The sequence below is a fragment of the Danio rerio genome, chromosome 17 (assembly GCF_049306965.1).
Source record: "Danio rerio strain Tuebingen ecotype United States chromosome 17, GRCz12tu, whole genome shotgun sequence".
NCBI lineage: Eukaryota > Metazoa > Chordata > Actinopteri > Cypriniformes > Danionidae > Danio > Danio rerio.
In genome coordinates this window covers 24,593,920-24,732,679 of record NC_133192.1, presented here as the reverse complement: position 1 = coordinate 24,732,679, position 138,760 = coordinate 24,593,920, and the positions used below count along the sequence as shown (strand labels likewise).

At 40.5% G+C, this 138,760-nt stretch overlaps 2 protein-coding genes, 3 long non-coding RNA genes and 58 other non-coding genes across 64 annotated transcripts; 32 read left to right on the top strand and 31 right to left on the bottom strand.

The window, feature by feature from the left end:
- Positions 1 to 19,907: 19,907 nt before the first annotated feature.
- trnas-gcu (transfer RNA serine (anticodon GCU)) lies at positions 19,908 to 19,989 on the top strand. Its single transcript has one exon. It is a non-coding gene; the product is annotated as a tRNA-Ser (tRNA).
- A 656-nt stretch (positions 19,990 to 20,645) lies between these two features.
- On the bottom strand, positions 20,646 to 20,786 carry LOC141378621 (U4 spliceosomal RNA). The gene has a single exon (XR_012393507.1). It is a non-coding gene; the product is annotated as a U4 spliceosomal RNA (small nuclear RNA).
- A 1,212-nt stretch (positions 20,787 to 21,998) lies between these two features.
- trnas-gcu (transfer RNA serine (anticodon GCU)) lies at positions 21,999 to 22,080 on the top strand. The gene has a single exon. It is a non-coding gene; the product is annotated as a tRNA-Ser (tRNA).
- A 656-nt stretch (positions 22,081 to 22,736) lies between these two features.
- On the bottom strand, positions 22,737 to 22,877 carry LOC141378620 (U4 spliceosomal RNA). Its single transcript, XR_012393505.1, has one exon. It is a non-coding gene; the product is annotated as a U4 spliceosomal RNA (small nuclear RNA).
- A 1,212-nt stretch (positions 22,878 to 24,089) lies between these two features.
- On the top strand, positions 24,090 to 24,171 carry trnas-gcu (transfer RNA serine (anticodon GCU)). The gene has a single exon. It is a non-coding gene; the product is annotated as a tRNA-Ser (tRNA).
- Positions 24,172 to 24,827: 656 nt separating this feature from the next.
- On the bottom strand, positions 24,828 to 24,968 carry LOC137488191 (U4 spliceosomal RNA). Its single transcript, XR_011010146.2, has one exon. It is a non-coding gene; the product is annotated as a U4 spliceosomal RNA (small nuclear RNA).
- Positions 24,969 to 26,180: 1,212 nt separating this feature from the next.
- Positions 26,181 to 26,262, top strand: trnas-gcu (transfer RNA serine (anticodon GCU)). The gene has a single exon. It is a non-coding gene; the product is annotated as a tRNA-Ser (tRNA).
- A 656-nt stretch (positions 26,263 to 26,918) lies between these two features.
- LOC137490534 (U4 spliceosomal RNA) lies at positions 26,919 to 27,059 on the bottom strand. The gene has a single exon (XR_011010149.1). It is a non-coding gene; the product is annotated as a U4 spliceosomal RNA (small nuclear RNA).
- A 1,212-nt stretch (positions 27,060 to 28,271) lies between these two features.
- On the top strand, positions 28,272 to 28,353 carry trnas-gcu (transfer RNA serine (anticodon GCU)). Its single transcript has one exon. It is a non-coding gene; the product is annotated as a tRNA-Ser (tRNA).
- Positions 28,354 to 29,009: 656 nt separating this feature from the next.
- Positions 29,010 to 29,150, bottom strand: LOC137488183 (U4 spliceosomal RNA). The gene has a single exon (XR_011010140.1). It is a non-coding gene; the product is annotated as a U4 spliceosomal RNA (small nuclear RNA).
- A 1,212-nt stretch (positions 29,151 to 30,362) lies between these two features.
- On the top strand, positions 30,363 to 30,444 carry trnas-gcu (transfer RNA serine (anticodon GCU)). The gene has a single exon. It is a non-coding gene; the product is annotated as a tRNA-Ser (tRNA).
- Positions 30,445 to 31,100: 656 nt separating this feature from the next.
- Positions 31,101 to 31,241, bottom strand: LOC137488188 (U4 spliceosomal RNA). The gene has a single exon (XR_011010132.2). It is a non-coding gene; the product is annotated as a U4 spliceosomal RNA (small nuclear RNA).
- A 1,212-nt stretch (positions 31,242 to 32,453) lies between these two features.
- Positions 32,454 to 32,535, top strand: trnas-gcu (transfer RNA serine (anticodon GCU)). Its single transcript has one exon. It is a non-coding gene; the product is annotated as a tRNA-Ser (tRNA).
- Positions 32,536 to 33,191: 656 nt separating this feature from the next.
- On the bottom strand, positions 33,192 to 33,332 carry LOC137488173 (U4 spliceosomal RNA). The gene has a single exon (XR_011010159.1). It is a non-coding gene; the product is annotated as a U4 spliceosomal RNA (small nuclear RNA).
- Positions 33,333 to 34,730: 1,398 nt separating this feature from the next.
- On the top strand, positions 34,731 to 36,012 carry LOC141378449 (uncharacterized). The gene is made up of 2 exons (XR_012393095.1): positions 34,731 to 34,802; positions 34,891 to 36,012. It is a non-coding gene; the product is annotated as an uncharacterized lncRNA (long non-coding RNA).
- Positions 36,013 to 36,273: 261 nt separating this feature from the next.
- On the top strand, positions 36,274 to 36,355 carry trnas-gcu (transfer RNA serine (anticodon GCU)). The gene has a single exon. It is a non-coding gene; the product is annotated as a tRNA-Ser (tRNA).
- Positions 36,356 to 37,011: 656 nt separating this feature from the next.
- Positions 37,012 to 37,152, bottom strand: LOC141374968 (U4 spliceosomal RNA). Its single transcript, XR_011010131.1, has one exon. It is a non-coding gene; the product is annotated as a U4 spliceosomal RNA (small nuclear RNA).
- A 1,212-nt stretch (positions 37,153 to 38,364) lies between these two features.
- Positions 38,365 to 38,446, top strand: trnas-gcu (transfer RNA serine (anticodon GCU)). The gene has a single exon. It is a non-coding gene; the product is annotated as a tRNA-Ser (tRNA).
- Positions 38,447 to 39,102: 656 nt separating this feature from the next.
- LOC137488195 (U4 spliceosomal RNA) lies at positions 39,103 to 39,243 on the bottom strand. The gene has a single exon (XR_012393506.1). It is a non-coding gene; the product is annotated as a U4 spliceosomal RNA (small nuclear RNA).
- Positions 39,244 to 40,455: 1,212 nt separating this feature from the next.
- Positions 40,456 to 40,537, top strand: trnas-gcu (transfer RNA serine (anticodon GCU)). Its single transcript has one exon. It is a non-coding gene; the product is annotated as a tRNA-Ser (tRNA).
- Positions 40,538 to 41,193: 656 nt separating this feature from the next.
- On the bottom strand, positions 41,194 to 41,334 carry LOC137488184 (U4 spliceosomal RNA). Its single transcript, XR_011007125.2, has one exon. It is a non-coding gene; the product is annotated as a U4 spliceosomal RNA (small nuclear RNA).
- A 1,212-nt stretch (positions 41,335 to 42,546) lies between these two features.
- trnas-gcu (transfer RNA serine (anticodon GCU)) lies at positions 42,547 to 42,628 on the top strand. The gene has a single exon. It is a non-coding gene; the product is annotated as a tRNA-Ser (tRNA).
- A 656-nt stretch (positions 42,629 to 43,284) lies between these two features.
- On the bottom strand, positions 43,285 to 43,425 carry LOC141374982 (U4 spliceosomal RNA). The gene has a single exon (XR_011007119.2). It is a non-coding gene; the product is annotated as a U4 spliceosomal RNA (small nuclear RNA).
- Positions 43,426 to 44,637: 1,212 nt separating this feature from the next.
- On the top strand, positions 44,638 to 44,719 carry trnas-gcu (transfer RNA serine (anticodon GCU)). Its single transcript has one exon. It is a non-coding gene; the product is annotated as a tRNA-Ser (tRNA).
- Positions 44,720 to 45,375: 656 nt separating this feature from the next.
- LOC137488179 (U4 spliceosomal RNA) lies at positions 45,376 to 45,516 on the bottom strand. Its single transcript, XR_011010154.1, has one exon. It is a non-coding gene; the product is annotated as a U4 spliceosomal RNA (small nuclear RNA).
- A 1,212-nt stretch (positions 45,517 to 46,728) lies between these two features.
- Positions 46,729 to 46,810, top strand: trnas-gcu (transfer RNA serine (anticodon GCU)). Its single transcript has one exon. It is a non-coding gene; the product is annotated as a tRNA-Ser (tRNA).
- A 656-nt stretch (positions 46,811 to 47,466) lies between these two features.
- Positions 47,467 to 47,607, bottom strand: LOC137488177 (U4 spliceosomal RNA). Its single transcript, XR_011007118.1, has one exon. It is a non-coding gene; the product is annotated as a U4 spliceosomal RNA (small nuclear RNA).
- A 1,212-nt stretch (positions 47,608 to 48,819) lies between these two features.
- trnas-gcu (transfer RNA serine (anticodon GCU)) lies at positions 48,820 to 48,901 on the top strand. Its single transcript has one exon. It is a non-coding gene; the product is annotated as a tRNA-Ser (tRNA).
- A 656-nt stretch (positions 48,902 to 49,557) lies between these two features.
- Positions 49,558 to 49,698, bottom strand: LOC137488176 (U4 spliceosomal RNA). The gene has a single exon (XR_011007117.2). It is a non-coding gene; the product is annotated as a U4 spliceosomal RNA (small nuclear RNA).
- A 1,212-nt stretch (positions 49,699 to 50,910) lies between these two features.
- On the top strand, positions 50,911 to 50,992 carry trnas-gcu (transfer RNA serine (anticodon GCU)). Its single transcript has one exon. It is a non-coding gene; the product is annotated as a tRNA-Ser (tRNA).
- A 656-nt stretch (positions 50,993 to 51,648) lies between these two features.
- LOC137488175 (U4 spliceosomal RNA) lies at positions 51,649 to 51,789 on the bottom strand. Its single transcript, XR_011007116.2, has one exon. It is a non-coding gene; the product is annotated as a U4 spliceosomal RNA (small nuclear RNA).
- A 1,212-nt stretch (positions 51,790 to 53,001) lies between these two features.
- trnas-gcu (transfer RNA serine (anticodon GCU)) lies at positions 53,002 to 53,083 on the top strand. The gene has a single exon. It is a non-coding gene; the product is annotated as a tRNA-Ser (tRNA).
- Positions 53,084 to 53,739: 656 nt separating this feature from the next.
- On the bottom strand, positions 53,740 to 53,880 carry LOC137488174 (U4 spliceosomal RNA). The gene has a single exon (XR_011007115.1). It is a non-coding gene; the product is annotated as a U4 spliceosomal RNA (small nuclear RNA).
- Positions 53,881 to 55,284: 1,404 nt separating this feature from the next.
- On the top strand, positions 55,285 to 56,566 carry LOC141378469 (uncharacterized). Its single transcript, XR_012393113.1, has 2 exons — positions 55,285 to 55,356; positions 55,445 to 56,566. It is a non-coding gene; the product is annotated as an uncharacterized lncRNA (long non-coding RNA).
- A 261-nt stretch (positions 56,567 to 56,827) lies between these two features.
- On the top strand, positions 56,828 to 56,909 carry trnas-gcu (transfer RNA serine (anticodon GCU)). The gene has a single exon. It is a non-coding gene; the product is annotated as a tRNA-Ser (tRNA).
- A 656-nt stretch (positions 56,910 to 57,565) lies between these two features.
- On the bottom strand, positions 57,566 to 57,706 carry LOC141374983 (U4 spliceosomal RNA). Its single transcript, XR_011010133.2, has one exon. It is a non-coding gene; the product is annotated as a U4 spliceosomal RNA (small nuclear RNA).
- Positions 57,707 to 58,918: 1,212 nt separating this feature from the next.
- Positions 58,919 to 59,000, top strand: trnas-gcu (transfer RNA serine (anticodon GCU)). The gene has a single exon. It is a non-coding gene; the product is annotated as a tRNA-Ser (tRNA).
- Positions 59,001 to 59,656: 656 nt separating this feature from the next.
- LOC137490532 (U4 spliceosomal RNA) lies at positions 59,657 to 59,797 on the bottom strand. Its single transcript, XR_011010136.1, has one exon. It is a non-coding gene; the product is annotated as a U4 spliceosomal RNA (small nuclear RNA).
- Positions 59,798 to 60,677: 880 nt separating this feature from the next.
- On the bottom strand, positions 60,678 to 60,818 carry LOC141374977 (U4 spliceosomal RNA). Its single transcript, XR_011010142.2, has one exon. It is a non-coding gene; the product is annotated as a U4 spliceosomal RNA (small nuclear RNA).
- Positions 60,819 to 62,030: 1,212 nt separating this feature from the next.
- trnas-gcu (transfer RNA serine (anticodon GCU)) lies at positions 62,031 to 62,112 on the top strand. Its single transcript has one exon. It is a non-coding gene; the product is annotated as a tRNA-Ser (tRNA).
- A 656-nt stretch (positions 62,113 to 62,768) lies between these two features.
- On the bottom strand, positions 62,769 to 62,909 carry LOC137490536 (U4 spliceosomal RNA). The gene has a single exon (XR_011010150.2). It is a non-coding gene; the product is annotated as a U4 spliceosomal RNA (small nuclear RNA).
- A 1,211-nt stretch (positions 62,910 to 64,120) lies between these two features.
- Positions 64,121 to 64,202, top strand: trnas-gcu (transfer RNA serine (anticodon GCU)). Its single transcript has one exon. It is a non-coding gene; the product is annotated as a tRNA-Ser (tRNA).
- A 656-nt stretch (positions 64,203 to 64,858) lies between these two features.
- LOC137490533 (U4 spliceosomal RNA) lies at positions 64,859 to 64,999 on the bottom strand. Its single transcript, XR_011010141.2, has one exon. It is a non-coding gene; the product is annotated as a U4 spliceosomal RNA (small nuclear RNA).
- A 1,212-nt stretch (positions 65,000 to 66,211) lies between these two features.
- Positions 66,212 to 66,293, top strand: trnas-gcu (transfer RNA serine (anticodon GCU)). Its single transcript has one exon. It is a non-coding gene; the product is annotated as a tRNA-Ser (tRNA).
- Positions 66,294 to 66,949: 656 nt separating this feature from the next.
- Positions 66,950 to 67,090, bottom strand: LOC137488181 (U4 spliceosomal RNA). The gene has a single exon (XR_011007121.2). It is a non-coding gene; the product is annotated as a U4 spliceosomal RNA (small nuclear RNA).
- Positions 67,091 to 68,302: 1,212 nt separating this feature from the next.
- Positions 68,303 to 68,384, top strand: trnas-gcu (transfer RNA serine (anticodon GCU)). Its single transcript has one exon. It is a non-coding gene; the product is annotated as a tRNA-Ser (tRNA).
- Positions 68,385 to 69,040: 656 nt separating this feature from the next.
- Positions 69,041 to 69,181, bottom strand: LOC137488192 (U4 spliceosomal RNA). Its single transcript, XR_011010151.1, has one exon. It is a non-coding gene; the product is annotated as a U4 spliceosomal RNA (small nuclear RNA).
- Positions 69,182 to 72,119: 2,938 nt separating this feature from the next.
- On the top strand, positions 72,120 to 72,201 carry trnas-gcu (transfer RNA serine (anticodon GCU)). Its single transcript has one exon. It is a non-coding gene; the product is annotated as a tRNA-Ser (tRNA).
- A 656-nt stretch (positions 72,202 to 72,857) lies between these two features.
- LOC137488189 (U4 spliceosomal RNA) lies at positions 72,858 to 72,998 on the bottom strand. Its single transcript, XR_011010689.2, has one exon. It is a non-coding gene; the product is annotated as a U4 spliceosomal RNA (small nuclear RNA).
- A 1,212-nt stretch (positions 72,999 to 74,210) lies between these two features.
- trnas-gcu (transfer RNA serine (anticodon GCU)) lies at positions 74,211 to 74,292 on the top strand. Its single transcript has one exon. It is a non-coding gene; the product is annotated as a tRNA-Ser (tRNA).
- Positions 74,293 to 74,948: 656 nt separating this feature from the next.
- Positions 74,949 to 75,089, bottom strand: LOC137488171 (U4 spliceosomal RNA). Its single transcript, XR_012393504.1, has one exon. It is a non-coding gene; the product is annotated as a U4 spliceosomal RNA (small nuclear RNA).
- Positions 75,090 to 76,301: 1,212 nt separating this feature from the next.
- Positions 76,302 to 76,383, top strand: trnas-gcu (transfer RNA serine (anticodon GCU)). The gene has a single exon. It is a non-coding gene; the product is annotated as a tRNA-Ser (tRNA).
- Positions 76,384 to 77,039: 656 nt separating this feature from the next.
- LOC137488187 (U4 spliceosomal RNA) lies at positions 77,040 to 77,180 on the bottom strand. The gene has a single exon (XR_011010138.2). It is a non-coding gene; the product is annotated as a U4 spliceosomal RNA (small nuclear RNA).
- Positions 77,181 to 78,392: 1,212 nt separating this feature from the next.
- Positions 78,393 to 78,474, top strand: trnas-gcu (transfer RNA serine (anticodon GCU)). Its single transcript has one exon. It is a non-coding gene; the product is annotated as a tRNA-Ser (tRNA).
- Positions 78,475 to 79,130: 656 nt separating this feature from the next.
- Positions 79,131 to 79,271, bottom strand: LOC137488182 (U4 spliceosomal RNA). Its single transcript, XR_011007122.2, has one exon. It is a non-coding gene; the product is annotated as a U4 spliceosomal RNA (small nuclear RNA).
- A 1,212-nt stretch (positions 79,272 to 80,483) lies between these two features.
- Positions 80,484 to 80,565, top strand: trnas-gcu (transfer RNA serine (anticodon GCU)). Its single transcript has one exon. It is a non-coding gene; the product is annotated as a tRNA-Ser (tRNA).
- Positions 80,566 to 81,221: 656 nt separating this feature from the next.
- On the bottom strand, positions 81,222 to 81,362 carry LOC137488186 (U4 spliceosomal RNA). Its single transcript, XR_011010158.2, has one exon. It is a non-coding gene; the product is annotated as a U4 spliceosomal RNA (small nuclear RNA).
- A 1,212-nt stretch (positions 81,363 to 82,574) lies between these two features.
- Positions 82,575 to 82,656, top strand: trnas-gcu (transfer RNA serine (anticodon GCU)). The gene has a single exon. It is a non-coding gene; the product is annotated as a tRNA-Ser (tRNA).
- A 656-nt stretch (positions 82,657 to 83,312) lies between these two features.
- On the bottom strand, positions 83,313 to 83,453 carry LOC137488193 (U4 spliceosomal RNA). Its single transcript, XR_011010683.2, has one exon. It is a non-coding gene; the product is annotated as a U4 spliceosomal RNA (small nuclear RNA).
- Positions 83,454 to 84,665: 1,212 nt separating this feature from the next.
- trnas-gcu (transfer RNA serine (anticodon GCU)) lies at positions 84,666 to 84,747 on the top strand. Its single transcript has one exon. It is a non-coding gene; the product is annotated as a tRNA-Ser (tRNA).
- Positions 84,748 to 99,299: 14,552 nt separating this feature from the next.
- Positions 99,300 to 102,105, bottom strand: ppp1r3ca (protein phosphatase 1, regulatory subunit 3Ca). The gene is given in 2 exon segments (NM_001002376.2): positions 99,300 to 101,282; positions 101,915 to 102,105. Coding segments are annotated over 2 exon segments (975 nt in total). The 5' UTR covers positions 101,929 to 102,105; the 3' UTR covers positions 99,300 to 100,321.
- Positions 102,106 to 102,263: 158 nt separating this feature from the next.
- On the top strand, positions 102,264 to 135,527 carry LOC110439024 (uncharacterized). Of its 2 annotated transcripts, none has more exons than XR_011006997.2 (3): positions 102,264 to 102,410; positions 105,583 to 105,767; positions 135,041 to 135,527. It is a non-coding gene; the product is annotated as an uncharacterized lncRNA (long non-coding RNA). The 2 variants fall into 2 exon arrangements; XR_012393376.1 differs by lacking the exon at positions 135,041 to 135,527 and adding an exon at positions 122,712 to 122,906.
- fgfbp3 (fibroblast growth factor binding protein 3) lies at positions 111,234 to 114,640 on the bottom strand. The gene is made up of 2 exons (XM_021467405.3): positions 114,597 to 114,640; positions 111,234 to 112,726 (listed from the first exon to the last, which is right to left on the bottom strand). The coding sequence occupies exon 2, from the start codon at positions 112,653 to 112,655 to the stop codon at positions 111,936 to 111,938; it is 720 nt and encodes a 239-aa protein (XP_021323080.2). The 5' UTR covers positions 112,656 to 112,726; positions 114,597 to 114,640; the 3' UTR covers positions 111,234 to 111,935.
- Positions 135,528 to 138,760: the final 3,233 nt, after the last annotated feature.

Sequence of the window (138,760 nt, the reverse complement as noted above, 5' to 3'; positions counted from 1 at the left end):
TCTCCCCCCTGATTGGGTGTTTGATCACGCTTACCTCTCCACAAATTCTATGACCACTCAGTATATTAAATAGACATTCGACACCAAACAGAAATATTTAACATACATAAAGTCAAAAAACAAATGAGTAACAATTTCAACGTTCATTCTGCAAAACACACAAGATTCAGAAATATCAACTTTATATCTCTTGAGAAACTGGTTGGTTGGGAATATGTTTAATTTTTAAGTAGATTTCACTGACTTTATAGTGACACGTTATTTGTTGTTGTAAGTCCAGATCAAATTCCAATATATTTATTTTCAATTGGTTATTTCATAAGTACTTCTGTCTAAAAGTTGCAGTGTATTTAATCAAACTTCTGAGAAATGTATTATTACAATATTAAAACCTTTATGATTTTTTTTCAGGTTTCTTCAAAATATCTTCTTTTGTGTTCAACAGAAGAAACAATCTCATAGATGTTTATAACTCATCCTGAGTGTGAGTAAATAGTGTGCAAACATTTATTTTTGGGTGAACTATCCCTGTAACACTAAGACAAATCTTGCTGCTTGCTGATAGTAACACAATAAACTTGAAAACACATAATTCGAATTACTTATAAAAGTAAAGTAAGTAAATATTTAAGTAAATTTACAGCAATATGACTGCTATATTTAATCTAAAAACAGTAAACAATAGTAACATTGCAAACATGAAGGATCAACGTATGTAAGCAGCACGTTTATTGGGCAAAAAAATAAGCGTTAATAAAAGACAAAAATTGCAAAAATTAATTAAGAACAACTTATTGCCATTATATATTATGCTATCATGTCAATACAAAGTTATTGTATTCTGATTCTATAAGTATTAAGTAGTTGTTTACTTTAATTACTACACTATAAAAAATTATATGAACAATTAGTCAAGACAGCATATGTTTTTAGTTCATTCAACTTTTTAAACTAAGTTAATAATAAAGTTTTAGAAGTTGTGCAAGCTGTTTTAAGTCAGTTTAACACAATATAAGATTAATTTGATTCAGCTGAAACATTTAAGGCAACCATGAATTGTTTTACAGTGTAGTACTTGATTTTTTAAATCTGATTACGTTAACCAGATTACATATAATCCGTTATTTACTACACAGTTTTGTCAGTATATTGATAGGAAGACATTGAAGAAAAGCCAACGTTGATGTTAAATGAGCCTTCTGCCACCAGGAGGTGCTCGTCCCGCATTCTGTCGGATGGCGACATATTAAAAACCACCATCTGTGGTTTCAACTAACCACAAGGGTCAATCACAGTAATACCCGGGCATGGTGTACTACAGTCTCCACATATGAACTAACCACACCACTGATAATAAACCCTTAACATACCATTACATTCCATGAGGAGGAGCCAAAATCTAACTTTTACCAGAGTAATGTGTGTTTGCATCGGTGTATAAAATGTTTATGTAAATATTGTTTTTGATCATTTCAAGTCTGAAATATGGAATGTTTTATATTGACCCACTGACCTATTTTATTTTCTTATGCTCTTGTTTAAGGATACATATTTAGAAATAAAACATACAATAAAACATTTGACATTAAACATTTAACTGAAAACACATACTTATTATTATAAAATCCATAGAGTTGATAACAATTTGAAGTGCTTTCATGTTCCTATGCTTTCAAAGTAAGAAGCAAGCAGTTTAAGAATTCACTAAATGGTCTTTGCTGGTCATTTTTAACTGCATACTTGAAGCTATGTTTTCCCCACGAATGTGATTGATCCTAAATCAGCCAAAACTAACAAAAGGACGGACATAGTACACACATATTAAAGTTCAAACATTTCTAGACTCTGCAGCTGTTTGACCTAAATGGGCATTTGTTTTCACATATTATATAATCAGTTTGTATCTGTGCATGTGTTTTTGACATTTTGGTCTATTTGTCCTGTTTGGCAGGTATTTCTGAACATCTGTTTTGAACATTATATTATATAACCTCATCAGCAAGTAAAATATTTTATATAGACAAACATCTGCTAATATTTGCAGTGCATACTAATATTACTAATGACTAATATTAGCTTAAAGACTAAGATACACTACTTGAATTCAAAATCAGATTAGATTTTAGACACTACACTACATGACAAAAGTTATTTACAAAAGCTAGATTTTTCAGATGAATCATCTGTTGAGCTGCATCCCAATCACCACAAATACTGCAGAGACCTGGAACCTGCATGGACCGAAGATTATCATAGAAATCAGTCAAGTTTGGTGGAGGAAAAATCATGGTTTGGGGTTACATTCAGTATGGTAGCGTGTTACACGCATACTTGTAATTACATTACAAACCACAGGAGAGGACAAATTCTTCAGCATGATAGTGTTCCTCATACTTCAGTTTTCACATTAAACTGCCTGAAAGCAAAGAAGGTAACGGTGGTCCAGCATTACTGTTATTGAGCATGTTTGCGGTAAGATGGATGAGGCATTGAAGATGAATCCAAAGAATCTGATAATTCAAATAATACTGTACATTGTTTCTGTTAAGTGGCAAGACTTTTGTCTAAGCAAAGTCAGACCTTACTGTCCTTATTAAATACTTAAAAATCAAGGCTTGGTCATATTTTTCTTTGGTAAAGTAAGTGTAATCTAGAAGCATTTGCCTTTAAAATAAGCAGACTCGGACAGAAATTCAGGCATAAATGTGCACCGCTTGTTAGAAGAAGCAAGACTCAATAATCATGAAAACAACATGCTGGTTGAATTATCATACTTGTTTGTTATTGTTCAACTGGAGGGCATCAAAGTCTTGAAAATGGTTTATCTGTGAAATGTCAGCTCCAACAGCGAAAAATCTGCAGACTGACCTTTGTCAAGTAGTCAGAAAGATGTATTCCAGCCTTGATTTTTTTTTTGCCAAAAACCTAATAAAGGGCATTCATTTTAAACTAGGATTACATTCACCAAGAGGCTCAGATGTGCTTTCAGTTTTTTTGTACATCTATTTAAACTTGTAAGAAGACTTCACTGCCTTTATTTGCTGAAACAACAAAACATGTTTTTCAGAAATGAGCACTGAAAGAACAATGAAAGCTTTGTGAACAAAATGCATTACAGCAGAGTCACCCTTAGAGACACAAGCAGTTGTCACTGTCAGCAGCCATGTAGGTTGTGTTAGCAGATAGAGAATCACAGCTGGGCCTGCGGTCTCACAAAGCAAAGATGATCCTAATGATATGTATTGGAAAAACAGTTATTTATACATGCGGAATCGGTTAACAGATGTATTTGAGTTTATGTAACTGTGGTCATATTGGAAGACTTAAAATTCAATTGGTTAGCTGTGCACTGATTTAGATAACTTGATCTGATTTGGAGCTAAAAGGCAGCGTGTTTCTTCCCTGCAGCTAAATTCTAGTGTTAGCCCTGTGGTTATACATTATCTTCAGCTGTGGGAACTTTAAGATCTGCTATTTTAAGTCCCTGTTGTATCAGTTTCTTATGGTAATACACTGTCCATGCTGTACTGTTGACAAAACAATGTTAAAAACATTTTTACTGATCATTCCCAGCATTACTGACTTTGCACACAATTTGGCATGCACAAAACACCTAAATCATTCAGTCATATGATTTCAACAGCTAGTGACATCCATTCTCTATTCCCTATTCACTTCCCTGTTTGTTTTTCCTGGCTATCCATGTCATTTGTTTCCATTGGCAACAGTTTCCACCAGCACCACAATTTCCAATGCATTGATTTTCCTTCTATTGGCCTTTCTTGGTGTCCAGTTCTTGCACTCACATTATTGTGGAAAACAGGAGTTTCATGACTAATCTACCTTGGATTAATATTCTCTAGTGTTTTTTCCCTCTGGTTCAAAACCATTTCCTTTATCTCAATGCTAACTTTGAATGCACTAATGACAATCAAAGGTATGTTGTTGATAGATAACAACTGATAAAACATCTTGACCGTATATTTGTGTACATAAAGTTATCTGTCACCCTGAATTTTGGTTCCATGTTGTGGCTGATTATATGTATAGGGTAGGCTGCATTCAGCAGTTTTTCTTTTTTACCTTTACCAAAAGAGTACGTTATTACAGCTCAGATCAAGGTTTTGTGCCTAATTGTTTACTTTTTGATGCATGCGAATGAATCAGACCAGAAACGCAAGCTTGTGCGATAAGTTCAAGCTTGGTTAACGTCAAAACATGTCCTCTCTGGACAGAAATTTAAAACATGGACCAATCGCTCGCTTTTTTAATGTCTAATCTTGTTTCATCCCACCCCAAACTGTAGTATGACCGCAGCATTTTTCTGTGAGAACAACTGCCTATTTGTATGTTATGACTCAACGCCCGATTCACATGGGGTTTCAGCGACAACACTTAAGAGAGGGCATGTCTAAAGTTGGGACTTCCCAAATGGTCCGGGCAGCGTCAGCCAATTAAACTAGTCCGCACTCAGCTACTGTCTGAACTAGTGTATTTGTATTAAGCGATCTGATTGGCTCACACTTCCGTTGGCACCTGAAAAGTTGAGAAATTCCCAACTTCTGCAGCGTGTGGTCTGGGGCAGCCTTCGCACGGTTGCATAGCCCTCGCCGTGGCTGACGCGGGGGCTATGCGACTTTTAAAACAATCTAACTACCTGTTGTAAGGACATGTAGCACAAGCTCTGTGATTGGTCGGCTTGGTAGCTGTGCTAAGTGTGTGTGCTAAGCCGCAAGCCTGAGTCTCGTGAAGGATGAAGCTCCTTCTGATGTTTTGTTTACCTTATGATTAAAGTTGTTGCATGTCTGCCGGTTCCCGCCTCTGAATGGGCAAGTATTAGCTGTTTGTACACTAAGGTATCTTTCAGAAAAAAAACAAAACACCTGCGAAAAAACTCAACACAGAGTAACAGAACATAACCTAACCTACGGCCAGCAAGTGTTTCGGAAGTGTTATTGGAGAGCAACACAAACAGCACACAGAAGTATAAATCCATGATTAAGGCTTGTACAGTGGGTCATGGCAATAGCTCGAAGCAGAAGTATAAACCAGCCTTTACATAGTCTCGCAAAGCCAGACCTGCGACTGAGGCTAAAAGTCTGGGTACTTAGTGGCCTTGAATAATCAAGAACTGACCACAACGCTAATTGGCTAAACAACTAATTACCTTTCTTTTTGTGTTGCGTCATATTTATGAGTGTGAAAATGTCCATAAACAAACAGCCCAGACTAATTCATTCATGATTCTCTTTAAAAGTTTACAACAATGATGCATCTAAATTCTTAATGATGTGTCAGCAAGTCACAATGGAAATCAGTAGGACATATATGTAGGACATAAGACTCGTTTCCAGGCGGACTGCTTAAGATTGCTGCACAATTGACTTCTGGAAATGTTTCAACCAATCAGAGGATGACTGGGGATCTGCTGAAGTGTTTTCATAAAAGTGTGGCAAATGCATCAGACTTTTAGAAACAGGTATTTTGGCGGTGCTTGGGTCACGCTTTATTTTGATGGTCTGTTTTTAAGTTACATTGTATTAACATGCCAACTAATTCTCATTAGATTATATGTAGACTCTTAGGTTAGGGTTGGCGTTGGCGTTAGGGTGTAAGTTGACATGTACTTGCAAAGTTTCTTATTGTCAGTTAAATGTCTGTTGAAGGAGCAGTGTCAACGGATATTAAGCAGACAGTCTACTAATACTCAAATGGACCATCAAAATAAAGTGTTTCCGGTGCTTGTCATGAGGCTGAGACTATCCCCTACTTGAATACCCATTCATCATTACCAACTAAAATGTTATTAGACAATGCACTAGCAACTAATAATGCTATCTATTATAAGATTAAGTAATATCGTTGTTATTAAATGTCATCTTGTACACTGATAATGCTATAGAAAAAGTACAAACTTCTACATTTAATAAAAAAGTGTAGGCCAAAGTTAAAATAAAAAAGTAAATTCAGTATTTAATTAAAGCTTCTTAAACCTAAATCGTGTCCTTATCTTCAGCTTGGCATTATTTGGCAATGTTAAAATTAAAGAAAATGCTCCGTTACTTGACAAACAATGTTATTTTAACGTAACAAGTGCAATAAAAAAAAAATTACTTAAATCATATAAGTGAAATTTAAATAAAAAATTAACTGCTAAAAATTGTGAGAAACAAATTAAAAGTAAATTTTAATGTATTAGTTTGGATAGTGCTTTTTAATGTATTATTCCCACAAAATTATCAAATATTGCAAGTGAATAGGTTAATTATCAAAAGCTCAACTTGTTGTCTGCCTTAATAATTAGCTAAATATTTACTAAATGTATTTATGTTATTACTTCAATCACCATGACATGGCTTTCATCATTATTATTATGTAATAATATGCCATCAGGGTTAATGGTTTTGCTATCCACAATAAACTTTGAGGTCTGTTTGACAGTTCAGATAGTAGTGTCAGAAAACACAATTGAAGCAAGGGTAAGTAAGTAGTGCTCTCAGACTGAATGTGAGAATCTGAACTACTGACAGGTGCTGCAGTTTGACTAAACCAGACGGGACCCCAACAGCTGTCTACACACCACAGACCATTGCAAATCACCATTCATTTGGCCTTTAGTGTCAGTAATAATTCAAGCTGGTTAAGTTTAGTTCTTAATGGATCATACATTAACATGTCATTATCTGTGCATTATTTAACAGTGAATTCATGCATGTTAGAGCACCAACATTCATTGTGAAGTGTTACCCTAATTTCAAATATCAAATGATAAATGCAGCTAATTAATTTCTAAAGCAGCTCACAGTAGGTGTAACAGTCCCTCTAATGCTAAAGTGTGATGTATTTCTCAAGGATCAATCAAAGGACATGATAGGTGTATTTTACTCTCTCTCTCTCTCTCTCTCTCTCTCTCTCTCTCTCTCTCTCTCTCTCTCTTCTATTTTCTGGGTCACCTAGTGACCACACTCTGTCACAGTCAACAAGAGTGCTCATTTAATTTAGTGCTTTAATTGAGTTTATTGAGCTTATAATATAAAACCATGAATTATTTTATTTAAATCAGGTCATTGCATGAATCATCCAAGTGTGAAGTATCATTGGAATCTCTTTCAGAAAGATGTTTTTTTTCCAGCTGATGTACAATACAAACATTTACAGCTTGGAATAGAGTAAAATAAAATGAAAATTGAACAGAAAGTGTAAGTATTAAAAAGGCCAGATTATTTTACAAAAAAAAAGATGGAATCGAAAACAGACTATTTGTGTCATTAAATAGTTAAGTTGTAGTTTTGAGATTAAATGAGAACATATTTGTCAGAAATATATTCTCTATTAATAAATGTATTAGTAGGACTGCAAATAACATTTTACAATACATATTACAATGACATGACACATAGTAAAGAATTTAAAAAGTTTACGCTATAAAAAACCCCATAAAAACTGTAATTTTCTGGCAGCAGGAATGCCGGAAAATAGCCATAATAAAAATAAATAAATAAATAAAAATAAATAAATAAAATTGTCAGAATAAGAATGTACATAATCTGTAAAAAAATAAATAAAAATAAAAAAAACTGGACAATAATTAAGTAATATAACACTATAATTAAGTATAACTAAGTAATTTCTTGAACTATAATTACAAGTTATTACTGTCATTTTAAAGATTATTACTGTAATGATAAAGGTAATTACTGCCATTTTTACTGATTATTTCTGCAATTATACAGATTATTATTGTAATTATACAGGTTATTAATGTAATTATACAGATTAATTAATCCGGGAAAAGCTCGGGGTAGGGCCGCTACTCTACCACATTGAGAGAAGTCAGCTGAGGTGGTTCAGGCATCTGTTTCGAATGCCTCCTGGACACCTACCTAGAGAGGTGTTCCAGGCATGTCCCACTGGGAGGAGGCCTCGGTGAAGACCCTGGACATGCTGAAGGGGCTATGTCTCTCGGCTGGCGTGGGAACGCCTTAGGATTCCCCCCTGGAGGAGCTGGAGGTAGTGTCAGGGGAGAGGGAGGTCTGTGATGTGATTAATTAATGTGATTATAATGATTATTACTGTAATTATGCAAGTTATTATTGTAATTATACTGATTAATTTATGTACTGATCTAAATAATCCATAAAATGTTCCACTTTGATTATACCTTTAATCTTTATATGATCACTATCTTCAATAGTACAAAAAAAAATTTTTGAAAGAATTTTTGTTTCCTTAATTTTACAGGACTAATCTGTAAATATTAATGTTAAATTACATAATAAACTCTGAAAATACAGAAAATTTCTCTTAAAAAATGAAAAATAACATAATACTAAAATATGAGCAATAACTGCAATTTTAGTGTCAGAATTTTTAATTACAGGAAATATCTAATCAACAGGCATTTCACTGTATAATGAAAAAACTGAAACATTCTGGAAAAAGTACAGACAATTACCTGTAAAATAAAGTTTATTTCTTACTGTGCATAAAAAATACAACATGGACTTAATGTTAAAACAAACAAACGTCAACTCTGCAGTTGATTCAATATAAAATGACTCTTAGGACTAGGTCATTATTTTATGAACACATTAGATCAGCATTTACTTTTTAGTGGCTACTAAATCAGTGCATTATACTGCCATTAGACTGCTCTATTTCTTTCTGTGGTTACAGAAGCTAAAATATGCTCACCGTTGTGTATACACTGCAATGCTTTTTTAACAGTCAAGCCTTAATGCAGTGAACAGACCCAACAGTTTGTGCAAGTATTGACTTTATTCTGCAATGCAAAAGTAAGGTCTCTTCTGCAAAACTTTTAGGACTTCCGATTCATTTGAATATAGGAAAATGATGAGGAGTAACAAACAGCAATAAACAAACTATTCTACAAACAAGTGTGTTAATGACAATACATAAAGAAAGAGACAATTGGGACGTTAAGTTTCAAATGGCTATGTATGTGAAAGAATGAAGTCAATAGAAGACTAATACACCTATGAAATTTCCCCACAATTGTGTGTGTGTGTGTGTGTGTGTGTGTGTGTGTGTGTGTGTGTGTGTGTGTGTCAGGAGCAAGTGAGTAATAGTTTTACAGCCAAAGTCACATGCTCACCTGATAACCACTCCACTTTGTGTGTCAATTTATGGATCAGTTGATAGATTTTTTCCATTGATTTCTGCAATATGTTGTCTCTTATTTAACCATGAGCTTGTCTCTGTTTGTGAACCTGCATGTTTTCTTGAAGAGGTGTCTGCATGTGTGTGTCTGCATGAGTTTGCTGTGTGAGGCTACTGAAACATTGAAGCAGCTGAATGTGTTAATGGTGAATAATGAATTGTTCATGCCTCAACAGGCTTCCCTGACCCCACTCTTAATGACCTGGTCTGTCCATCTAGCTCTTTAAATAATGACCCAGTTCATTCCGTGAAAAAGTAAATTCATTAAAACTGGAACTTGTCTTTCATTTTCATAAATATTTGCATGATATACTGGACTTATTGAGTAGGTCTGTCAAAGTCTCTATTCAGTTTTCGGCAGGAAAAGTTCCTTTACATAAAAAGGTTATTGAACTATGCTGTTATTAACTAATTATATATAAATATACTGTGAGGCTTTTTTATGTATATATATATATATATATATATATATATATATATATATATATATATATATATATATATATATATATATATATATATATATATATATATATATAWWAATTGATCTATACCAAATACTGTATGTATAAAGCACACTATGTCTATGCACAAGCACACACACAAAGTGAGCATATACACCCACAGTAGTAAGCAGCTATTGCTTCTAGTGCCTGGGGAGCAATTAAGAGTTAGGTGCCTTGCTCAGGGGCACCTCAGCTGGGTATCGGAGGTGGAGAGGGAGTGTTTCACTCCCCCCATCTTCAATACCTGCTGGGACCAGGAATTGAACCTACAGCCTTTTGATTGCAAGTCCAACTCCCTAAACATTATAGGCCATTACTTGGATTAGTATGTGTTTACAAATATATCATGCTGAACCTGCTTTTTTTGTTTTTTGTTTTGTTTTGGTTGTCTAACTAGAAATTTGATTTAGATTTACTTTAAAGGGCATCTATGATAAAAATCATCTTTTGTAAGCTGTTTTGACAGATCTGTGTGTAAGTTTAGTGTGTCCACAGTCATATTGGGGTGATATAAACACAATAAGTCTCTTTTTTAAATTTCCTGACCTTAAAATAGGATCCAAATTCCTCCTATTTTGAGGCTCACTGCAACGTAATGTAGGAGTGCAGTTTCCCTGCCCACTGTATTGATTGACAGCAGCGTATTAACATGTCTTCATATTAATGAGTATAATCATATCAATAAGACAGGACATGTGCAAAGCAACTGGAAATAAAAGATCCGTTCAGCTCACTGTAATCATCAACTATCATTAAATGTGATAAAGAATGTACAAGTTTAAATCAGTGATGGTTGTAATGAATTACAAGGATTTTACCATCCTTACTTCATCATCACAGCCGCATGTCTGTACAATTATAAAAGAAGACACTTCAATCCCAGTTTGTGGACATTAGGTTTATTTTGGTCATTAACATAATGAATATCTATACAGCAGTGTGTATTAACATGTATCATATTTGCAGGCAAAAACAGTGCAAAGTTAAATGCGCACGCAGTGTGTGTGAACTTTGTTACTACATTGTGTGACTCATTGTTCCCTTCCTGCTAACGAGCAGGGGGGAGAACAAAACCGAAAACCACCCAGCTATATAGAGTCCAGACAGGCTATAACAAGCTGTCTGTATAAACACACACACACACACACACACACACACACACACACACACACACACACACACACAGCACAAAGCTCGCTCTCTCATTCACACGCACACACACACACAGCAACAAACAAGCTAAATGCAGCATCACGCTGTCTCATTCACACACACACATACATACGCATGCTCGTTTGCTCGGGAGTCGGGAGCGATATTGTTAGACCGCCCGCTCCCATCCAAAATTAAACCAGTTACCGACCGCTCCCGTGCTTTATTCGGAAATGTATTCCCGCGCCACAGAAATCTGGTCGGATCTTGTGGCTCCTGCGGCTGTTCCTCTACCGTGAGGCTTTTTTGCTTGGCTGAACGTATTAGACTTATAAAAAGTGTATGATCATGTGTGTGAATGAGAGTGTATGGGTGTTTCCCACATGTATCATTAAGCTCTCTCAACTTTAACAAAAGTTAAGACAACTTCAATATTTTAGTTCACCAAACTTAAACCACGTCCATTTCACTTGATTACAAAGTCCTATCAACATAATCCTTGCCGTTTTTGAGCTGGTTTGTTTTGAGAGCAAGGTTCATGTTAACATAAGACTCTTGTTGATAAATTTGCACAGGAGAGCAGGTTGACTATTGGCTGATGGGGTGTATGTGGGTCATTTAACTGAGGGGAGAAGCCAAATGTTGTGGAAGCAGATGCTTGTAGTCAGACAACACACCACTGACCTTTCATCATAAATATAAAACCACCTCTGTCCATATAATACATTTAAAATATATTTTTGGTTTAAAATACAAAGACATAACACAGTCTTGACACATTGGGGCAGTACTTTCTGAACTTGAGTATTTTCCTGAACTTGTTCAGGGTTTGGAAATTGAGAGTGTGAAAGCCCAGAGTTTCAATTACAGGCACCATGTGTGTAATAAATTTATAAGGTGTTGTCAGGGGTCTTGTGCTTGAGCTTTGAGTTTGTCCTGGGTCATGTCCTCACACCGCTACTTCAGAGGAAAAAAATTATATGTGTATTTGTTGAATTAATTTCAGCATATTCATTCATTCATTTTCATGTCGGCTTAGTCCCTTTATTAATCCGGGCTACTGGGTTGATATTTAAAAAAGAGAAATATCAACCCAGTATGACTGTGGACACACATCATATGTTCATCATAGGTGCCTTTTAACATATTTTGTTTACTTGAAATAAACCTATGTAATTTCACCTACCAGCCGAAACAAGATTTTAATTTAGATTACATTTATTTACTGGAGTAATTGCATAGATATTATAAACACAAATAAAACCAATACAGATGTCTACTGCAAAATATTAGCAAAAAAACTATTTCACTCACAATAGAATCAAACTGACATGAACTTGGGTGTCAATTGCGCAACATGTCAGAGCACTATCCAAAAACAACACCATTGGCTCTAACATGTGTGTCTGCCTTTCTAATCTGACTGAAATGTTTACATTTTTTATATATAATAAAATGTTTTTATATAGATTATTTTATTTAAACTTTAACTATACAATTTGAGTTAGGGTTGTCTTGAGTTACGTTTCAAAGTGCTAATTATTGTTATTATATATATATATATATATATATATATATATATATATATACATATATATATATATATATATATATATATATATATATATATATATATATATATATATATATATATATATATATATATAAAATTTAATTTATGCATTTGTAACCCCTTTTAAAATGTTATTCTTTAATAAAAAATAAAACCTCTGCCTATAAAGCTTAACCAATATAACCGTACTCCAGAATACTGAGCCTCAGATTAATCATAAATTTAGTAATCTGAAAATCGATTGGCAGATTAGTGGACTGCAACCATTAGGTGAAAACTTGTAAACAAACAATGTGTACGTGACTGCTGGGTCATGACTGAATACAGAAAAAAACATAGGAACCTGTGTGTCCCTATCAAATATGCTTAAACTCTAAAGGTAAGAAGGCATGTTCCCCTTTGGTCTGTATTTTGTGAGGGGGATGTTGGTGACAGCAGGAGCAGGGTGTTCTTGTAAAATATGTTCAAAGTTAAACGTTCGTAATGGGAGTTGTGGCCTAATGATAAGGGAGTTGGATTTGGTTCACATAACTTTAATGAGTAGCTTTTGGCTGTGTACAGTATGTATGTTTTGAAGAATTGAAAGTTTTTCTTTTGTATCTGGACTGTGGTGTGTCCAGCTCTCCTGTTGAACATGTGTAACATGCTTTACATGGGAAGCATTAGAGAATTGTTGTTGTAGAAAGGTTGTGGCCAATCAAACCCTACCTGGAGCATGCATATTAATGATCCTGTGTGGATCTTCAGAGTCTGTGTTCCCATTATAATTTACACTTACAAGGTTTGCATTAGCACAAGAAAACTATGATATAACCATTTCCATGTAGTTTTATTTATGTATTTTAACCCCTTTTAAATATTATTCTTTTTAATAAAAGCTTAAACATCTGTCTATAAAACTGGTTATTAAGCTTATTAATTGATTAGTTATGACAAGGTATATGATCATGATGATGATGATGATGATGATGAAGCCTTTATTTGTCACATACACTTTTACATGTAGCGAAATTGGATCCCCCCGACCATACACAAACATCACACATTTCAGGGAATACAGGTCAGACGAGAGGTAACTTTTAGAAAGAGGAAATAAGATACATTTGGGAAGAGGGAGGCGAAAAGAAATCCCCTCTCAGACTGTTCTTGAAATAGGGCAATGTGAGATCAGGGGCGGAAAAGCCCAAGCAACAAGCACATAAGCACATTACTTAACATGGCAACAGGGGATGTGGATATAGTCAGATGAAGGCGGCAGCCATCTGGTTCTGCAGCCAGGGGGCGCTGGTTACAGACTATCACCTACCCACACTGGTGTGGTGAAAGCACATAAAGGTTTGGGATGCGGGGGTAGGCAGTGATTGTCTATCTGTTGCTGTGTATGTGTGTGTGTAAGCCTGTAGAGTGTCTACAGGTGACGTTGGAGAAGGGAGCGCCTCGTATATTTAGATTTTTATTTTATGGCACCTTCAAAATAATGGTACCAAAAGAAGGCATGTGGTGTTGAGGAAAAACGAAACATTTTAATGATATAAAGAACCATACTGCACCTTTGTGGAATTCAAAGTTTCAGATTTCAAAGTTTCTGCATGTAACCATTTGTGTTAATAATGAACTTTTATTCTTTAGACTAGAGTGTAATAAACACTTTGGTATGTATATTATCAAAATGGCAACAGGAATTAAATAATACTTTTTATATGCATTTTATGCAGATCAGCTATCTAATAGACATCTAAACCTATAGCTTGGCTAAAACAAGACTAAACTTGGGCTGTCAGTGAAAATCAAGACATCTAAGAACAACCCAAAGCAAAATAATAGATTAGACAGACTTAATATGTGTAGCCATTCATTTCTGTTTATTTGATGACTAGTCTAGTTTTGGCCTGTTCTTAGGCATCTATTAGATTTTTACTGACAGACCAAATTTACCCTTGTTTTAGTCAAGACGACTAGGTTTAGACGTCTATTAGACATCTTTCAATAGCAAAAAATTGCTTGTTGGATCTCCTCAAATTTACCTGAAAGAGGCAAATTGACAGCTACACTTGATTTTATAGTATTTACTTGATGTGTCCTGCATATACTTATCTAAGAAAGTACTAGCATATAACGTCCCAGCAAACAATTTAGTGTTTCTTAGACATCTAATAGACATCTAAACGTAGACAGCTTGGCTAAAACAAGTCTAAACTTGGGCTTTCAGTAAAAATCTAATAGACATCTAAAAATAGCCTAAAACTAGTGGTCAAGTAGTCAGATTAGACAGATTTTATATGAGTAGTCATTTTTTTCTGTTAATTTGATGACTAGTTTTAGTCTATTCTTAGACGTGACGTCTATTTGATTTTCACTGACAGCCTAAATTTAGCCTTGTTTTAGCCAAGATGACTATGTTTAGATGTCTATTAGACATCTTTTATAAACAAAGAATGCTTGCTGAGTCTTCTCAAATTCACCTGAAAGAGGCAAACTAATGGCTGCACTATATTTATAGTATTTGTATTTGATGTGTACTGCATATACTTATCTAAGAAAGTACTAGGTTATAAGGTACTGCATGGGTTAGGTTTGGGTTTAGCAGTAGATTTAAGGACTTAAAATAAACCCTTCAAAGGATTTAACCTCTGAACTGTGAGCAGGTCTTGTTTCTGGTCAGCTGGGTCAGATTCATAGTTGCTGTGAACTCAAGCAGAAAAAATGCAGTTGCCTAACAACAGAAAAAAACAAGTCACTATTTCAGTGTGTACTTACGTAAAAGTACTGGAACTATAAAAGGGCTTTGTAAAAGGGATTTGTAAAATCATATTTACAAATGTGAAGCTGTATTTTGTGTTTTAGAAAGAAGAATTTGTCATAAGGTCTCAGTTATCAGAATCAATGTCAATTGATGAAGCAGCAAGTTCAGATTACTTTAAAGTCCACGTGATCAGGAAGTTGCTGATTAGGAATATTGTGGCTAAATCCATTAAGTTGACGTCAACAGAGAAGGATCCCCCCCCCCCCCCCCCCCCCCCCAAACACAAATGCATTAGTCAGATTACCAAAACAAACATTTTTTGTCATTGGATTTACTGGCCTGAAAATGAAAAATATGTGCTAGCAAAAAAAGAGGTATATTTGGTAACACTACTTTGATGGTCCATTTGATTATTAGTAGACTGTTTAATATCTGTTGGTACTGCTGCTAAACAGACATTTTAAAGTGCCCCTATTGTGAGATTTTGAAAATGACCTTCCATGTAGTGGGACCTTCCAGGGGTGTACGATGTCCTGCAGATTTTAGCTCTAACTTGCCTCAACACACCTGCAAGGATGTTTAGAAAGTTTAGTAGAAGCTTGATTAGCCCAGGTGGGTGTTATTGGCATTGAAACTAAACTTTGCAGGACACCTGCCCTCCAGGACCGAGTTTGGACATGCCTGATGAAGTGTGTAACACAGCTCTAAGTGAAGTGAAATATCTTAATAAGGCTTAAATCTGAAAGTGGACAGTTGTTAAAAATGTGAGGGAAAGGAATGCTTAAGCAATCTACACGATTACAATGGGCGATTCATTCGTTTGTTAAAGGAAAGATCAGAAAAGACTACTGATGTATGAGACTTGTAAGACTTATGGACAGACAATACACAAGGGGTGCGTGCAAAATAAGGCCAGTTTATTAGGCACAAAGTCAAACAAAGGCAGGCTGCTTTACGCTGAGGAGGAACGCTGGTGAGTGCTACAACCTCCCGGCTAGGAAAGTGATTGTTGGGCAAAGCAGAGTCCAGGTAAGCCCTCAGAACATATAACACTTCACACAAGAGGTGCCACAGCAATGATTGCAAATAGAAATGATCTACAGCTGAGAAGGGAGAAGAGCTCCAAAATGAAAGATAATTAATGAAATCAGACCTGGCCCATGACACATTTCATAAGTCTAAGTAAAATACTGTCTCGTTGTTTTCTCTGGCTTGCAAATTTTGTGTTTAATTGTGTTTTGTTACTTGTAACCGCTTGTACTGTGTCAGGTTACCTCTTTATACTCCCATATCGCATCTAATGCAATGTTGAAAACACGACGCATGCTGCTTTGTTTACAGATTTAAATGATTTCTCAAATCAAATGGTTCTCAAATCAAACCAGAAGCTAAACCTTTAGTCCGTAGCAGACCGCACAGCTGAGATGCCGTGATCATGTGTGATCTTTCTGTGTCCGTTTATATCCGTAATGGTAATTAATTCAAAATAAATAACTTCCGCTTTAAACTGAACGCTTCGTAACACAAATACTATAAATATCAAATATACATATAATAAAGAAGAGAAAGAGAAAAAAAGTATATAAACAATATAAACATATTGCAGAAAAAGACACAATATCATAGACACCATATCAAAGTTATTAACATAAATCATGTGTTGAACACAGAAATCAAAAATAAATGAATGAAGGCAAAACTAAACGAGTTGAATATGACTTACATGAGCGTGACTGAAAAGTACTTTGATCAATGTCTTACATCTGTTCTTTTGGTACTTGCCGACTGTTTGTAAATTCAAGACTTCGTTTCCTAACTTAAAACTATGTACACTAGATTTTTGATTAATAATTTGCTTAGCTGAGGACTTCCTTCATTAAAAGTGTTAAAATCGTTATTGAAAACAGAAGTCTAATATCATCAACAGTGGACATTTCGATAGTGTCTCTTTCGAACAAGATGGACATGACTGAAGTTTAATCTTTTTATTACCTGTGTCAATTTGAGCGTCAACTAACGAATGGGGGGAACTAATGCATGCAGCACCTTCACAGAGAGAGCAAGTGCAGCGAAAGCAGAGGGAGTGCACAAGGGAGCAATTGCACGGGACACCTAAAGCATATGAGAGAGGCATTCCTCTGCCTTTGAGCCCTTAACTGTGTCATTAAGTTTGACATGTTTCCCCCTTACATGCAACTTTTGTAAAGACAGTTGCTGTGTAGGAATCCTTGCTTGTAAAATATGCTTTAGAATGCTTAGTTTAAGCAAACTGGATGAACATGATCACGTGTGTAGATCTTCGAGTGTAGTTCTCACTCACCGAAAACCAGGCTGAATGCACTTTACTACGTTGCATGCGTCTGTTCCCTAGAGACAATAACAAACGCCTGATTTTGCCTGTCCGTATTCCTCAAAGTTGTTAAGAATTGAACGTTTAGTGATGGTGTGACACAACGCCTATGTGTGCATTTTTTCATGCACCCCTTTGATGCTTCTTATGTCCTTGCCGCGGCACCAAAATTAGGCACCGAAATTCGGTACCCAACCCTACTGCTAATCCATTGTGCTCTGCATGCGTGGGTTCAAATCCCATCCTTGTCGTTTAATTGCTTTGGCGTTTTAGAGAGCTCTGTGCTTCCGTGGAATGTATTTTACTCGCACCCTCTAAGCGTTTTAAAGGAGTTGGCTGCAAAATTTAATGTCAACTTTAGCAAAAATATCTGCAAATAAATGCACATATGCCACAGCCGAGCCCACATCAGTAATGAGGATAAATACATGTCGAGCTGGCTGAGTGGTTAAGGTGATGGACTGCTAATCCGTTGTGCTCTGTGCGCGTGGGTTTGAATCCCATCCTTGTCGTTCATTTAGGAGAGCCTTGTGCTTCTGTTGAAGGTATCTAACTCGCACCATCTTTGTGCTTCGAAGCATGTTTCAGCAAAATTGAAAGTCATCCTAAAGAAAATAGTTGCAGAAAAATGCAAGTATGTGCCACAGTCTAGCTTCCATCAGAAAAATAGAAACATATTTGATGAGGTGACCGAGTGGTTAAGGTGTTGGACTACTGATCAATTGTGTTCTGCATGCGTGGGTTCAAATCCCATCCTTGTTGTTCAATTCCTTTGGTGTTTGTGAGAGCCCGGTGCTGCTATAAGATGTTAACTACTTCCACCCTCTTAGCCCTATAGAGAATGTAAAGGTAAAAGTTAATCCAGCCTCCGGCAGGGATGGACAGCTAATCCACTGTGCTATGCAGGCATGGGTTCGAATCCCATCCTCATCGTTCAATTAATAAGAGACCCTGGTGCTTCCACTGAAGGTTTCTGACACACTCTGCTAACATTCTGAAGATTGTTACGGTACAGGTTCATCCTACTCACTGCATGATAGGAACTCACCTCTGACGCAAATTGTAGCACTTAAAAGAAACAGAAACTGTGTTTCAATGCATCTAAGTGATAAATTAGGGATAATTTTAAGACCACAATGTTCTCACCTCATTTACATCTCATAAACTACGATATTGCCGCTGCAAAAGAATACCAATCTCAACAATGAACTCTTCTATCTACCAATCTGGACATGAAACGACAAGGTGGTATCAAACTTTAAACTGCTAGCCATCAGCCTTCTGGCACCAATGAGTGCATGCTGTGTCAGTAGAACAGGTTGTTGAAAAGCCTAAAAAGAATTACTTATACACTGTTTCATTTTAACTTAAAGAAAAGTTTACACTACTTTTGTGAATCTGGGAGAAGAGAACTGTGGGTAATGTGGTAAAGGGGGCGGAGTCACAACGCTGAACGGCCGAGAAAATGGCTGAGATTGGGATGCATTTACTGGGCTGTGCAGGGATTGGGGTAAAATAATGAAGCATGCAAGGGCACTGAAATCATATTTGCACACAAATCCAGGGTCAGCTATGCTGCCGTTTTTAGACTCAGGCATTTTGTCTAGTTTCTCTCCAACAAAACCGGAAGAAACACATTGAAGTCAATGTTGAACAATAACTATGGGGCACTGATTCGAGCTATTGAAAAGCTCCTTATGACAAGCTTTAGCTGCATCTTTTTCGTAAGAACCCCCAAGAAACAACAAAGTCCAACTTCCTGCACAACAAGCAGGTAACCTGAGACGAGGTGGCTGAGTGGCTAGGGTAAAAGACTGCTAATCCCTGGTGCTCTGCTCGCGCGGGTTTGAGTCCCATCCTTGTTGCTCGTCCAACTAAAAGTTAAACCTTCCTCTGGCACAAAGTTGTGCTTACGCATGATGAGGTGGCCGAGTGCTAAGGTTAGTACGCTGTACTCTGCAAGCTTAAATCCCATCCTCGTTGTTTTGGGAGAGGCCACTGCTTCTGTCTAAGGTTTCTTACTTGCACCTCTTAGCGTCTTAAAGGACGTTATGGCAAAAACTTTATGTAATATGTAGCGAAATTAGCGGCAAAAACATACGTACACGCCACAGTCCAGCCTCCATCAGGAAAGCGTATGTATGCGAGAGGAGGGAGCCGAGTGGATAAGGCGATGGCCTGCTAATCCATTGTGCTCTGCATGTGTGCGGTTTAATCCCGTCGTCGTTGTTCATTCAAGAGAGCCCAGTGCTTCCGTGGAAGGTTTCTTACTCTCACCCTCTTAGTGCTTCGAAGCATGTTATGGCAAAATTGAAAGTCATTTGGCCGAAATTAGTTGCAGAAACATACATAAACAAATATGTGCCACAGTCTAGCCTCCCTCAGAAAGGTGGGAACATATGTGACGAGGTGGCCGAGTGGTTAAGGCGATGGACTGCTAATCCATTGTGTTCTGCACGCGTGGGTTCGAATCCCATCCTCGTCGTTTGTTTAGGAGAGGCCGGGGCTTTCATGGAAGGTATCTTACTCGCACCATCTTCGTGCTTGTTATGGCAAATTGGAAAGTCATCTACCGAAGATGGTTGCAGGAACATACATAAATAATTATGTGCCACAGTCCAGGCTCCATCAGGAAAGTGGGAGCCTACGTGACGAGGTGGTCGAGTGGTTAAGGCGATGGACTGCTAACTTATTGTGCTCTGCACGCGTGGGTTCAAATCCCATCCTTGACGTTCAATTGAGAGAGCCAAGTGCTTTCGTGGAAGATGTTTTACTCTCACCCTCTTAGCGTTTTGAAGGAGGTTGTTGCAAGATTTAATTTCATATTTACCAAAAATAGTTGCAAATGCTTACATACATGCCACAGCACAGCCCCCACCAGGAAACTGGGTAAATTCATGACGAGGTTGCCAAGCGGTTAAGGGGATGGACTGCTAATCCATGCGTGGGTTCAATCCCATCCTCGTCGTTCAATTTTTCAGAGAGCCTGGTGCTTCCGCTGAAGTTTTCTGACAACATTCTGAAGATTGTCATGGTTCAGGTGAATCCAACCTGCTGCATGTTTAGTGAAACAACTCTGGCGCAAATTGCAGCATGTTCAAGATCCAGACACTCAGCTATTCTTTTGAACAGAACATAAAGCCTTCTAGGAGGCTGTCAAAAACTGCCAGAGCTGACTGTATTTCAAGCCATCTCGGCGGGGTATTGGGTAAAGTTTGCAACCAGCAATGATCACGCCTCGGCTAGGCCTCATAGGCTATGATATTGCCTCTGCGAAAGAATACCAATCTAAACAATGAACTCTTATATCTACCAATCTGGACATGAAACGACAAGGTGGTATCAAACTTTAAACTGCTAGCCATCAGCCTTCTGGCACCAATGAGTGCATGCTGTGTCAGTAGAACAGGTTGTTGAAAAGCCTAAAAAGAATTACTTATACACTGTTTCATTTTAACTTAAAGAAAAGTTTACACTACTTTTGTGAATCTGGGAGAAGAGAACTGTGGGTAATGTGGTAAAGGGGGCGGAGTCACAACGCTGAACGGCCGAGAAAATGGCTGAGATTGGGATGCATTTACTGGGCTGTGCAGGGATTGGGGTAAAATAATGAAGCATGCAAGGGCACTGAAATCATATTTGCACACAAATCCAGGGTCAGCTATGCTGCCGTTTTTAGACTCAGGCATTTTGTCTAGTTTCTCTCCAACAAAACCGGAAGAAACACATTGAAGTCAATGTTGAACAATAACTATGGGGCAATGATTCGAGCTATTGAAAAGCTCCTTATGACAAGCTTTAGCTGCATCTTTTTCGTAAGAACCCCCAAGAAACAACAAAGTCCAACTTCCTGCACAACAAGCAGGTAACCTGAGACGAGGTGGCTGAGTGGCTAGGGTAAAAGACTGCTAATCCCTGGTGCTCTGCTCGCGCGGGTTTGAGTCCCATCCTTGTTGCTCGTCCAACTAAAAGTTAAACCTTCCTCTGGCACAAAGTTGTGCTTACGCATGATGAGGTGGCCGAGTGCTTAGGTTAGTACGCTGTACTCTGCAAGCTTAAATCCCATCCTCGTTGTTTTGGGAGAGGCCACTGCTTCTGTCTAAGGTTTCTTACTTGCACCTCTTAGCGTCTTAAAGGACGTTATGGCAAAAACTTTATGTAATATGTAGCGAAATTAGCGGCAAAAACATACGTACACGCCACAGTCCAGCCTCCATCAGGAAAGCGTATGTATGCGAGAGGAGGGAGCCGAGTGGATAAGGCGATGGCCTGCTAATCCATTGTGCTCTGCATGTGTGCGGTTTAATCCCGTCGTCGTTGTTCATTCAAGAGAGCCCAGTGCTTCCGTGGAAGGTTTCTTACTCTCACCCTCTTAGTGCTTCGAAGCATGTTATGGCAAAATTGAAAGTCATTTGGCCGAAATTAGTTGCAGAAACATACATAAACAAATATGTGCCACAGTCTAGCCTCCCTCAGAAAGGTGGGAACATATGTGACGAGGTGGCCGAGTGGTTAAGGCGATGGACTGCTAATCCATTGTGTTCTGCACGCGTGTGTTCGAATCCCATCCTCGTCGTTTGTTTAGGAGAGGCCGGGGCTTTCATGGAAGGTATCTTACTCGCACCATCTTCGTGCTTGTTATGGCAAATTGGAAAGTCATCTACCGAAGATGGTTGCAGGAACATACATAAATAATTATGTGCCACAGTCCAGGCTCCATCAGGAAAGTGGGAGCCTACGTGACGAGGTGGTCGAGTGGTTAAGGCGATGGACTGCTAACTTATTGTGCTCTGCACGCGTGGGTTCAAATCCCATCCTTGACGTTCAATTGAGAGAGCCAAGTGCTTTCGTGGAAGATGTTTTACTCTCACCCTCTTAGCGTTTTGAAGGAGGTTGTTGCAAGATTTAATTTCATATTTACCAAAAATAGTTGCAAATGCTTACATACATGCCACAGCACAGCCCCCACCAGGAAACTGGGTAAATTCATGACGAGGTTGCCAAGCGGTTAAGGGGATGGACTGCTAATCCACGCGTGGGTTCAATCCCATCCTCGTCGTTCAATTTTTCAGAGAGCCTGGTGCTTCCGCTGAAGTTTTCTGACAACATTCTGAAGATTGTCATGGTTCAGGTGAATCCAACCTGCTGCATGTTTAGTGAAACAACTCTGGCGCAAATTGCAGCATGTTCAAGATCCAGACACTCAGCTATTCTTTTGAACAGAACATAGAGCCTTCTAGGAGGCTGTCAAAAATTGCCAGAGCTGACTGTATTTCAAGCCATCTCGGCGGGGTATAGGGTAAAGTTTTCAACCAGCAATGATCACGCCTCTGCTAGGCCTCATAGGCTATGATATTGCCTCTGCGAAAGAATACCAATCTAAACAATGAACTCTTATATCTACCAATCTGGACATGAAACGACAAGGTGGTATCAAACTTTAAACTGCTAGCCATCAGCCTTCTGGCACCAATGAGTGCATGCTGTGTCAGTGGAACAGGTTGTTGAAAAGCCTAAAAGGAATTACTTATACACTGTTTCATTTTAACTTAAAGAAAAGTTTACACTACTTTTGTGAATCTGGGAGAAGAGAACTGTGGGTAATGTGGTAAAGGGGGCGGAGTCACAACGCTGAACGTCCGAGAAAAGGGCTGAGATTGGGATGCATTTACTGGGCTGTGCAGGGATTGGGGTAAAATAATGAAGCATGCAAGGGCACTGAAATCATATTTGCACACAAATCCAGGGTCAGCTATGCTGCCGTTTTTAGACTCAGGCATTTTGTCTAGTTTCTCTCCAACAAATCCGGAAGAAACACATTGAAGTCAATGTTGAACAATAACTATGGGGCACTGATTCGAGCTATTGAAAAGCTCCTTATGACAAGCTTTAGCTGCATCTTTTTCGTAAGAACCCCCAAGAAACAACAAAGTCCAACTTCCTGCACAACAAGCAGGTAACCTGAGACGAGGTGGCTGAGTGGCTAGGGTAAAAGACTGCTAATCCCTGGTGCTCTGCTCGCGCGGGTTTGAGTCCCATCCTTGTTGCTCGTCCAACTAAAAGTTAAACCTTCCTCTGGCACAAAGTTGTGCTTACGCATGATGAGGTGGCCGAGTGCTAAGGTTAGTACGCTGTACTCTGCAAGCTTAAATCCCATCCTCGTTGTTTTGGGAGAGGCCACTGCTTCTGTCTAAGGTTTCTTACTTGCACCTCTTAGCGTCTTAAAGGACGTTATGGCAAAAACTTTATGTAATATGTAGCGAAATTAGCGGCAAAAACATACGTACACGCCACAGTCCAGCCTCCATCAGGAAAGCGTATGTATGCGAGAGGAGGGAGCCGAGTGGATAAGGCGATGGCCTGCTAATCCATTGTGCTCTGCATGTGTGCGGTTTAATCCCGTCGTCGTTGTTCATTCAAGAGAGCCCAGTGCTTCCGTGGAAGGTTTCTTACTCTCACCCTCTTAGTGCTTCGAAGCATGTTATGGCAAAATTGAAAGTCATTTGGCCGAAATTAGTTGCAGAAACATACATAAACAAATATGTGCCACAGTCTAGCCTCCCTCAGAAAGGTGGGAACATATGTGACGAGGTGGCCGAGTGGTTAAGGCGATGGACTGCTAATCCATTGTGTTCTGCACGCGTGGGTTCGAATCCCATCCTCGTCGTTTGTTTAGGAGAGGCCGGGGCTTTCATGGAAGGTATCTTACTCGCACCATCTTCGTGCTTGTTATGGCAAATTGGAAAGTCATCTACCGAAGATGGTTGCAGGAACATACATAAATAATTATGTGCCACAGTCCAGGCTCCATCAGGAAAGTGGGAGCCTACGTGACGAGGTGGTCGAGTGGTTAAGGCGATGGACTGCTAACTTATTGTGCTCTGCACGCGTGGGTTCAAATCCCATCCTTGACGTTCAATTGAGAGAGCCAAGTGCTTTCGTGGAAGATGTTTTACTCTCACCCTCTTAGCGTTTTGAAGGAGGTTGTTGCAAGATTTAATTTCATATTTACCAAAAATAGTTGCAAATGCTTACATACATGCCACAGCACAGCCCCCACCAGGAAACTGGGTAAATTCATGACGAGGTTGCCAAGCGGTTAAGGGGATGGACTGCTAATCCACGCGTGGGTTCAATCCCATCCTCGTCGTTCAATTTTTCAGAGAGCCTGGTGCTTCCGCTGAAGTTTTCTGACAACATTCTGAAGATTGTCATGGTTCAGGTGAATCCAACCTGCTGCATGTTTAGTGAAACAACTCTGGCGCAAATTGCAGCATGTTCAAGATCCAGACACTCAGCTATTCTTTTGAACAGAACATAAAGCCTTCTAGGAGGCTGTCAAAAACTGCCAGAGCTGACTGTATTTCAAGCCATCTCGGCGGGGTATTGGGTAAAGTTTGCAACCAGCAATGATCACGCCTCGGCTAGGCCTCATAGGCTATGATATTGCCTCTGCGAAAGAATACCAATCTAAACAATGAACTCTTATATCTACCAATCTGGACATGAAACGACAAGGTGGTATCAAACTTTAAACTGCTAGCCATCAGCCTTCTGGCACCAATGAGTGCATGCTGTGTCAGTAGAACAGGTTGTTGAAAAGCCTAAAAAGAATTACTTATACACTGTTTCATTTTAACTTAAAGAAAAGTTTACACTACTTTTGTGAATCTGGGAGAAGAGAACTGTGGGTAATGTGGTAAAGGGGGCGGAGTCACAACGCTGAACGGCCGAGAAAATGGCTGAGATTGGGATGCATTTACTGGGCTGTGCAGGGATTGGGGTAAAATAATGAAGCATGCAAGGGCACTGAAATCATATTTGCACACAAATCCAGGGTCAGCTATGCTGCCGTTTTTAGACTCAGGCATTTTGTCTAGTTTCTCTCCAACAAAACCGGAAGAAACACATTGAAGTCAATGTTGAACAATAACTATGGGGCAATGATTCGAGCTATTGAAAAGCTCCTTATGACAAGCTTTAGCTGCATCTTTTTCGTAAGAACCCCCAAGAAACAACAAAGTCCAACTTCCTGCACAACAAGCAGGTAACCTGAGACGAGGTGGCTGAGTGGCTAGGGTAAAAGACTGCTAATCCCTGGTGCTCTGCTCGCGCGGGTTTGAGTCCCATCCTTGTTGCTCGTCCAACTAAAAGTTAAACCTTCCTCTGGCACAAAGTTGTGCTTACGCATGATGAGGTGGCCGAGTGCTTAGGTTAGTACGCTGTACTCTGCAAGCTTAAATCCCATCCTCGTTGTTTTGGGAGAGGCCACTGCTTCTGTCTAAGGTTTCTTACTTGCACCTCTTAGCGTCTTAAAGGACGTTATGGCAAAAACTTTATGTAATATGTAGCGAAATTAGCGGCAAAAACATACGTACACGCCACAGTCCAGCCTCCATCAGGAAAGCGTATGTATGCGAGAGGAGGGAGCCGAGTGGATAAGGCGATGGCCTGCTAATCCATTGTGCTCTGCATGTGTGCGGTTTAATCCCGTCGTCGTTGTTCATTCAAGAGAGCCCAGTGCTTCCGTGGAAGGTTTCTTACTCTCACCCTCTTAGTGCTTCGAAGCATGTTATGGCAAAATTGAAAGTCATTTGGCCGAAATTAGTTGCAGAAACATACATAAACAAATATGTGCCACAGTCTAGCCTCCCTCAGAAAGGTGGGAACATATGTGACGAGGTGGCCGAGTGGTTAAGGCGATGGACTGCTAATCCATTGTGCTCTGCACGCGTGGGTTCGAATCCCATCCTCGTCGTTTGTTTAGGAGAGGCCGGGGCTTTCATGGAAGGTATCTTACTCGCACCATCTTCGTGCTTGTTATGGCAAATTGGAAAGTCATCTACCGAAGATGGTTGCAGGAACATACATAAATAATTATGTGCCACAGTCCAGGCTCCATCAGGAAAGTGGGAGCCTACGTGACGAGGTGGTCGAGTGGTTAAGGCGATGGACTGCTAACTTATTGTGCTCTGCACGCGTTGGTTCAAATCCCATCCTTGACGTTCAATTGAGAGAGCCAAGTGCTTTCGTGGAAGATGTTTTACTCTCACCCTCTTAGCGTTTTGAAGGAGGTTGTTGCAAGATTTAATTTCATATTTACCAAAAATAGTTGCAAATGCTTACATACATGCCACAGCACAGCCCCCACCAGGAAACTGGGTAAATTCATGACGAGGTTGCCAAGCGGTTAAGGGGATGGACTGCTAATCCATGCGTGGGTTCAATCCCATCCTCGTCGTTCAATTTTTCAGAGAGCCTGGTGCTTCCGCTGAAGTTTTCTGACAACATTCTGAAGATTGTCATGGTTCAGGTGAATCCAACCTGCTGCATGTTTAGTGAAACAACTCTGGCGCAAATTGCAGCATGTTCAAGATCCAGACACTCAGCTATTCTTTTGAACAGAACATAGAGCCTTCTAGGAGGCTGTCAAAAACTGCCAGAGCTGACTGTATTTCAAGCCATCTCGGCGGGGTATTGGGTAAAGTTTGCAACCAGCAATGATCACGCCTCGGCTAGGCCTCATAGGCTATGATATTGCCTCTGCGAAAGAATACCAATCTAAACAATGAACTCTTATATCTACCAATCTGGACATGAAACGACAAGGTGGTATCAAACTTTAAACTGCTAGCCATCAGCCTTCTGGCACCAATGAGTGCATGCTGTGTCAGTAGAACAGGTTGTTGAAAAGCCTAAAAAGAATTACTTATACACTGTTTCATTTTAACTTAAAGAAAAGTTTACACTACTTTTGTGAATCTGGGAGAAGAGAACTGTGGGTAATGTGGTAAAGGGGGCGGAGTCACAACGCTGAACGGCCGAGAAAATGGCTGAGATTGGGATGCATTTACTGGGCTGTGCAGGGATTGGGGTAAAATAATGAAGCATGCAAGGGCACTGAAATCATATTTGCACACAAATCCAGGGTCAGCTATGCTGCCGTTTTTAGACTCAGGCATTTTGTCTAGTTTCTCTCCAACAAAACCGGAAGAAACACATTGAAGTCAATGTTGAACAATAACTATGGGGCACTGATTCGAGCTATTGAAAAGCTCCTTATGACAAGCTTTAGCTGCATCTTTTTCGTAAGAACCCCCAAGAAACAACAAAGTCCAACTTCCTGCACAACAAGCAGGTAACCTGAGACGAGGTGGCTGAGTGGCTAGGGTAAAAGACTGCTAATCCCTGGTGCTCTGCTCGCGCGGGTTTGAGTCCCATCCTTGTTGCTCGTCCAACTAAAAGTTAAACCTTCCTCTGGCACAAAGTTGTGCTTACGCATGATGAGGTGGCCGAGTGCTTAGGTTAGTACGCTGTACTCTGCAAGCTTAAATCCCATCCTCGTTGTTTTGGGAGAGGCCACTGCTTCTGTCTAAGGTTTCTTACTTGCACCTCTTAGCGTCTTAAAGGACGTTATGGCAAAAACTTTATGTAATATGTAGCGAAATTAGCGGCAAAAACATACGTACACGCCACAGTCCAGCCTCCATCAGGAAAGCGTATGTATGCGAGAGGAGGGAGCCGAGTGGATAAGGCGATGGCCTGCTAATCCATTGTGCTCTGCATGTGTGCGGTTTAATCCCGTCGTCGTTGTTCATTCAAGAGAGCCCAGTGCTTCCGTGGAAGGTTTCTTACTCTCACCCTCTTAGTGCTTCGAAGCATGTTATGGCAAAATTGAAAGTCATTTGGCCGAAATTAGTTGCAGAAACATACATAAACAAATATGTGCCACAGTCTAGCCTCCCTCAGAAAGGTGGGAACATATGTGACGAGGTGGCCGAGTGGTTAAGGCGATGGACTGCTAATCCATTGTGTTCTGCACGCGTGGGTTTGAATCCCATCCTCGTCGTTTGTTTAGGAGAGGCCGGGGCTTTCATGGAAGGTATCTTACTCGCACCATCTTCGTGCTTGTTATGGCAAATTGGAAAGTCATCTACCGAAGATGGTTGCAGGAACATACATAAATAATTATGTGCCACAGTCCAGGCTCCATCAGGAAAGTGGGAGCCTACGTGACGAGGTGGTCGAGTGGTTAAGGCGATGGACTGCTAACTTATTGTGCTCTGCACGCGTGGGTTCAAATCCCATCCTTGACGTTCAATTGAGAGAGCCAAGTGCTTTCGTGGAAGATGTTTTACTCTCACCCTCTTAGCGTTTTGAAGGAGGTTGTTGCAAGATTTAATTTCATATTTACCAAAAATAGTTGCAAATGCTTACATACATGCCACAGCACAGCCCCCACCAGGAAACTGGGTAAATTCATGACGAGGTTGCCAAGCGGTTAAGGGGATGGACTGCTAATCCACGCGTGGGTTCAATCCCATCCTCGTCGTTCAATTTTTCAGAGAGCCTGGTGCTTCCGCTGAAGTTTTCTGACAACATTCTGAAGATTGTCATGGTTCAGGTGAATCCAACCTGCTGCATGTTTAGTGAAACAACTCTGGCGCAAATTGCAGCATGTTCAAGATCCAGACACTCAGCTATTCTTTTGAACAGAACATAGAGCCTTCTAGGAGGCTGTCAAAAATTGCCAGAGCTGACTGTATTTCAAGCCATCTCGGCGGGGTATAGGGTAAAGTTTTCAACCAGCAATGATCACGCCTCTGCTAGGCCTCATAGGCTATGATATTGCCTCTGCGAAAGAATACCAATCTAAACAATGAACTCTTATATCTACCAATCTGGACATGAAACGACAAGGTGGTATCAAACTTTAAACTGCTAGCCATCAGCCTTCTGGCACCAATGAGTGCATGCTGTGTCAGTAGAACAGGTTGTTGAAAAGCCTAAAAAGAATTACTTATACACTGTTTCATTTTAACTTAAAGAAAAGTTTACACTACTTTTGTGAATCTGGGAGAAGAGAACTGTGGGTAATGTGGTAAATGGGGCGGAGTCACAACGCTGAACGTCCGAGAAAATGGCTGAGATTGGGATGCATTTACTGGGCTGTGCAGGGATTGGGGTAAAATAATGAAGCATGCAAGGGCACTGAAATCATATTTGCACACAAATCCAGGGTCAGCTATGCTGCCGTTTTTAGACTCAGGCATTTTGTCTAGTTTCTCTCCAACAAAACCGGAAGAAACACATTGAAGTCAATGTTGAACAATAACTATGGGGCACTGATTCGAGCTATTGAAAAGCTCCTTATGACAAGCTTTAGCTGCATCTTTTTCGTAAGAACCCCCAAGAAACAACAAAGTCCAACTTCCTGCACAACAAGCAGGTAACCTGAGACGAGGTGGCTGAGTGGCTAGGGTAAAAGACTGCTAATCCCTGGTGCTCTGCTCGCGCGGGTTTGAGTCCCATCCTTGTTGCTCGTCCAACTAAAAGTTAAACCTTCCTCTGGCACAAAGTTGTGCTTACGCATGGTGAGGTGGCCGAGTGCTTAGGTTAGTACGCTGTACTCTGCAAGCTTAAATCCCATCCTCGTTGTTTTGGGAGAGGCCACTGCTTCTGTCTAAGGTTTCTTACTTGCACCTCTTAGCGTCTTAAAGGACGTTATGGCAAAAACTTTATGTAATATGTAGCGAAATTAGCGGCAAAAACATACGTACACGCCACAGTCCAGCCTCCATCAGCAAAGCGTATGTATGCGAGAGGAGGGGGCCGAGTGGATAAGGCGATGGCCTGCTAATCCATTGTGCTCTGCATGTGTGCGGTTTAATCCCGTCGTCGTTGTTCATTCAAGAGAGCCCAGTGCTTCCGTGGAAGGTTTCTTACTCTCACCCTCTTAGTGCTTCGAAGCATGTTATGGCAAAATTGAAAGTCATTTGGCCGAAATTAGTTGCAGAAACATACATAAACAAATATGTGCCACAGTCTAGCCTCCCTCAGAATGGTGGGAACATATGTGACGAGGTGGCCGAGTGGTTAAGGCGATGGACTGCTAATCCATTGTGCTCTGCACGCGTGGGTTGGAATCCCATCCTCGTCGTTTGTTTAGGAGAGGCCGGGGCTTTCATGGAAGGTATCTTACTCGCACCATCTTCGTGCTTGTTATGGCAAATTGGAAAGTCATCTACCGAAGATGGTTGCAGGAACATACATAAATAATTATGTGCCACAGTCCAGGCTCCATCAGGAAAGTGGGAGCCTACGTGACGAGGTGGTCGAGTGGTTAAGGCGATGGACTGCTAACTTATTGTGCTCTGCACGCGTGGGTTCAAATCCCATCCTTGACGTTCAATTGAGAGAGCCAAGTGCTTTCGTGGAAGATGTTTTACTCTCACCCTCTTAGCGTTTTGAAGGAGGTTGTTGCAAGATTTAATTTCATATTTACCAAAAATAGTTGCAAATGCTTACATACATGCCACAGCACAGCCCCCACCAGGAAACTGGGTAAATTCATGACGAGGTTGCCAAGCGGTTAAGGGGATGGACTGCTAATCCACGCGTGGGTTCAATCCCATCCTCGTCGTTCAATTTTTCAGAGAGCCTGGTGCTTCCGCTGAAGTTTTCTGACAACATTCTGAAGATTGTCATGGTTCAGGTGAATCCAACCTGCTGCATGTTTAGTGAAACAACTCTGGCGCAAATTGCAGCATGTTCAAGATCCAGACACTCAGCTATTCTTTTGAACAGAACATTGAGCCTTCTAGGAGGCTGTCAAAAATTGCCAGAGCTTACTGTATTTCAAGCCATCTCGGCGGGGTATTGGGTAAAGTTTGCAACCAGCAATGATCACGCCTCGGCTAGGCCTCATAGGCTATGATATTGCCTCTGCGAAAGAATACCAATCTCAACAATGAACTCTTATATCTACCAATCTGGACATGAAACGACAAGGTGGTATCAAACTTTAAACTGCTAGCCATCAGCCTTCTGGCACCAATGAGTGCATGCTGTGTCAGTAGAACAGGTTATTGAAATGCCTAAAAAGAATTACTTATACACTGTTTCATTTTAACTTAAAGAAAAGTTTACACTACTTTTGTGAATCTGGGAGAAGAGAACTGTGGGTAATGTGGTAAAGGGGGCGGAGTCACAACGCTGAACGGCCGAGAAAATGGCTGAGATTGGGATGCATTTACTGGGCTGTGCAGGGATTGGGGTAAAATAATGAAGCATGCAAGGGCACTGAAATCATATTTGCACACAAATCCAGGGTCAGCTATGCTGCCGTTTTTAGACTCAGGCATTTTGTCTAGTTTCTCGCCAACAAAACCGGAAGAAACACATTGAAGTCAATGTTGAACAATAACTATGGGGCACTGATTCGAGCTATTGAAAAGCTCCTTATGACAAGCTTTAGCTGCATCTTTTTCGTAAGAACCCCCAAGAAACAACAAAGTCCAACTTCCTGCACAACAAGCAGGTAACCTGAGACGAGGTGGCTGAGTGGCTAGGGTAAAAGACTGCTAATCCCTGGTGCTCTGCTCGCGCGGGTTTGAGTCCCATCCTTGTTGCTCGTCCAACTAAAAGTTAAACCTTCCTCTGGCACAAAGTTGTGCTTACGCATGATGAGGTGGCCGAGTGCTTAGGTTAGTACGCTGTACTCTGCAAGCTTAAATCCCATCTTTGTTGTTTTGGGAGAGGCCACTGCTTCTGTCTAAGGTTTCTTACTTGCACCTCTTAGCGTCTTAAAGGACGTTATGGCAAAAACTTTATGTAATATGTAGCGAAATTAGCGGCAAAAACATACGTACACGCCACAGTCCAGCCTCCATCAGGAAAGCGTATGTATGCGAGAGGAGGGAGCCGAGTGGATAAGGCGATGGCCTGCTAATCCATTGTGCTCTGCATGTGTGCGGTTTAATCCCGTCGTCGTTGTTCATTCAAGAGAGCCCAGTGCTTCCGTGGAAGGTTTCTTACTCTCACCCTCTTAGTGCTTCGAAGCATGTTATGGCAAAATTGAAAGTCATTTGGCTGAAATTAGTTGCAGAAACATACATAAACAAATATGTGCCACAGTCTAGCCTCCCTCAGAATGGTGGGAACACATGTGACGAGGTGGCCGAGTGGTTAAGGCGATGGACTGCTAATCCATTGTGCTCTGCACGCGTGGGTTCGAATCCCATCCTCGTCGTTTGTTTAGGAGAGGCCGGGGCTTTCATGGAAGGTATCTTACTCGCACCATCTTCGTGCTTGTTATGGCAAATTGGAAAGTCATCCACCGAAGATGGTTGCAGGAACATACATAAATAATTATGTGCCACAGTCCAGGCTCCATCAGGAAAGTGGGAGCCTACGTGACGAGGTGGTCGAGTGGTTAAGGCGATGGACTGCTAACTTATTGTGCTCTGCACGCGTGGGTTCAAATCCCATCCTTGACGTTCAATTGAGAGAGCCAAGTGCTTTCGTGGAAGATGTTTTACTCTCACCCTCTTAGCGTTTTGAAGGAGGTTGTTGCAAGATTTAATTTCATATTTACCAAAAATAGTTGCAAATGCTTACATACATGCCACAGCACAGCCCCCACCAGGAAACTGGGTAAATTCATGACGAGGTTGCCAAGCGGTTAAGGGGATGGACTGCTAATCCACGCGTGGGTTCAATCCCATCCTCGTCGTTCAATTTTTCAGAGAGCCTGGTGCTTCCGCTGAAGTTTTCTGACAACATTCTGAAGATTGTCATGGTTCAGGTGAATCCAACCTGCTGCATGTTTAGTGAAACAACTCTGGCGCAAATTGCAGCATGTTCAAGATCCAGACACTCAGCTATTCTTTTGAACAGAACATTGAGCCTTCTAGGAGGCTGTCAAAAATTGCCAGAGCTGACTGTATTTCAAGCCATCTCGGCGGGGTATTGGGTAAAGTTTTCAACCAGCAATGATCACGCCTCGGCTAGGCCTCATAGGCTATGATATTGCCTCTGCGAAAGAATACCAATCTCAACAATGAACTCTTATATCTACCAATCTGGACATGAAACGACAAGGTGGTATCAAACTTTAAACTGCTAGCCATCAGCCTTCTGGCACCAATGAGTGCATGCTGTGTCAGTAGAACAGGTTATTGAAATGCCTAAAAAGAATTACTTATACACTGTTTCATTTTAACTTAAAGAAAAGTTTACACTACTTTTGTGAATCTGGGAGAAGAGAACTGTGGGTAATGTGGTAAAGGGGGCGGAGTCACAACGCTGAACGGCCGAGAAAATGGCTGAGATTGGGATGCATTTACTGGGCTGTGCAGGGATTGGGGTAAAATAATGAAGCATGCAAGGGCACTGAAATCATATTTGCACACAAATCCAGGGTCAGCTATGCTGCCGTTTTTAGACTCAGGCATTTTGTCTAGTTTCTCTCCAACAAAACCGGAAGAAACACATTGAAGTCAATGTTGAACAATAACTATGGGGCACTGATTCGAGCTATTGAAAAGCTCCTTATGACAAGCTTTAGCTGCATCTTTTTCGTAAGAACCCCCAAGAAACAACAAAGTCCAACTTCCTGCACAACAAGCAGGTAACCTGAGACGAGGTGGCTGAGTGGCTAGGGTAAAAGACTGCTAATCCCTGGTGCTCTGCTCGCGTGGGTTGGAGTCCCATCCTTGTTGCTCGTCCAACTAAAAGTTAAACCTTCCTCTGGCACAAAGTTGTGCTTGCGCATGATGAGGTGGCCGAGTGCTTAGGTTAGTACGCTGTACTCTGCAAGCTTAAATCCCATCCTCGTTGTTTTGGGAGAGGCCACTGCTTCTGTCTAAGGTTTCTTACTTGCACCTCTTAGCGTCTTAAAGGACGTTATGGCAAAAACTTTATGTAATATGTAGCGAAATTAGCGGCAAAAACATACGTACACGCCACAGTCCAGCCTCCATCAGGAAAGCGTATGTATGCGAGAGGAGGGGGCCGAGTGGATAAGGCGATGGCCTGCTAATCCATTGTGCTCTGCATGTGTGCGGTTTAATCCCGTCGTCGTTGTTCATTCAAGAGAGCCCAGTGCTTCCGTGGAAGGTTTCTTACTCTCACCCTCTTAGTGCTTCGAAGCATGTGATTGTGACCGTGTATAGGATAAGTGGTAGTGATTGATGTTGATAACAACCAATCAGGGGCCAGTGCTGCCTATTTTAGAGCCGGTTGGCTGTGTTAGGTGATGTCACCTCCAGCCCCGCCTTTCTTGTTCCGCGTTTGTTGACATCTGTTTCAGGTATGTTAGCGGTTGTGTGTGTGTCTCTCTCTCTCTCTCTTTCGATTAACGTTTGGATTAATCATCGTGGTTTCATTTTTAGCCTGGTTTTTCGTTGGTTTTCCTGTTGGTTGCCATGGAGTTAATGACTGTCACCCATTCAGCTCGCTTGTAGCATAAATGGAGATGACTAATTCGTAATACATGAGTGTACTACTCCCGGCTTGGTAAGTTTCTTATGTAGAGATTAAAGGGGAATGCTAGCGTGTGATTTTGCAAACAGTAACCGTTTTTGCATGTGCATATCTCTTGTAGGATTCTCCCTCTCTGTCCTGGGCGATTATAAATAAAGATCTAGCATCTGTAACATTACTCCGGTTGTGTTTGAAAGATTCTGCTATCCTGAGATCTCTAGTGGAAAGAACTACTACTGTTGTTTACTACTGCTGCCTGCTTCTACTATCTGCTGCTGCTACATTTACTGCTGCAGTTACTACTAGCTGCTACTGCTACCCGCTACTACTATCTGCTGCTGCTACATTCACTGCTGCAGTTACTACTAGCTGCTACTGCTACCCGCTACTACTATCTGCTGCTGCTACATTCACTGCTGCAGTTACTACTAGCTGCTACTGCTACCCGTTACTACTATCTGCTGCTGCTACATTTACTGCTGCAGTTACTACTAGCTGCTACTGCTATCCGCTACTACTATCTGCCTGCTGCTACTCTACTGTTGCAGTTACTGCTAACTGCTACGACTAACTGTTACCTGCTCTATTTACTGCTGTTGTTATTACGACCTGCTACTACTATCTCCTATTGCTACTGTTATATAATTTGTGATTTTTGTTCTGTTTGGTTGTGTGATTCGGTGTGCAAAAGAGTGAGTTTTGTGTTCTGTGTGAATCTTGCTTTTCTATAGCGAAACCACAGAAGCTGTATTTGGTTTTTCTTTTCTTGTGTGTGGTTTGTTGTTTGTTTTACTCTTGTATAATTTATCCCGTATATTGATTTTGATTTTCCTTGCAGGAACTGAGGTCCCATGGGTGCAGGATCTTGAGGTGGTGGTGGTGTCACTGCACTTGACATTTTTGCTGTGGACGGTTTGGGAAGTGTGGAGTGTGTGGATCTAGTGTGGTGTGTGTGTGGAAGTGTGCTTTTTGAACACAACGGAGCACTGGTGATTCCCCCCCCCCCATGTGTGACCTCAGCCCTGTAAGTTAGTTTATTCAATTTATTTCCCCGGTTAATTTCATTTTCATATTTACTTTGTAATAACGTTGTTGTTGTCTTCTATAAATTTGTTTTCTTTTTTTGTTTTATTTTACTGCAGTTGTGTTGGAGGGGGGTGCTGGCAAAATGTTAAGAGAATGTAATGTGACCATTTTAATCTGCCACAAATTCTGAAAATAAATTTTGTATTTTTATACTATACCCACGTCTCTTGCCTATCCATATGAGAACTGAACCTGTGTGGCCTAAGAGTAAGGTTTAAGCCAATTTCTATTTCCTGGGAGAAAACCTCTCAGGTGGCGTAGTCGGATTTGCTTTGTGGATAAATTGTTAATCCCTACTCTTCCCTCCTGCCACATTATGGCAAAATTGAAAGTCATTTGGCCGAAATTAGTTGCAGAAACATACATAAACAAATATGTGCCACAGTCTAGCCTCCCTCAGAAAGGTGGGAACATATGTGACGAGGTGGCCGAGTGGTTAAGGCGATGGACTGCTAATCCATTGTGCTCTGCACGCGTGGGTTCGAATCCCATCCTCGTCGTTTGTTTAGGAGAGGCCGGGGCTTTCATGGAAGGTATCTTACTCGCACCATCTTCGTGCTTGTTATGGCAAATTGGAAAGTCATCTACCGAAGATGGTTGCAGGAACATACATAAATAATTATGTGCCACAGTCCAGGCTCCATCAGGAAAGTGGGAGCCTACGTGACGAGGTGGTCGAGTGGTTAAGGCGATGGACTGCTAACTTATTGTGCTCTGCACGCGTGGGTTCAAATCCCATCCTTGACGTTCAATTGAGAGAGCCAAGTGCTTTCGTGGAAGATGTTTTACTCTCACCCTCTTAGCGTTTTGAAGGAGGTTGTTGCAAGATTTAATTTCATATTTACCAAAAATAGTTGCAAATACTTACATACATGCCACAGCACAGCCCCCACCAGGAAACTGGGTAAATTCATGACGAGGTTGCCAAGCGGTTAAGGGGATGGACTGCTAATCCACGCGTGGGTTCAATCCCATCCTCGTCGTTCAATTTTTCAGAGAGCCTGGTGCTTCCGCTGAAGTTTTCTGACAACATTCTGAAGATTGTCATGGTTCAGGTGAATCCAACCTGCTGCATGTTTAGTGAAACAACTCTGGCGCAAATTGCAGCATGTTCAAGATCCAGACACTCAGCTATTCTTTTGAACAGAACATTGAGCCTTCTAGGAGGCTGTCAAAAATTGCCAGAGCTGACTGTATTTCAAGCCATCTCGGCGGGGTATTGGGTAAAGTTTTCAACCAGCAATGATCACGCCTCGGCTAGGCCTCATAGGCTATGATATTGCCTCTGCGAAAGAATACCAATCTCAACAATGAACTCTTATATCTACCAATCTGGACATGAAACGACAAGGTGGTATCAAACTTTAAACTGCTAGCCATCAGCCTTCTGGCACCAATGAGTGCATGCTGTGTCAGTAGAACAGGTTATTGAAATGCCTAAAAAGAATTACTTATACACTGTTTCATTTTAACTTAAAGAAAAGTTTACACTACTTTTGTGAATCTGGGAGAAGAGAACTGTGGGTAATGTGGTAAAGGGGGCGGAGTCACAACGCTGAACGGCCGAGAAAATGGCTGAGATTGGGATGCATTTACTGGGCTGTGCAGGGATTGGGGTAAAATAATGAAGCATGCAAGGGCACTGAAATCATATTTGCACACAAATCCAGGGTCAGCTATGCTGCCGTTTTTAGACTCAGGCATTTTGTCTAGTTTCTCTCCAACAAAACCGGAAGAAACGCATTGAAGTCAATGTTGAACAATAACTATGGGGCACTGATTCGAGCTATTGAAAAGCTCCTTATGACAAGCTTTAGCTGCATCTTTTTCGTAAGAACCCCCAAGAAACAACAAAGTCCAACTTCCTGCACAACAAGCAGGTAACCTGAGACGAGGTGGCTGAGTGGCTAGGGTAAAAGACTGCTAATCCCTGGTGCTCTGCTCGCGCGGGTTTGAGTCCCATCCTTGTTGCTCGTCCAACTAAAAGTTAAACCTTCCTCTGGCACAAAGTTGTGCTTACGCATGATGAGGTGGCCGAGTGCTAAGGTTAGTACGCTGTACTCTGCAAGCTTAAATCCCATCCTCGTTGTTTTGGGAGAGGCCACTGCTTCTGTCTAAGGTTTCTTACTTGCACCTCTTAGCGTCTTAAAGGACGTTATGGCAAAAACTTTATGTAATATGTAGCGAAATTAGCGGCAAAAACATACGTACACGCCACAGTCCAGCCTCCATCAGGAAAGCGTATGTATGCGAGAGGAGGGAGCCGAGTGGATAAGGCGATGGCCTGCTAATCCATTGTGCTCTGCATGTGTGCGGTTTAATCCCGTCGTCGTTGTTCATTCAAGAGAGCCCAGTGCTTCCGTGGAAGGTTTCTTACTCTCACCCTCTTAGTGCTTCGAAGCATGTTATGGCAAAATTGAAAGTCATTTGGCCGAAATTAGTTGCAGAAACATACATAAACAAATATGTGCCACAGTCTAGCCTCCCTCAGAAAGGTGGGAACATATGTGACGAGGTGGCCGAGTGGTTAAGGCGATGGACTGCTAATCCATTGTGTTCTGCACGCGTGGGTTCGAATCCCATCCTCGTCGTTTGTTTAGGAGAGGCCGGGGCTTTCATGGAAGGTATCTTACTCGCACCATCTTCGTGCTTGTTATGGCAAATTGGAAAGTCATCTACCGAAGATGGTTGCAGGAACATACATAAATAATTATGTGCCACAGTCCAGGCTCCATCAGGAAAGTGGGAGCCTACGTGACGAGGTGGTCGAGTGGTTAAGGCGATGGACTGCTAACTTATTGTGCTCTGCACGCGTGGGTTCAAATCCCATCCTTGACGTTCAATTGAGAGAGCCAAGTGCTTTCGTGGAAGATGTTTTACTCTCACCCTCTTAGCGTTTTGAAGGAGGTTGTTGCAAGATTTAATTTCATATTTACCAAAAATAGTTGCAAATGCTTACATACATGCCACAGCACAGCCCCCACCAGGAAACTGGGTAAATTCATGACGAGGTTGCCAAGCGGTTAAGGGGATGGACTGCTAATCCATGCGTGGGTTCAATCCCATCCTCGTCGTTCAATTTTTCAGAGAGCCTGGTGCTTCCGCTGAAGTTTTCTGACAACATTCTGAAGATTGTCATGGTTCAGGTGAATCCAACCTGCTGCATGTTTAGTGAAACAACTCTGGCGCAAATTGCAGCATGTTCAAGATCCAGACACTCAGCTATTCTTTTGAACAGAACATAAAGCCTTCTAGGAGGCTGTCAAAAACTGCCAGAGCTGACTGTATTTCAAGCCATCTCGGCGGGGTATTGGGTAAAGTTTGCAACCAGCAATGATCACGCCTCGGCTAGGCCTCATAGGCTATGATATTGCCTCTGCGAAAGAATACCAATCTAAACAATGAACTCTTATATCTACCAATCTGGACATGAAACGACAAGGTGGTATCAAACTTTAAACTGCTAGCCATCAGCCTTCTGGCACCAATGAGTGCATGCTGTGTCAGTAGAACAGGTTGTTGAAAAGCCTAAAAAGAATTACTTATACACTGTTTCATTTTAACTTAAAGAAAAGTTTACACTACTTTTGTGAATCTGGGAGAAGAGAACTGTGGGTAATGTGGTAAAGGGGGCGGAGTCACAACGCTGAACGGCCGAGAAAATGGCTGAGATTGGGATGCATTTACTGGGCTGTGCAGGGATTGGGGTAAAATAATGAAGCATGCAAGGGCACTGAAATCATATTTGCACACAAATCCAGGGTCAGCTATGCTGCCGTTTTTAGACTCAGGCATTTTGTCTAGTTTCTCTCCAACAAAACCGGAAGAAACACATTGAAGTCAATGTTGAACAATAACTATGGGGCAATGATTCGAGCTATTGAAAAGCTCCTTATGACAAGCTTTAGCTGCATCTTTTTCGTAAGAACCCCCAAGAAACAACAAAGTCCAACTTCCTGCACAACAAGCAGGTAACCTGAGACGAGGTGGCTGAGTGGCTAGGGTAAAAGACTGCTAATCCCTGGTGCTCTGCTCGCGCGGGTTTGAGTCCCATCCTTGTTGCTCGTCCAACTAAAAGTTAAACCTTCCTCTGGCACAAAGTTGTGCTTACGCATGATGAGGTGGCCGAGTGCTTAGGTTAGTACGCTGTACTCTGCAAGCTTAAATCCCATCCTCGTTGTTTTGGGAGAGGCCACTGCTTCTGTCTAAGGTTTCTTACTTGCACCTCTTAGCGTCTTAAAGGACGTTATGGCAAAAACTTTATGTAATATGTAGCGAAATTAGCGGCAAAAACATACGTACACGCCACAGTCCAGCCTCCATCAGGAAAGCGTATGTATGCGAGAGGAGGGAGCCGAGTGGATAAGGCGATGGCCTGCTAATCCATTGTGCTCTGCATGTGTGCGGTTTAATCCCGTCGTCGTTGTTCATTCAAGAGAGCCCAGTGCTTCCGTGGAAGGTTTCTTACTCTCACCCTCTTAGTGCTTCGAAGCATGTTATGGCAAAATTGAAAGTCATTTGGCCGAAATTAGTTGCAGAAACATACATAAACAAATATGTGCCACAGTCTAGCCTCCCTCAGAAAGGTGGGAACATATGTGACGAGGTGGCCGAGTGGTTAAGGCGATGGACTGCTAATCCATTGTGTTCTGCACGCGTGTGTTCGAATCCCATCCTCGTCGTTTGTTTAGGAGAGGCCGGGGCTTTCATGGAAGGTATCTTACTCGCACCATCTTCGTGCTTGTTATGGCAAATTGGAAAGTCATCTACCGAAGATGGTTGCAGGAACATACATAAATAATTATGTGCCACAGTCCAGGCTCCATCAGGAAAGTGGGAGCCTACGTGACGAGGTGGTCGAGTGGTTAAGGCGATGGACTGCTAACTTATTGTGCTCTGCACGCGTGGGTTCAAATCCCATCCTTGACGTTCAATTGAGAGAGCCAAGTGCTTTCGTGGAAGATGTTTTACTCTCACCCTCTTAGCGTTTTGAAGGAGGTTGTTGCAAGATTTAATTTCATATTTACCAAAAATAGTTGCAAATGCTTACATACATGCCACAGCACAGCCCCCACCAGGAAACTGGGTAAATTCATGACGAGGTTGCCAAGCGGTTAAGGGGATGGACTGCTAATCCACGCGTGGGTTCAATCCCATCCTCGTCGTTCAATTTTTCAGAGAGCCTGGTGCTTCCGCTGAAGTTTTCTGACAACATTCTGAAGATTGTCATGGTTCAGGTGAATCCAACCTGCTGCATGTTTAGTGAAACAACTCTGGCGCAAATTGCAGCATGTTCAAGATCCAGACACTCAGCTATTCTTTTGAACAGAACATAGAGCCTTCTAGGAGGCTGTCAAAAATTGCCAGAGCTGACTGTATTTCAAGCCATCTCGGCGGGGTATAGGGTAAAGTTTTCAACCAGCAATGATCACGCCTCTGCTAGGCCTCATAGGCTATGATATTGCCTCTGCGAAAGAATACCAATCTAAACAATGAACTCTTATATCTACCAATCTGGACATGAAACGACAAGGTGGTATCAAACTTTAAACTGCTAGCCATCAGCCTTCTGGCACCAATGAGTGCATGCTGTGTCAGTAGAACAGGTTATTGAAATGCCTAAAAAGAATTACTTATACACTGTTTCATTTTAACTTAAAGAAAAGTTTACACTACTTTTGTGAATCTGGGAGAAGAGAACTGTGGGTAATGTGGTAAAGGGGGCGGAGTCACAACGCTGAACGGCCGAGAAAATGGCTGAGATTGGGATGCATTTACTGGGCTGTGCAGGGATTGGGGTAAAATAATGAAGCATGCAAGGGCACTGAAATCATATTTGCACACAAATCCAGGGTCAGCTATGCTGCCGTTTTTAGACTCAGGCATTTTGTCTAGTTTCTCTCCAACAAAACCGGAAGAAACGCATTGAAGTCAATGTTGAACAATAACTATGGGGCACTGATTCGAGCTATTGAAAAGCTCCTTATGACAAGCTTTAGCTGCATCTTTTTCGTAAGAACCCCCAAGAAACAACAAAGTCCAACTTCCTGCACAACAAGCAGGTAACCTGAGACGAGGTGGCTGAGTGGCTAGGGTAAAAGACTGCTAATCCCTGGTGCTCTGCTCGCGCGGGTTTGAGTCCCATCCTTGTTGCTCGTCCAACTAAAAGTTAAACCTTCCTCTGGCACAAAGTTGTGCTTGCGCATGATGAGGTGGCCGAGTGCTTAGGTTAGTACGCTGTACTCTGCAAGCTTAAATCCCATCCTCGTTGTTTTGGGAGAGGCCACTGCTTCTGTCTAAGGTTTCTTACTTGCACCTCTTAGCGTCTTAAAGGACGTTATGGCAAAAACTTTATGTAATATGTAGCGAAATTAGCGGCAAAAACATACGTACACGCCACAGTCCAGCCTCCATCAGGAAAGCGTATGTATGCGAGAGGAGGGGGCCGAGTGGATAAGGCGATGGCCTGCTAATCCATTGTGCTCTGCATGTGTGCGGTTTAATCCCGTCGTCGTTGTTCATTCAAGAGAGCCCAGTGCTTCCGTGGAAGGTTTCTTACTCTCACCCTCTTAGTGCTTCGAAGCATGTTATGGCAAAATTGAAAGTCATTTGGCCGAAATTAGTTGCAGAAACATACATAAACAAATATGTGCCACAGTCTAGCCTCCCTCAGAATGGTGGGAACATATGTGACGAGGTGGCCGAGTGGTTAAGGCGATGGACTGCTAATCCATTGTGCTCTGCACGCGTGGGTTCGAATCCCATCCTCGTCGTTTGTTTAGGAGAGGCCGGGGCTTTCATGGAAGGTATCTTACTCGCACCATCTTCGTGCTTGTTATGGCAAATTGGAAAGTCATCCACCGAAGATGGTTGCAGGAACATACATAAATAATTATGTGCCACAGTCCAGGCTCCATCAGGAAAGTGGGAGCCTACGTGACGAGGTGGTCGAGTGGTTAAGGCGATGGACTGCTAACTTATTGTGCTCTGCACGCGTGGGTTCAAATCCCATCCTTGACGTTCAATTGAGAGAGCCAAGTGCTTTCGTGGAAGATGTTTTACTCTCACCCTCTTAGCGTTTTGAAGGAGGTTGTTGCAAGATTTAATTTCATATTTACCAAAAATAGTTGCAAATGCTTACATACATGCCACAGCACAGCCCCCACCAGGAAACTGGGTAAATTCATGACGAGGTTGTCAAGCGGTTAAGGGGATGGACTGCTAATCCACGCGTGGGTTCAATCCCATCCTCGTCGTTCAATTTTTCAGAGAGCCTGGTGCTTCCGCTGAAGTTTTCTGACAACATTCTGAAGATTGTCATGGTTCAGGTGAATCCAACCTGCTGCATGTTTAGTGAAACAACTCTGGCGCAAATTGCAGCATGTTCAAGATCCGGACACTCAGCTATTCTTTTGAACAGAACATTGAGCCTTCTAGGAGGCTGTCAAAAATTGCCAGAGCTGACTGTATTTCAAGCCATCTCGGCGGGGTATTGGGTAAAGTTTTCAACCAACAATGATCACGCCTCGGCTAGGCCTCATAGGCTATGATATTGCCTCTGCGAAAGAATACCAATCTAAACAATGAACTCTTATATCTACCAATCTGGACATGAAACGACAAGGTGGTATCAAACTTTAAACTGCTAGCCATCAGCCTTCTGGCACCAATGAGTGCATGCTGTGTCAGTAGAACAGGTTGTTGAAAAGCCTAAAAAGAATTACTTATACACTGTTTCATTTTAACTTAAAGAAAAGTTTACACTACTTTTGTGAATCTGGGAGAAGAGAACTGTGGGTAATGTGGTAAAGGGGGCGGAGTCACAACGCTGAACGGCCGAGAAAATGGCTGAGATTGGGATGCATTTACTGGGCTGTGCAGGGATTGGGGTAAAATAATGAAGCATGCAAGGGCACTGAAATCATATTTGCACACAAATCCAGGGTCAGCTATGCTGCCGTTTTTAGACTCAGGCATTTTGTCTAGTTTCTCTCCAACAAAACCGGAAGAAACACATTGAAGTCAATGTTGAACAATAACTATGGGGCAATGATTCGAGCTATTGAAAAGCTCCTTATGACAAGCTTTAGCTGCATCTTTTTCGTAAGAACCCCCAAGAAACAACAAAGTCCAACTTCCTGCACAACAAGCAGGTAACCTGAGACGAGGTGGCTGAGTGGCTAGGGTAAAAGACTGCTAATCCCTGGTGCTCTGCTCGCGCGGGTTTGAGTCCCATCCTTGTTGCTCGTCCAACTAAAAGTTAAACCTTCCTCTGGCACAAAGTTGTGCTTACGCATGATGAGGTGGCCGAGTGCTTAGGTTAGTACGCTGTACTCTGCAAGCTTAAATCCCATCCTCGTTGTTTTGGGAGAGGCCACTGCTTCTGTCTAAGGTTTCTTACTTGCACCTCTTAGCGTCTTAAAGGACGTTATGGCAAAAACTTTATGTAATATGTAGCGAAATTAGCGGCAAAAACATACGTACACGCCACAGTCCAGCCTCCATCAGGAAAGCGTATGTATGCGAGAGGAGGGAGCCGAGTGGATAAGGCGATGGCCTGCTAATCCATTGTGCTCTGCATGTGTGCGGTTTAATCCCGTCGTCGTTGTTCATTCAAGAGAGCCCAGTGCTTCCGTGGAAGGTTTCTTACTCTCACCCTCTTAGTGCTTCGAAGCATGTTATGGCAAAATTGAAAGTCATTTGGCCGAAATTAGTTGCAGAAACATACATAAACAAATATGTGCCACAGTCTAGCCTCCCTCAGAAAGGTGGGAACATATGTGACGAGGTGGCCGAGTGGTTAAGGCGATGGACTGCTAATCCATTGTGCTCTGCACGCGTGGGTTCGAATCCCATCCTCGTCGTTTGTTTAGGAGAGGCCGGGGCTTTCATGGAAGGTATCTTACTCGCACCATCTTCGTGCTTGTTATGGCAAATTGGAAAGTCATCTACCGAAGATGGTTGCAGGAACATACATAAATAATTATGTGCCACAGTCCAGGCTCCATCAGGAAAGTGGGAGCCTACGTGACGAGGTGGTCGAGTGGTTAAGGCGATGGACTGCTAACTTATTGTGCTCTGCACGCGTTGGTTCAAATCCCATCCTTGACGTTCAATTGAGAGAGCCAAGTGCTTTCGTGGAAGATGTTTTACTCTCACCCTCTTAGCGTTTTGAAGGAGGTTGTTGCAAGATTTAATTTCATATTTACCAAAAATAGTTGCAAATGCTTACATACATGCCACAGCACAGCCCCCACCAGGAAACTGGGTAAATTCATGACGAGGTTGCCAAGCGGTTAAGGGGATGGACTGCTAATCCATGCGTGGGTTCAATCCCATCCTCGTCGTTCAATTTTTCAGAGAGCCTGGTGCTTCCGCTGAAGTTTTCTGACAACATTCTGAAGATTGTCATGGTTCAGGTGAATCCAACCTGCTGCATGTTTAGTGAAACAACTCTGGCGCAAATTGCAGCATGTTCAAGATCCAGACACTCAGCTATTCTTTTGAACAGAACATAGAGCCTTCTAGGAGGCTGTCAAAAACTGCCAGAGCTGACTGTATTTCAAGCCATCTCGGCGGGGTATTGGGTAAAGTTTGCAACCAGCAATGATCACGCCTCGGCTAGGCCTCATAGGCTATGATATTGCCTCTGCGAAAGAATACCAATCTAAACAATGAACTCTTATATCTACCAATCTGGACATGAAACGACAAGGTGGTATCAAACTTTAAACTGCTAGCCATCAGCCTTCTGGCACCAATGAGTGCATGCTGTGTCAGTAGAACAGGTTGTTGAAAAGCCTAAAAAGAATTACTTATACACTGTTTCATTTTAACTTAAAGAAAAGTTTACACTACTTTTGTGAATCTGGGAGAAGAGAACTGTGGGTAATGTGGTAAAGGGGGCGGAGTCACAACGCTGAACGGCCGAGAAAATGGCTGAGATTGGGATGCATTTACTGGGCTGTGCAGGGATTGGGGTAAAATAATGAAGCATGCAAGGGCACTGAAATCATATTTGCACACAAATCCAGGGTCAGCTATGCTGCCGTTTTTAGACTCAGGCATTTTGTCTAGTTTCTCTCCAACAAAACCGGAAGAAACACATTGAAGTCAATGTTGAACAATAACTATGGGGCACTGATTCGAGCTATTGAAAAGCTCCTTATGACAAGCTTTAGCTGCATCTTTTTCGTAAGAACCCCCAAGAAACAACAAAGTCCAACTTCCTGCACAACAAGCAGGTAACCTGAGACGAGGTGGCTGAGTGGCTAGGGTAAAAGACTGCTAATCCCTGGTGCTCTGCTCGCGCGGGTTTGAGTCCCATCCTTGTTGCTCGTCCAACTAAAAGTTAAACCTTCCTCTGGCACAAAGTTGTGCTTACGCATGATGAGGTGGCCGAGTGCTTAGGTTAGTACGCTGTACTCTGCAAGCTTAAATCCCATCCTCGTTGTTTTGGGAGAGGCCACTGCTTCTGTCTAAGGTTTCTTACTTGCACCTCTTAGCGTCTTAAAGGACGTTATGGCAAAAACTTTATGTAATATGTAGCGAAATTAGCGGCAAAAACATACGTACACGCCACAGTCCAGCCTCCATCAGGAAAGCGTATGTATGCGAGAGGAGGGAGCCGAGTGGATAAGGCGATGGCCTGCTAATCCATTGTGCTCTGCATGTGTGCGGTTTAATCCCGTCGTCGTTGTTCATTCAAGAGAGCCCAGTGCTTCCGTGGAAGGTTTCTTACTCTCACCCTCTTAGTGCTTCGAAGCATGTTATGGCAAAATTGAAAGTCATTTGGCCGAAATTAGTTGCAGAAACATACATAAACAAATATGTGCCACAGTCTAGCCTCCCTCAGAAAGGTGGGAACATATGTGACGAGGTGGCCGAGTGGTTAAGGCGATGGACTGCTAATCCATTGTGTTCTGCACGCGTGGGTTCGAATCTCATCCTCGTCGTTTGTTTAGGAGAGGCCGGGGCTTTCATGGAAGGTATCTTACTCGCACCATCTTCGTGCTTGTTATGGCAAATTGGAAAGTCATCTACCGAAGATGGTTGCAGGAACATACATAAATAATTATGTGCCACAGTCCAGGCTCCATCAGGAAAGTGGGAGCCTACGTGACGAGGTGGTCGAGTGGCTAAGGCGATGGACTGCTAACTTATTGTGCTCTGCACGCGTGGGTTCAAATCCCATCCTTGACGTTCAATTGAGAGAGCCAAGTGCTTTCGTGGAAGATGTTTTACTCTCACCCTCTTAGCGTTTTGAAGGAGGTTGTTGCAAGATTTAATTTCATATTTACCAAAAATAGTTGCAAATGCTTACATACATGCCACAGCACAGCCCCCACCAGGAAACTGGGTATATTCATGACGAGGTTGCCAAGCGGTTAAGGGGATGGACTGCTAATCCACGCGTGGGTTCAATCCCATCCTCGTCGTTCAATTTTTCAGAGAGCCTGGTGCTTCCGCTGAAGTTTTCTGACAACATTCTGAAGATTGTCATGGTTCAGGTGAATCCAACCTGCTGCATGTTTAGTGAAACAACTCTGGCGCAAATTGCAGCATGTTCAAGATCCAGACACTCAGCTATTCTTTTGAACAGAACATTGAGCCTTCTAGGAGGCTGTCAAAAATTGCCAGAGCTGACTGTATTTCAAGCCATCTCGGCGGGGTATTGGGTAAAGTTTTCAACCAGCAATGATCACGCCTCGGCTAGGCCTCATAGGCTATGATATTGCCTCTGCGAAAGAATACCAATCTCAACAATGAACTCTTATATCTACCAATCTGGACATGAAACGACAAGGTGGTATCAAACTTTAAACTGCTAGCCATCAGCCTTCTGGCACCAATGAGTGCATGCTGTGTCAGTAGAACAGGTTATTGAAATGCCTAAAAAGAATTACTTATACACTGTTTCATTTTAACTTAAAGAAAAGTTTACACTACTTTTGTGAATCTGGGAGAAGAGAACTGTGGGTAATGTGGTAAAGGGGGCGGAGTCACAACGCTGAACGGCCGAGAAAATGGCTGAGATTGGGATGCATTTACTGGGCTGTGCAGGGATTGGGGTAAAATAATGAAGCATGCAAGGGCACTGAAATCATATTTGCACACAAATCCAGGGTCAGCTATGCTGCCGTTTTTAGACTCAGGCATTTTGTCTAGTTTCTCTCCAACAAAACCGGAAGAAACACATTGAAGTCAATGTTGAACAATAACTATGGGGCACTGATTCGAGCTATTGAAAAGCTCCTTATGACAAGCTTTAGCTGCATCTTTTTCGTAAGAACCCCCAAGAAACAACAAAGTCCAACTTCCTGCACAACAAGCAGGTAACCTGAGACGAGGTGGCTGAGTGGCTAGGGTAAAAGACTGCTAATCCCTGGTGCTCTGCTCGCGCGGGTTTGAGTCCCATCCTTGTTGCTCGTCCAACTAAAAGTTAAACCTTCCTCTGGCACAAAGTTGTGCTTACGCATGATGAGGTGGCCGAGTGCTTAGGTTAGTACGCTGTACTCTGCAAGCTTAAATCCCATCCTCGTTGTTTTGGGAGAGGCCACTGCTTCTGTCTAAGGTTTCTTACTTGCACCTCTTAGCGTCTTAAAGGACGTTATGGCAAAAACTTTATGTAATATGTAGCGAAATTAGCGGCAAAAACATACGTACACGCCACAGTCCAGCCTCCATCAGGAAAGCGTATGTATGCGAGAGGAGGGAGCCGAGTGGATAAGGCGATGGCCTGCTAATCCATTGTGCTCTGCATGTGTGCGGTTTAATCCCGTCGTCGTTGTTCATTCAAGAGAGCCCAGTGCTTCCGTGGAAGGTTTCTTACTCTCACCCTCTTAGTGCTTCGAAGCATGTTATGGCAAAATTGAAAGTCATTTGGCCGAAATTAGTTGCAGAAACATACATAAACAAATATGTGCCACAGTCTAGCCTCCCTCAGAAAGGTGGGAACATATGTGACGAGGTGGCCGAGTGGTTAAGGCGATGGACTGCTAATCCATTGTGTTCTGCACGCGTGGGTTTGAATCCCATCCTCGTCGTTTGTTTAGGAGAGGCCGGGGCTTTCATGGAAGGTATCTTACTCGCACCATCTTCGTGCTTGTTATGGCAAATTGGAAAGTCATCTACCGAAGATGGTTGCAGGAACATACATAAATAATTATGTGCCACAGTCCAGGCTCCATCAGGAAAGTGGGAGCCTACGTGACGAGGTGGTCGAGTGGTTAAGGCGATGGACTGCTAACTTATTGTGCTCTGCACGCGTGGGTTCAAATCCCATCCTTGACGTTCAATTGAGAGAGCCAAGTGCTTTCGTGGAAGATGTTTTACTCTCACCCTCTTAGCGTTTTGAAGGAGGTTGTTGCAAGATTTAATTTCATATTTACCAAAAATAGTTGCAAATGCTTACATACATGCCACAGCACAGCCCCCACCAGGAAACTGGGTAAATTCATGACGAGGTTGCCAAGCGGTTAAGGGGATGGACTGCTAATCCACGCGTGGGTTCAATCCCATCCTCGTCGTTCAATTTTTCAGAGAGCCTGGTGCTTCCGCTGAAGTTTTCTGACAACATTCTGAAGATTGTCATGGTTCAGGTGAATCCAACCTGCTGCATGTTTAGTGAAACAACTCTGGCGCAAATTGCAGCATGTTCAAGATCCAGACACTCAGCTATTCTTTTGAACAGAACATAGAGCCTTCTAGGAGGCTGTCAAAAATTGCCAGAGCTGACTGTATTTCAAGCCATCTCGGCGGGGTATAGGGTAAAGTTTTCAACCAGCAATGATCACGCCTCTGCTAGGCCTCATAGGCTATGATATTGCCTCTGCGAAAGAATACCAATCTAAACAATGAACTCTTATATCTACCAATCTGGACATGAAACGACAAGGTGGTATCAAACTTTAAACTGCTAGCCATCAGCCTTCTGGCACCAATGAGTGCATGCTGTGTCAGTAGAACAGGTTGTTGAAAAGCCTAAAAAGAATTACTTATACACTGTTTCATTTTAACTTAAAGAAAAGTTTACACTACTTTTGTGAATCTGGGAGAAGAGAACTGTGGGTAATGTGGTAAATGGGGCGGAGTCACAACGCTGAACGTCCGAGAAAATGGCTGAGATTGGGATGCATTTACTGGGCTGTGCAGGGATTGGGGTAAAATAATGAAGCATGCAAGGGCACTGAAATCATATTTGCACACAAATCCAGGGTCAGCTATGCTGCCGTTTTTAGACTCAGGCATTTTGTCTAGTTTCTCTCCAACAAAACCGGAAGAAACACATTGAAGTCAATGTTGAACAATAACTATGGGGCACTGATTCGAGCTATTGAAAAGCTCCTTATGACAAGCTTTAGCTGCATCTTTTTCGTAAGAACCCCCAAGAAACAACAAAGTCCAACTTCCTGCACAACAAGCAGGTAACCTGAGACGAGGTGGCTGAGTGGCTAGGGTAAAAGACTGCTAATCCCTGGTGCTCTGCTCGCGCGGGTTTGAGTCCCATCCTTGTTGCTCGTCCAACTAAAAGTTAAACCTTCCTCTGGCACAAAGTTGTGCTTACGCATGGTGAGGTGGCCGAGTGCTTAGGTTAGTACGCTGTACTCTGCAAGCTTAAATCCCATCCTCGTTGTTTTGGGAGAGGCCACTGCTTCTGTCTAAGGTTTCTTACTTGCACCTCTTAGCGTCTTAAAGGACGTTATGGCAAAAACTTTATGTAATATGTAGCGAAATTAGCGGCAAAAACATACGTACACGCCACAGTCCAGCCTCCATCAGCAAAGCGTATGTATGCGAGAGGAGGGGGCCGAGTGGATAAGGCGATGGCCTGCTAATCCATTGTGCTCTGCATGTGTGCGGTTTAATCCCGTCGTCGTTGTTCATTCAAGAGAGCCCAGTGCTTCCGTGGAAGGTTTCTTACTCTCACCCTCTTAGTGCTTCGAAGCATGTTATGGCAAAATTGAAAGTCATTTGGCCGAAATTAGTTGCAGAAACATACATAAACAAATATGTGCCACAGTCTAGCCTCCCTCAGAATGGTGGGAACATATGTGACGAGGTGGCCGAGTGGTTAAGGCGATGGACTGCTAATCCATTGTGCTCTGCACGCGTGGGTTCGAATCCCATCCTCGTCGTTTGTTTAGGAGAGGCCGGGGCTTTCATGGAAGGTATCTTACTCGCACCATCTTCGTGCTTGTTATGGCAAATTGGAAAGTCATCTACCGAAGATGGTTGCAGGAACATACATAAATAATTATGTGCCACAGTCCAGGCTCCATCAGGAAAGTGGGAGCCTACGTGACGAGGTGGTCGAGTGGTTAAGGCGATGGACTGCTAACTTATTGTGCTCTGCACGCGTGGGTTCAAATCCCATCCTTGACGTTCAATTGAGAGAGCCAAGTGCTTTCGTGGAAGATGTTTTACTCTCACCCTCTTAGCGTTTTGAAGGAGGTTGTTGCAAGATTTAATTTCATATTTACCAAAAATAGTTGCAAATGCTTACATACATGCCACAGCACAGCCCCCACCAGGAAACTGGGTAAATTCATGACGAGGTTGCCAAGCGGTTAAGGGGATGGACTGCTAATCCACGCGTGGGTTCAATCCCATCCTCGTCGTTCAATTTTTCAGAGAGCCTGGTGCTTCCGCTGAAGTTTTCTGACAACATTCTGAAGATTGTCATGGTTCAGGTGAATCCAACCTGCTGCATGTTTAGTGAAACAACTCTGGCGCAAATTGCAGCATGTTCAAGATCCAGACACTCAGCTATTCTTTTGAACAGAACATTGAGCCTTCTAGGAGGCTGTCAAAAATTGCCAGAGCTTACTGTATTTCAAGCCATCTCGGCGGGGTATTGGGTAAAGTTTGCAACCAGCAATGATCACGCCTCGGCTAGGCCTCATAGGCTATGATATTGCCTCTGCGAAAGAATACCAATCTCAACAATGAACTCTTATATCTACCAATCTGGACATGAAACGACAAGGTGGTATCAAACTTTAAACTGCTAGCCATCAGCCTTCTGGCACCAATGAGTGCATGCTGTGTCAGTAGAACAGGTTATTGAAATGCCTAAAAAGAATTACTTATACACTGTTTCATTTTAACTTAAAGAAAAGTTTACACTACTTTTGTGAATCTGGGAGAAGAGAACTGTGGGTAATGTGGTAAAGGGGGCGGAGTCACAACGCTGAACGGCCGAGAAAATGGCTGAGATTGGGATGCATTTACTGGGCTGTGCAGGGATTGGGGTAAAATAATGAAGCATGCAAGGGCACTGAAATCATATTTGCACACAAATCCAGGGTCAGCTATGCTGCCGTTTTTAGACTCAGGCATTTTGTCTAGTTTCTCGCCAACAAAACCGGAAGAAACACATTGAAGTCAATGTTGAACAATAACTATGGGGCACTGATTCGAGCTATTGAAAAGCTCCTTATGACAAGCTTTAGCTGCATCTTTTTCGTAAGAACCCCCAAGAAACAACAAAGTCCAACTTCCTGCACAACAAGCAGGTAACCTGAGACGAGGTGGCTGAGTGGCTAGGGTAAAAGACTGCTAATCCCTGGTGCTCTGCTCGCGCGGGTTTGAGTCCCATCCTTGTTGCTCGTCCAACTAAAAGTTAAACCTTCCTCTGGCACAAAGTTGTGCTTACGCATGATGAGGTGGCCGAGTGCTTAGGTTAGTACGCTGTACTCTGCAAGCTTAAATCCCATCTTCGTTGTTTTGGGAGAGGCCACTGCTTCTGTCTAAGGTTTCTTACTTGCACCTCTTAGCGTCTTAAAGGACGTTATGGCAAAAACTTTATGTAATATGTAGCGAAATTAGCGGCAAAAACATACGTACACGCCACAGTCCAGCCTCCATCAGGAAAGCGTATGTATGCGAGAGGAGGGAGCCGAGTGGATAAGGCGATGGCCTGCTAATCCATTGTGCTCTGCATGTGTGCGGTTTAATCCCGTCGTCGTTGTTCATTCAAGAGAGCCCAGTGCTTCCGTGGAAGGTTTCTTACTCTCACCCTCTTAGTGCTTCGAAGCATGTTATGGCAAAATTGAAAGTCATTTGGCTGAAATTAGTTGCAGAAACATACATAAACAAATATGTGCCACAGTCTAGCCTCCCTCAGAATGGTGGGAACACATGTGACGAGGTGGCCGAGTGGTTAAGGCGATGGACTGCTAATCCATTGTGCTCTGCACGCGTGGGTTCGAATCCCATCCTCGTCGTTTGTTTAGGAGAGGCCGGGGCTTTCATGGAAGGTATCTTACTCGCACCATCTTCGTGCTTGTTATGGCAAATTGGAAAGTCATCCACCGAAGATGGTTGCAGGAACATACATAAATAATTATGTGCCACAGTCCAGGCTCCATCAGGAAAGTGGGAGCCTACGTGACGAGGTGGTCGAGTGGTTAAGGCGATGGACTGCTAACTTATTGTGCTCTGCACGCGTGGGTTCAAATCCCATCCTTGACGTTCAATTGAGAGAGCCAAGTGCTTTCGTGGAAGATGTTTTACTCTCACCCTCTTAGCGTTTTGAAGGAGGTTGTTGCAAGATTTAATTTCATATTTACCAAAAATAGTTGCAAATGCTTACATACATGCCACAGCACAGCCCCCACCAGGAAACTGGGTAAATTCATGACGAGGTTGCCAAGCGGTTAAGGGGATGGACTGCTAATCCACGCGTGGGTTCAATCCCATCCTCGTCGTTCAATTTTTCAGAGAGCCTGGTGCTTCCGCTGAAGTTTTCTGACAACATTCTGAAGATTGTCATGGTTCAGGTGAATCCAACCTGCTGCATGTTTAGTGAAACAACTCTGGCGCAAATTGCAGCATGTTCAAGATCCAGACACTCAGCTATTCTTTTGAACAGAACATTGAGCCTTCTAGGAGGCTGTCAAAAATTGCCAGAGCTGACTGTATTTCAAGCCATCTCGGCGGGGTATTGGGTAAAGTTTTCAACCAGCAATGATCACGCCTCGGCTAGGCCTCATAGGCTATGATATTGCCTCTGCGAAAGAATACCAATCTCAACAATGAACTCTTATATCTACCAATCTGGACATGAAACGACAAGGTGGTATCAAACTTTAAACTGCTAGCCATCAGCCTTCTGGCACCAATGAGTGCATGCTGTGTCAGTAGAACAGGTTATTGAAATGCCTAAAAAGAATTACTTATACACTGTTTCATTTTAACTTAAAGAAAAGTTTACACTACTTTTGTGAATCTGGGAGAAGAGAACTGTGGGTAATGTGGTAAAGGGGGCGGAGTCACAACGCTGAACGGCCGAGAAAATGGCTGAGATTGGGATGCATTTACTGGGCTGTGCAGGGATTGGGGTAAAATAATGAAGCATGCAAGGGCACTGAAATCATATTTGCACACAAATCCAGGGTCAGCTATGCTGCCGTTTTTAGACTCAGGCATTTTGTCTAGTTTCTCTCCAACAAAACCGGAAGAAACACATTGAAGTCAATGTTGAACAATAACTATGGGGCACTGATTCGAGCTATTGAAAAGCTCCTTATGACAAGCTTTAGCTGCATCTTTTTCGTAAGAACCCCCAAGAAACAACAAAGTCCAACTTCCTGCACAACAAGCAGGTAACCTGAGACGAGGTGGCTGAGTGGCTAGGGTAAAAGACTGCTAATCCCTGGTGCTCTGCTCGCGTGGGTTGGAGTCCCATCCTTGTTGCTCGTCCAACTAAAAGTTAAACCTTCCTCTGGCACAAAGTTGTGCTTGCGCATGATGAGGTGGCCGAGTGCTTAGGTTAGTACGCTGTACTCTGCAAGCTTAAATCCCATCCTCGTTGTTTTGGGAGAGGCCACTGCTTCTGTCTAAGGTTTCTTACTTGCACCTCTTAGCGTCTTAAAGGACGTTATGGCAAAAACTTTATGTAATATGTAGCGAAATTAGCGGCAAAAACATACGTACACGCCACAGTCCAGCCTCCATCAGGAAAGCGTATGTATGCGAGAGGAGGGGGCCGAGTGGATAAGGCGATGGCCTGCTAATCCATTGTGCTCTGCATGTGTGCGGTTTAATCCCGTCGTCGTTGTTCATTCAAGAGAGCCCAGTGCTTCCGTGGAAGGTTTCTTACTCTCACCCTCTTAGTGCTTCGAAGCATGTGATTGTGACCGTGTATAGGATAAGTGGTAGTGATTGATGTTGATAACAACCAATCAGGGGCCAGTGCTGCCTATTTTAGAGCCGGTTGGCTGTGTTAGGTGATGTCACCTCCAGCCCCGCCTTTCTTGTTCCGCGTTTGTTGACATCTCTTTCAGGTATGTTAGCGGTTGTGTGTGTGTCTCTCTCTCTCTCTCTCTCTCTTTCGATTAACGTTTGGATTAATCATCGTGGTTTCATTTTTAGCCTGGTTTTTCGTTGGTTTTCCTGTTGGTTGCCATGGAGTTAATGACTGTCACCCATTCAGCTCGCTTGTAGCATAAATGGAGATGACTAATTCGTAATACATGAGTGTACTACTCCCGGCTTGGTAAGTTTCTTATGTAGAGATTAAAGGGGAATGCTAGCGTGTGATTTTGCAAACAGTAACCGTTTTTGCATGTGCATATCTCTTGTAGGATTCTCCCTCTCTGTCCTGGGCGATTATAAATAAAGATCTAGCATCTGTAACATTACTCCGGTTGTGTTTGAAAGATTCTGCTATCCTGAGATCTCTAGTGGAAAGAACTACTACTGTTGTTTACTACTGCTGCCTGCTTCTACTATCTGCTGCTGCTACATTTACTGCTGCAGTTACTACTAGCTGCTACTGCTACCCGCTACTACTATCTGCTGCTGCTACATTCACTGCTGCAGTTACTACTAGCTGCTACTGCTACCCGCTACTACTATCTGCTGCTGCTACATTCACTGCTGCAGTTACTACTAGCTGCTACTGCTACCCGTTACTACTATCTGCTGCTGCTACATTTACTGCTGCAGTTACTACTAGCTGCTACTGCTATCCGCTACTACTATCTGCCTGCTGCTACTCTACTGTTGCAGTTACTGCTAACTGCTACGACTAACTGTTACCTGCTCTATTTACTGCTGTTGTTATTACGACCTGCTACTACTATCTCCTATTGCTACTGTTATATAATTTGTGATTTTTGTTCTGTTTGGTTGTGTGATTCGGTGTGCAAAAGAGTGAGTTTTGTGTTCTGTGTGAATCTTGCTTTTCTATAGCGAAACCACAGAAGCTGTATTTGGTTTTTCTTTTCTTGTGTGTGGTTTGTTGTTTGTTTTACTCTTGTATAATTTATCCCGTATATTGATTTTGATTTTCCTTGCAGGAACTGAGGTCCCATGGGTGCAGGATCTTGAGGTGGTGGTGGTGTCACTGCACTTGACATTTTTGCTGTGGACGGTTTGGGAAGTGTGGAGTGTGTGGATCTAGTGTGGTGTGTGTGTGGAAGTGTGCTTTTTGAACACAACGGAGCACTGGTGATTCCCCCCCCCCCATGTGTGACCTCAGCCCTGTAAGTTAGTTTATTCAATTTATTTCCCCGGTTAATTTCATTTTCATATTTACTTTGTAATAACGTTGTTGTTGTCTTCTATAAATTTGTTTTCTTTTTTTGTTTTATTTTACTGCAGTTGTGTTGGAGGGGGGTGCTGGCAAAATGTTAAGAGAATGTAATGTGACCATTTTAATCTGCCACAAATTCTGAAAATAAATTTTGTATTTTTATACTATACCCACGTCTCTTGCCTATCCATATGAGAACTGAACCTGTGTGGCCTAAGAGTAAGGTTTAAGCCAATTTCTATTTCCTGGGAGAAAACCTCTCAGGTGGCGTAGTCGGATTTGCTTTGTGGATAAATTGTTAATCCCTACTCTTCCCTCCTGCCACATTATGGCAAAATTGAAAGTCATTTGGCCGAAATTAGTTGCAGAAACATACATAAACAAATATGTGCCACAGTCTAGCCTCCCTCAGAAAGGTGGGAACATATGTGACGAGGTGGCCGAGTGGTTAAGGCGATGGACTGCTAATCCATTGTGCTCTGCACGCGTGGGTTCGAATCCCATCCTCGTCGTTTGTTTAGGAGAGGCCGGGGCTTTCATGGAAGGTATCTTACTCGCACCATCTTCGTGCTTGTTATGGCAAATTGGAAAGTCATCTACCGAAGATGGTTGCAGGAACATACATAAATAATTATGTGCCACAGTCCAGGCTCCATCAGGAAAGTGGGAGCCTACGTGACGAGGTGGTCGAGTGGTTAAGGCGATGGACTGCTAACTTATTGTGCTCTGCACGCGTGGGTTCAAATCCCATCCTTGACGTTCAATTGAGAGAGCCAAGTGCTTTCGTGGAAGATGTTTTACTCTCACCCTCTTAGCGTTTTGAAGGAGGTTGTTGCAAGATTTAATTTCATATTTACCAAAAATAGTTGCAAATACTTACATACATGCCACAGCACAGCCCCCACCAGGAAACTGGGTAAATTCATGACGAGGTTGCCAAGCGGTTAAGGGGATGGACTGCTAATCCACGCGTGGGTTCAATCCCATCCTCGTCGTTCAATTTTTCAGAGAGCCTGGTGCTTCCGCTGAAGTTTTCTGACAACATTCTGAAGATTGTCATGGTTCAGGTGAATCCAACCTGCTGCATGTTTAGTGAAACAACTCTGGCGCAAATTGCAGCATGTTCAAGATCCAGACACTCAGCTATTCTTTTGAACAGAACATTGAGCCTTCTAGGAGGCTGTCAAAAATTGCCAGAGCTGACTGTATTTCAAGCCATCTCGGCGGGGTATTGGGTAAAGTTTTCAACCAGCAATGATCACGCCTCGGCTAGGCCTCATAGGCTATGATATTGCCTCTGCAAAAGAATACCAATCTCAACAATGAACTCTTATATCTACCAATCTGGACATGAAACGACAAGGTGGTATCAAACTTTAAACTGCTAGCCATCAGCCTTCTGGCACCAATGAGTGCATGCTGTGTCAGTAGAACAGGTTATTGAAATGCCTAAAAAGAATTACTTATACACTGTTTCATTTTAACTTAAAGAAAAGTTTACACTACTTTTGTGAATCTGGGAGAAGAGAACTGTGGGTAATGTGGTAAAGGGGGCGGAGTCACAACGCTGAACGGCCGAGAAAATGGCTGAGATTGGGATGCATTTACTGGGCTGTGCAGGGATTGGGGTAAAATAATGAAGCATGCAAGGGCACTGAAATCATATTTGCACACAAATCCAGGGTCAGCTATGCTGCCGTTTTTAGACTCAGGCATTTTGTCTAGTTTCTCTCCAACAAAACCGGAAGAAACGCATTGAAGTCAATGTTGAACAATAACTATGGGGCACTGATTCGAGCTATTGAAAAGCTCCTTATGACAAGCTTTAGCTGCATCTTTTTCGTAAGAACCCCCAAGAAACAACAAAGTCCAACTTCCTGCACAACAAGCAGGTAACCTGAGACGAGGTGGCTGAGTGGCTAGGGTAAAAGACTGCTAATCCCTGGTGCTCTGCTCGCGCGGGTTTGAGTCCCATCCTTGTTGCTCGTCCAACTAAAAGTTAAACCTTCCTCTGGCACAAAGTTGTGCTTGCGCATGATGAGGTGGCCGAGTGCTTAGGTTAGTACGCTGTACTCTGCAAGCTTAAATCCCATCCTCGTTGTTTTGGGAGAGGCCACTGCTTCTGTCTAAGGTTTCTTACTTGCACCTCTTAGCGTCTTAAAGGACGTTATGGCAAAAACTTTATGTAATATGTAGCGAAATTAGCGGCAAAAACATACGTACACGCCACAGTCCAGCCTCCATCAGGAAAGCGTATGTATGCGAGAGGAGGGGGCCGAGTGGATAAGGCGATGGCCTGCTAATCCATTGTGCTCTGCATGTGTGCGGTTTAATCCCGTCGTCGTTGTTCATTCAAGAGAGCCCAGTGCTTCCGTGGAAGGTTTCTTACTCTCACCCTCTTAGTGCTTCGAAGCATGTTATGGCAAAATTGAAAGTCATTTGGCCGAAATTAGTTGCAGAAACATACATAAACAAATATGTGCCACAGTCTAGCCTCCCTCAGAATGGTGGGAACATATGTGACGAGGTGGCCGAGTGGTTAAGGCGATGGACTGCTAATCCATTGTGCTCTGCACGCGTGGGTTCGAATCCCATCCTCGTCGTTTGTTTAGGAGAGGCCGGGGCTTTCATGGAAGGTATCTTACTCGCACCATCTTCGTGCTTGTTATGGCAAATTGGAAAGTCATCCACCGAAGATGGTTGCAGGAACATACATAAATAATTATGTGCCACAGTCCAGGCTCCATCAGGAAAGTGGGAGCCTACGTGACGAGGTGGTCGAGTGGTTAAGGCGATGGACTGCTAACTTATTGTGCTCTGCACGCGTGGGTTCAAATCCCATCCTTGACGTTCAATTGAGAGAGCCAAGTGCTTTCGTGGAAGATGTTTTACTCTCACCCTCTTAGCGTTTTGAAGGAGGTTGTTGCAAGATTTAATTTCATATTTACCAAAAATAGTTGCAAATGCTTACATACATGCCACAGCACAGCCCCCACCAGGAAACTGGGTAAATTCATGACGAGGTTGTCAAGCGGTTAAGGGGATGGACTGCTAATCCACGCGTGGGTTCAATCCCATCCTCGTCGTTCAATTTTTCAGAGAGCCTGGTGCTTCCGCTGAAGTTTTCTGACAACATTCTGAAGATTGTCATGGTTCAGGTGAATCCAACCTGCTGCATGTTTAGTGAAACAACTCTGGCGCAAATTGCAGCATGTTCAAGATCCGGACACTCAGCTATTCTTTTGAACAGAACATTGAGCCTTCTAGGAGGCTGTCAAAAATTGCCAGAGCTGACTGTATTTCAAGCCATCTCGGCGGGGTATTGGGTAAAGTTTTCAACCAACAATGATCACGCCTCGGCTAGGCCTCATAGGCTATGATATTGCCTCTGCGAAAGAATACCAATCTCAACAATGAACTCTTATATCTACCAATCTGGACATGAAACGACAAGGTGGTATCAAACTTTAAACTGCTAGCCATCAGCCTTCTGGCACCAATGAGTGCATGCTGTGTCAGTAGAACAGGTTATTGAAATGCCTAAAAAGAATTACTTATACAGTGTTTCATTTTAACTTAAAGAAAAGTTTACACTACTTTTGTGAATCTGGGAGAAGAGAACTGTGGGTAATGTGGTAAAGGGGGCGGAGTCACAACGCTGAACGGCCGAGAAAATGGCTGAGATTGGGATGCATTTACTGGGCTGTGCAGGGATTGGGGTAAAATAAATAATACATAAATAATTATGTGCCACAGTCCAGGCTCCATCAGGAAAGTGGGAGCCTACGTGACGAGGTGGTCGAGTGGTTAAGGCGATGGACTGCTAACTTATTGTGCTCTGCACGCGTGGGTTCAAATCCCATCCTTGACGTTCAATTGAGAGAGCCAAGTGCTTTCGTGGAAGATGTTTTACTCTCACCCTCTTAGCGTTTTGAAGGAGGTTGTTGCAAGATTTAATTTCATATTTACCAAAAATAGTTGCAAATGCTTACATACATGCCACAGCACAGCCCCCACCAGGAAACTGGGTAAATTCATGACGAGGTTGTCAAGCGGTTAAGGGGATGGACTGCTAATCCACGCGTGGGTTCAATCCCATCCTCGTCGTTCAATTTTTCAGAGAGCCTGGTGCTTCCGCTGAAGTTTTCTGACAACATTCTGAAGATTGTCATGGTTCAGGTGAATCCAACCTGCTGCATGTTTAGTGAAACAACTCTGGCGCAAATTGCAGCATGTTCAAGATCCGGACACTCAGCTATTCTTTTGAACAGAACATTGAGCCTTCTAGGAGGCTGTCAAAAATTGCCAGAGCTGACTGTATTTCAAGCCATCTCGGCGGGGTATTGGGTAAAGTTTTCAACCAACAATGATCACGCCTCGGCTAGGCCTCATAGGCTATGATATTGCCTCTGCGAAAGAATACCAATCTCAACAATGAACTCTTATATCTACCAATCTGGACATGAAACGACAAGGTGGTATCAAACTTTAAACTGCTAGCCATCAGCCTTCTGGCACCAATGAGTGCATGCTGTGTCAGTAGAACAGGTTATTGAAATGCCTAAAAAGAATTACTTATACAGTGTTTCATTTTAACTTAAAGAAAAGTTTACACTACTTTTGTGAATCTGGGAGAAGAGAACTGTGGGTAATGTGGTAAAGGGGGCGGAGTCACAACGCTGAACGGCCGAGAAAATGGCTGAGATTGGGATGCATTTACTGGGCTGTGCAGGGATTGGGGTAAAATAATGAAGCATGCAAGGGCACTGAAATCATATTTGCACACAAATCCAGGGTCAGCTATGCTGCCGTTTTTAGACTCAGGCATTTTGTCTAGTTTCTCTCCAACAAAACCGGAAGAAACACATTGAAGTCAATGTTGAACAATAACTATGGGGCACTGATTCGAGCTATTGAAAAGCTCCTTATGACAAGCTTTAGCTGCATCTTTTTCGTAAGAACCCCCAAGAAACAACAAAGTCCAACTTCCTGCACAACAAGCAGGTAACCTGAGACGAGGTGGCTGAGTGGCTAGGGTAAAAGACTGCTAATCCCTGGTGCTCTGCTCGCGCGGGTTTGAGTCCCATCCTTGTTGCTCGTCCAACTAAAAGTTAAACCTTCCTCTGGCACAAAGTTGTGCTTGCGCATGATGAGGTGGCCGAGTGCTTAGGTTAGTACGCTGTACTCTGCAAGCTTAAATCCCATCCTCGTTGTTTTGGGAGAGGCCACTGCTTCTGTCTAAGGTTTCTTACTTGCACCTCTTAGCGTCTTAAAGGACGTTATGGCAAAAACTTTATGTAATATGTAGCGAAATTAGCGGCAAAAACATACGTACACGCCACAGTCCAGCCTCCATCAGGAAAGCGTATGTATGCGAGAGGAGGGGGCCGAGTGGATAAGGCGATGGCCTGCTAATCCATTGTGCTCTGCATGTGTGCGGTTTAATCCCGTCGTCGTTGTTCATTCAAGAGAGCCCAGTGCTTCCGTGGAAGGTTTCTTACTCTCACCCTCTTAGTGCTTCGAAGCATGTTATGGCAAAATTGAAAGTCATTTGGCCGAAATTAGTTGCAGAAACATACATAAACAAATATGTGCCACAGTCTAGCCTCCCTCAGAATGGTGGGAACATATGTGACGAGGTGGCCGAGTGGTTAAGGCGATGGACTGCTAATCCATTGTGCTCTGCACGCGTGGGTTCGAATCCCATCCTCGTCGTTTGTTTAGGAGAGGCCGGGGCTTTCATGGAAGGTATCTTACTCGCACCATCTTCGTGCTTGTTATGGCAAATTGGAAAGTCATCCACCGAAGATGGTTGCAGGAACATACATAAATAATTATGTGCCACAGTCCAGGCTCCATCAGGAAAGTGGGAGCCTACGTGACGAGGTGGTCGAGTGGTTAAGGCGATGGACTGCTAACTAATTGTGCTCTGCACGCGTGGGTTCAAATCCCATCCTTGACGTTCAATTGAGAGAGCCAAGTGCTTTCGTGGAAGATGTTTTACTCTCACCCTCTTAGCGTTTTGAAGGAGGTTGTTGCAAGATTTAATTTCATATTTACCAAAAATAGTTGCAAATGCTTACATACATGCCACAGCACAGCCCCCACCAGGAAACTGGGTAAATTCATGACGAGGTTGCCAAGCGGTTAAGGGGATGGACTGCTAATCCACGCGTGGGTTCAATCCCATCCTCGTCGTTCAATTTTTCAGAGAGCCTGGTGCTTCCGCTGAAGTTTTCTGACAACATTCTGAAGATTGTCATGGTTCAGGTGAATCCAACCTGCTGCATGTTTAGTGAAACAACTCTGGCGCAAATTGCAGCATGTTCAAGATCCAGACACTCAGCTATTCTTTTGAACAGAACATTGAGCCTTCTAGGAGGCTGTCAAAAATTGCCAGAGCTGACTGTATTTCAAGCCATCTCGGCGGGGTATTGGGTAAAGTTTTCAACCAGCAATGATCACGCCTCGGCTAGGCCTCATAGGCTATGATATTGCCTCTGCAAAAGAATACCAATCTCAACAATGAACTCTTATATCTACCAATCTGGACATGAAACGACAAGGTGGTATCAAACTTTAAACTGCTAGCCATCAGCCTTCTGGCACCAATGAGTGCATGCTGTGTCAGTAGAACAGGTTATTGAAATGCCTAAAAAGAATTACTTATACACTGTTTCATTTTAACTTAAAGAAAAGTTTACACTACTTTTGTGAATCTGGGAGAAGAGAACTGTGGGTAATGTGGTAAAGGGGGCGGAGTCACAACGCTGAACGGCCGAGAAAATGGCTGAGATTGGGATGCATTTACTGGGCTGTGCAAGGTTGGGGTAAAATAATGAAGCATGCAAGGGCACTGAAATCATATTTGCACACAAATCCAGGGTCAGCTATGCTGCCGTTTTTAGACTCAGGCATTTTGTCTAGTTTCTCTCCAACAAAACCGGAAGAAACACATTGAAGTCAATGTTGAACAATAACTATGGGGCACTGATTCGAGCTATTGAAAAGCTCCTTATGACAAGCTTTAGCTGCATCTTTTTCGTAAGAACCCCCAAGAAACAACAAAGTCCAACTTCCTGCACAACAAGCAGGTAACCTGAGACGAGGTGGCTGAGTGGCTAGGGTAAAAGACTGCTAATCCCTGGTGCTCTGCTCGCGCGGGTTTGAGTCCCATCCTTGTTGCTCGTCCAACTAAAAGTTAAACCTTCCTCTGGCACAAAGTTGTGCTTGCGCATGATGAGGTGGCCGAGTGCTTAGGTTAGTACGCTGTACTCTGCAAGCTTAAATCCCATCCTCGTTGTTTTGGGAGAGGCCACTGCTTCTGTCTAAGGTTTCTTACTTGCACCTCTTAGCGTCTTAAAGGACGTTATGGCAAAAACTTTATGTAATATGTAGCGAAATTAGCGGCAAAAACATACGTACACGCCACAGTCCAGCCTCCATCAGGAAAGCGTATGTATGCGAGAGGAGGGGGCCGAGTGGATAAGGCGATGGCCTGCTAATCCATTGTGCTCTGCATGTGTGCGGTTTAATCCCGTCGTCGTTGTTCATTCAAGAGAGCCCAGTGCTTCCGTGGAAGGTTTCTTACTCTCACCCTCTTAGTGCTTCGAAGCATGTTATGGCAAAATTGAAAGTCATTTGGCCGAAATTAGTTGCAGAAACATACATAAACAAATATGTGCCACAGTCTAGCCTCCCTCAGAATGGTGGGAACATATGTGACGAGGTGGCCGAGTGGTTAAGGCGATGGACTGCTAATCCATTGTGCTCTGCACGCGTGGGTTCGAATTCCATCCTCGTCGTTTGTTTAGGAGAGGCCAGGGCTTTCATGGAAGGTATCTTACTCGCACCATCTTCGTGCTTGTTATGGCAAATTGGAAAGTCATCCACCGAAGATGGTTGCAGGAACATACATAAATAATTATGTGCCACAGTCCAGGCTCCATCAGGAAAGTGAGAGCCTACGTGACGAGGTGGTCGAGTGGTTAAGGCGATGGACTGCTAACTTATTGTGCTCTGCACGCGTGGGTTCAAATCCCATCCTTGACGTTCAATTGAGAGAGCCAAGTGCTTTCGTGGAAGATGTTTTACTCTCACCCTCTTAGCGTTTTGAAGGAGGTTGTTGCAAGATTTAATTTCATATTTACCAAAAATAGTTGCAAATGCTTACATACATGCCACAGCACAGCCCCCACCAGGAAACTGGGTAAATTCATGACGAGGTTGCCAAGCGGTTAAGGGGATGGACTGCTAATCCACGCGTGGGTTCAATCCCATCCTCGTCGTTCAATTTTTCAGAGAGCCTGGTGCTTCCGCTGAAGTTTTCTGACAACATTCTGAAGATTGTCATGGTTCAGGTGAATCCAACCTGCTGCATGTTTAGTGAAACAACTCTGGCGCAAATTGCAGCATGTTCAAGATCCAGACACTCAGCTATTCTTTTGAACAGAACATTGAGCCTTCTAGGAGGCTGTCAAAAATTGCCAGAGCTGACTGTATTTCAAGCCATCTCGGCGGGGTATTGGGTAAAGTTTTCAACCAGCAATGATCACGCCTCGGCTAGGCCTCATAGGCTATGATATTGCCTCTGCGAAAGAATACCAATCTCAACAATGAACTCTTATATCTACCAATCTGGACATGAAACGACAAGGTGGTATCAAACTTTAAACTGCTAGCCATCAGCCTTCTGGCACCAATGAGTGCATGCTGTGTCAGTAGAACAGGTTATTGAAATGCCTAAAAAGAATTACTTATACACTGTTTCATTTTAACTTAAAGAAAAGTTTACACTACTTTTGTGAATCTGGGAGAAGAGAACTGTGGGTAATGTGGTAAAGGGGGCGGAGTCACAACGCTGAACGGCCGAGAAAATGGCTGAGATTGGGATGCATTTACTGGGCTGTGCAGGGATTGGGGTAAAATAATGAAGCATGCAAGGGCACTGAAATCATATTTGCACACAAATCCAGGGTCAGCTATGCTGCCGTTTTTAGACTCAGGCATTTTGTCTAGTTTCTCTCCAACAAAATCGGAAGAAACACATTGAAGTCAATGTTGAACAATAACTATGGGGCACTGATTCGAGCTATTGAAAAGCTCCTTATGACAAGCTTTAGCTGCATCTTTTTCGTAAGAACCCCCAAGAAACAACAAAGTCCAACTTCCTGCACAACAAGCAGGTAACCTGAGACGAGGTGGCTGAGTGGCTAGGGTAAAAGACTGCTAATCCCTGGTGCTCTGCTCGCGCGGGTTTGAGTCCCATCCTTGTTGCTCGTCCAACTAAAAGTTAAACCTTCCTCTGGCACAAAGTTGTGCTTGCGCATGATGAGGTGGCCGAGTGCTTAGGTTAGTACGCTGTACTCTGCAAGCTTAAATCCCATCCTCGTTGTTTTGGGAGAGGCCACTGCTTCTGTCTAAGGTTTCTTACTTGCACCTCTTAGCGTCTTAAAGGACGTTATGGCAAAAACTTTATGTAATATGTAGCGAAATTAGCGGCAAAAACATACGTACACGCCACAGTCCAGCCTCCATCAGGAAAGCGTATGTATGCGAGAGGAGGGGGCCGAGTGGATAAGGCGATGGCCTGCTAATCCATTGTGCTCTGCATGTGTGCGGTTTAATCCCGTCGTCGTTGTTCATTCAAGAGAGCCCAGTGCTTCCGTGGAAGGTTTCTTACTCTCACCCTCTTAGTGCTTCGAAGCATGTTATGGCAAAATTGAAAGTCATTTGGCCGAAATTAGTTGCAAAAACATACATAAACAAATATGTGCCACAGTCTAGCCTCCCTCAGAAAGGTGGGAACATATGTGACGAGGTGGCCGAGTGGTTAAGGCGATGGACTGCTAATCCATTGTGCTCTGCACGCGTGGGTTCGAATCCCATCCTCGTCGTTTGTTTAGGAGAGGCCGGGGCTTTCATGGAAGGTATCTTACTCGCACCATCTTCGTGCTTGTTATGGCAAATTGGAAAGTCATCTACCGAAGATGGTTGCACGAACATACATAAATAATTATGTGCCACAGTCCAGGCTCCATCAGGAAAGTGGGAGCCTACGTGACGAGGTGGTCGAGTGGTTAAGGCGATGGACTGCTAACTTATTGTGCTCTGCACGCGTGGGTTCAAATCCCATCCTTGACGTTCAATTGAGAGAGCCAAGTGCTTTCGTGGAAGATGTTTTACTCTCACCCTCTTAGCGTTTTGAAGGAGGTTGTTGCAAGATTTAATTTCATATTTACCAAAAATAGTTGCAAATGCTAACATACATGCCACAGCACAGCCCCCACCAGGAAACTGGGTAAATTCATGACGAGGTTGCCAAGCGGTTAAGGGGATGGACTGCTAATCCACGCGTGGGTTCAATCCCATCCTCGTCGTTCAATTTTTCAGAGAGCCTGGTGCTTCCGCTGAAGTTTTCTGACAACATTCTGAAGATTGTCATGGTTCAGGTGAATCCAACCTGCTGCATGTTTAGTGAAACAACTCTGGCGCAAATTGCAGCATGTTCAAGATCCAGACACTCAGCTATTCTTTTGAACAGAACATTGAGCCTTCTAGGAGGCTGTCAAAAATTGCCAGAGCTGACTGTATTTCAAGCCATCTCGGCGGGGTATTGGGTAAAGTTTTCAACCAGCAATGATCACGCCTCGGCTAGGCCTCATAGGCTATGATATTGCCTCTGCGAAAGAATACCAATCTCAACAATGAACTCTTATATCTACCAATCTGGACATGAAACGACAAGGTGGTATCAAACTTTAAACTGCTAGCCATCAGCCTTCTGGCACCAATGAGTGCATGCTGTGTCAGTAGAACAGGTTATTGAAATGCCTAAAAAGAATTACTTATACACTGTTTCATTTTAACTTAAAGAAAAGTTTACACTACTTTTGTGAATCTGGGAGAAGAGAACTGTGGGTAATGTGGTAAAGGGGGCGGAGTCACAACGCTGAACGGCCGAGAAAATGGCTGAGATTGGGATGCATTTACTGGGCTGTGCAGGGATTGGGGTAAAATAATGAAGCATGCAAGGGCACTGAAATCATATTTGCACACAAATCCAGGGTCAGCTATGCTGCCGTTTTTAGACTCAGGCATTTTGTCTAGTTTCTCTCCAACAAAACCGGAAGAAACACATTGAAGTCAATGTTGAACAATAACTATGGGGCACTGATTCGAGCTATTGAAAAGCTCCTTATGACAAGCTTTAGCTGCATCTTTTTCGTAAGAACCCCCAAGAAACAACAAAGTCCAACTTCCTGCACAACAAGCAGGTAACCTGAGACGAGGTGGCTGAGTGGCTAGGGTAAAAGACTGCTAATCCCTGGTGCTCTGCTCGCGCGGGTTTGAGTCCCATCCTTGTTGCTCGTCCAACTAAAAGTTAAACCTTCCTCTGGCACAAAGTTGTGCTTGCGCATGATGAGGTGGCCGAGTGCTTAGGTTAGTACGCTGTACTCTGCAAGCTTAAATCCCATCCTCGTTGTTTTGGGAGAGGCCACTGCTTCTGTCTAAGGTTTCTTACTTGCACCTCTTAGCGTCTTAAAGGACGTTATGGCAAAAACTTTATGTAATATGTAGCGAAATTAGCGGCAAAAACATACGTACACGCCACAGTCCAGCCTCCATCAGGAAAGCGTATGTATGCGAGAGGAGGGAGCCGAGTGGATAAGGCGATGGCCTGCTAATCCATTGTGCTCTGCATGTGTGCGGTTTAATCCCGTCGTCGTTGTTCATTCAAGAGAGCCCAGTGCTTCCGTGGAAGGTTTCTTACTCTCACCCTCTTAGTGCTTCGAAGCATGTTATGGCAAAATTGAAAGTCATTTGGCCGAAATTAGTTGCAAAAACATACATAAACAAATATGTGCCACAGTCTAGCCTCCCTCAGAAAGGTGGGAACATATGTGACGAGGTGGCCGAGTGGTTAAGGCGATGGACTGCTAATCCATTGTGCTCTGCACGCGTGGGTTCGAATCCCATCCTCGTCGTTTGTTTAGGAGAGGCCGGGGCTTTCATGGAAGGTATCTTACTCGCACCATCTTCGTGCTTGTTATGGCAAATTGGAAAGTCATCTACCGAAGATGGTTGCACGAACATACATAAATAATTATGTGCCACAGTCCAGGCTCCATCAGGAAAGTGGGAGCCTACGTGACGAGGTGGTCGAGTGGTTAAGGCGATGGACTGCTAACTTATTGTGCTCTGCACGCGTGGGTTCAAATCCCATCCTTGACGTTCAATTGAGAGAGCCAAGTGCTTTCGTGGAAGATGTTTTACTCTCACCCTCTTAGCGTTTTGAAGGAGGTTGTTGCAAGATTTAATTTCATATTTACCAAAAATAGTTGCAAATGCTTACATACATGCCACAGCACAGCCCCCACCAGGAAACTGGGTAAATTCATGACGAGGTTGCCAAGCGGTTAAGGGGATGGACTGCTAATCCACGCGTGGGTTCAATCCCATCCTCGTCGTTCAATTTTTCAGAGAGCCTGGTGCTTCCGCTGAAGTTTTCTGACAACATTCTGAAGATTGTCATGGTTCAGGTGAATCCAACCTGCTGCATGTTTAGTGAAACAACTCTGGCGCAAATTGCAGCATGTTCAAGATCCAGACACTCAGCTATTCTTTTGAACAGAACATTGAGCCTTCTAGGAGGCTGTCAAAAATTGCCAGAGCTGACTGTATTTCAAGCCATCTCGGCGGGGTATTGGGTAAAGTTTTCAACCAGCAATGATCACGCCTCGGCTAGGCCTCATAGGCTATGATATTGCCTCTGCGAAAGAATACCAATCTCAACAATGAACTCTTATATCTACCAATCTGGACATGAAACGACAAGGTGGTATCAAACTTTAAACTGCTAGCCATCAGCCTTCTGGCACCAATGAGTGCATGCTGTGTCAGTAGAACAGGTTATTGAAATGCCTAAAAAGAATTACTTATACACTGTTTCATTTTAACTTAAAGAAAAGTTTACACTACTTTTGTGAATCTGGGAGAAGAGAACTGTGGGTAATGTGGTAAAGGGGGCGGAGTCACAACGCTGAACGGCCGAGAAAATGGCTGAGATTGGGATGCATTTACTGGGCTGTGCAGGGATTGGGGTAAAATAATGAAGCATGCAAGGGCACTGAAATCATATTTGCACACAAATCCAGGGTCAGCTATGCTGCCGTTTTTAGACTCAGGCATTTTGTCTAGTTCCTCTCCAACAAAACCGGAAGAAACACATTGAAGTCAATGTTGAACAATAACTATGGGGCACTGATTCGAGCTATTGAAAAGCTCCTTATGACAAGCTTTAGCTGCATCTTTTTCGTAAGAACCCCCAAGAAACAACAAAGTCCAACTTCCTGCACAACAAGCAGGTAACCTGAGACGAGGTGGCTGAGTGGCTAGGGTAAAAGACTGCTAATCCCTGGTGCTCTGCTCGCGTGGGTTGGAGTCCCATCCTTGTTGCTCGTCCAACTAAAAGTTAAACCTTCCTCTGGCACAAAGTTGTGCTTGCGCATGATGAGGTGGCCGAGTGCTTAGGTTAGTACGCTGTACTCTGCAAGCTTAAATCCCATCCTCGTTGTTTTGGGAGAGGCCACTGCTTCTGTCTAAGGTTTCTTACTTGCACCTCTTAGCGTCTTAAAGGACGTTATGGCAAAAACTTTATGTAATATGTAGCGAAATTAGCGGCAAAAACATACGTACACGCCACAGTCCAGCCTCCATCAGGAAAGCGTATGTATGCGAGAGGAGGGGGCCGAGTGGATAAGGCGATGGCCTGCTAATCCATTGTGCTCTGCATGTGTGCGGTTTAATCCCGTCGTCGTTGTTCATTCAAGAGAGCCCAGTGCTTCCGTGGAAGGTTTCTTACTCTCACCCTCTTAGTGCTTCGAAGCATGTGATTGTGACCGTGTATAGGATAAGTGGTAGTGATTGATGTTGATAACAACCAATCAGGGGCCAGTGCTGCCTATTTTAGAGCCGGTTGGCTGTGTTAGGTGATGTCACCTCCAGCCCCGCCTTTCTTGTTCCGCGTTTGTTGACATCTGTTTCAGGTATGTTAGCGGTTGTGTGTGTGTCTCTCTCTCTCTCTTTCGATTAACGTTTGGATTAATCATCGTGGTTTCATTTTTAGCCTGGTTTTTCGTTGGTTTTCCTGTTGGTTGCCATGGAGTTAATGACTGTCACCCATTCAGCTCGCTTGTAGCATAAATGGAGATGACTAATTCGTAATACATGAGTGTACTACTCCCGGCTTGGTAAGTTTCTTATGTAGAGATTTAAGGGGAATGCTAGCGTGTGATTTTGCAAACAGTAACCGTTTTTGCATGTGCATATCTCTTGTAGGATTCTCCCTCTCTGTCCTGGGCGATTATAAATAAAGATCTAGCATCTGTAACATTACTCCGGTTGTGTTTGAAAGATTCTGCTATCCTGAGATCTCTAGTGGAAAGAACTACTACTGTTGTTTACTACTGCTGCCTGCTTCTACTATCTGCTGCTGCTACATTTACTGCTGCAGTTACTACTAGCTGCTACTGCTACCCGCTACTACTATCTGCTGCTGCTACATTCACTGCTGCAGTTACTACTAGCTGCTACTGCTACCCGCTACTACTATCTGCTGCTGCTACATTCACTGCTGCAGTTACTACTAGCTGCTACTGCTACCCGTTACTACTATCTGCTGCTGCTACATTTACTGCTGCAGTTACTACTAGCTGCTACTGCTATCCGCTACTACTATCTGCCTGCTGCTACTCTACTGTTGCAGTTACTGCTAACTGCTACGACTAACTGTTACCTGCTCTATTTACTGCTGTTGTTATTACGACCTGCTACTACTATCTCCTATTGCTACTGTTATATAATTTGTGATTTTTGTTCTGTTTGGTTGTGTGATTCGGTGTGCAAAAGAGTGAGTTTTGTGTTCTGTGTGAATCTTGCTTTTCTATAGCGAAACCACAGAAGCTGTATTTGGTTTTTCTTTTCTTGTGTGTGGTTTGTTGTTTGTTTTACTCTTGTATAATTTATCCCGTATATTGATTTTGATTTTCCTTGCAGGAACTGAGGTCCCATGGGTGCAGGATCTTGAGGTGGTGGTGGTGTCACTGCACTTGACATTTTTGCTGTGGACGGTTTGGGAAGTGTGGAGTGTGTGGATCTAGTGTGGTGTGTGTGTGGAAGTGTGCTTTTTGAACACAACGGAGCACTGGTGATTCCCCCCCCCCATGTGTGACCTCAGCCCTGTAAGTTAGTTTATTCAATTTATTTCCCCGGTTAATTTCATTTTCATATTTACTTTGTAATAACGTTGTTGTTGTCTTCTATAAATTTGTTTTCTTTTTTTGTTTTATTTTACTGCAGTTGTGTTGGAGGGGGGTGCTGGCAAAATGTTAAGAGAATGTAATGTGACCATTTTAATCTGCCACAAATTCTGAAAATAAATTTTGTATTTTTATACTATACCCACGTCTCTTGCCTATCCATATGAGAACTGAACCTGTGTGGCCTAAGAGTAAGGTTTAAGCCAATTTCTATTTCCTGGGAGAAAACCTCTCAGGTGGCGTAGTCGGATTTGCTTTGTGGATAAATTGTTAATCCCTACTCTTCCCTCCTGCCACATTATGGCAAAATTGAAAGTCATTTGGCCGAAATTAGTTGCAGAAACATACATAAACAAATATGTGCCACAGTCTAGCCTCCCTCAGAAAGGTGGGAACATATGTGACGAGGTGGCCGAGTGGTTAAGGCGATGGACTGCTAATCCATTGTGCTCTGCACGCGTGGGTTCGAATCCCATCCTCGTCGTTTGTTTAGGAGAGGCCGGGGCTTTCATGGAAGGTATCTTACTCGCACCATCTTCGTGCTTGTTATGGCAAATTGGAAAGTCATCTACCGAAGATGGTTGCAGGAACATACATAAATAATTATGTGCCACAGTCCAGGCTCCATCAGGAAAGTGGGAGCCTACGTGACGAGGTGGTCGAGTGGTTAAGGCGATGGACTGCTAACTTATTGTGCTCTGCACGCGTGGGTTCAAATCCCATCCTTGACGTTCAATTGAGAGAGCCAAGTGCTTTCGTGGAAGATGTTTTACTCTCACCCTCTTAGCGTTTTGAAGGAGGTTGTTGCAAGATTTAATTTCATATTTACCAAAAATAGTTGCAAATACTTACATACATGCCACAGCACAGCCCCCACCAGGAAACTGGGTAAATTCATGACGAGGTTGCCAAGCGGTTAAGGGGATGGACTGCTAATCCACGCGTGGGTTCAATCCCATCCTCGTCGTTCAATTTTTCAGAGAGCCTGGTGCTTCCGCTGAAGTTTTCTGACAACATTCTGAAGATTGTCATGGTTCAGGTGAATCCAACCTGCTGCATGTTTAGTGAAACAACTCTGGCGCAAATTGCAGCATGTTCAAGATCCAGACACTCAGCTATTCTTTTGAACAGAACATTGAGCCTTCTAGGAGGCTGTCAAAAATTGCAAGAGCTGACTGTATTTCAAGCCATCTCGGCGGGGTATTGGGTAAAGTTTTCAACCAGCAATGATCACGCCTCGGCTAGGCCTCATAGGCTATGATATTGCCTCTGCGAAAGAATACCAATCTCAACAATGAACTCTTATATCTACCAATCTGGACATGAAACGACAAGGTGGTATCAAACTTTAAACTGCTAGCCATCAGCCTTCTGGCACCAATGAGTGCATGCTGTGTCAGTAGAACAGGTTATTGAAATGCCTAAAAAGAATTACTTATACACTGTTTCATTTTAACTTAAAGAAAAGTTTACACTACTTTTGTGAATCTGGGAGAAGAGAACTGTGGGTAATGTGGTAAAGGGGGCGGAGTCACAACGCTGAACGGCCGAGAAAATGGCTGAGATTGGGATGCATTTACTGGGCTGTGCAGGGATTGGGGTAAAATAATGAAGCATGCAAGGGCACTGAAATCATATTTGCACACAAATCCAGGGTCAGCTATGCTGCCGTTTTTAGACTCAGGCATTTTGTCTAGTTTCTCTCCAACAAAACCGGAAGAAACGCATTGAAGTCAATGTTGAACAATAACTATGGGGCACTGATTCGAGCTATTGAAAAGCTCCTTATGACAAGCTTTAGCTGCATCTTTTTCGTAAGAACCCCCAAGAAACAACAAAGTCCAACTTCCTGCACAACAAGCAGGTAACCTGAGACGAGGTGGCTGAGTGGCTAGGGTAAAAGACTGCTAATCCCTGGTGCTCTGCTCGCGCGGGTTTGAGTCCCATCCTTGTTGCTCGTCCAACTAAAAGTTAAACCTTCCTCTGGCACAAAGTTGTGCTTGCGCATGATGAGGTGGCCGAGTGCTTAGGTTAGTACGCTGTACTCTGCAAGCTTAAATCCCATCCTCGTTGTTTTGGGAGAGGCCACTGCTTCTGTCTAAGGTTTCTTACTTGCACCTCTTAGCGTCTTAAAGGACGTTATGGCAAAAACTTTATGTAATATGTAGCGAAATTAGCGGCAAAAACATACGTACACGCCACAGTCCAGCCTCCATCAGGAAAGCGTATGTATGCGAGAGGAGGGGGCCGAGTGGATAAGGCGATGGCCTGCTAATCCATTGTGCTCTGCATGTGTGCGGTTTAATCCCGTCGTCGTTGTTCATTCAAGAGAGCCCAGTGCTTCCGTGGAAGGTTTCTTACTCTCACCCTCTTAGTGCTTCGAAGCATGTTATGGCAAAATTGAAAGTCATTTGGCCGAAATTAGTTGCAGAAACATACATAAACAAATATGTGCCACAGTCTAGCCTCCCTCAGAATGGTGGGAACATATGTGACGAGGTGGCCGAGTGGTTAAGGCGATGGACTGCTAATCCATTGTGCTCTGCACGCGTGGGTTCGAATCCCATCCTCGTCGTTTGTTTAGGAGAGGCCGGGGCTTTCATCGAAGGTATCTTACTCGCACCATCTTCGTGCTTGTTATGGCAAATTGGAAAGTCATCCACCGAAGATGGTTGCAGGAACATACATAAATAATTATGTGCCACAGTCCAGGCTCCATCAGGAAAGTGGGAGCCTACGTGACGAGGTGGTCGAGTGGTTAAGGCGATGGACTGCTAACTTATTGTGCTCTGCACGCGTGGGTTCAAATCCCATCCTTGACGTTCAATTGAGAGAGCCAAGTGCTTTCGTGGAAGATGTTTTACTCTCACCCTCTTAGCGTTTTGAAGGAGGTTGTTGCAAGATTTAATTTCATATTTACCAAAAATAGTTGCAAATGCTTACATACATGCCACAGCACAGCCCCCACCAGGAAACTGGGTAAATTCATGACGAGGTTGTCAAGCGGTTAAGGGGATGGACTGCTAATCCACGCGTGGGTTCAATCCCATCCTCGTCGTTCAATTTTTCAGAGAGCCTGGTGCTTCCGCTGAAGTTTTCTGACAACATTCTGAAGATTGTCATGGTTCAGGTGAATCCAACCTGCTGCATGTTTAGTGAAACAACTCTGGCGCAAATTGCAGCATGTTCAAGATCCAGACACTCAGCTATTCTTTTGAACAGAACATTGAGCCTTCTAGGAGGCTGTCAAAAATTGCCAGAGCTGACTGTATTTCAAGCCATCTCGGCAGGGTATTGGGTAAAGTTTTCAACCAGCAATGATCACGCCTCGGCTAGGCCTCATAGGCTATGATATTGCCTCTGCGGAAGAATACCAATCTCAACAATGAACTCTTATATCTACCAATCTGGACATGAAACGACAAGGTGGTATCAAACTTTAAACTGCTAGCCATCAGCCTTCTGGCACCAATGAGTGCATGCTGTGTCAGTAGAACAGGTTATTGAAATGCCTAAAAAGAATTACTTATACACTGTTTCATTTTAACTTAAAGAAAAGTTTACACTACTTTTGTGAATCTGGGAGAAGAGAACTGTGGGTAATGTGGTAAAGGGGGCGGAGTCACAACGCTGAACGGCCGAGAAAATGGCTGAGATTGGGATGCATTTACTGTGCTGTGCAGGGATTGGGGTAAAATAATGAAGCATGCAAGGGCACTGAAATCATATTTGCACACAAATCCAGGGTCAGCTATGCTGCCGTTTTTAGACTCAGGCATTTTGTCTAGTTTCTCTCCAACAAAACCGGAAGAAACACATTGAAGTCAATGTTGAACAATAACTATGGGGCACTGATTCGAGCTATTGAAAAGCTCCTTATGACAAGCTTTAGCTGCATCTTTTTCGTAAGAACCCCCAAGAAACAACAAAGTCCAACTTCCTGCACAACAAGCAGGTAACCTGAGACGAGGTGGCTGAGTGGCTAGGGTAAAAGACTGCTAATCCCTGGTGCTCTGCTCGCGCGGGTTTGAGTCCCATCCTTGTTGCTCGTCCAACTAAAAGTTAAACCTTCCTCTGGCACAAAGTTGTGCTTACGCATGATGAGGTGGCCGAGTGCTTAGGTTAGTACGCTGTACTCTGCAAGCTTAAATCCCATCCTCGTTGTTTTGGGAGAGGCCACTGCTTCTGTCTAAGGTTTCTTACTTGCACCTCTTAGCGTCTTAAAGGACGTTATGGCAAAAACTTTATGTAATATGTAGCGAAATTAGCGGCAAAAACATACGTACACGCCACAGTCCAGCCTCCATCAGGAAAGCGTATGTATGCGAGAGGAGGGAGCCGAGTGGATAAGGCGATGGCCTGCTAATCCATTGTGCTCTGCATGTGTGCGGTTTAATCCCGTCGTCGTTGTTCATTCAAGAGAGCCCAGTGCTTCCGTGGAAGGTTTCTTACTCTCACCCTCTTAGTGCTTCGAAGCATGTTATGGCAAAATTGAAAGTCATTTGGCCGAAATTAGTTGCAGAATCATACATAAACAAATATGTGCCACAGTCTAGCCTCCCTCAGAAAGGTGGGAACATATGTGACGAGGTGGCCGAGTGGTTAAGGCGATGGACTGCTAATCCATTGTGTTCTGCACGCGTGGGTTCGAATCCCATCCTCGTCGTTTGTTTAGGAGAGGCCGGGGCTTTCATGGAAGGTATCTTACTCGCACCATCTTCGTGCTTGTTATGGCAAATTGGAAAGTCATCTACCGAAGATGGTTGCAGGAACATACATAAATAATTATGTGCCACAGTCCAGGCTCCATCAGGAAAGTGGGAGCCTACGTGACGAGGTGGTCGAGTGGTTAAGGCGATGGACTGCTAACTTATTGTGCTCTGCACGCGTGGGTTCAAATCCCATCCTTGACGTTCAATTGAGAGAGCCAAGTGCTTTCGTGGAAGATGTTTTACTCTCACCCTCTTAGCGTTTTGAAGGAGGTTGTTGCAAGATTTAATTTCATATTTACCAAAAATAGTTGCAAATGCTTACATACATGCCACAGCACAGCCCCCACCAGGAAACTGGGTAAATTCATGACGAGGTTGCCAAGCGGTTAAGGGGATGGACTGCTAATCCACGCGTGGGTTCAATCCCATCCTCGTCGTTCAATTTTTCAGAGAGCCTGGTGCTTCCGCTGAAGTTTTCTGACAACATTCTGAAGATTGTCATGGTTCAGGTGAATCCAACCTGCTGCATGTTTAGTGAAACAACTCTGGCGCAAATTGCAGCATGTTCAAGATCCAGACACTCAGCTATTCTTTTGAACAGAACATAGAGCCTTCTAGGAGGCTGTCAAAAATTGCCAGAGCTGACTGTATTTCAAGCAATCTCGGCGGGGTATTGGGTAAAGTTTTCAACCAGCAATGATCACGCCTCGGCTAGGCCTCATAGACTATGATATTGCCTCTGCGAAAGAATACCAAACTAAACAATGAACTCTTATATCTACCAATCTGGACATGAAACGACAAGGTGGTATCAAACTTTAAACTGCTAGCCATCAGCCTTCTGGCACCAATGAGTGCATGCTGTGTCAGTAGAACAGGTTGTTGAAAAGCCTAAAAAGAATTACTTATACACTGTTTCATTTTAACTTAAAGAAAAGTTTACACTACTTTTGTGAATCTGGGAGAAGAGAACTGTGGGTAATGTGGTAAAGGGGGCGGAGTCACAACGCTGAACGGCCGAGAAAATGGCTGAGATTGGGATGCATTTACTGGGCTGTGCAGGGATTGGGGTAAAATAATGAAGCATGCAAGGGCACTGAAATCATATTTGCACACAAATCCAGGGTCAGCTATGCTGCCGTTTTTAGACTCAGGCATTTTGTCTAGTTTCTCTCCAACAAAACCGGAAGAAACACATTGAAGTCAATGTTGAACAATAACTATGGGGCACTGATTCGAGCTATTGAAAAGCTCCTTATGACAAGCTTTAGCTGCATCTTTTTCGTAAGAACCCCCAAGAAACAACAAAGTCCAACTTCCTGCACAACAAGCAGGTAACCTGAGACGAGGTGGCTGAGTGGCTAGGGTAAAAGACTGCTAATCCCTGGTGCTCTGCTCGCGCGGGTTTGAGTCCCATCCTTGTTGCTCGTCCAACTAAAAGTTAAACCTTCCTCTGGCACAAAGTTGTGCTTACGCATGATGAGGTGGCCGAGTGCTTAGGTTAGTACGCTGTACTCTGCAAGCTTAAATCCCATCCTCGTTGTTTTGGGAGAGGCCACTGCTTCTGTCTAAGGTTTCTTACTTGCACCTCTTAGCGTCTTAAAGGACGTTATGGCAAAAACTTTATGTAATATGTAGCGAAATTAGCGGCAAAAACATACGTACACGCCACAGTCCAGCCTCCATCAGGAAAGCGTATGTATGCGAGAGGAGGGAGCCGAGTGGATAAGGCGATGGCCTGCTAATCCATTGTGCTCTGCATGTGTGCGGTTTAATCCCGTCGTCGTTGTTCATTCAAGAGAGCCCAGTGCTTCCGTGGAAGGTTTCTTACTCTCACCCTCTTAGTGCTTCGAAGCATGTTATGGCAAAATTGAAAGTCATTTGGCCGAAATTAGTTGCAGAAACATACATAAACAAATATGTGCCACAGTCTAGCCTCCCTCAGAAAGGTGGGATCATATGTGACTAGGTGGCCGAGTGGTTAAGGCGATGGACTGCTAATCCATTGTGCTCTGCACGCGTGGGTTCGAATCCCATCCTCGTCGTTTGTTTAGGAGAGGCCGGGGCTTTCATGGAAGGTATCTTACTCGCACCATCTTCGTGCTTGTTATGGCAAATTGGAAAGTCATCCACCGAAGATGGTTGCAGGAACATACATAAATAATTATGTGCCACAGTCCAGGCTCCATCAGGAAAGTGGGAGCCTACGTGACGAGGTGGTCGAGTGGTTAAGGCGATGGACTGCTAACTTATTGTGCTCTGCACGCGTGGGTTCAAATCCCATCCTTGACGTTCAATTGAGAGAGCCAAGTGCTTTCGTGGAAGATGTTTTACTCTCACCCTCTTAGCGTTTTGAAGGAGGTTGTTGCAAGATTTAATTTCATATTTACCAAAAATAGTTGCAAATGCTTACATACATGCCACAGCACAGCCCCCACCAGGAAACTGGGTAAATTCATGACGAGGTTGCCAAGCGGTTAAGGGGATGGACTGCTAATCCACGCGTGGGTTCAATCCCATCCTCGTCGTTCAATTTTTCAGAGAGCCTGGTGCTTCCGCTGAAGTTTTCTGACAACATTCTGAAGATTGTCATGGTTCAGGTGAATCCAACCTGCTGCATGTTTAGTGAAACAACTCTGGCGCAAATTGCAGCATGTTCAAGATCCAGACACTCAGCTATTCTTTTGAACAGAACATTGAGCCTTCTAGGAGGCTGTCAAAAATTGCCAGAGCTGACTGTATTTCAAGCCATCTCGGCGGGGTATTGGGTAAAGTTTTCAACCAGCAATGATCACGCCTCGGCTAGGCCTCATAGGCTATGATATTGCCTCTGCGAAAGAATACCAATCTCAACAATGAACTCTTATATCTACCAATCTGGACATGAAACGACAAGGTGGTATCAAACTTTAAACTGCTAGCCATCAGCCTTCTGGCACCAATGAGTGCATGCTGTGTCAGTAGAACAGGTTATTGAAATGCCTAAAAAGAATTACTTATACACTGTTTCATTTTAACTTAAAGAAAAGTTTACACTACTTTTGTGAATCTTGGAGAAGAGAACTGTGGGTAATGTGGTAAAGGGGGCGGAGTCACAACGCTGAACGGCCGAGAAAATGGCTGAGATTGGGATGCATTTACTGGGCTGTGCAGGGATTGGGGTAAAATAATGAAGCATGCAAGGGCACTGAAATCATATTTGCACACAAATCCAGGGTCAGCTATGCTGCCGTTTTTAGACTCAGGCATTTTGTCTAGTTTCTCTCCAACAAAACCGGAAGAAACACATTGAAGTCAATGTTGAACAATAACTATGGGGCACTGATTCGAGCTATTGAAAAGCTCCTTATGACAAGCTTTAGCTGCATCTTTTTCGTAAGAACCCCCAAGAAACAACAAAGTCCAACTTCCTGCACAACAAGCAGGTAACCTGAGACGAGGTGGCTGAGTGGCTAGGGTAAAAGACTGCTAATCCCTGGTGCTCTGCTCGCGCGGGTTTGAGTCCCATCCTTGTTGCTCGTCCAACTAAAAGTTAAACCTTCCTCTGGCACAAAGTTGTGCTTACGCATGATGAGGTGGCCGAGTGCTTAGGTTAGTACGCTGTACTCTGCAAGCTTAAATCCCATCCTCGTTGTTTTGGGAGAGGCCACTGCTTCTGTCTAAGGTTTCTTACTTGCACCTCTTAGCGTCTTAAAGGACGTTATGGCAAAAACTTTATGTAATATGTAGCGAAATTAGCGGCAAAAACATACGTACACGCCACAGTCCAGCCTCCATCAGGAAAGCGTATGTATGCGAGAGGAGGGAGCCGAGTGGATAAGGCGATGGCCTGCTAATCCATTGTGCTCTGCATGTGTGCGGTTTAATCCCGTCGTCGTTGTTCATTCAAGAGAGCCCAGTGCTTCCGTGGAAGGTTTCTTACTCTCACCCTCTTAGTGCTTCGAAGCATGTTATGGCAAAATTGAAAGTCATTTGGCCGAAATTAGTTGCAGAAACATACATAAACAAATATGTGCCACAGTCTAGCCTCCCTCAGAAAGGTGGGAACGTATGTGACGAGGTGGCCGAGTGGTTAAGGCGATGGACCGCTAATCCATTGTGCTCTGCACGCGTGGGTTCGAATCCCATCCTCGTCGTTTGTTTAGGAGAGGCCGGGGCTTTCATGGAAGGTATCTTACTCGCACCATCTTCGTGCTTGTTATGGCAAATTGGAAAGTCATCTACCGAAGATGGTTGCAGGAACATACATAAATAATTATGTGCCACAGTCCAGGCTCCATCAGGAAAGTGGGAGCCTACGTGACGAGGTGGTCGAGTGGTTAAGGCGATGGACTGCTAACTTATTGTGCTCTGCACGCGTGGGTTCAAATCCCATCCTTGACGTTCAATTGAGAGAGCCAAGTGCTTTCGTGGAAGATGTTTTACTCTCACCCTCTTAGCGTTTTGAAGGAGGTTGTTGCAAGATTTAATTTCATATTTACCAAAAATAGTTGCAAATGCTTACATACATGCCACAGCACAGCCCCCACCAGGAAACTGGGTAAATTCATGACGAGGTTGCCAAGCGGTTAAGGGGATGGACTGCTAATCCACGCGTGGGTTCAATCCCATCCTCGTCGTTCAATTTTTCAGAGAGCCTGGTGCTTCCGCTGAAGTTTTCTGACAACAATCTGAAGATTGTCATGGTTCAGGTGAATCCAACCTGCTGCATGTTTAGTGAAACAACTCTGGCGCAAATTGCAGCATGTTCAAGATCCAGACACTCAGCTATTCTTTTGAACAGAACATAGAGCCTTCTAGGAGGCTGTCAAAAATTGCCAGAGCTGACTGTATTTCAAGCCATCTCGGCGGGGTATTGGGTAAAGTTTTCAACCAGCAATGATCACGCCTCGGCTAGGCCTCATAGACTATGATATTGCCTCTGCGAAAGAATACCAAACTAAACAATGAACTCTTATATCTACCAATCTGGACATGAAACGACAAGGTGGTATCAAACTTTAAACTGCTAGCCATCAGCCTTCTGGCACCAATGAGTGCATGCTGTGTCAGTAGAACAGGTTGTTGAAAAGCCTAAAAAGAATTACTTATACACTGTTTCATTTTAACTTAAAGAAAAGTTTACACTACTTTTGTGAATCTGGGAGAAGAGAACTGTGGGTAATGTGGTAAAGGGGGCGGAGTCACAACGCTGAACGGCCGAGAAAATGGCTGAGATTGGGATGCATTTACTGGGCTGTGCAGGGATTGGGGTAAAATAATGAAGCATGCAAGGGCACTGAAATCATATTTGCACACAAATCCAGGGTCAGCTATGCTGCCGTTTTTAGACTCAGGCATTTTGTCTAGTTTCTCTCCAACAAAACCGGAAGAAACACATTGAAGTCAATGTTGAACAATAACTATGGGACACTGATTCGAGCTATTGAAAAGCTCCTTATGACAAGCTTTAGCTGCATCTTTTTCGTAAGAACCCCCAAGAAACAACAAAGTCCAACTTCCTGCACAACAAGCAGGTAACCTGAGACGAGGTGGCTGAGTGGCTAGGGTAAAAGACTGCTAATCCCTGGTGCTCTGCTCGCGCGGGTTTGAGTCCCATCCTTGTTGCTCATCCAACTAAAAGTTAAACCTTCCTCTGGCACAAAGTTGTGCTTACGCATGATGAGGTGGCCGAGTGCTTAGGTTAGTACGCTGTACTCTGCAAGCTTAAATCCCATCCTCGTTGTTTTGGGAGAGGCCACTGCTTCTGTCTAAGGTTTCTTACTTGCACCTCTTAGCGTCTTAAAGGACGTTATGGCAAAAACTTTATGTAATATGTAGCGAAATTAGCGGCAAAAACATACGTACACGCCACAGTCCAGCCTCCATCAGGAAAGCGTATGTATGCGAGAGGAGGGAGCCGAGTGGATAAGGCGATGGCCTGCTAATCCATTGTGCTCTGCATGTGTGCGGTTTAATCCCGTCGTCGTTGTTCATTCAAGAGAGCCCAGTGCTTCCGTGGAAGGTTTCTTACTCTCACCCTCTTAGTGCTTCGAAGCATGTTATGGCAAAATTGAAAGTCATTTGGCCGAAATTAGTTGCAGAAACATACATAAACAAATATGTGCCACAGTCTAGCCTCCCTCAGAAAGGTGGGATCATATGTGACTAGGTGGCCGAGTGGTTAAGGCGATGGACTGCTAATCCATTGTGTTCTGCACGCGTGGGTTCGAATCCCATCCTCGTCGTTTGTTTAGGAGAGGCCGGGGCTTTCATGGAAGGTATCTTACTCGCACCATCTTCGTGCTTGTTATGGCAAATTGGAAAGTCATCTACCGAAGATGGTTGCAGGAACATACATAAATAATTATGTGCCACAGTCCAGGCTCCATCAGGAAAGTGGGAGCCTACGTGACGAGGTGGTCGAGTGGTTAAGGCGATGGACTGCTAACTTATTGTGCTCTGCACGCGTGGGTTCAAACCCCATCCTTGACGTTCAATTGAGAGAGCCAAGTGCTTTCGTGGAAGATGTTTTACTCTCACCCTCTTAGCGTTTTGAAGGAGGTTGTTGCAAGATTTAATTTCATATTTACCAAAAATAGTTGCAAATGCTTACATACATGCCACAGCACAGCCCCCACCAGGAAACTGGGTAAATTCATGACGAGGTTGCCAAGCGGTTAAGGGGATGGACTGCTAATCCACGCGTGGGTTTAATCCCATCCTCGTCGTTCAATTTTTCAGAGAGCCTGGTGCTTCCGCTGAAGTTTTCTGACAACATTCTGAAGATTGTCATGGTTCAGGTGAATCTAACCTGCTGCATGTTTAGTGAAACAACTTTGGCGCAAATTGCAGCATGTTCAAGATCCAGACACTCAGCTATTCTTTTGAACAGAACATAGAGCCTTCTAGGAGGCTGTCAAAAATTGCCAGAGCTGACTGTATTTCAAGCCATCTCGGCGGGGTATTGGGTAAAGTTTTCAACCAGCAATGATCACGCCTCGGCTAGGCCTCATAGGCTATGATATAGCCTCTGCGAAAGAATACCAATCTAAACAATGAACTCTTATATCTACCAATCTGGACATGAAACGACAAGGTGGTATCAAACTTTAAACTGCTAGCCATCAGCCTTCTGGCACCAATGAGTGCATGCTGTGTCAGTAGAACAGGTTGTTGAAAAGCCTAAAAAGAATTACTTATACACTGTTTCATTTTAACTTAAAGAAAAGTTTACACTACTTTTGTGAATCTGGGAGAAGAGAACTGTGGGTAATGTGGTAAAGGGGGCGGAGTCACAACGCTGAACGGCCGAGAAAATGGCTGAGATTGGGATGCATTTACTGGGCTGTGCAGGGATTGGGGTAAAATAATGAAGCATGCAAGGGCACTGAAATCATATTTGCACACAAATCCAGGGTCAGCTATGCTGCCGTTTTTAGACTCAGGCATTTTGTCTAGTTTCTCTCCAACAAAACCGGAAGAAACACATTGAAGTCAATGTTGAACAATAACTATGGGGCACTGATTCGAGCTATTGAAAAGCTCCTTATGACAAGCTTTAGCTGCATCTTTTTCGTAAGAACCCCCAAGAAACAACAAAGTCCAACTTCCTGCACAACAAGCAGGTAACCTGAGACGAGGTGGCTGAGTGGCTAGGGTAAAAGACTGCTAATCCCTGGTGCTCTGCTCGCGCGGGTTTGAGTCCCATCCTTGTTGCTCGTCCAACTAAAAGTTAAACCTTCCTCTGGCACAAAGTTGTGCTTACGCATGATGAGGTGGCCGAGTGCTAAGGTTAGTACGCTGTACTCTGCAAGCTTAAATCCCATCCTCGTTGTTTTGGGAGAGGCCACTGCTTCTGTCTAAGGTTTCTTACTTGCACCTCTTAGCGTCTTAAAGGACGTTATGGCAAAAACTTTATGTAATATGTAGCGAAATTAGCGGTAAAAACATACGTACACGCCACAGTCCAGCCTCCATCAGGAAAGCGTATGTATGCGAGAGGAGGGGGCCGAGTGGATAAGGCGATGGCCTGCTAATCCATTGTGCTCTGCATGTGTGCGGTTTAATCCCGTCGTCGTTGTTCATTCAAGAGAGCCCAGTGCTTCCGTGGAAGGTTTCTTACTCTCACCCTCTTAGTGCTTCGAAGCATGTTATGGCAAAATTGAAAGTCATTTGGCCGAAATTAGTTGCAGAAACATACATAAACAAATATGTGCCACAGTCTAGCCTCCCTCAGAAAGGTGGGAACATATGTGACGAGGTGGCCGAGTGGTTAAGGCGATGGACTGCTAATCCATTGTGCTCTGCATGCGTGGGTTCGAATCCCATCCTCGTCGTTTGTTTAGGAGAGGCCGGGGCTTTCATGGAAGGTATCTTACTCGCACCATCTTCGTGCTTGTTATGGCAAATTGGAAAGTCATCTACCGAAGATGGTTGCAGGAACATACATAAATAATTATGTGCCACAGTCCAGGCTCGTGGAAGATGTTTTACTCTCACCCTCTTAGCATTTTAAAGGAGGTTGTTGCAAGATTTAACTTTACCAAAAATAGTTTCAAATACTTACATATATGCCACAGCCCAGCCCCCACCAGGAAACTGGGTAAATTCATGACGAGGTTGCCAAGTGGTTAAGGGGATGGACTGCTAATCCACGCGTGGGTTCAATCCCATCCTCGTCGCACAATTTTTTAGAAAGCCTGCTGCTTCCACTGAAGGTTTCTGACAACATTCTGAAGATTTTTATGGTTCAGGTTAATCCAACCTGCTGCATGTTTAGTAATACACCTCTAGCGGAAGTTGCAGCATGTTCAAGAGTGTGTGTGTGTGTGTGTGTGTGTGTTTGTGTCATCCAAGGAGGAGGTAATGTTTGTGTGGTGTTGTCCGTGGAGGAGGGAAGCGTGTGTGTGCACTGTGTCCTCCGAGGAGAAGGGAAATGTTTGTGTTTGTGTCTTTGTGAAAAGAGCAGACTGTGACAAGCCAGGAGATCTCCTCGCCAGTTTTTGGAGTTTTTGCTCTATAAAATAGTTAGTCGTTGGTATTTTCAAGCCCATCGTCTGTATATACATTCACCCAATGGCAGCCAAAATCCACGCCTTACACTATAAAGCGTGTATGCACTGTGACTGATTTAATATTGTTAAATAGCTGTTTGGCATTTCACTCTGTCTCGCACTGAAGGCAGTCAGTATCGACCAATTGCAACAGGCTGTAATCAGTCCAATCAGCGCAGATTACCTTCGCGCTGAGGAGGGGTTTGGGAACAAATTAGTCACTAAACGATTTGTGAGTCGCTGGGATAATTAGGTAAAAATAAATGCAGATTACAAGATAATGAAAGTGTTTTTTGACCTTGCATGCATATTTGACTGTTGTTGAGACCCTTACAACCAAAATATGACCCTGTTTCATGTATAATATGGGCTCTTTAATGTTTCACATTTGTTTACTAGAATCCTGATTTCTTGCACCAATTATACCTCTGCATTGAGTTCGTGTGGTAGATTGAGTGTAGAACCCAACATAAACCCTAAAGCACACCTCTCAAAAAAGTTCTGCCAGTACTCTGCTGTACCTGATTCTTGAAAGTCATTGTGAAGTAAAGTCCTCTGCTACTATGAATGCCGATCTAGAGAACACCATCTGCTCAACTGATATCCAAGTGAATTTTATCCAGTTTCATAGCTTACTCTCTTTTCACTGGCACATATTCAGAAGCTTCTTGCAAGAGCGTAAAATTGGCATGGACCAAGTGGACGTGTCCACACCAATATCCACCAATTACTGAAATGTCCCTATCAATAATTTAATTGACTTAAAAAAGCTCCCTCAACCCTTTTTAACCTACATGTGCACAAGTCAAGTTTGCTTTGAGTTCACTGTATTACTTTTGACCAAGGATGTGCAATTATTCAAAATTCGGTTTCAATATTGGCCTCCATGTTTATGATTGATAATAATGGGGATAAAACAATTAAATTGCATCACACACCTCTATAAATTTTTCTACATTCATACTTCCTCTAAGCCCTGCAGTAAAATAATGTAAATTGACTTTTGCTCATGGGACGGGATTATTATTTGTATTACAAAGTGTTTTTTTATATCATTAATGTTTTTATTACTTCATGTTTTTAAAAGGGCAGTTCAATGCATGTGCTCTAGGGATGTTTGTCCCCACCAATGTCAAAGGCAAATGTAAGCCCTTGACTTATTGGATATATCTGTATGCTTACACGTGTGAACATAAATGACTGGTGTCTGTTATATGATATATATTATGATATATGCCAGATTCTTAAGGTAAACGGCACCCAGTCAGGAATAGATTAGGCTCAGGTATTCATATCCTGTGTCACATGCGCATTACTAGTAGGAATTGCCCGTCCTTGGCATTGAAAACACATTCTTACTCTTTTAAAGAAAATAAATAATACTTTTAAGAATGTCTGTATACTGAAAACTATGTAAAAATTAGGGGAAATCTGCTTCATTTTACATGGAGTCTGACAGGAGCCACCACGTGGAGATCGCTTGACCTGCCAAATACTACTTGACCTTAGCGAAGAAATGTTATCGGACACTTGTACTTGTGGAATTAATAAATCATGACTAATGGTGAGTAAAGCATTTATTTCGAGAAACGGGTTTAAATGCCAAATAAAATGACTTGGTGCATATTGGAATATAAAACAAAACATAATGTTCTGATGGTTCCCCCATTGCAATGCAATGAAATACTCAGACATCTCACTTAGGCATCTCTCATTGACACGGCCAACACACATCTATGTCACAACACACTATGGCTATTTCTGTCTCCATGTGCGCGAGTCTTCCTGTAAGCAGTGCAATATTTGGTCACATGACCGTTGCAGTCGGTGAACTTCTAGTGATCATGTGAAGGTTGAGTGGATATAGACGTGTCCTTATCACTCGTTTTTTTAAATATTGTTTCACAATAAATGTTGTTTAATAATAAAAATAGAAATATCATCATAGTGACATTTATACATAAAGGTTTAACTTAACAATGAGATTTAATTTAATTTGATTAATTTAATTTAATCTAACATGAATAATGAATAAATTATTAATAAATAAATACTTTTTTTCTTTGTTTAAAAAGCAACTTAGGCTCATTGTGAAAACGTAGCCCTATGTACAGCATAAATGTAATGTGTATTTTATATAGCGCATTTATTGTGCATGGCTATACATCCAAAGCGCGTCACAATCATGAGGGTGCAGCATCAACTTGGATGACAGGACAACAGCGCCAGTGCGCTCACCACACACCAGCTATTGGTGGATGGAGAGACAGTGATAGAGCCAATTCAGAGGATGGGGATGATTGAGAGGCCATGATCGTAAGGCCCAATAGTGGGACTTTGGTAAGGACACCGGGGTTACACCCCTACTCTTTACGAGAAGTGCCATGGGATTTTTATTGACCACATAGAGTCAGGATTAGTTTAACATCTCATCCGAAAGACAGCAAGTGTCCCCTTCACTTTTACTGGGGCATTAGGACTCCACAGGTTGAGCACCCCCTGCTGGCCTCACTAACACCAGTTCCAACATCAACCTTGTTTTCTTAAGTGGTCTCCCATCCAGGTACTGACCAGTCTCAGCCCTGCTTAGCTTCAGTGAGGCTGCAGGGTGATATGGCTGTGAACATAGGCTCATTCTGAAAACGTAGCCCTATATACGTTTCTGGAGTCTGCAAATTTTGTAGGCAGACTTACGTAAGGCTGCATTTCATTTTTTAAAATGAACGCCACAGGACGGTATGACGCCATTCCTTTTTTGCTACCAGCTGACCTCTTACCTCCGTATGGAGAGCTTCCCCCACGATAACCAGTTTGTCCCATTAGCTCACAATGTATGTTGGCAGACTTGAGACGCAGAGAGGAGTTTACTACAATGGCAGGGTTTAAGTCCAACGAAGAACGGTTCCAGAAAGCGTAAGACAAAAAACACAAGCCAAAAAAAAAAAAAACGTAGTTAATGGATCAATGTTAAAAAAATTGTTTATAAGTGATGTATTTATACTGTATTAAAAATTCCACAATTAATAGGCCAGTGTTTTAATGAACTGAAAGCTTAAATTCAGCATAAAGGGAAGTCCTTTTATCCCATATTGTGACATATATCAGATTGAAACTGATTGTTTCCCTTGGGAACCGATTAAATCATTGAAAGATGCATTGCTATCAAAATGGAGGGAGATTGAAGAATGGACAAAAGCAACACAAGCACTGTTATGTCCTCCTGAAAGGCATTCCATGTTAATAGAAGTGAAGAAAAGTTGCTTCGAATAAGTGAGAGAAGATTATGGTATTTGAGAAAAGATTATTGGGGCAAATTATTCATTCATTCATTCTTTTTATTTTTGGCTTAGTCCCTTTATTAATCTGGGGTCGCCACAGCGGAATGAACTGCCAACTTATCCAGCATATGTTTACACAGAGGTTGCCCTTCCAGCCACAACCCTTCTCTGGGAAACATCCACACACACTCATTCACATACATACACAATGGACAATTTTAGATCACCCAATTCACCTATACCACATTTTTTTGGACTTGTCGGGGAAACCAGAGCACCCTAAAGAAACCCATGTGAATGTGGGGAGAACATGCAAGCTCCACACAGAAATGCTAAGTGACCCAGTCGAGGCTCAAACCAGCGACTTTTGTGCTGTGAGGCCACAGCACTACCTGCGCCACTGCGCTGCCCTGGGGCAAATAAATTTTTACAAAATAATGAAGTGCACAGATACATTGTTAATAAAATGCACTACACATATAAAAATAACACGAGTAAAACTTTAAATAGCACATGCAAGTTTGATAATCATTGCATCATGACACTTTCTGCATGGCAATCTCTGCTTATCTTCTGCAACAGTGAGGTTGTGTGTGTGCAAATGTTACTGTGGGCTGGATTTGTTATGTTTGCAAAGAGAAAGTTACCGTAAATGCTCTCTGGAATAGCTGGGAATAGCTTACCCAGAAAATAAAGATTGTGAGGGCATCCCCTCAAATCTGAGTAGCTATGTACAATGTATACATTCCCACTGGGTCGAACTGTGAAGGTTAAATATATCATGTGTGTGAGGTTCACTGGGTTCATGGATACGACTGTATGTAATGCAGTGAAAGGTTGCTGAAGGATTCTGAAGCTGGGAGTGTAAAGAAACCCATTGCCCTCATTTGTGTGTGTGTGTGTGTGTGTGTGTGTGTGTGTGTGTGTGTGTGTGTGTGTGTGTGTGTGTGTGTGTGTGTGTGTAAGTCTGAGATAACCCAGCTTTGAGATGCTTGCGGTAGAGATTTGCTTCTATATCTGTTGGCTTCACTTCAGTCCACAAAAAATAAATTAAAAAATAGAAAATAAAAATGTTTTTAAAATCTAATACAGACCTTCAAAGCCAATTCCGGTGATGCCTTGAAGGTCTATTTTTGGCCTTAAAATTTATATCTACTATAAAAGTAACTAATATTTAATTATAGCATTAACTATCAGTGTTCACACATTGTGCTTCACTTCGGTTGTTGTCATATTAAATCCTCAAGTTCGTTAAGTTCCAATGGATTCTTAATGGCTGTCAACGGGTATCTATTACACGTCAATGGAAGTTAAACCAATTCCAATGATTTATTTTCTGTGCTGTTGTTTGAGCTATAGAGTGAGTGCCTATTTGTCAGCAACAATGGTGGGTGAAGTTTTTTCCCTGTAGGATTTTTAAGTCTTTGTTTAGCCTTATAAGCTATAAGATAAATCAACCAGATAAGAGATAAGCAGACACAACTGTGCATTTGAGTGCTTTAATGACCAAATAACACTATCAAGTCAAAAGCTACAGATGGATATGAACACACTTCATATGGTAGTGATTGGAGCTAGATATACTTTGGACCACATTGCTCTCTGTAGCTCTCTGATCGGTGGGGTTTTCTGTATAGCATCATGGATAATTAAAGGTGCACTTCTGTGCATATAACCTATTCATAAAACAACACAATCTACATCAGCTTTGCATGACTAAAATAGTTTTAAAACAGAACATTACCTGTCTAAAAGAAATCCTTCAGCCATTGTGTCATTTTTCCTTCATGCGTGCAAAAGTAACTCCAGTAATGATTCAGGATTGTAAAAAGTTTTGATTCAGCATTTGTTTTTACTGCTTTATCTCTTGTGCAGATGAATGTGCGGCATTAATGGCTGCAGATTAACAAATCTCTATTTGTTGACAGACAGTTTGAGCTACTTATCAAAATTATGGGAATTGGCCAACATTTTTTATTCTTATGCCTTACCCAGAATATAGAAATTCATAAATTTAGATAATTTACTTTAATCATTACTATTGAAATGTAAAGAAACTTTCAATCAGCACAACAAAAAATGTTTCTGAAGACAATCACCTACTGCACCTTTAAGTCTGCACAAATTCTGTTTCAATTCTGATTGTTAAAAATCAATGCAGATGGTTTTGTTTTGAATGAGTTACACTTCATTGTATGGTGTCCTTATTATTAGTGGAACTATTTTTTTAGTGGTGACGCAGTGGTGCAGTAGGTAGTGCTGTGGCCTCACAGCAAGAAGGTCGCTGGTTCGAGCCTCGACTGGGTCAGTTAGCATTTCTGTGTGGAGTTTGCATGTTATCCCTACGTTCGTGTGGGTTACCTCTGGGTGCTCCGGTTTACCCCACAGTTCAAAGACATGTGGTACAGGTGAATTGGGAAGGCTAAATTGTCCGTAGTGAATGTGTGTGTGTGTGTGTGTGTGTGTGTGTATATGTTTCCCAAAGATGGGTTGCAGCTGGAAGGGCATCCGCTGCGTAAAAACATGCTGGATAAGTTGGCAGTTCATTCTGCTGTGGCGACCCAGGATTAATAAGGAGACTAAGCTGAAAAGAAAATGAATGAATGAATATTCTTTTAACTGCTGAAAAATACAAATTAATTACATGCAGCTTTAGGGTTATAGGAAGGTTAGAATGTTGTTCATTTGTTTAGAGTTAGCTACTTATAATTATGCATAATTTATTGTGTAATTGCATCAGTAAATACATATAACATACAGTTGAAATCAGAATTATTAGCCCTTTTTGAATTTTTTTATTTATTTTTTTTATTATTTCCTGAATTATTTTTAACAGAGCAAGAAAATTTTCACAGTATGTCTGAAAATATTTTTTCTTCTGGAGAAAGTCTTATTTGATTTATTTCTGTTATAGAATAAAATCAGTTAAAAAAAAACAAAAAACATTTTAAGGTCAAAATTATTAGCCCCTTTAGACTATATTTTTTCCGATAGTCTACAGACCAAACCATCATTATACAATTGCCTAATTACCCTAACCTGCCTATAGTTACCCTAATTAACCTAGTTAAGCTTTTAAATGTCACTTTAAGCTTTATTGAAGTGTCTTGAAAAATATTTAATTAAATATTATATACAGTCATCATGGCAAATATAACTTGAAAAAGAAATCAGTTATGAGTTGTTAAAACTTTTATGTTTGGAAATGTGTTGAAAAAATATTATCTATTAGATTAAACAGAAAAAGGGGGAAAATTAACAGGGCTAATAATTCAAGAAGGCTAATAATTCTGACTTTAACTGTATGTAACAAGGACACCTTACAACACAGGTGTCAAACTCGGTTCCAAAAGGGCCGCAGCTCTGCACAGTTTAGTTCCAACCCTAATTAAACACACCTAATCAAACTAATTAAGTTCTTCAGGCTTGTTTGAAACCTACAGGTAAGTGTGTTGGAGCAGGGTTGGAACTAAACTGTGCAGGGCTTCGGCCCTCCAGGAATTGAGTTTGAAACCCCTGTCTTACAACAAAGTGTTACCCATATTTCATCTAAATGTGAATTTGATCATTGTTTTGGAGCACTTAGTTAACCTTAAGTCAAATATTTTTTAAAAAAGAAACCCAAAAATCTTTCATTTGGATTTACCTGGGAGGTTGATAAAAGCAAGGTTCTGAGCAATTGTGTACACATGCACATGTGAGTTTCAGCAGAAATTACTTCCTTTGGCTTGAGTTAACCAAATAAACAGCCTGATATTTTCCAGAACTGACACCTCATAAAATGAGATGCAAATTTCAAAAGACCAAAATCACAGTCTTTAAGCCGTTTCTGCCGTTAGATGACTTCACACTGGACTCAAACAATGGCTCATTGAACAAGCACTGGCAAAGCAAACAGTAAACAGGGTGGTGTCCAACTGTATTTAATGATAGCTTTGTATACTTCAGAATCTGATTTTGATGGTGAGTGGTTTAAGAATCTGTGTCATAGGTTTCTGGGCTGACGGTGTCACAGTGGTGTCTGTGGTCAGTTTTAACAGCTGCAGTATAAGCCTCTTTAAAAATAGCAGAAGAATGATGCTGTATCAGATATCACATTATGTAAGCCGCTTTATTATAATGCACCATTGAGTAACAAGGTAAGACAACTTTATGCTGGCAAAGTCAGAAACGAAAGTAGGCAAAACAGTTGCGTGCATCGTCAACCACATGTTTGCGATCCCTGCACAGGAAATAAAAAAGCAAATCAAATCTTTGAGTAGGTAAATCCAACACCCGGGGAAAAACACATTTTCCGTGCCCTTTATGGCCGCAGAGTGTTTTGCAGTGCAGGAAATCACAGCTGTATAGACAAATCCAGTCCATACTCCGCTCCCTTTGCCTGCTCGCACGGTAAGAGAGCCCTTGTTTTTCCTGATTGTGAATGCTGCACTGTTCTCTTGCCATCTCTGAGGCCTGTTTATGGCTCATACCCCAGACCAGCTCTCACTCCCAGCCCTCTGATGTTTATATAACTTCAGTTTTAAAATCATAAAAAATTGGAGACTTAAGGCTGCTCTGGCTGAAGGCTTGCAGACCAAATGGTTTACTGAGACAGTATGAGGTAGTCTAGTGGTTAGACACCAGGTGATGCTTAAATACCTCGCAATTAAGTTAATGTCAGTGTAAAATCAAAATAAATGGGTCATGTTTCAGTAGTGGTTATTACTAATTAAATTAATTAACTATTACGCCCCTTTTTACGAGATGTAAAATAAGTCTCTGATTTCCCTAGAGCAGGGGTCACCAAACTTGTTCCTGGAGGGCCGGAGTCCAGCAGATTTTAGCTCCAACCCTAATTAAACACACCTGATCAAGCTAATCAAGGTCTTACTAGGTATACTTGAAACACCCAAGCAGGTGTGTTGAGGAAGTTGGAGCTAAACCCTGAAGGGACACCGACCCTCCAGGACCGAGATTGGTGACCCCTGCCCTAGAGTATATATGTGATGTTTCAGCTCAAAATACCATACAAATATTGAAACTGCCCCTTTTAGGCTTTATTACTAATTGTGTAATTTTGGTGACTGTTGCATTAAATTCAAATGAGAGTGTGCTTCTCTTTTTAAAAGAGGGCGGAGCTACAAAAGCCTATGTGTCAGCATAGTTGCAGATTCAAAAGTAAGACTAACATCCTATGCTAATGAAGGAAAGATCATCGTTTAATGGACAAGGCTTTCACTGTTTGACACGTCCAAAGGAAGAATGTCAATAAAGTGTTTTTGCAGACTGTTTTTATCAAGTGTCTTTATAAAAAGTAAAAATCATTCATTTTTAACACCCTTTAAAAAATCCCTCTTGAAAAAAGTTAAAATTACTTGTTTGTTTGTATGTTTGTTTGTTTGTTTGTTTGTTTGTTTGTTTTTTGTTGGTTTTTGCAAAAATAAGTAAAAATATCTGTACAACTACATTTAACACATTTACTTAACCTAAATTAAAATTCTCTTCATTAAGTTAAAAAGATTAGTTTTGTGAGCAAAACTTCACAAGTTCAAAAAAGAATTACCCACACCAACAAGGGGTGAACATGCAAACTTCACACAGAAATGCCAACTGACCCAACTAAAGCTCGAACCAGTGACCTTCTTGCTGTGACGCGTCAGCGCTACCCACTGTGCCACCGCACTGGTTTCTGGCAACTTGTTACTTTAAATTGAGTTAATCTCAGACCTCCTCACTTGAAAAAATAAAAGTTACAATATTTTTAACCCTAACAACAACAAAAATAATAGTAACATTGGTAATAACATTAATGTCATTATTATTATTATTATTATTATTATTATTATTAACAACAACAAAATACTACTGCAATAATGCTAACATAACGTCACCTTGGAGTTATAAGGTTCTCTCTGCGTTCTGAATGATTTTGAGATATTGAGCTTCAAAGTTATCACACTCCATATAGCAAACAGTATGCGTGTAACATATGTTTTTTAAATAAAATGTCTTAAAATGTAAACAACTTATAAAAAAAAATCCCATTATCATTTATGTATCATTTATGTCAATAACTCAATTTTAACAAAAATGTCAAATAGAACCTTATAATTCTAAAGTGATGATAATTTAAAATTAGTATTCATTTGTAATTTATCTTTTTGGGGGGGTGACACAGTATAAATTTTCATCTCACATTATGTTTATATATGAAAGTTTTTTCCTAACAAAATTCAAATGAAAATTCAAATGCCAAAAAAGATCAAATAATAAAAAAAATCTAACTTTTAAAACAACTACACAAATGATAAACTTTTGTGACCACATAGATATCAGTTGTTGTCCAGAAACAAAACTAAATTACCAGTACTATTATATTATTTTATATTATTTTATTCAATTATTCTATCATTCATTCATTTTCTTGTCAACTTAGTCCCTTTATTAATCCGGGGTCGCCACAGCAAAATTAACTGCCAACTTATCCAGCACATTTTTACGCAGCGGATGCCCTTTCCATCCGCAACCCATGTCTGGGAAATATATTATTTTAATATTAGTATAAAAGCAATTTCCAAAATATTTTTTGTTCACTCAACTACAGACATTTGAGGTCAGTGCAACTGATGTTTTCAAAAAATTATTACATAACAAAAAAATAAAAAAAAATGAAAGGAGATAAGGATTGTTTTTAATTTGTTCACACAACTTTAGGCATTCCAGTTTTGCAGACAAAAAATTTTCAGTTGGCACAACTTAAAAAGTTTTGTTACAGATTAGTTCACTTCTCCAGAAAACGAATAATCTTCTGTTAACCCAACTAAATATTTTTTTTTTGTATTACTGACAAATAATTTTAGGTCAGTGCAGCTGATGTTTTCAAAAGTTGAGTGAACAAAAAAAAGTGAAAGGTGTTTTTTTTTGTCGTTGTACTGGTTTAAATGTTTCTACAGTGCATTAAAAGCTGGTTATAGTCAGAGACTGTTGCCACACACCCAACTTATAAAAGTGATTTTTGCCTATAGGTCCCCTTTAACTAATGCATTTAATGTATGACTCGCAAATAACTGTATTAATGATTACTGCACCAGCAACAAATGAATATTCTATATGATCCGTTAAGTAATCTATACACTGTTATCAGTTATATGTATCAATGTATTAATTCAATTATATTTACTAATATTGTGTACATTCATGTGTTAATAATTACAGGGAGTCAAAAGCATACATTTCAACTGCCAATTTTCTGCAGTAATTAATTGTAAATTGTTCATGTTATGACTTTGACAGAAATTTCCACAATGACATATTACTTAACATGCTTCAGTTATAAAATAATGACACCTTTGCAGATAATATTGTAGTGTTGCAGATATGTATCAATGCACAACATCATTATCGTCTTTATTTAATTTGCATTCATTAAAGTTCACACAAAACATCTCACCCTCTGTCCTGCAGCCACATCTTCTTTTTTTGCTAATGAAGTTTGTATCTGTCACTCACATGAAATGAAAACAATGGTCTAATGATCCAATCAATTCCTGATGGACAAAATTAGGTCTATGTCCTACATTTTTTCTTGTTTGAGAAGTAGTGTCACTTGAGTATAATATATATCAGAATGATGGGAGAAATTACAATGGGTTTTTGCAACTCAGAAACAATCTCAGATAAAAAATAAAAAAAAGTACAGAAGCTGTTGCTGGAACAAGATCTAGTTAAGTGAAGTAACAACTTTGAATTAGAATATAATAATATAAAATATTCTCTCTTATTACACACATTCTCTCTTATTACTAAAATGATGAAAATATAAAGCGTTTTTGTCATCACATTCAAATTTCATGAATCACCTGAATATTTCACATTCAGAACCATTTGTTTAGTTCAGGAAATAATAATTTTTAACCACGTGTTTCAAGGATTTCAATTATAAGGAGGCTATTTTAAATACCTTAGCTACTATTGGAAGAGTCGATGTCTGTTTCGGTTATATACACATGCTGTTTCAAAGATTTTTGACATTTTAACATTTCTTTCATCCATGAAACCACTGCATTTATCTGTGACTGCGCTTAGGGTCATTTTCAAGGAAGTTATTTGAAAAACTGAGTCATTTGAAAAACTGAGTTAAAATATCAATAATTTGTTTCAGGTAATGCTGCCCACTTGACAGAGAGACCAGCACATGCAATAATGGATCTGGGCCTATAATTGGGTTTTCCACTGAGAATTGGCAAAAAATGAGGAAAGAGGTACAAAATTCTTAGTTTACTCAGGATGCGCAGGATATTTTGTTTTTGAAAAGAATTGCCCCTCTTATACCACATGTTCAGATCCCTCTGTGACTTTTTTAGCAATGTTTGCGCACTACTTTAGGTGTGTTCACAGTGTGTGTGTGACTAAATGGTTAAATACGGATTAAAAATGATGAGTCACCAGCAAACCTTGGCCATGCTAAAACTTTCCTTACTGATTTGATTTTTCTCCCCAGTTTCCCAAGTGTAAACATTTTCCAAACATTTCCCAAACAGAGCAATGACCTATTTCAAAGTAATCCCCTATTATTATGCTTGTTTCCTGGAGGAAATCTAATTTCTTTTAATTTGGCTGAAGCAAAAAAAAAAAAAAAAATATATATATATATATATATATATATATATATATATATATATATATATATATATATATATATAATATATATATATATATATATATATATATATATATATATATATATATATATATATATATATATATATGAATAATTTTGAAACTAAGATCAATATTATTAGCCCCCTTAGGAAATTATTTACAAAATGTGTAAATGTGTACAATGACTTGCCTGATTAACTAGTTACCCTATTAACCAAGTTAATTTAAATTGCACTTTTTAAGCCTTTAAAGTCACTAGATCTGGAGCTCAAGCAGTGTCCTGTGTGATCTATTTCAAAATCAGTAGAAGAATATGGTTTTCAGAATGTACATTGAAGAAGAACAGATTTAATTGTTGTTCGCACTGTTAATTTAATTAGAAAAAGATAAGATTGAAAAGAATAAGAGTGAGATGACAGAATCATTGAGTTAATTTGATTAATATTGATGTTCATTATTATTTATTGTTCTGGAGTGTTATTTATAATGAATGTAAAGTGGAGAATGGCTAGAATTAAATAATGCTTCTTCCTATTGCTTTTCAGACATGTATAGGTTAAAATTGTATTGGAATGTTTTGTATTATTTTGTTTTGTTTATTAATTTTAGTTATTTATTTTTATTTTTTACATGCTCAATATAATGTAAAAAAAGTGCTAAATACATGTACCTTTTACTTCTTTGCTAATTTCACACAACATGAAATGCTTTCATGTTTATAGTATTTATTACTGGCTACTTATGGTAATCACAGTGTGTACACAAACTGGTTTTGGAACAACCTGAAAGAACCTGCTATTGACATGATGTTCCCCGGTCGGCTGCTTTAATAAATGTCGGGTAGCTGAAATAGGCTTGGCACGAGAGTAAGTATTTCTGAACTGTGCGTTCAGTACACGACCGTGCAGCGAGTGTTGATATCCAGGGTTATCAGAGGTCTCCTGTCTAAATGAGCTCCTCTTTCTCTGTGTTAAAAGGTAGATGTGTGTCTTATAAAAATGTTGAAAAGTGGAAATTTAAGCTCTCTACATTCTCTGCATTCCTCATTAAGCAAAGAAGACCCTAAGCTAACGTTGAACCTTTTGCCGTTTTATGATTTTTGTCAGAGCTTTGTATGGAGATAAAAGCAATTCATAAGTCCTTGAGTTTGCATATGTGTATTCATAAAAACAAGGTGTCAAGTTGCTGCTTCAACTTGACAAACGCCTTCAGAGTCTTCAGATTCTGCATTATTATTCATAGAGTGCTTGAAGCTTTGGCGAAAATAGTTAGCTTTACATGTAAATACTTGACTTTACACCTGCTTTTACATCTACAAGAGCAAAGAAATGCTTCTTACTGTCACTTGTGCTTTGATCTAATGTTTTAAATAAATGTTAGCACATAATTTGCCACTGTTACATAAATGAAGTGTAAACTGGAAGTGTAAAATGATGGTTCTCTCTTTAAAGCATAGGTCTCAATCTTAATTCCTGGAGGGCCGCAGCTCTGCACAGATTTGCTCCAACCCTAATTAAACACAGCTGATCATATATCAAGGCGTTCAAGGCTACTAGACACTACTAGATCAGTTGTGTTTGATTAGGGCTTGAACAATACTGTGCAGAGCTGCAGCCCTCCGGGAACTGAGTTTGAGACCTATACTTTAAAGCTTTTTTACATGCAGTTCTATTTAGAACCATATTACATTTATGCTGAAAGTGTTCTTTGTATTAAGAGTTTCTTTATTCTTTACCTCTTTGTTTTCCAAATATGTTCCTGTCCAAGCACGACAGTATTGATTTTCTGATGCCAATCATCCAACTCAGCCTGCCAACCCTCTTTAAACAGGTAAATAATTTGCTTCTGAAAATGTTTGTACATTTTGACAGTTCATTTGTTTGAGCAGTTTGTAAGAAACAGAATCTGACAATGTGAACTTTTCAGATTTTATTTTAGAAACATCAAACCAAATACACATTCTTTTACCAAGGCATCCATTCTTTCGTTAATAAAATACATCCATTCCATCTGATTCAAACATGACATCACAACCAATTCTGCTCGGATTCACTGGATTGCACTTAAAACAAAAGGTACTGACATTTGCTCAGCAGATCCTAAGGCACAGAAGCCATAATAAGGCCATTTGTTTAGCTTATTGCATTCATTTGCATTCAATTCAGCACACTAACCTTCTAAAACATCCAACACAAATGTGAATAAAAAAGTAAACCCTTAAACATAAGCACATCTTGCAGGTAGAAAGCTTGATAAACAAAATGATTTAAACCAACTTGAATTTCACGGCTGATTTTTTTCCTCAAGGAGGAGTATGTATTAAAAATGATAAATACTATTATTTCTGTCTCTTTTTCAGTTTTAAACATTATTAACCAGATACTCCTTCAATATGAAGGATAATCCCACCGATTGCACACCAACTGTTCGTCTCTTCCATGATAAAATCTTTAACTTAAAAATCGTCTGAAATTGGTAAGTATGAAACAGGCTTTAGATATACAACCTCTTCAAATCATCAGACTTGATTACATTTTTGCATAGTGCAGATTCTGCAGATGTTGGATGCCAATGGTAGTAGTTTTACAGCATAAGTCATAGCACACATTCCTATATAGTGTTTATTCCAGACCCCTAGTGGTCTCGTTTACAGACAAGTCTAGCTCTTTAGAAAAAGGGTCATCACACATCTTACATTAACAAAACAATATAACATTCTGTATTGCACTGCAGCAACATGTTCCATCTGAAAGAAACAAAGTTTCACTCTGTGACCATTTCAACCAGCCACTGTTCCCTCATTAAACTGCTAATAGACAGCTGATCTGGGACTACCTGCAAAGTAATCAGCAGGTAAATCATATTAAGAGCTTTTCAATGAAAGTTAATCATCACCATTGCTAAAGCCTTTTAGCTTATTTGGATGTCAGCTCAGGTCACCAGTAGGGGCCGGTTGCTGCAATCTGACCCCAACTCTGCCAATTTGGAAAAATGCCATTGGATTGTAGTGAACTTTTACATTTAAAAACGCCCTTCTCTTGTGTTTTCTTACTGCTCTTCTTCCTGAATTCATCTGACTTTTTGGTCTGGGTTGAGGAATTCAATTTATTGTTCTGTTGCCAGGATGTTGAAATCAGTCCATAATTTCTACCATCGTTGTTGTCCCAATAGATCTGCTCTCCAGTCCTGAAGCTAATGCAAAATTCGACCTTATTCTGAGGGGGAACATACCCAGGCAATTCAATTGCGAATGAAAATGTGTCTGTGTCCTGGCATCCGTACACATTATTCATAAATGTGCATTCAATGTCCTCAAAGCTCTTCCAGCTGTCGAAAGTGATGCGCACATGAACAGACTTCTCATAGGCCAGGTTACGCACTTTGATCGTGCCGGTGAGGGCCCGCTCTTGTAGGGTACAGTTCTCCAAACAAACCAAGTTCTTCAGCAGATGACTACGGAAATCCAGGTAGTCTGCTGCTGGTTGCAGAAAATCCAGAATCCTGCTCTGGACTGAATTGATATGGAGAGTGTTTTTGAGTTCCTCCAAGTCTTCCAGGTCAAACTGCAGTTCAGATGTAGCGGTTTCTTTGTTATCGAATGTTGAGAAGACGTGCACCGCTGTTAATGACATACCCTTTGAGTCTGCAAACACCACCTTCTTTTTAGTCTTAGATTTTGGGTTTTGCCAGCTCCGACAGGAGTGCTCCAGTTGGGCTCTGGAGCTCAAGCAGGGCCGCAGGGGTTTGCAGCAGTTGCTGACCAGATTGCGTGTCCTGTAGTCTTCATATGAGCTCAGGAAGTTACGCAGTGGGGGTGAATGGGTGATGTAAAGCTGCACAGCCACATCCACGGGCATTACTGGACCCGGCATTGGGGGACTGAGGATATGAAGGACTCTAAACACAAGAAAACAACAACCCAGATGTTTATAGGTACAATTAATTTATAATGCATTTTAAAATGTAGTTTTTTTAAATTATAACAAATATTTCTCAGAAACAAACTGCTTCATGACACAACACGGTGCATCTGTGGACATTGATTAGACAGTATAGTGGGAGAAAAAAAGGTGACAGAAACTACTGCCACATGGGGCCCTTTAACTCCCATCCCCCATACCGCAGAAAAGCCAAACAAAAGGTTGAATGGCACTTAAAAGTATAAATTAAATGTTAATATACGTGTTTGCCTTAGGGTTTCACACATTTCAGTAGCCTAACCACAAAAGTTTGAGTTCGAGTGCGCATTTTCACATTGTTGTAAATTAAAATCGCGTTTCCTCGCTAAAGCAGTCATGTGAGCTATCGGACATTCGAGGACTAACTTTGTCAATATTTATCATTTATAGCCTCTATGGTCTATATTTACATGCAGAATATTCCTATAGAAATTACAAACAACTCACAAAGTTAGCATTTACAATAATACAATCTTTAAAACAGACGTGTCGCTAGCTGTAGTATGCTAGAAACCTCAAACAGTAACAGATTGCATTTTTATTTAAAACTTTTAGAATAAAACGACTTACCTTGTGGAACTCATGGAGAAAGTGTTTCAGTTTAAAGTGGTCACTTGCACAAAGCTCAATACATAAAACACAGGATTTGTAAGCTATTCCAGATGACTGGTTTCAGTGTAAAATTCCTTATTTCGAGAGCATCGGAGCCCAGACCTGCAGCCTGTCTGCTGTGCTGTGCCGACACACCCACTCCACGCCGCGCTCACGCACTGGGCGAGTGCTTTAATAAAGCCTCGTCTTACTTATTTGCATATTCCACTCCCCTGTCAAGCTCAACCAATCATTGTGTAGCAGTCGAACCCTGGTGAAAAATGACATCGCACTCACGTGTGAATATTCACTGCCAACTATTATCGTGGGTTTTGTTGAATTGACGGTCTCTCGGGTGTAGTAATAGCTGCTGTCTTTTATTTTATGATTCATGAATGCTATTTAGGTTCAGTCGCAGGTAATCTTTAATCTACTAAGCGTGGTTGTTTGCACTGTTGATGTAGGTCATGATAAGGTAAAGTTAATTTTTATTTTCTGAAGGTTGTTACAAACTATTAATCTAAGATTATAGTGACATTAAAAATACACGCAGACATAAGCTATATTAACCCTCAAAAATATCTGGTGTGGTTACTCTCGCCCAAGGGTTCAGATAACTATTCTGTAGCTCCATCCCAACATGACTTTGGCTTATGGTAAAGTAATCTGTTTTTTACAAGCAACTTCGAGTCATTAAATCCTTACCAAAGTCCTTAATGCAGGCTGTGTCTATGCACGTTTCTGAATACTGCTTTAAATGATATCAGTTTTCACTGTGTCAGTAGCTATCTTATCTCACGTTTGACAAACCGATATGCTGCATGACAACTTGGCGATTTAATCAGGATTTGATTTTACTCATCATTATTTGATCAGCGATTAGGTGATGAATTAGGTCACTCTGTCTGATTGATGTGCGTGGCCAGATGTGCGCCCTGGTCTTCGATACCTTAACACCTTCCTTATTGATGTGCAAATGGTGCAGCTGTCTGGAGTGTGTGTTTTAGGTGATTAGAGGTTATCAGCCTAGTGGGGCACAACCAATAGTCACGGTTTCAAACATGTGCAAATATAACATCTCTAAATCCTTTCACTCTCTACTGGAGATGCTTTGCTTTTGGCTATAGAAATGTTTTATTACCTAGCAAAATTAAAGTTTATTGTCCATAAGTTTTTTCTTTGATAAACTTTGTGTTGGCTAAAGAAAACAAACAAACAATCATTTATATTTCACAGAGAAACTGTGCATTGTAGGATATTTTTATTTGCTAAAAACTAATAATAATTCCGGTGAGAAACTTTGCTTTGGTTATAATAACTGATTTATTCAAAAATATTTTGTTCTAATAAGATTTTTTTTCTTTGTCAATTAAATTTGTACTCACTAGAAAATCAAGAAAAGTTTACAATGGGTAAAGAAACCTTTTTAAACAATGGAAAATAATCTAAAATAAATGATCAAAATGTTTGTGTTCAACAGTTAAACTTTGCATTGGCTACAAAAAAAATGTTTTTATTTTCTAATATTTTTCCATTATTATGTGCCATTAATGACTGTAACAAAACATGGCAATATTTTCAGGTTATGTGAGGTAAAAGAACATCTGCAGAGACTTAAACTGACTTCATACAAAATATTGTTGGTTCTGTTCCTGTGGTATAAGGATAATTAGGCTATAGCCTTACTATTGCATAATAAACCATGCGTATTGCTGCTAAACACCACCAAGGCACAAAAGCCTGTAATAAAATGAGTTTAGTGTGAAAAAACGTCAGTGTCTTATCCAATGCAAGTTGCCACTTTAAATATACACTAGTGGAGAGAGACATCTAGTGGACAGAAAATCTTACATCTGCCTTACCCACTGCATGGGTTGCCATATCATAAAATAAATATGGAATAAAATTAATACTAAGAAAATAATAGATAGATAGACAGACAGACAGATAACACCATGGCAAAGATTTTGATCTTGAGATGCAGAGCTCAATTTCTACAGTCAATCAGCAGTGGTGATGCGCTCCTGACTACCTATAGGTTTGGGTCAATGCCCCACGTCAGCAGCTGCCAAAAAAGTTGCTATCACTTCTCTCTTTTTTTCTTTTCTTTCTCTGTCCAGACCCATATGCTTAATAGACTACCATTGTAAGATAGCACAGCACTATCCCTGATTGTATCACACAATATTGTTGTCTATTTAATTGTTTATTTTTTACTACTAATTTAAACAGTTTTGTTGTTTTTTCTTTTTTCTTGTCTTTACTATTTTTATTATAATTTCTTTAAGTATACTAGGCAGTGTATTTAGGGTTTGTTGAAGTGGGTTTATAAAGATAATATCTCTGTACACTCCCCGTACCAGAAATAAAGGTACAATAGCTGTCAATAAAGCAACACCTAACATTATAACTCAAGGGTACATATTAGCACTTAGAAAGTACAAAAATGTACCTCTTAAAATATTTAGGTACAAATATAAAGCTTTTGAGGTAGCAATTAAGCACAAATGTGTATCTTTGGAAAAGGTACCACCCCAGTGACAGCTTTTGTAACTTTATTTCCTAAGGTGTATAAACAATGGCATCTGTTTATTCATTCATTTATTTTCTTTTTGGCTTAGTCCCTTTATTAATCAGGGGTCACTACAGCAGAATGAACCGCCAGCATATGTTTTACGCAGCGAATGCCCTTCCAGCCACAACCCAACTCTGGGAAACACCCATACACACTATTTTACAATTTTATATTTTCTTTACAATCTTTTTCCAATTTAGCTTATTCAATGAATCTATAGCTTGTCTTGTGTGACTGGGGAAACCAGAGCACCCGAAGGAAACCCATGCTAATACGGGAGAACAAGCAAACTCCACACATAAATGTCAACTGACCCAGCTGAGGCTCGAACCAGTGACCTTCTTGCTGTGAGGCGATAGTGCTACCCACTGCGTCACTGTGAAATAAAAAAAGCCTATTTAATTAATGTTACCATTAGCCTATTCATTGTAGCTAGTACATTATTTATGATAGCAGAAATTTTACTTGCCAAGATAATACCAGCATTGTTATCTACTTTCAATATTTGCATTGTTTTCTGATGTCTAATCGATGCCACTATTTTCTTCATTAATTTTTAACATTTTGGTGCATCTTTCAAGTCGCATTGTCGCATTGATACTGTTCATACGGCAGATGGCGCTGCTGTTAGTACAGCACTGTCTCACTGGCCTGCCTTTCCTACACGTACAGTAAATTTGTTTTGCAGTTAGTGAAATTTCCAGCATTATCTTGTAGGACATGAGCTGCTTATGAGCTACTTCCAAAATCATCTTTATAAAAATGTTTGCTACATCCTCTTATGAAGCAAATTAGTGACGTGTGGCAAGATCTCAACTAGCACAAGAAGCAGATAATGCAAAAGAATGGACTTTACATCCAGTTTTACATTTTTAAAGCCAAACTTCATGAGGCAGCATGAATTCGATACTGCAGACAAATGAACGCTTCACAAACAGTAACTACTGTCTAGTTATTTCCTCATTGGGCAAATTAAGCATGAGCCCTGTGCTAATACCACATGGCAGAGCTTGCAACCTCTTGCAAACTAGCTGTGTCAGAACTAATTTTGTGTGTCTTGTGTCCCTCTTAGCTGTTTTCCATTGGATCGTCGTAAGGCTCAAGAGGCTGAATGTGGCATAAGGCCAGCTCGGAGAATAGAGCACTGCAAGGGGTCCGAATGGGTCACTTCTCCACTCTGCCCAGAACAACTCTGATGTGGGAAGCGTCTTGAGTCTCTTTGTGTGATTCTCAGGGGTCCCAGTTGGGTTTGGGGAGGTGAGTGTTTTTTCCCTGTAGATCAGGATGGGAAAGGAGGCCTTAAAGGGGCAACTGGCTGAATGCCTGTTTTAAATACTTGATTTATGTGTGGTGACTAAGAGCCAGTGTGTTTAGTAAGTGATGTGCCTGTGTACGGGAGACAGAGAGACACAGAGTGTCTCTCTCTCTGTGTGTGTGTGTGTGTGTGTGTGTGTGTGTGTGTGTGTGTGTGTGTGTGTGTGTGTGTGTATGAGTATATATTTGTTTAATAGACTGGGCTGAAGATGTGCAACTTATTAAGATTTACTTATTGACAAACGTGTGTAGGACACATACAGTGATTTAGGTCTGATTCCAACACATTTTTATAAGCATTTCAGATGTCTGGAAAACCTGAGAAATCACATGCACATAAGTATTCAAAGCCTTTGCTCAATACTTTGTTGATGCACCTTTGGCAGCAATTACAGCCTCAAGTCTTTTTGAATATGATGCCACAAGCTTGGTACACCTGTCTTTGGGAATTTTTGCCCATTCCTCTTTGCAGTACCTCTCAAGCTATATCAGGTTTAATGGGAAGCGACGATGTACAGTCATTTTCAGATCTCTCCAGAAATGTTCAATAGGATTTAGGTCTGGGCTCTGGTTGGGCCAATTAAGGACTTTCACTGAGTTGTTGCGAAGCCACTTCATTGATATTTTGGCAGTGTGCATTGGGTCATTGTCCTGCAGGAAGATAAACCGTCGCCCCAGTCTGAGGTAAAGAGCACTCTGAAGCAGATCTTCGTTCAGGATGTCTCTGTACATTGCTGCATTCATCTTTATCTCTATCCTGACTAGTCTTCCAGTTCCTGCTGCTGAAAAACATCCCCACAGCATGATGCTGCCGCCAATGCTTCACTGTAAGGATGGTATTAGCCTGGTGATGAGCGGTGCCTGGTTTTCTCCTCACGTAACACCTGGCATTCACTCCAATTAGTTCAATTTTAGTCTCATCTGACCAGAGAATTTTGTTTCTTATGGTTTGAGAGTCCTTCAGATGCCTTTTGGCAAATTCCAGGCAGGGAGAGGCTTCCTTTTGGCCACTCTACCATACAGGCCTGATAGGTGGATTGCTGCACAGATGGTTGTCCTTCTGTAAGGTTCTCCTCTCTCTACAGAAGAATGCTGCTGCTCAGACAGAGTAACCATTGGGTTATTAATCACCTCCCTGAGTAAGGCCATTTACCCCCGATTACATAGCTTAGATGGCCGGCCAGCTCTAGGAAGAGTCCTGGTGGTTCCAAACATCTTCTACTTACAGATGATGGAGGCCACTGTGCTCATTGGAACATTCAGAGCTGCAGAAACTTTTCTGTAACCTTCCCTAGTCTTGTTCCTTGAGACAATTCCTTTGTCTTCATGATTGGTTTGTGCTTTGACATGCCCTGGGACCTTATATAGACAGGTGTATGCCTTTTCAAATCATGTCCAATCAGCTGAATTTACCACAGGTAAACTCCAATTAAGCTGCTGAAACATCTCACGAATGATCAGTGGAAACATGATTTACCTGAGCTCAATTTAGAGCTTCACGGCAAAAACTGTGAATACTTATGTACATGTGATTTTTCAGTTTTTTTATTTGTAATAAATTTGTAACAATTTAAAAAAAAATTTTTTTTTTCACATTGCCATTGTAGGGTATTGTGTGTAGAATTTTGAGGAAATAAATTAATTTAATCCATTTTGGAATAAGGCCTGTAAAAAAAATTGTGGAAAAAGTGAAGCGCTATGAATACTTTCCAGATGCACTCTATCTGTCTTTCTGTCCGTCCATCTGTCCGTCCCTCCCTCCCTCCCTCAATCCATCCATCCATCTGAATTTTCAAATTTTTTTCTTCTTCTCTTTAAGACAAGCACCATTTAGCACCTCTTAACTGTTAAAACGCAGCTTTTGTGTTAAGATTTCCCCTACTGTGATATTTGTCTTGCTACTGAAAATGTTAAGTGAAGCAGCGATGATCACATTATTCAGTGTATGTTAACGACATCCGTCTACTTCAAAATGACTTTGTTAATTTCTTAAAAATTTCTTCCTCTCTTTTTTCTTGAAAAAGTTTGATGGCCTTTTTTAACTCAAAGTCTTATGCATTCTCCATGGGTAGCAAATTAACAAAACAAACAAAGCATAATAAAGGGTTTAAAGTCAGGGCTCTGTGAATTTAAAAAGAGGATTAAGTAGCAGATTAAAGCTTGCCTCTCTCACACACATTTCTTGTACAGACATAAAGACTCAAAGCTGATTATTATTGTGGAATTTAAAGTTATTTACCATTCACTCATGAACTAACCAAGGTTGCGAGGCTGCTTACCAATAGCTATCATCTCCTCTTTTGAACTCTTGGTGAGAGAAAAGAATGGCTGAAAACGCTTTTTCTTGACACGTCTGTCACTGGCCTTGACAATAAGCACAGTTAAAACTAAATATATTAGCACTTCTATATTTAATAATATTTTATGCTATATATTTATAAAACCATGGTCCAGTTACTGTAGTTAGGATGTCCAGTGAATCGCTTTGACTCAGAAAGTTTCTTTTTCTAACCTTTTTATCCAACAGTTTAGCAGCAGAGTTTGCTTAATAAATGTGTCGCTATGGGCAGTTGTGAGAATACAGAAAGCCTGGACAAAAGAGGCATTTATTCCCCACAATATTTTCTCCTTGTCCTCAAATTGGCTCATTAGGGGGCAGGTGAATGGCACTTAAATCGCACATTTTATTGATTTAATCTATTGTATGTGCTGCTCTATTTTCAGTGACCGTCAATTTTAAACAATTGATATGGTTAGCTGACTATTGATGCTAAGTGCAAAATGGTGAAAAGGCAACATACTCTCTGGCAAACACAGATTTAGACACAATATAACGAGTTCAGAGTCTCTAATGTTCTTTTGTGGGAGATTTAAACTTGTTCAGTTCATTTGATCTTGATTAAAAAAGAAATTGCATGTTTAGCTCTGACATTTTAAAGCTAATTTTTAACTTAAAGCTATAATGGCTTTCATTACATGCTTTCTCACAGAAATTACCAACCATTAAAATCAACGCTGTATTCTGTGCTGAATGCGCTTATATGTGTACAAGTGATGGTATTTTTATCAGCCGTAAACTTTTAAAGAGCTTAGAAATTGTAGAAATTAGTTAAAAGGAAGCCAGCAAGCCTCAGTGCTTCAGGTGAACTGTCTTTCCATTATAAAATTGCCATATTTAAGGCATTTCTTTAAAAAAACAGTGATCTTACTTGTCTGGTAGACAATAGGCCTATAAAGCACTGCATTAAATTACATTATGCCCCCCCCCCATGTGTTTAAAATATTACAGTTTATTTTACTCCGGTATTTTTAATGGAGTTTCTGCACTCGCCTGCTGATCCTGACAGCGCTATAGCGATAACATGGTCTATCATCTTAATGGCTTAAACTAAATGAATGCTTAAGTTTATTTAACTGAATATATTGTAATGACATTACAACTTTGAAAATTAATATGACTTTGAAAAAAGTCATATTAACCTTTCACTGGAAGTTTATTATTAGCTGAAATGCACTAGCAGTTCAGTTTTCAAAACAACAACAAAAAAAAGTTTTCACAGACAAGTTTGTATTTTTCTGCTGCTATCACTTTTACTCGACTGGCCTATATTTCTTCAATAATTTCTATACTTTTAATCCGATACATCTCCCCAAATGACATTCGTTACTACAAAATGAAACCAAAGAAACAAAGATGTTTTAGTGGTCGATCAATGCGCCTGCGTTACCTAAATGCCTTTGCGCATGTGCAGTCGATTGCTCATAGTCTCCGCGGTTCATTTCATTTTCCGAACAAGCACATGCATGTCATGATAGCTAGCGAGAAGCAGGTGATTATTGTTAGGCTTATATGGGCAAAACACGAAAATAAAACTAACAGCGACAGCGGCTATTCCCGTGATAAACGACCGCTCAGTTGTGACGAAGATGAACGATGCTAGCCTGAAGAAACAGAAATTTTGGTGTTCATCGTCAGATCGTCAAGAATCACACTGAGATAAAGGGCATATTGGGTAGCTATTGAGGTAAAGTTGGTTTTATTTTTATTTATATTCGGACTTTCTTCTTAATAATATAATTTCGGAAATGTATTTTTTGCAAATTCTAAATAGGAAAATCACAACAGCCGTCAATGACTATCACATTGTTCACAGTTTGTTAAAGAGTGCTAAATCTAATGTTTAAATCTGATGTTTTAGTCAAATGTTTGGCAGCCAAAATTATTATTATTTTTTTTTCAAACGTGAAACTTCCTTTAAGGGGAGAGCAGGGCACAAAGTAACACGTTTTGGTTTTGGCCAAATAATAAACAAAATAATGGGGTTAGACAAACCTTTTTTTTTTTTTTTACCAACAACACACATGTGTTTTACAAATGAGGACTGGGTTCATGATCGTTGGACCCATAGTTTCTGTCAGTATTGCCAAACGTGCCAGGAATAAAAATTTTACTATTTACCCCACCTGTGGGGCAAGTTGAAACAGACAGAGGTTTAGTTGTAACACATGCTTAATAAGGCAGATTTCACACTATTAATTTAAATTCAGTTTACTTTAGTATATTTCCTCAGTACTTAACTAATTAGATTTTTCTTCTACATAGCACACCATGCTTATTTATTTATCTATAATATAAACACATTTGGATTTATTTGCATTATTACCCTTTATTATTCAATGCATTTATTTGAAAAAGTTGAGAAAGTATTCAATATTACACTTAAAATTCATTTTTTTAAATTAGTTTAATTGGTATCCAACCGTGTGGACATATTTTACATACATACTTTTACAGATAAAAAAGTATAATTAATATATATATATATATATATATATATATATATATATATATATATATATATATATATATATATATATATATATATATACTTTTATGCTGCAAAAAATGTTTTTTCCTGTCTTTCTCATCCAAATTTCACCTTTTTAAAAAAAAAAATTGGCAGGAACACGTCTGCCGACACTGTGGTCAAAACCTCTGAAGCATGCCATGTTTAACCCTTAACTTAAAACTCTGTGTTACATATTACCCTACATTATTTTGTGCCTTGCGCTCCTCTAATATTATTGGTTGTTGACTGTTTTTTGTTAATTATGCTATATTAAAAGTATTTTATTTGCAGCTTCTTTACTTTTACTTTCATTACTTAAGTACATTAAATAGTAAAAAAAAATCTTAATACTTAAGTTAAATATACATTAGATACTTTTAAAACTTTTACTCAAGTACAATGATATTCTAAACAGTGACTTTAACTTTTACCCTTTGCAGTAAGGTATTTGCACTTTTACTTGTACTTTATACACCACTGCCTTTTGTGGTTCATTTAAGTATAAATGATAGGATTATTTTCTGCATAAATCTCTACATTTCTAGTTTATAAATGCATATTATTTAAATGTATTTTTTATTGATTTAAGTATAATCATATACAACAATTTTCATATTGAATAAAAAGTCAGTGCTCATGTGAAATACAAGTTACAATTATATATACAAAAAGTTAAGGATTAGTTCCGATATACACTTTTTTTTTTTACTTCTAATCCAAATATCTAAAAATTCTTAAATCAAGAAGAATTTTCTAGACATGTAAAAATAAAGCTTTGTTTTCAGAAATAATAAGTCAAAATTATGTTTTTTTTTTTTTACTTTAAGCAAGCAAAATAATATGCCAATAGGATTATTAAAATCTCAATTAAAACTTAAATCAAGATTCCTTTACTTACCCCACTGACAGGTTATTTGGCTTGTTTTATTAAACATTTTGACGTATTATTATTAATTTATTATCATTAGATAATACATAGATATTTGGATTAGAAACAAGACACAAACTAAATAAGAAAAGCATTTGTTTTATACATACATAATGCATGTTAAATTAACAACCAGTGTGATTACAGTAATTGTTAAACATTACACAAACTATCTCCATGTCTATTCATCTTCCTCATAACAACAGGCCTATTTTTATTCAGGCTGCATACTAGCATCTAAGTTGTATTACTGACACCTGACTGTTGTCTTTCCATCTTCTCCACACATTCTCACTCTTCACCCGATCCGAAAAATCATCCTGTTTCTCTTTCCTAACCATCAAAAAACTTGCCAAAGAATCTGCAGAGAGAATGCCATGATTCTCTGCAGTAACCCACAGCGGGCTCCATGTCTGAGAATTCATCATTCACTATTCCTTCGACCCCGTCATCTTCATCTTTCTTCATTTCTTCCTCCTCCTCCTTCTTTTCCTTCTGCACGTCTTTTTCTTTCCTCGCAGGAACATCAGTTTTCCGTTTGCTGTCTTGCGTTCCCTCACTCATGTGTGTAGTCGTCTCTACTCCGCTTCTCTCTGTGAGTTTCATGTGAGATGCACTGGAAGCCTTCTTGCACAGGCGGGTTTTCAGGACTTTCTCCCCTTCACAGGCGTTTTCACGCCTCTTCAGTTTGCTCACCACTTGCTTCCAGTACTGGGACGACTGGTCGTTGTACGCAGAGCATTCCTGAGGTTTTCCAGCAAACTGGCAGGTGTACGGAGGTTTAAGTCCATCCTCTCCGGCCACAGAGCAGCTCACCTGGAGGACGATGTTGGCTCCTCTTTCCAGCGTCTCCCAGGTGCAGCGGTGCCCGTCCTTTGTGCTTAGTTGACCTGAGCCCAGTGAAGGATTTATGGGTGTGATGTCTGATCCGGCCACTGCTTCTGAAGGCTGCCTGGACTTCTTTTTAGCCTCAGAGAATGAATGGAGGAGGAAGAGGAGGGAAAGGAGGAAGAGTAGACTCCACCCTCGCATGGCTGTGTTGATGAAAAGCATTTAAAACAAATATACGAAGAAATACCTAGGGCACACACAGCACCCTTAGAACAGAAACAAAATGACAGCGCCTGCAGAAACAGAAAGATGTAAGGCATGTAAGTTTGTTGTAGTCAATAAAAAATAAAACAAAAAATCAGGCTATTACACTGTAAAAATGCTGGGACAACACACACACAAAAAAAGTTAACTTACTAGTTTTTACAAATTAAGTGTATTGAACAAAACTTAAGTCGTCATAGTGAAATCTCAACATTGTTTCAGCTCATTTTAAATAAGTAGCTTAAACAAGCAACACATTTTTGAGTGTACGTAAATTAATAATATTATTAATGATAATGTTATTAATAAATATATATATATAATAATACTTTGGAATAAAGTTAATGCAACTTAACTTTTTAAAACTAGGTAGGCCTACTTTCCAAGTTTAACAATGCTAAACAATTAATGTACGTTTGAAAAAAAGCACTGAGCCTACTGTAAGTAGCATACTGTAAATTAGAGATGTCCAGATCTAATCACATGATCAGAAATCGATCCCGATCACATGGTTTCAGACTCTACTGGTATCGGACGTTACTCACAATCAGTTCTCAAACATATATGTTCATATGTTCTTACAAATATATAGTCATACATATATGTTAACAGAGAAACAGCAACGCTTGTGGCATGACATCCTTTTGTTGCAGAAACACTATTGGTTAAATGCATGCAAAGTAGAACACGGAAGCAGTTTGAATTGGAAAGTGCATGTATGTGTTAGATCAAATACAATACAGCATCATTTTTGTGAAACTGTATAACAATAATATTGTAATATTTTGACAGTTCTGTGGCATTTGGGTTTAGGGTTGCAGTGCAGGGTAATCCTTATTAAAATACAATTTATTGGGTAATTTAGTAAATAACAAATAATACTCTGTACAACTACTGTTTTTACATTACAGTGATGGTTAGGTTTGGGGTTGGGGTGGGGGTAGACACTACTATATTTAAATACGGTACCATATATTATACTATAATTTAGTACTTATACTAGAGTTTAATACTAAATAATTTAATAGATAATATAAGTTATTCTCATTAACTTCTGGCCACAACCATATCTGATCTAGCAATTGGCCAAGTATGTCTGCGGTCTAGATGTATTATAAAGTTTATGACGACCACATTGCTATAGCAATCTGTGTGATATGTAAACTTAGGATTGCAAGAGGTGAAGAATTTGTTATTTATTACTTGATTGTTCAAGCTACCTCAAAGAAATGCTCTGTTTGTTAACAGAGTTTGTTGAATGTTAAAAGAAGGTGAATTAAATAAAAAATGAGGAACATCCTGGATTTGTTTCTTCGCTCTTCTTTATTCTTTTTTTATGTATTATAAAAGTATGAGATTTCGGTATTGGTAGATACTCAAAATCAAATGTCTCTGGCAAAAAAACCTGATAGGGACATCCCTACTGTATATACTCGTTTACAAAGTAAAAACCAATAAAAACAAAACAAAACACACAACAAAATAACTAATTTTAACTAAACTGAATGCAAAAATAAAACTATAACAACTATATACAAATTACAATTAACACTGACATGTCATACTCTACATACGTGAGCAATTTTATACAATAAGTTTAGTCATTACATTTTATTTAATAGCAATTTTCTAATTATTGTACATAACCTCTACATTACCAAATTAAAATGATTACATTTATAGTCAATTATAACTGTTTGTTCGTCTAATTTCATCAGATCTGCATGAGGTTGTATCAGTTTATATTCTGAAAGGTCTAATGATGCAACCTTCATGATCTTAATAAACAAAACTAGCCCACAATTTATCTGTTTCTTCTTCATTTACACGCACCTGTATTATAGTAAACAAAGCTGTACATTTTATTATTTAGCATTTCTTTCAGTGTTTTTTACTTACCAAGCCGAGTGCTCCTTCGGGACTGCCAGTGAGAGAGATTTGAGGAAGAATAAGAAAGGAGGGGGAGAAATAAAGGATGGAATCGAAGGATAAAGGAAAAAAAGAGGTGAGGGGGGGTGTATGGTGGATGTTTTTGGGGGCATCAATAGGGTATCCAAACCTCCCAGAATCTGGCACGTCCCTCCTCGTCCGAAGACAAATGGACACCCCTCACCCCGTCCCTTCTCTGCACTCCTTTGTCTCCTTTTGCCCAATCTTTCAGTTTCTCTCTCGCCTGTCCTCCTTTCCTGAGCACTTGATGTCTAACAACATAAATGAACAGAAAATTCTAATTACTTTTAACCATTAAACAAGCAAATATATAAATAAAAATGAGTAAAACATGGGATGCTTAATTGCTTTTTTATTTAAAAAAAACAAACACTCTTGTTCCAACTGCTTGTTTCTTTTTTTACATTTTAATTATCCTTGGATAGAGCTGAATTTTCCTCGGGAGACAACAACTTGAAAACTCTTGCGCCTTGATTTTGTGTTTTTGTTTATAGCCTGACAGCATCTCTGTGTGTGTTAATGTTGTGTAAAAATATCTTGATATTTTAGAGGGTGTTTTATGATAATGATAATTACTGTTTTTGCCAAGTGTGTATTTGTTGTGGTTGGGTGATTTAGGCTAGTAATAAATACAAAAATAGGACACTAAAGCCATAAGGATTCTTTTAAAATAAAGAATTCATTCAATGTTGACTGTGACCGGAGGATTGACAAGACAGGGGTTTGTGTTTGAGCAGAGTTCTACAAAAGTCTGATAAAAGTTCTTCTTGTAAGACGGCTTAATCTCTCCAGAATATCAGACCCTAATAACTCTTATGGAATTTCATGAGGCAAGACCATAAGAATTGCTATGGAATGCTACAATGGACTTTCTGATCAGAGAAGTGATGAAGAAACCAGCTGTTCAACTGTACTATTCAAATCTTCCTGACTGTATGTCATTGACAAGATCAGGGAAGAATGCAGGAATGGATCCTTCTCCTTTCACCCCAAGCCCCCCATCTTGACCTTTAAGCGACTTGCTTATCAGAGCACATTTTACATCAAATGTCCAGGGTTTTAATATGGTGTATATATATTGCAGCACTATATTCATGTTTGGTATCATGTTTAATGCCTCTGTGTGATTGGTAAAGTGGTCTTAATTTTACAGTACTATTTCACTGGTTTATGTTGATTTGGTTTTTGACTTTGATTAGATCTTTGCCAGATGCTCCCCCTCCTTAGAGATGATTAACTCCCCAAATTCACCAGGCAAGGGTTTCTGTGACACTTCTATTGTCTTGAAATTATGGCTGTTTGTTTTGACTTGAGTATATAAGGTAACATGTGGTATAGGACAGGGGGAGATCTTGTAAAAAGACACCCCATTGAAGCATCTCTGAGACTTATGCTGCAATGTATTTCTCTGGTCAGGTATGCATCTCTAACTCTTTGATTTATCTTTGATTAATGGATGTTGTATTGTTAGTCTCATCTCTGAATTGGCTTCCTGATGATTTATTATGTAATTGGCAGAATACAATTTTACCTAACAAATAAAATGTTAAGTTTTGATTAATTCTGGAGTTTTGCAAATTCATTGTATCCAGTAGATTACGAGGAGTCTTCATTACCTTGGCATAAATTTGATTAATAGGCGCATTTGATTATTCGTAGCCATAGCGTGCCGATAACATGTAGACCTTTTAGTCATTTGACCACTGGAAGTAGCAAGTTGTATGGGCTTGGCTAAAAATCAGTTTATTTAGGGATTAGGTGAGCGTTATGCAACCAACATATCTAAATATTAGTTAATCCTGCATCCTCTGACTATTTTCAGAGTGCCGACATATTGTCCGTGAGAAGAAGCGCAAACCCAGGGCGTGGAACTCTGAGCGATGTTGGTCCCTAATGAACGTACAATTAGAATATCGGACCCCAGAAAATGTCAAAACTCTAAATTAAATCATAAATGATGAATGTGATCCGTTCTTACAATTAGAAATACAATCTAAATTTTAGGATCATTTAAATTGGAGTCAGATTGAATTCGGAGCTGAAAAATGAATATAAATAACTTCTAATAAATAATAAAATTCATTTCAGAAGCACTAGAAAAGGCTTATATGCATTAAACCTTCGACCATGCTGTTAGTTTCGTCATTGGGCTAATAGATGGACTCCTACATTCTGAATTGGTAAATAATCTGTCTTCTCATTTTGATTGAAGTTATTTTAAGTTATTTTGAATTGTGAATGTGACTGAAGGTCAGGGTCATTCCACCAAATACTGCTTTCTTAAAGTTATCATAACTATTAAACTTAATCCAGAGATACTGAGAGTTTTCAAGTTGTCTCTCAAAATAACAATATATCCAACTGAAATGTAAAATTGTCATTATTAATTAACTTGAAATTCTCAGACCTTTCTCATCCAATATACAGTAATGTTTGTTTATATATACATATATATATATATATATATATATATATATATATATATATATATATATATATATATATATATATATATATATATATATATAAATGGGTGGTAGAAAAAAAATGATAGCAAACATATTTTTTTAACTTTTTGCGTTCCCTCGCAAAGATGTTTTGTTTTGTGTTATCTCGAAAAAACAAACACTTCCCTTCATACATGACAACCCTGTTTTTGCCTGGATTGTCCTGTATTTTACCATTAGATCCTATTATTAGGTATTTTCCTATATTTCTCTTATATTTTTAATCTTAAAAGCACGTTGAAATTAATATAAAAATGTCTGAATTCACTTTCTTTTACCATTTAAAGCTGATCGTCGATCACCGCCCCTCATGCAACCTCTGAATCAGTAAATGCATGTATATGTGCTGACTGACTCCTAGATCAGCTGTACACATAATTTAAAGGTAAGTTAAAGTGCAGGACAATTTGGAATTCGGGAGTGTGTTTAAACAGACAAATACACTTACTATGTAAACATACCCGGACATCCTGCGTGTTTTATTTCAAACACAACTAATTTCCTCTTAAATGAGCACAAACAGTTAAAGTGTTTTCGTTATATCAGTGCGTTCTGACACCTCTGTTATCAAACAAAACTAAACGAGAGATTCATTTGCTGCTCTTCCCTTGTTTGATAACAGGTGTCACTTTAAATGTCATGTATAGAAGCTAATCTGGGATCAGTTTTTCATACGGAGCTTGTCCGATCGATGATCAGCTTTAATGGGAAGAAAGTGAATTTAGACCTTTTTATATTAATTTCAACGTGCTTTCAAGATTAAACATATGAGAGAAATATATGAAAATAACTAATAATAGGATAAAATAGTAAAATATGGGACAATCCTGGCAAAAACAGGAGGGCTGTCCTGTATGAAGTGCTTGTCGAACAACAGTTTTGTGAGCGAACGCAAAGCGTATTTGCGATCCCTCACTAAACATATTTGTAAGATAATGCAAAACATCCTACTAGTTTTTTTTTTTCTCCCACCCATTTTTTTTCTCCACCATCATGTCCCTTCCGTGTCTCAATACGGTATAAAAAGTTTTACAAGATGGTTTGATTAGCACTATTTGAGAAGTTTCTAGGCAGTCTTAACTGTATTCCGGTACAGAAATTGAATAACCACAATGCAGAATTTTTTTTCTTAATTTGAATCCTCATGTTTTTAATATAAATATCTAAAAATTCTTGGATCAAGTGAGAAAAAAAAAATTAGTTTCACCCTTAGAAGAAATTTTTGTTTCTTCTACAGTTTGACAAAAATTGCAGCTGTTGGACAACAATGTATTTTTCAGGATATTTTTAGTCAAGAATGTAGTTGCTTAGATTGCAACTATGTAGTTTATTTATAAGGACAGTGCCAATTTACAATTTCTGAGACACAGTGCATCAGTGGCCATTAGCTTGTCATTAAACATAGCAAAGACAGTTGACATTGTCCATCCACAAGATGGCGACAGAGACTGCATAAGACCTCAGAAGAGAAAAAAACTGTAATTTCTAACCACAGTGGATCAAAAGTGGCATTCTATGTCTATCTTGTATGTTGTAGTGCTGTGTTTATACCATAGTAATTGTAGTGTATTGTAGTGTGAGATGTTGACTCAGATATCAGGAATGCATTTATTTTGTGTTGACCACTCTTTGTATTACCCCGAGTTACTTTTTGGTTGGCCATCTGTTTGTTTCTAATGCATCTCCTGTTTTCGTTGCTGCAGACTAGTTTGGTAAAAAGAAAGAAGAAATGCCCTCATGTGTTTAGCGTTTTTCCTTATTGCAAACACAACAGTAATCTGGTAGTGTTTGCACTGCTTTGGCTTTTTTGGGGATAATGATCTCCCGATGTCAATAGAGAATTACTGGGAATCTCTCTAGACTGATGGCATTCAGCCAGTCCAGCCTTATTATCTTGTGAGCATAAAGTTTATAAAAATGTGAGCAAAATAACCTGTTTTGTCACTTTAGACATTACGCTAGAGAATCATTGAAATACAAACTCTGAAGTGATGTTTGTGAAGTAGCAATGATTTCTGCTGTTCTGATGGTCCGCTGCAGATGTGAATGAATGGTGAAAGAAAGGAGTGCCGAAGTGCCTTGGACTGATTTTTTTGGCAGAAAAAAGTAGTTCCTCATGCAAAAGAATTTTGAGACTCCAATGTTTGATTTTCTTTTTTATATACACGATTATGCCATCAATTGTTGTATAAGCACAATATTACATTCATAGCAGTGCTATATAGCTGTATATCATCATTGGTATATCACTCAGCCTTTGGCACGCCTATAGTAACAAATTTTCCTCCCATGTAAATGGCACAATAATTCAAGTTAAAATATTTTTCCCAGCTGAAAGCTTGACTAAACTAGGAAATGATAGTCAAGAGAACTTTATTCATTTAGTAAAATTAGCACATTTATTACATATCTGCACATTTTTAAAAATGTTAGTTTGACTCTAATACTAAGTTGTTTCAAAAAGATATATTTTGTCAAGACAACAATAAAAAATGTACACAGCAAGGTAACAGTTTAAGTTGATTCAACTAATTATTTTTGACAAAGTACTGTATATGTGCTCTTAACTTGCATTCATTGTTTGATTTATAGTATCACTCTAACTGCATTGTAATCAGCTTCTTCATTACACAGTGATTTCTTTTGGACCATCAAGGCATGTTTTTGTTTGTTTATTTGCAAAGCAGATGACAGACTCAATAATGTCAGCTCACACATTGTTAAAGCAACAATTACCATATAATTGCAGGCAATAAACATCACAGCCCCTAGTGTGTGTTTATTTGCATTCATGTGTACACATACAGCAACACTTTCAAATCCTGAGCACTTCCCTGTGGCCGGGTCCAGCTCTGCTGTGTTTCATTTCAGTCTTTGCAGATTCTTGATAGTCATTTGTTTCTCCATATCAACCGAAGCCCAGCTGCTGACCCTCAGCCGGCTATGCATGACTGTTGTCTCTTGCTCAGGGCTTCACAGGCAGTTTGGAGTCATTACAAACCCTCAACGTGCTTTTGGGAATTGCACGTTGAACTGGACACATCATCGCCTATGAGGAGCTTGCAGGAATCAAATCAACTCACAGTGATTGCTTCTACCCACTACAAGTCGAAGCTTTTTGTTGTTGTTTTCTTTCAAAATTTCAGGGCTAAATAAACAGTAGTGAAACATGGCAGGACAATTACTCAATTTCTCGTTTTCAGTCTAAAACATTAAATGACTAATACATCAGCGTTTTTGATGTCTGCATCTATGTTTATCTAGTGACTCACGCACTATTTAAAAATGGGCAGGTATTAAATATGGCCATGAGAGTTGCTCTACATAGTTCTTCATTTTAAAGATTAATAAAAAGGGTTGAATCAAGCATGTGAAGAATGTGTGGCGTGTGTGAGGGTTTTTGCAGCACAAAGAACGTGTTCTTGTGAAGATGCTGAAAGAATTCCACTCAAGGTGGCCTGTCTGGATCGTAAAAGCAACATCTCCCCCTGCTGGTGGTGTTGATGGGCTTGGGTTTAGTTTTTTTACCTGCAGTTGAAGATCCAAATGAGGAAAATCCCCTAAATCTGATAAAAACTTCTGCAATGATTGTAATAATATGGATTTTATTAATTAGAATGTTTAAAAGAGAAGCATCCTTATCTTTAATCTTCATATCTAGTAAATAACTAATAACTTGTTGTTTGCCCATTGAATACTGTTGTGGACAGTGAGAGGCCTTGTAGTCAAAAAGGCTGAGGAGTTCTGTAATAGATACTGAATTAGAAAGTAATCCTCATAGAAATGACCATTAAAGGCACAATATGTAAGTTTATTTTCATTAAAATATCCAAAAATGTTATATTTTGCTGTGCTTACATTATCCCAAATGTTTCCAAAAATGTTTAAATCCAGCGAGATAAGCAATTTTGAATAGTGTCTCTGACCTTGTCCTGTGTTGACATACTAATGATGCACCAATGGTATTTGGCTGCAGATTTGCACATGCAATTTCAGACATGCAGTCCACAGCCATATCACCCAGTAGCCCAAGATTGGTTACTCATTGAAGCTAAGCAGGGCTTTTGGGAGACCACATGGGGAAACTAGGTTGCTGTTGAAAGTGGTGTTAGTGAGGCCAGCAGGGGGCGCTCAACCTGCAGTCTGTATTAGTCCTAATGCCCCAGTAAAGTGAAGGGGACACCATACTGTCAGTGAGCGCTGTCTTTCGGATGAGACATTAAACCAGGGTCCTGACTCTCTGTGGTCATTAAAATCCCATGGCACTTCTTGTAAAGAAGTTCTGGCCAAATTCTCTCTATTGGCCCTAACTGATCATCATCACCTTCCAATCATCCCCATCCACCGAATAAGTTCTATTACTTTTCTTCCACTCCACCAATTGCGGGTGTTCGGTGAGTGTGCTGGCACGGTTGTCTTGTGGCTTCCATTGCACACTGGTGGTCACAGCGTCATCAATATATGTTTTTGTTCATTGTAAATACATGACTTCTAGTGACAAAAATTTGTCTTTAAGTTTTACAACATTTAACTCCAAATCAAAATGCCAACCCAGACTCATTATTTATATGTAGCCCTGTATACATTTCTGGATTTCAATCTCCCCCTTTCCTAAACCCAACTGACATTGTTTTCAAAAGTAGTGGTAAAAGAAACAGAAGCCATCTGTGGTGTCATACTGTCCCGTTCATTTTAAAAGATCATTTTAAAGACAAAATCTAGCCAGATTTACCAGGATTATACAGGGATACATTTTTACAATGAGGTTGTGTTGCAAAATACGTAGACCCTGACAATAATCTAAAAATAGCTGAAAACTATCCTGTTAAAAAGATCTCTGTACTCTCTATTCTGTGTAATCTTCTAACATTATAGTACATTAGAGAAGTTTTTTTTTGTGTGTAAAATATAAAAAACCTCGAAACACATTTTAAGACCAAGGACTTCAAGAAAACCTATTTTTTATCATTAATGAAAAAATTTAAATAAAAAAGCTTGTGATAAAAAAATAGGATGGAAGCATAAAACATGAATTTCTTTCAACTTTAGCCCTGATGAACCCTATACTGCTACAGTGAACATTTGTGCATTTGTCAGGCTAAAGCATCTGTACTCAGCATGTGTAAACACACTGTATTCAAGATATATATTAATTTCATGCATTTCTTGAGAACTACATCCATGACCTCTGGCTCTAAACACAATGTTATGATCACCAGCAATCTAGCTTTTGCATATCACTGGAGAATTATCTATCATTCAGTCTAACTACACATCTGCCACTAAACTGAACTACATGTCCCATCACACACTTCACTTACACACCAGTTTCCAGATCACCCCTTGATTATGCACAAATATATATATATATATATACACACCACACACCTCCTGACTGAGTCTTGTTTCCCTGTAGTGAGCATTACTAAGTGTTTCCTGGATTATCTAGCCACATTTTGACCCTTGTATGTTCATTGTTTATGTTTCTTTTTCTTGCTGCCTTAACCATTCACCTGTTACACTGACTACTCTAGCTCTGCTTTATTGTCTTTTCTAGACCTGGCAGCTAGCTCACTGTAACTCTCACACGGTCGTCCACTGAAGCTAAGCAGGACTTCGTCACTGTCTCCTCTCCACCAATCAGCTGGTGTGCTGGTGTGTGGCCGTTTGGATCCCACTGACTATACGCAGGATATTAAAAATGCAAGACATTCTGCACTTTAACCAATCAGAAAATAAATTGAGATTTATGGGAACCTCTCGTTGGTTGATTTCATATCATCTTCTCAGGTCATAATACACACAATTGCCTCTTTAAAATTACTATTCAGGGCGTTCGTTCAATTTGTTCTAAAAAAAACAACAAAAACAACAAAAAAAGCCATACTGAAAAAAACATCCACCAGCACCATGATTTTCTGTATATTTTACCAAAATGTTCAGTTAAAATAATCAAATATATAGCGCACCTTTTCCTCTTTTTTTTTTTTTTTTTTTTTTTTTTTTTGAAGAGCTTTCTTATTCTCGCAGAGTTTTTGGTCTCTCCTCACACTGGATCAAGATTAAACAATCCTCTTTCAGACATTCATTACATCTACAATTGATAACAAAAAAGGCTTATTTTGTGAAGTTTATTTATAAACAAATTTTAAGAGGATCACGTGCTTATGATTGTTCTTAGCTGTTCCTGCATCAGCTCATGATCGATTATCCGATCAGATGATTCCTAATTCCCTATACATAACCAGAGTTTTCTTTGTCATAACCCCCCACCCCCCACCCCAACTTTCCCTCCTTTTCAGATGGGCTACACAGTGGCCCAGTGATTACCACTGTTGCCTCACAGCAAGAATCCATATCCATTATTTAGCTAGAAATAAGCAGGGGATCTACCTGAGATCTACCTGAGCTTAAACTCCCCTCTTGCCCTGCAAATGGGAGGGAGCCCAGGGCTCGGATTTCATAAGCTCAGGGCTCTCTCCCGGGACAGCATTCCAAAATAAGCTTTTATTATCAATCATCAGCATAGTGTGAAATCTTGAAGTCCTGATGGTGGAAATGAGAGGTTTCATTGTAATATTCAGAACTATATTGTCCCTACTACACTGTAAAAAATTGCTGTTAAAAAACGGTCAGATTCTACGATAAAATAATGTTTTTTCACTAAAACAGTAATATTCTGTTAAAAACAGTGCTTTCTGGGTAACATTTTTGTTTTCGAGAAAGTAACCAACTGCAGAAAACTGTGAGCTAACAGAGTTCAGATTCGATGTTTTGAAGTCTGTGTTTGAAATCACGCTTTGTGTCCTTGTTCACTATTTCATACACTAGTTAACTAAAATAGTTCACCAGACAGTTTTAATGAACACTAACGAGTGAATTCAGACACTGATGAACACCTGCTGTTAATAATTACAATTACTGAAGAAAATAAACAAGAAACACAAACAGTGACTTGAGTTACAACATTAAATAAAATAAAATAAAATAAAACACCTTCAGTCTCAGCAGAGGATCATTAAACAACTTCACAAACAACAGCAGACACACTTATTACTGACTGATTTGATGTCCATACAATTCTCATTGAGATCCAACAGAAATTAAGGTGTTTTTTGTGTCACCGTAATGGAGTGAGGGGCTGATTTAGTTGGGTTCTTCACCCTTGAACTCATTTAAGAAGACTTTCCAACTGCTCTAATACAGAGTTTACAAAATGTTTGTACTATAGCAATAAAGTTGGGAAGTCAATACATAGAGAAATCTATTTATCTGAAATCAGTTCTGATAAATATTTTGGTATAAATCTGGATGAAGGGTGTCATGCAATAGATTTTATGCTTAGTTGCAGGTATTAATTTAATTAAAGAGAAGTGGAAACAGAAAAGATACCTCTGAAATTACTTAACAGTTAAAAAATAACATACAAAAACAGTTCAGTTATGACAAATACACACCCAGACCTCATGAATCTGACCTTGTATCTCAACAATGGTAACATCTCAAATGTTTCATGCTGCAATGCATGCTGGGAGTGGCACTGTACAAATATCCCAGCATGCATTGCGGTATAAATAAATGTTGTATAATGGTCTTACACTTTTCTTTATTTGTGTTTGATTCTGCTGTTGTTTATGTTTAGACTTTCAGTTGCCTGTTTGTGAGTTAAACTGTTAATTTTGTTAAATTTGTTGTCACCATTATTGAGGTTCATATGCTGATTATTGATGTCTCTTTGAGTGCGATTTACACCATAGAGCAGTGTTATTGTCCAAGATATTCTTAAAAACTTCCAGAAATCATTGCAATATATATATATACATATAATGTAAAACAATAGATTTAACATTGAATAGGAGCAGTAAATTTTATAATACTAAATGAGAACAGACTCTGCCATTTAATAGCAACATGAACATCACCAGATCTTATTTAGGTTTTTGGCTGGCTTGCCTCAACAAAGGAGCTTTTTAAACAAAGTTCTTAACAATTGCAGCAGCCAAGATATATAAATGTTAAAAATGACAGGGCTAAGAGCCCAACTAAAGCAAACTCTGTTCTCCATGATGGTGACGTAAAACTTTCACCTTTTTCTCAAGAAGAACTTTAGTAGATGTTATACAAAAATACATGTATTAAGTAATAAGTGTAGCTGGTGATGATGTTTGTAGAGTTGTTTAATCATCTGCTGATCATTTAAATGATTTAATCATTTGTTGTTCTTCAGGTTATTTCATTATAAAGCTGTGACTAAAGTTTTGTATGTTCTGTTCTTGTTTTTTCCCTTCAGTATTTCTTCATTTGTTCATTGTTAATCCTCAATTATCATTTAATTAGTCAGTTAATTAATGAATTTACTTCAGCTTTGCTCCATGTTTCTTGAACACTCAGTAGTGTGGACACTTCAATTAAAACTGAAGTATAGGCTCTGGGGTTTAAAGGGTTAAAGGTGTGAGAGGTAAAAACACAGTGTAAAAATGTATTTTAACAGTAATATACTGTTAATTTACACAACGGAAGTAGACTGTAAAAAAACAGTATATTGCTGGCAACCACAGCTGCCAGTAGATTACTGTTAAATCAAGGAAAAAAACAGTATTTTACTGTAAAACCTGAAGCTAATTTCTTCTGTGTGTCACCGTTGTGGAGGAGAGTAGAGCTAGTGTATGAGTTAAAGATGAACAATGAACTGCTGATGTTATTCTGCATGTTTCTCTATTTAAAGATAGCGGCTGTTTAGTGGCTGATGCAGTCAGAATCTCTCTGGTGAATCCAGATTTACATGTATGTGTGCTGTTGTGAAAAATAAGACATTAGAGTTAAACCGAACTTTTCTAATTAACTAAAATAAGTTATCATTATAAGTATGCTTCTAAGCATATATAGCACATTACTTCATAAACTCATTCAGCAGTTGACCAAGTTGAGGCAGTTGCTTTCAGTGAGCAAAATGAGTTCACTTGAGTATTGTGTAAATCAATGTAGTCCATGTATTTTTACAGCAACATACTGTAAAATAACAGTACATTGCTGGCAACTGCAGCTGCCAGTATTTTACTGTTTTTTAACGGGACAATTTTTAACAGTGTATATTGTTTACTTGCTGTGATATGAATATTAATAATGTGAGTGGGCGTGGTCATGCGCCTGTCACAATGGGTGATTAAGTTGGGAAAAGAGCGGCCCAAAAGTAGGTAAATTTAGTCATTACTAATAACGGTGCATTCGCAGTGATTCAGAAGGAAAGACGGTATTCATAACCAAGAAAAGCACTCCAGTTACTCATTGTCCTATGCCATATGTGCAAGTTTTTGGGCAACCTATAGAAAATCCAATTTGAAGCCAAGCTGGCTGACTTTCTGATATATTGAGATATTGTGGAAAATAAATCTTTCAGTACGAGTACCAGCTGTCTTCTTCCTCGCTATACACTTTGATACTCGTTACAATGATTTCAGTTTTTTTTCTGCTTTTGCTCCTGTGAAACTACGAGTCAGGGTAGGACAGTTTCATATCTTAATAAAAGATTGGTTTCAGAAATAGAGAAAAAAGTGCACTTCTAAGTACCCATAAAATTGCACTTTTTTTCTATTTCTACTAATCTGCTTTCATATGTATAAATCTTGTGTGTTTGAGCAGTTGTAGGTACATTGTAGGTTGAGCATGCTTCTGTTTGTTTGATAAATGTTCTTTGTTTTTGGCTAGTAAGGAATATGAGGGAAGTTTATGCGCATAATGCATTTGCGCATTTGTCTTTACTTTTTCTTGTGCCTCCTAAAACCAATTAAACCATTTTGTTTGTTGTTTCAAGCCTTGCTGTCTCCTGATTATTGCTCCTTTTTATGGTGAAGCATTTTCGTAAATTAGGTTTCAGTCTTTTTTTTTCACTTTGGGACAGCATTTTTTTGTCACAGTTTTTTTTCTCTTTCATTCATTTCCACCCTCTCTTTTGTCTCCCAGACTAAAGAGAAATGTAACATCATGCTTTACTGGTTAAACTACTATCGTGAGACCATTGTTTTATGTTCAGATTAGAAATGTTGCTTCATTAACGATTCCAATATTATTGTCTCACATCATCAATTCATGTAATGGCAGCAGTCATTAAGACGAGTGAGGAACACCTGTCAACACACATACACACACATCATGGAAAGTCGCAATCGAGCCACTCTGCCTTTTTTCATTTTAATGACATTCAGACACTTGTCTCTCCTCTCGCGTAATGCACAAGTCCTTGCCTCTGTTTTGTTCGCCTGAAGACTGATGATATGTCAGATAATCTTCTTGAGCGAGTGGCTGATGGCACTACACGAGTCCTTGATGAGCAGTGGCGTTTCTTCAACACCGTCCCGGCTGATCCGCGGAGCCCGGTCTGCAATCAGCGAGCGCAGTGGCCATCCAGCCCCATCGACAGTGATTACAGAGCAGGCTAGATGCACCCCGTGCCGACCTTGCAGGCTGCTAATGATGGGGGAGAAGCTAATTGTAAAGCAGACGGAGGCAGAGGCTCTCTGGACAGCTGCCAGCCCTATCAGACGCCATATGAATGCATGGAATTCAGATTTTCCTGAAAACCCCTATGCTATGTAAATGAAGAAATGACCACCCTGTGAATGTGGTCACCATGACAACATCCTATTTATGGCCACTTCAGTTGGAGGTGAGAGACAGATGTGTGGAGTGAGCTGCAGGACATTACCTGGGCATGTACTGCAGTGAGTACTGTGTTGTCCAGGGCGGGCTGCACTCTTTCCCTTCATATCCTTTTTTAAAAATCAGCCCCTTTGGCAGACTCTGTCCCATGATTATTTTGATCTCTAATGAATGTTTTAAAAACTTTTTTTCCAAGCAGGTGTTTAATTTAGGCTAGAAAAAATAAATATATATTTTATGATTAAATTAAAATATACAGTCAAACTCAAAATTATTCATACCCCTGGCAAATTCTGACTTAAAGTTACCTTTATTCAACCAGCAAGTTATTTTTTCCTATTGACTGGAGATGACACAGGTTCTCCCAAAAGATATAAGACTATGTACAAGAGGCATCGTTGTGGAAAAAAAATATTTCTCAGCTTTTTACATCTGAGCCAAAACCTTGAAGGGTACCTACTTTACTACTTTTTCAAGATTAAAGAGAAGTATTTTGTGTCTTCATAATGTGTTTGTAAAGTTTCATCTCAAAATTCCCATCAGATTATTTATTATACCTTTCATAAGTATGTAATTTTTCAGCTCTGGGCAGCTTGTAGCTGTTTTTGTGGCTTGTGTCTTTAACGCTAGTTCTCCCCAGCCATATTCCAGCGCGCGTGCCAGAGTGTGCCTCAATCTCCACTTTAGCTGCATCAGATAAACAGCACAGTGATAAACATGAAGGAAGCAGGTCTCATGTAACGTTTGTGAGAAATATTACAGTAAGAACTGTCCCAATGATTATTTGATGTATTTGTTGTGGAGTTAATTCAAGCCTTTCTGCAATGATGAGTCACATACGATGTCGTTACAAAGTTGACGCACATGCACACAGACACACGCACATCGTTTTTGAACGCAAATGTGACCAGATAAACATTAATATCCAGTTCGGTATGGATATCTGTTATGTTAATGTACAAAATAAACCTGATTTAACATCCACAAACTGGAATTGAAGCGTCTTCTTTTATAATTGTATTTAAACAAGGTTGTGGTGATAAGTAAAGCTGAAGTAAATCACTGTAATTCATTTACATGCACTGTTTAAAAAACTTTTATCGCATTTGATGATGAATGATGATCACAGCAAGCTGAACAGATCTTTCAATTCCAGTTGCTTTGCGCACGTCTTGTCTTATTGATATGATTATGTGTTACTACCGAGACATGTTAATATGTGGCTGTCAATCAAATTAGTGGGCAGGGAAACCACACTCCTATGTCACATTGTGCTGGGCCTCATAAAGGGAGGGATTTGGTAATATTTTAACGCCAGGAAATGTAAAAAAAAATACTAATTGTCTTTGTAACACCCCAATATGACTGTGGATACACTCCAAACAGCTTACAAAAGTCAGAATTTTTTAAGTCAGAATTTGCCAGGCATAAATAATGTTGGACAATACCACACTATTTGTTCATTGGAACAAAATGTTGTCAGACCTCTATAGAATAAAAATATAGTAAGTAATCTATTAAGTTCTGAAAAAAAGTCCTCTCAGTTTATTCCAAATATTAATGATAAAAATAGAAATGCCTTTTACAACATTCCTGGCATACACAACTTTTTCAGCTAGAGATTACATAACAATAGGCTGTTTTGAAGCTTGTCCCTTGAAGCAAGGCTTTGAGGGGAAAATTATTAGTACCCATTAAATCAGTACCTTTTGCAACCTCTATTTATCTGCAGCTTTAACAGTTTTCCGTTATAAAACTTGCTGAGGGTGGAGAAAACCTTGAAGAGACAACCCAGACGATCTAGATCCTTGAAACACTGTTTACTGTGCACTTTCCCATACAGTTTGCACTCTAATTTTCAATAAGGTTTAAGTCAGAAGATTGAGAAGGCCAAGGCAGAACCAAGGTCCATTATGAGACTGCTAGAAAGGGAATTTCAAGAAAGATTTCTAGAAGACTGTAATCCTTGGATCGGGCCTGTGGAAAGTAAGCTTTCGAAGCAATTTTTTAGAAGCATATTTTACTTACTGTGATATGAATATGGCCTCTGTTTCTGTTACTACTGAAACTGGAGGTTAGGGTTGGCCAGTTTCATGTTCATGTTCATACTCAACCAGTTATGCTAAAATTTTAAATATGAATGAGAATAGAGATTTCCAATCTTAAGAATTTCTGTGTACCAGTATTTTGGTTAATGTTTATTGAAGGAAAAATATAGCTTTTATAATGAGATACAATTTCTGCATTTCAGTGAAAATGAATTCACATTAAATATTTTAGTATTTTATTTCATAAGATAGGAAGAATGAACTATTTGTTTTCTTATTGGCTCATCTTTATCAAGGTTGCCAATAATTTTGACCAAATAGACAGATTATTCATTCATTCACTCATTTTCGTTTGGCATAGTCTCTATTTCAGAGGTTGCCACTGTAGAATGAACCGCCAACTATTCCTGCATATGATTTACACAGCGGATACCCTTCCAACTGTAACCCTATATTGGGAAACACCCATACACACTTATTTACCCACATACACTCATACTCTATGGCCAATTTAGTTCATCCAATTCAACTATACTGCATGTGTTTGGTCTGTAGAGGATACCGGAGCATCTGGAGAAAACCCAAACTCCACGCAGAAATACCAATTGGTCCAGCCGGGACTAGAACCAGCAATCTTCTTGCTGTGAGGTGACAGTGCTAACCACTGAGCCACTCTGCCACCTTATAGACAGATTTATTTTTTAAAATATCTTTACGTTTCTCTTTGTAGCAGTTCAGATTCACAAACCATGTCTGTCATATTGCAAAAAGGACAAAAAAGCATAATAAAAGCGTTTCATGCAACATCAATTCTTCTGAAGCTTTGTAATGTCTTTTGTGTGATGATGAAATGTGCTTTTATTTACTTATTTACTTATCTTCTCTGCCAGCGAAGCTCTTAACATTTTATTTAAGCTGGCATTAGGATACAGCAATTGAAATGACAGGTTTGACACTGTTGCCGCCAAACATGTGTCACTGATTTTCATCGCACAACTTTGGTCTGTCTATCACATAAAGCTATTAAACGACATCAAAGGCAATACTGTGAAAACAGCTTCGGCATTTATGATGGGTTTTTTTTTCTCTCTTTAAAGAGCTTGATGTCTTTGGCCTGTTTTCTGTGTTCGAGACAAACGTCATACTCTTTGGAATGTCAAGCAAGTGAGAAAATAGAGAATTTTAATTATTGGATACTATTTCTTCATATAAAGTAGCTTATTAAAGATAAGTTCTCTTATCATCTTAACCTTGAATACCTGCCAGTTCCATTCTCTATCATGGAGAGGTCTTCGCTTTCATGGAGCACTAGGAAAATGATAGAATCAATCATTTGTGTGGCTTTTTTCCTCATCTCACTCTCTTTGCTGCTGTTTTTGTGTGCGTGTTTTGCATTTTCAGCCATGGCGCAAAAGAAAATATGTAAAACAAAGCATCATTGAAATGTATTCTCTCCAATCAGCTGACGCACTGACAGAATGAATGCAAAATGCTCCACATTCTTGACTGCACATTCTGAGATTTATTGAATTCTGAATGTCCTGCATTCTCACTAGAGTGCGTTCATCTCCTTGAACTTCTTTGATTTGTTCTGGTCCTCTTTCTGACTCTGAGGTAAACAAGATCCTTTATCACTTCTGAAGAAAAAAAAAAAGAGTTTTGCTTTACTTTTCCCAAACCAACGGATATGACTTCCTCATGCCTCACACTGGGGGATTTAAAGATTAAAAGAAGAGAAAAAACAACAACGGCAGCCTCCAAGTGATTGACATAAAAAAAAAAAACAGGAGCTGATGTGCTTAGTGTGTTTTTTTGTTGTTGTTGTTGCTGTTTTTTTTTTTTGTAAAATATTTGTTTGGTTACACAATTTACAATTTGCATTGATGTAATATTAATATGCCTTTGCACTAGTACATGCACAAATCCACATATTAATTCGACAAAAATACTCTATTAATTTACTTATTTATTTATTTTTAGGATTTTAGCTGTTGGATCTTGTTAGACATTACCTAATTTTGCATCGTCTTTAATTATTTTTGGAATAACGACATAAGATATTTCAGTAACACTTTACAAAAACAGTACATGAATAATGACATGTTCATATGTAAACTTACTAAACATTACATTTATTATGAATCAATGATGAGTTAAGGCACAAGCTAATCATGAACTGACTTTACCTACAACATACATGAGTTCATGTGTGAATAACGGCTCCCTTAAATAATTGTTAGTACATGATTGTTTGTTAATTAATGTATTAGATACCACATTAATAAATGCCTAATTTAACCATTAAAAATTCATGATCTAATGATCTATAATTAAATCATGACTTTACTTGAAGGGGCATCATCATTAACCTATTCTTAACTACTCATTAACTCCTTATGCACGTCCAACAAGTGCGTTTACACTGAATAACAATAGAAAAGTGTTCTGTCAAGAACAACATGAACAGTTTAAACACAGGAATTCATGAGTAGTTGTGGATGAGCTAATGATAATGTGCCCCTCCAAGTTAAGTCACAACATATACATTAATTGCTTGTTGGTAACATTTAGCTTAAACTTAAATGTTAATTAATACACAGCAAGAAGCTCACTGGTTCGAGTCCTGGCTGGGTCAGTTGGTCTTTCAGTGTGGAGTTCGCATGTTCTCCCTGTGTTCGCTTGGGTTTCCTCCAGGTGCTCCGGTTTCCCCCACAGTCCAAAGACATGCGGTATAGGTGAATTCAATAAATTAAATTGGCTGAAATGTATGTGTGTAATTGTGAGTGTGTATGGGTGTTTCCCAGCACTGAGTTCACAGCTGGAAGGGCATCCACTGTGTAAAACATATACTGGATAAGTTGACAGTTCATTCCGCTGTGGCGTCCCCTGATGAAGCTGAAGGAAAATGAACAAATATGTGATTATCACAAAATAAACCCAGGTCAGCCTTTTGAGTTTCTTTCTTGGTAGTGATATAGAAAAAGCATATTGTGATAAAAATCAATCCAATGTGTCAGTCTGAAATACATTGAAACACTTGAATCTCAAATATAGGCATCATTTTACATTGTTCACAAAGTGCACATATGAGCATGTGTTTGCTAAAGATTTTAAATGAATAAAGGCCTTAGGGCAAACGTATTTAAATGTGCTCCCAAATGGACTGCCTGGTTGATAAAACTCATCTGTCATTAGTCCCTCAAATGTCAACTCGATACTGGGAGTAGTTATTGACTGGCTCTATTAAAAGAATTGATTTACTTCCAGCCTCTCGCTCGACACCACAGTTTCTAAAGGATAAAGTATTGTTTTTTAAAAAAGCATCATATATAATTCTAATATACTTACAATTGTGAAAAATATGTTTGTTTGTTTTTTCACTTTGCATATTGGTAGAATCTTTCTATAGACTTTTTTTAATTAGACTTTTTTCTCTATTACTAATGGCATGTGTATACTAAATACAATAATTCTAAAAATAACTCGATGAGGATATTATATTAGTGTTCATTTGTGATTTTTAATAATATTGCTTCACTTTGTTGTTATATTTATATTAAGTTTGTTCACTGTTGCAGTGATGTGCAAGCTACTTCCAAACTGTAATACACTCAGAAATAAAGGTACAGGAGCTGTCACTGGGGCAATACCTTTTCAAAAGGTACATATTTGTATGGGTCCATAATGGTACCTCAAAGAAACTTTTTAGTTACATTTGGGCACTAATACACCTTTGTGGTTCCATTGTGGACTCTTTGGGTATGTACTTTTTAAAAAGGTACTGCACCAGTGACAGCTTTATTTCCTGAAAGTGTACATTACAGATGACTTGTTACTGTTATTTAACAAAAATCCCTTACTTTACAATATTACTCTCTCATTTCCTTTTTGGCTTAGTCCTTTTATTAATCTGGGGTTGCCACAGCGGAATGAACCGCCAACTTATTCAGCATATGTTTTACGCAGCGGATGCCCTTTCAGCTGAAACCCATCACTGGGAAACATCCATACACACTCATTCACAAACATACACCACAAACAATTTAGCTTACCCAATTGACCCTTTGCTAAGCCCCGCCCTCCTTAGTTACTTTTGTTACACCTGTCAAGCTTTCAAGCCTGGCACGTCTATTACAATATGTATATGCTGGTGTCAGACATTGCCAGGGATATAATTAGTCATTTTGGTAAGCAGGTGAGATATCTAAGAAAGCCAGACGAAAATGGACTGCAGTATGCATTACAGAGGTATATTCACTACATCATGTGCTACTGATTAGAAAATAATTTAATCAAAATTGAAGCTAGGTTAGCCTAAAGGTACAGTTTAGATCTTTTTAGGGTGAAAGGTGTGTGAGTTGTTGCCGTCTATCACTGAATGTGTCAGGAATATCGAAAACATAGCCAACTTAACTCTGCTCTTTTATCGCCTCTGACACAGCTTAATCCATGCTGGCATTTCTTCCCTTGGGTTTTAGGTTTGGGAAAGCCAAAAAAAAAAAATCCCCCACCCCATCCAAACCTTTAGGATACCGGGTATCAGATTTGTACAATCCATATGCACAAAGCTCTGGCCTGCTTCCCTCGCTTGAAAGCTTGACAGACCTCCTGCGTAGCCACAATTGCTAAGCCACGATTGGTGTGTGGCAGTTTTTAGGTGTGGCTTAGCAAAGGGTCAATTCACCTATACTGCATGTCTTTGGACTGTGGGAGAAACCAAAGCACCCCGAGGAAACCCACATGAAAAGATCGAAAACATGCAAACACCACACAGATATGCAAACTGACCCAGCCGAAGCTCGAACCAGCGACCTTCTTGCTGTGAGGCGATCATGCTACCCACTGTGCCACCCTTTACAATATTGCTGCCTAGGAATTGTAATATACTTTACTCCTGTATTATTGACTTAACTACAGAGCTGAAAGATGAGTTTCTTCAAATAAAACACTCTTAATACAAAACACTAGAACAGTGTTGTATATTTTGCTGTCTTTTGTACTTGTATTATTGGGTACTTAGACATTAATCCTTACAACAGAAAAATCCTGCTGGAATCATGCAGGTAAAAAACGGCCTTTGACTGAAAGAAACAGGGTTGAGATTGAGCAAATTCACCAAAGAGTGAATAAATGTTTTTGGTGAACTGTGCCTTTAAATCCTGTTGTTCATTTTTCATTACAGATGTCAGGCTACCACTTAAAAATACTGTCTTGATTGGTTCACCACCTGATTGTCTCTAAGCTTGACAAGACAAAGCCTCCCCCACAGTCTCTCAGAGTGAAGGTCAGCTGGCCACTGTCCTGGAGTGTGAAAAGTTAGAATAAATCCTATAAAACACTGACCTTCACAGATCACGCAGCAGCTGCCATAACCTACAGTAAGTAAGACTCATCCTTTGCAAATAAACAGAAAGGGGTTTACCACACACATCAGCCACTTAGGTAGGTACATCTTGGTACAATCATGGTTTGGTCAGGTTTGAATCGATTTTCAAACCAAGGTTGGCCAGGCATTCTGCTTATCTGAATGTGCCTGATGTATTTAACTTGTTTCACAGCGTTGAAACGTATCTGATTGTTTAAGAGTTACTGATCATCTCTGTAAAGCTGCTTTGACACAATCTGCATTGTGTGCTGTAGAAATAAATGTGACTTGACTTGACCTCTTACACTATGACCTTGTGTGCATTTATTGTCATCTTCATGTAGTTAGTATGATATGATTTGAGCTTTGTACAGTGTGTGTGTGCTGTGATGCAGGAAGTATTGAATGATGGGGTAAGTTGGGTTCAAAATGCACTGAACATGAACAGCATCAATACCCAGGTAGATTGTGGCATTAAACAATACTAAATTGCTCTCAAAGGATCCCAAAGTCTGCCTAGAAAAAATCGCCAAACCATTACACCACCTGCAGCTGCCTGAACTTTTGCTACAAGGCAGAAATAAACCATGCTTTTGTATCATTTACACCTTATTCATACCATCTGAATGTTGCAAGACTCATCAGACTGCTGAAACCTTTTCCAGGCTTGTACTATTACATGTTAATGATCCTGTACAAAATTGGTGTTTTCTTTTTTTTTTTTTACTGCTGCTGTTGTAGCTCATCTGCTTCAAAGTTAGATTTGTTGTGTATTCAAGAATGCTCTTCTGCTGGCCTCGGTTGAAACAAGTGGTTTTTTGAGTTACTGTTGTCTTACCTTTAGCAAGTCTACCCATTCTCTCTGACCTCTGGCATCAAGAAACACATTTCACACACAGGGGCATAGGCTGATAAGTTATATCCAATCTGCTTCGAACTACATTACTTGGTGCAGGTGATTGGTTGTGTGCCCCTCAGCAGCCAATTAGCTTGCTCCTCAACATTTAGATACCTCACTGTTGTTTGCGTTAGCAATCTGCAGCTTGTTACCGGACAGTGTCCTCCACCTCAAGATGGCAGCATAGTGGTTAAAAAGGGTTGTGTTTTTGTCTGTTACAAACTTATTTTGTGTAGATGTTAGCACTTAAACATTCCTGTATAACAAAAAAAAAAATATATATAAATAAAAAAATAAATGCAGAAAGGTTTTTATGTACCTACCATATTTTTAATATCTATACCTGCTGTATATTTAACAGTTAAATACCAGAAAACACAGCTGCTGTTTTTTTACCATAAATTTTTACAGACTTTTATTTTCACAGTTTTATTTCTGCTTTTATGCTGCCTCTTGACCAGGTCATCATTGTAAACGAGAACTGGTTTTACTGACACACCTGTTCAATAAATATTGTTATTATAACTGCACTTGGTTGCTGCCATGTAAATGGCTGATGGGATATTTGCCTTAATATGCTTGGCCACCTGGATACTTGCTGGGTTGCAGAACAGCAGATGTGACTGTTTTTTGTGACTTGCACTAATCTTGCTCAGTGTTTTCATTCTTTTTGTGTTTTCCTGGATTCAGTGAATGTTGCACTTGAATGTATTGTTAGTTCTGACATCTTTAAGGATGGTCTTGTGGAGTAAGTATCTAGAGATCCTGGGTGGTGATCTTTGCTCTGTAGCTGTCCGTTCAAACTGTTTTTATTCGCTATTTATTCTTTATCTCCAATGAATGCAAATAATACCTAGTCTTTCTTTGAAACCAGAGCATAAAGTAATGCATTGTATGCAATATAGACACCAAACAGTATTTTAAAGCAGTTCAAGCTGTCATAACAAAGCTGTGAAGAGCAGAAACCAGGAAAACAGCCCCACAAAAGCTGCATCGTATATAAAACCTAAAAATCAAATCCACTGAAGACAACAAGAGGAAGTCTAGCAAAGTGCTTGCTCAGCTTCTAAGACCTGAGTTTCATAGAGTTGATAAAAACTTGCTGTGGAAATAATCATTCTTGTTCAGAAGTTACAAGTACAAGTGACTGCAGTGTTCTCAGGCTCAACCAGTGCCACATAATACTAGTATATGGCATAATGAAGCTAAGCAGGGTTGAACTAACTTTATTAGTTGTATTGCTCAAGGAGTGCCTCAATATAACAAGGAAAAACAGCCGTTTTGAAATTTCCTTGTGCTGGTTTGAAGATGTCTTTCTGATTGCATCATCAGATTTGATGCTCATATTGGTTCTTGGTTTGACACGTGTTGCAGCTGAAGTCACACTGCAAGAAAGTGTCTGAAATCTTCCAGTATGTCTTTGGAGAGAAGATTAGATTGCAACGATCATTAAACAGATGTCGGTGAATGGTAAACTAATGATCACAACTTTTATAGTAGGATTACGGGAATCTTATAGGATTTCACAAAATTTGTCTCAGATAATAATCACAAAATAGAGACTCCTGATGCTCTGTGGTCAATAAAATTCTCAGCACTTCTCGTATAAAAGTAGGCATGTGGTTCTAATGTCCTTGCCAAATTTCCTCCATTTGCCCTTATCCAGAATGGGTATCAATTCAGTGATTGGCTTTATCAAGTGTGTAGTAAACGCACTGGTGCTGTTGTCCTATGGCTGCTGTCTCCTTATCCAGTTAGATGCTGCACACTGTTGGTAGTCAGGATAGACTCCCTTATTTGATTCTAAAGTTAATGTTTGACAATACACAGTTAAAGCGCTCTATAAATACTTTCTTTCATTTATGATAAATGCAAATAATTAATTAATAATAATTCCTTACATTTATATAGCACTTTTCTGGACACTCAAAACACATTGAAGGGATTTCCTCATCCACCACCAGTGTGCAGCATCCACCTTGATGATGCAACAGCAGCTGGATTTTTACTGACGACAGAAAGTCAGGACCTTGGTTTAACGTCTCATCTGAAAGACAGAGCTCACTGAGCAGTATAGAGTCCCCATCAATATAATGGGGCATTAGGACCCACACAGACGGCATGTTGGGCGCCCCCTGCTGGTCACACCACATCCGAATAGTAAATCTGCTATTTAGAAAGAGGAAGATTACATCTTCATTAAGGTAAAAAAAACATACAAGACTTTTAAAGCATTTGAACAACTTATTAATATCAAACTCATCTGTCAAATCAAAATTTACAAATTTGAAATATTCAAGCCAGTGCTATTTTTATGATACTTTTATCAAAAGCAACTTACAAATGAAGATCACTAGAATCAATTTATCCCAAGAGGCAGCCATACTTGCACTATATAATGCCAAGTTTCAAGTACAAACTAGATTAATCCACAAATTAGCCGAAACCGAAAGTCTGAAGATTGGCAGAAATCAAACTAAATGTGTGCAATATTCAAAAAGTTTTTAAATGCAAACAAAGGTGTTCTGCCTTCTTGAGTGGTTTCAGTCTTTCTACACGGTGATGTTAATTAAAACCACATTAACCTAAAAGTCTGATGAGGTTAAGAATGTTTTTCTGCAGATTTCTCCACGACGCAC

What these genes read in the sequence shown, in the direction of transcription:
- fgfbp3 (XM_021467405.3), bottom strand. Translation starts at nt 112,655, where the DNA reads ATGCTTTTCATCAACACAGCCATGCGAGGGTGGAGTCTACTCTTCCTC.